We start from the raw sequence: 143,599 nt of genomic DNA on the forward strand, positions 1-143,599 counted from the left end.
ATTCGGTAAGATAGCAAAGGAACAGGGATACAAGTTGTAAGGATTGTGGCTTCTTTCACTTCTTTTTTCTTTTTTAGTAGCAAGTATAATGCAGAATTTGGGTATGTAGTTCAGAGATTTAATTGTGGAAAGTGAGTAGTAATCCATGATTATGTGTATATATTCCTGCTTTTGTTGTGTAAATAACCAGAATGGTTTCTAGTGAATGTAGATGACACATCATGCAGCTGTGCTTATTCTCCACCTCAGGCTGTTGTGAGCTGATACACAAAAGGCATGCAGGTCACACACTGTAATGGTAAAGATAGTACCATAGGCTGTAAAGAGGAAGTATTACAGAGGGAAGCATTTACCCGTTGTTGGCTTTGCCATGTTAGGGGAGTGTGGAAAGGGAGATAAATTGAGTAGAAAGGCCAGAAGGCCCAAAAGTCTAGTCTAGATTAGTGACTAATCTAAATATATGTCGATAGTTTTGTTTTGTTTTAATTAGGAAAGGTCAAGAATGTTCGTACAATTTGGGATGCAGAAGACTGTGAAGCAAGGAAAAATGAGGAATTCATGCCAACAAAGTGTTGTCACAGATGGTGAAAGAGATGAGTCAGACTCAGATGTGCTAATTGCTGTTAATGATGACAGAACTCCTTCTCAAGCAATTGTTAGTATGATTTAAGCTTATCATTTGCAGACCTGCACGTTCATCCCCAGACTTTAACAGCGGACTGTTAAGAGCTCAAGGCTCATAGCCATAGCTCACAGTTGCTTGTACACATGGCTTATTGGAGAGGGTCTCCAGCAGGATGATCTGTGCCAGAATTGGTGACTGGCTGCATTGTTTGCCCCTGGCTAAGAGAATGTGTTGGTTTTTTAAATAGCCCAAAAGAGCAGGAAGAAGGTAGAAGAATGGAGAGCTTTAAAATTTTACCAGCACATCTTCGTTTTGCAAGTCTGCTTATTGGTCACATTGAAAGTGTCCAATTATACGTAGTAGGAGGAAACTCTGATTGTCTGTGGAATAATCTGTATTCCAGAGAGGGAATATTCTTAACTGTGCTTCTTTCAGGATTCTAATAACGAACTTTGCCATTGGAGGAACAACTTCAAACAAGGGAACTAGGTCCAAATGTCTTAAAAATTCAAATAAACATAGTTGGATCAAGTGTTTGTTCACAGTGTTGACTCTGAAAAGCTTATCTAAAAGTCATTGCTATCTAATCAATTGTTTGTAGACACCAGCTATCTATGCTAGGGCTCTGATCTTTATTTTACTCTATGTTGGTGCTTACTTCCTAAGCTTCTCTTGAAGCCTCACCCTGCCCTTGCACAGAGAGGACCTTCATAGAGGTAACTTTGCCTCTGGTCAGCACATACTTAATGGTAGCTCAGGGAAGGGTGCAACTGTCCTGCAGCAGTGAAGATCTATCCTCTAGTACAAAGAGATTTGAACGAGTTACCCACATCAAGCAGGTGCTCTTTCGCCCATTGGTAGCGTGGTCTGAAAACCAACCTTGAAGATCTAGAGCTTTTGGTGTTTTCTGCAGCTAAATTCCTACTTTGAAGACAAGACAAACTGTCTTAGTTGCCCCTTTCATAAAACTCTTCTTTTTTATGACCTTAAAAGAGTAAAGCTTTGTCTGAAATCCAAACAAAACATGGCTATGAGTGGGATCTTTGAAAAGCTGCAGGAAGAATACTTTCAGCTTTGCAAATGGTTCTTTATTACAGCCCTTGCTATTATCACCACAAAGCTGCTTTTTGCACTCTGCGAGTTAACAGGGAAATTTTGAACAATGGTTTCTTAACAGGAAGACCTAGTGACTGAGCTAACTAAGTGATACTTTCTACTAGATGAGAGGCTTAGCAGAGGGAAAATGAAGCCATTAACTAGAAAACCTCCTAAGTGATTTTTATATTTTAGGCTTGCATGCAGTATAAGCTGAGTGTATTTTTAAGTCTCAATTATCACTTCTTGCTGTGCTTTTCAGTACTGAACTTAAAGTTGACTGGATGCTTAATAAAGAAATGAACTGAATTACTGAGCTGTAGGAATTCATCTTGGGGTGAGATATATCAGCACAGGTTTTTCTACTATTGAATTCCTATTTTGAACCCTGAATGCTACTTCTGTTACTGTCAAAGAAAATGTGGTAATTGGGGCTCTTGGGTTAAATCATCTTATTATAAAGTAATATTAAAAAGCCTATGTGAGAAGTCAGCAATGATCTGAGGAGAGTGCACATTCATGCAAGTAATGGGAGCAGAGTGGCTGCTGCTCTGAGTTGCGTTAGAGATGTTTCAAACTCAGAGGTGATTGTGGTTCTGGTCTTTGTCTGGGACCAGTACTGGCTATTTCAGATAGACTCCATGGGAGGCACTAAAAAGATGCAAGGAGAGTTCTAAAACTGTGGAGTCATTACCTTACATTGAGTTTCCTCTGATAATCCCATTCCTAAATACTGATGGTGGTAGTACTGTTATAGCCAGTATCCTTTAATTTAATCAGCTAATAGAATCGTAAACAGACAGGTGGATCTGAAGAGTTAGCATACCTGTCTGTTGGCTCTTTTCTACCTGCTTCATCCATTAGTCAAATAAAAGGTCTCAGCTCCCTGTATGAAGTTTGCTTCTCTATTAGTATCATTTGAAATGTTGTGATCATATTGTCTTCTTTACCAGTTGACTTTTAAGCGAAGAAACATCCAAGTTTTGAAAGTTGATGTACTCTGCTGTCAACCTCCTCTTACTGAGGAAAACTCTGTGTTTATTCTTTTCTGCTCTCAGTCACAGGTCAGAATGGTCAAACTGTGATTCCTGCAGCTTAAACAATAGTTATTTATTGCTTCATTATGGGGAGCCTTCTAAAAAATAGAAGTTGGTCACTAGTTTTTCTTTGCACTGTAATCCTGTAAGAGTATCTTTGGAATTCTGCTTTCCAGCAGCTATTCAGCTGATTTATTAAGAAGGTGCGCAAGGTTTAACTTGCTCAGATTACTGTCTGAGCCTTATAAAATTAAGAAAAACAAACTTGTTTTCCAGTTCATTGAAAGAGAAGCTGGTCTTAATGAGGCTGCATGTTTTTCCTCCATATCTTGTCACTTGGAAGTTCAACATCCAGGCCTCATCCTTTGATGCTCTTTTGGTGCTCAGAGATATGATTTAGCAGAGGGTTGTTAGAGTTAGGGTACTATGGTTAGGCTGTGGTTGGACTTGATGATCTTTGAGGTCTTTTCCAACTTGGGTAATTCTATGATTCTGTCCAAACCCCCTTGGATTTTTTATACTAATAATTTCCACTAATAACTATACAAATAACTTCCACTAATAAAGTGGAAGAATTAGGAATCTTTAATGTTACCTTTCCATTTGCTGAAGTTTTCTTTAGAGTTTTTTTGCTGTCTTCTCTAACTCATGGCTAGTTGCCATGTTATTTCTCCTGATTTCTGACTGCAGCTGCATACATCCCACCTTCTAACAAAAGCAATGTACCTTACATGATATTCTAGAGACTCTGAGACTTGTGGGGATGCAGAGGGCAGACAGTGATGTGTTTTAATGTTTAGGGCAGAGGCTGCTGAGCTTTTTCAGATAGCTGTCTTAAATAGTAAGTCCCAGTTTTTCTACTGGTTTCAGTATGTATTATGTTGATTATAGTAGGCTCTTAATTTTGCTGTTAAGTTTCAAGACAACAACATTTCTGATGTGCTTCGACATCTGGAGGTATTTCCAGGCACATCAGCACCTGTAGATGTGTTATTGAATGCAGAAGTTGTTCTAAAGTGAGAATTCTGGTCCACCTTCTGCAAATGAGCTCTGGATAGGGATTCTTAATTGCTCCACTCTTCCATGAACTTCATTTTTTCTTTTCTCATTACTCAGATTTATCTGTGGGATCTGTGTTGTTTACTGTTCTCTAGACATCTTCCTATGGCTCTTCAGAACATAACAGTATGTTTTCTGCACTCCTGTACTCTAGAACAAGAATTGACCTCAAGAGAGGATGCGATTTTTGGTTGAGTTGTCAAAGAAAAGCTGCAGTCTTTGCTGATGTTTTGCAGGTCAGAAAAGTGCTAACCCAAAAGATTCCCTGTGGAAAGCATTATGTTCCTTTTTAAAGGACCCTTCCGAGCAGCTGTCAGGGCTCAGCTTGTCGTGAACTCACTGACTGGGCTTTTGTGAATCTCACAAGTTCTGGAATTGTATAACAGTCAAAGCCACCCCTGTATAGATGGCCAGAATGATTCAGGAATTAGTAACATTTCTGTAATGGAAGTGGGAGAACCCCCAGAATAGCAGATAATGCTTTGCCTTTGTGAACAGTTTCATAAAGCTATTACAATCCTGTAGTGTTAGTGAAATAATACACGCACCCCTTAGAGGTAATTACTTGTTTCTGTGCAGAACTGAGCAATTGGGTTTAACAGCTCCTTTCCACTCCTGTATCTTGTTCAGAGTTGAAGATCTCTTAAGAATACTGGTGGATTTTTTTTTTACACAAAATGTGCTCTTTTTTCCTTGTCTTTATTTTTCCCTCTTTCAAACATCAACAGTTATGGCAACAGGAAGGCTGGAGGCAAATAAGCTGCTGACAGTCTTCCTGATGGGCAGAAACACAGGCTGGAGTCTCTCCTGAATTCAGTGGCACAGTGGTAGAATTGCACAGAATTGCTAGTGGTGACGTAGGGTGCATTTTGAGCTCTCAGGTTAGCTGCATTTAGTGAGGTGAGATATTACTCATGCAAAACCTTCTACCAGAACTGATCAGCATGTTGTACACAAATGCAGAAAATACAGTCTAAGGTCTTAAAATGCCTTTCCTGTTTATTTATTTATTTCTGCTCCCATAACAAAATGACATTTTGTTTGACCTTCACTCTGATACACTTATACTGTGGTTCAGTGCATTCTGTCTTTGTCTACTGAGTTTTCTTACTCCATACTGTTTCCAGTTACAGGTCAAAAATGGCATTTTACAGTCAATCATCTGGGAAGGTAAAAAACAATTAGTAACTTCAACCCCACATTTAGATTGTGCAGAAAGGGTTTACCAGGTCTTGTGGGTCAACTTCATTTTTTAAGTGTTTGAAAGGCATTGAACGGCTGAATATGTCCTTAGTATCTTTGAACAAGGGTTAATACTCCAAAATTCAGATCTCAGTCTATTCTTTCTCCCAAACTTCAGAGATATTTTGTTTGGAATTCCAATCCAAATGCAATTGCTTGGCTCTATCTGCATATTTGTTTGAAAGTCATACTGAGTTGAAACACCCTCCACACTTCAGGGAAGTTCAGATTTGAATTTCAAGAATGGGTTGGACTGGGAGGAAGAGTGAAGGAGAGCCAGCAGGGTTTCCTAATTACTAGTAATTCTTTAATTAAGTGAAACAGAGCCGCATAATCTGAGTTTCTCTTCAGAATATTTCGGTATACTAGGAGATACCCATACTGGACGTGTATCCTTGTCACAGTATCACACCTGTGTGTGAGCCATTTTATCCTGTCACTTTTAATGGAAGTTAAACCAGGAGTATTTGAAATCTGTCACTTTTGGCTGACAACTACTTCATCTCCATTTTCATGCATTCAACTTTGTGTGCATAAGCTTCCCCTGCAAGAGTACTGCTTAAATATATGGAGTTCTGCATGCCTGTACTCTGCATGGACTACCTGCAAAACCCATTTGACTGAGAACTATTCAAAATCAGTATTTAGGTATGCAAAATATGAGCATTTGTGTTTGTGTCTATGTTCAGTGACAGGAATCAATGCAAGAATACCCTCCAAATTGAAGCTGTAAGCAGCTTCAGCTGTTGTCAGCAGTAGTGGGTAAGGCCAGCTCAGCATATGTCAATTTGTGTGGAGGTATGCATCAACAAAAAGCTCTTCTGCAGTCGCAGTCAGACACTGTTCTTGGTGCTGAGGCATCCTACAATACTGCAGCTGGAGCTATCTGCATTGTGTTCAGACCTTCACTTTGCTCCCTGTTACCTTCTCCTCCTGGCTCTCTTATTCTTTCCCTGTGATGGAGTGGCCATGAAATGCCAGTCCTGCAGATGGCACCCAGTCCTCCTGGGTTTTGTTACCCAGCTGTCTAGAAGCAGAGCAGAAGCTGAGCCCTTACAGCAGAGGAAGAGAGATTGGGGCTGTGAAATTTTATTGAAGGTTGTTTCTGCTGTGCTCAGAGCAAGCTGTCCCAGTGCTCCAGGCTTTCAAAACATGAAAAAGAATTAGAGTCTTAACAAGCTCATCCAAAAAGCGCTGCAGTGCTGGTCACTTGCAGCCTCTGAGTTGAAGCTGCACATTGTTCCTTTCAGAAAACCTGTTAATATTTTGGGGGATGAAGACAGGCACCAACAAAGATCAGCTCTATACAGCAATGTGCATGCTGATGAAGAGAGTCTTGTTCTATCTCACCACCCCACAATCATGGTCACATCCAGCCTTTGCCCCTGTACACAAACAGTATGAGAGTTCAGCCAAACTGACTGGGTACATGGGGAAAACAGCAACAAATCCCAGTAGCGGGGAGAATAGGGGTATTCGTGCCTCTTTTATGTAGAAGAAAATCTCTCTGGGAGGAGACATTTGTAGTTCTCTTTTAAGATCATTGCGTTACAGGTGAATTTAGGCTTCAGTTACCACAGATTTTGGCATCAGAGGATGTTACTATTACTGTCCAAGATGCCCTCAGCACCTAGAAGACTTGGACTGCAGCTCTTCATATTGGATTAGTGTATGGTCTCTTCTTCCCTAGATCTTGTGTTGCTCGTGTGGTAGGACAATTCCTCTTTCCCCTGTGCCATGATTCCCATAGGAAATTGCTGCTGTTTTTTATCAGTGAAACCTGTTCTGTTCCATGTGTCTTTTGCATCTGCTCTTGCTTCCTGAAGTCAGAGTTGCTTCTGTCTGTAGTTTAAGTATATTAGAAGAATGATGTTCCTTTTAAAGCAAATAATATGAATTCTTAAAAGAAAAATGATTTTAAGGTGTGATTTGTTTTATGAAAAAAATATATCCTAGAAAAGTCTTAGGCCACTCAAAGTAGAACAAACTTGGCACGTTAAATAATGTGTTAATGAGCATCTATAAAGTAGACAGTGGTTTCAATCTGATATGACATTTATTTGTCAGTCCTGTGGAGACAGCTGATGAATCATACATAGTAATGGCACTTGTGAATCGTAAGTCTCCTCATGACTGAAGGTAAATGTCAAAGATACCATGTGTTAAAACAAGATATCTTGCTTGGCAGGTATGGCTTATTCAGGAGAGAGGCTTCTGTTTCATACGAATACTCGTTACATTGCTCAATTGAGTGTATTGGTTCCTTGAGCACCATCCTACAGCTGTCTTGTGTGCTTGAATACCTCCTCTCCATTTGGATAAATAACATTGTCTTTGGTAGTGGAGAAGGAGAAGGTGTCTGTGTAAATGTTCCCTTGAAAGGCACATCAAGGAAAAGAGTGAAGCTTTGTATGGTAACTGCTGATTCACAGCCTGAGCCACTGATGGAGCACCTGTGGAAAGGACCCCAGTCAGCCCTGGGAGCACAGGTGAAAGCAATTTGGCTGTGTGACCAGAAGGCGTGGAGCCTGGCTACACCTCTCTTAGACCTCATTTAAGGGCTGACTGTCACTGGGAAAGGCTCTCTTTATAGAGATCCCTCCTTGGTGGAGCTTTCCCTTGTGAGCCTTGATCTTTGGTGGTAAGTGAATGGTCTTTTTTCATTAACAATGCCTTTCTGTTGTATTGCTCCCTATATCATTACACCTCTTGTGTCGTCATTCCATCATGTCGATCTCTCTGATTGTTACAGGCTTCAAGTTGTGGCGAGGGTCTCCGCAAAGGTGTGTCCCTAGTAGGCTGGAGTGGATGGAAATGCCCTGTGTGCATTGCATAACGCTGGTCTTTTTGCACGTATGAAACAGGACTCTGTTGTGGGTCATTCAGTTCTTATGTGAATCATCGATCCACTCTTCTGCTATTGTCCTAAGGGAAATGCTCTTTTGCTAGTGCTGAGTAATGGAACAGTTATAAGGGATGATGGGGATGTAGCTCTGATGAAAACCTTGTTGGAATGGAAGGTAGGGTTAATCCTGTGCTGGTGTGCACCTTATGCATATCTAAAAGGACCTCATATGGGAATGACTCCTTACTGCCAGCAGTGAGTTTCATAGCTGCGAAATTCTGTTTTTTTTCCCTAGTTGTTATACGTTGCTGAACTGGTGCAAAAGATACTGTTGTCTGTCCCTCAGCTGCTGGGAGTAGGTTTTCAGGGTTGGATGAATTTGATTGAGTTGCAGAGACAGCAGGTACCACTAAGCAGATTTTAAGAAATTTCTCTCAAACCAATATTTTCATGATCTAGCATCTGAATCTCTCTTTTTATACTATGTTTAAGAGATAAGATTGGCAAAGAGATTTCAAAAGCAATGTAGTTCAAAATAATGGAAAACACCTGACCTGAATCTGATTCCATTTGGGATCTCAGTAACAGCTGCAAATGAGGCCAAGCTGAATTCCATCAGCAGAGCAAGATCTCAAGAGCACCTTAGAGTATGCCTGGAATACAAAATACAGCAACTTCCTTGCATTTATTAGCATGCTAGCTCTCCGAGAGGGAGAAATAGGATGTGTGCATGTGTGATTTGATGGCTAAGGTGAAACTGTGCTGCCTGAATTTGTAAGGATGAATTTGTGGAGTCCTTGATTGTTGATGGGGTTTGGGGTTTGGGATGCTTTTAAGCTGGGAGAAGGGAAAGGTTGAGTGCCTGCTGAGATTCCATTTTGCCAGGCAGTTCCTGTTTTGATAATGACAGGACTTGTTCTACTGTGTGATGTTTTTACTAAAAGCTGGCTTTTTCATCTCAAAGGCTGTTTTGTGTTATATATATATAAAAATATGTATATATATTCCTCCCCTCCCCCCCCCCCCCCCCCCTCCTTCAGGAAATATTCATTTACCATACAGTCTTGGTGGGATTTACGGAAAGAAGCAAATTCCTTTCTTCTTCATTTTCTCTAGAGAGGCTTTTGGGGAGTGGAGTACAGGGGTTTTTGCAGAAGTGAATAATGAAAGAAAAATAATATACAGAGCTCTTGTCAAAAGTAAGTTTATTTATATGTATGTGAATCTGTATGTACATATGAATACATGCACCTCCCCCGTATTTAGTATTATGTTTATGTGTATGTATATAAATATATCATAAAACCCTGAACTCCCTTGAGGAGAAGTTATTATGTCAGTATTTTCAGTTTCATCAGACATCCCTTTTCAGGATCAGCTCTAGTTTCATAGTTTCATAGTTTCATGCGGGTTGGAAGGGACCTTAGAGATCATCGAGTCCAGCCCCCGGGATTCGAGCCTCTGTGTAGCAGAGCGGCACTTGTACCACTTGCGCCACAGGGGGGATTCGAACTCCGGGCCCCAGTGTTGCAAGGCGGCGTCTTTAACCACTGCGCCACCGGGGCACACTAATAATACTTATTCCTTTATGGATGGTTGAAATTCATACCTGAGACTTTACACTTCAGTTGGCTTTAGACTTCGTATTGGAACAAACGTTGTTTGTGGTCTAGCCCTAGTTCTTTGAAGTGTTAGGCTTATAACTTCTGCATCCTGGTCTGTTAAAATTGGTAGCAATCTGCATCTTATTATAGGGGCATCCAGGGCTTCACAGATGGTCATTCCAAGGTAGGAATCGAGAATTCAAACAATGTGCCTTTCCATGCGCCCAGTTCAGCACAGCATGTCCTCCCATTGCATCTTTTTCCTGCCTTCTCAGATTGTACCCTTGATTTACTCACTCTATAGGCTTTTGCTCTGTGTGCCTTTGTGTTGCAGTAAAGCCTTGAATGGATGAGTTTAGCTGGTTTGGTGCTGGGAAGAGCTGTCTTTGCTTTCTCATCCAGCTAGCAATGTTTTCCCTTTGTCTAAATGCGTTAATTATAGGCTTCGTTGTTTCCTACTAAAGGAGGTTTGTCCTAGCACTAGCAGGCTGGTGTGTCTGCAAGCCCAAGCTCTTTGCTAGTAAAGCTAAGGCAGCATAGTTATCATCTGTTACATTGGCACTTACAGCCAACAAAGAGTTTGCACCGGTGTGTTACTGCCTGCCAGGATATGTCAGCTGTCTTATTTAGTGGTGAGTAGCAAGTGATACAGGACACACCATTTAGATCTATGTATCCCACAAGGCTTTATTTTCACAAAGAATACAGGCAGTGTTGCTGTAGTGCAGTAATTGGGAGTTTTTAGCTATTGCAGAGGAAAGCTAGAAGCAGTTGCCATTTTCACTGATACTTTGACAACTTTTGGTATCTTGAACAGTAAGGATTGCCTGTTCAACTCTATTAGTTGAAATTCAATCAATTTATGTCTTTTTCTATCACATTTGTACTGTCAACAGGATTGGTCTCCTGCCCTTCATCAAATAATAGGTAACAAGAACTCTATGGAGTTCTTTATGGAAATCAGAGATGTTAGGAACAGACTAGAGGCTAATTCTGATGTCTACTCTTTCTGAAAGCCTGAGACTTAGGTATGCTAGGACTCTGATAGGATGCTCTAGATGTGAAAGTCAAAACTGTTGGAATAAAAAAAGGTCAGTTTTCAGCCATTGCCTCATTTTCCTGTCCCATTCTCCCCTTATCATCAACACCTCCACAAATCATCTCCCTCTTACAGGTGTTCCAGGATCACAGAAGCAGTGGAGATGTTCCTCTGTCCTTGCAGAGGAGCTGTTGAGAACTGTGTCGATATGAGCTCTCTGGCCAGGATTTCCTCTTGAATTCAGAGATAACTTTTATGGCAAGAGGAATCCAGGCTGAGAATGAATAAGGCCATAGAAGAGAAGACACTGAAGATATTTTCTTGTTCTGTTGTTGAGAAAGAGCAGTGGTGTTGGTTGGGGGTGCAGGAAGTATTAAGAGGCAATTTCTTCCTAAACTAGCAGACCTCATAGGAGACATACCATGTGTTATGTGCTATAAGAACCAGTGTCATCCTTTTGAAGAAGATAAAAGAACAGAAGATTGCTTAATTTAAGTACACAACTTCTTTAGATGAGATCTGTTGTGGGCAGAAAGTTACTATCCTTGTATTATTGTATAGCATGTCATGATCTTGGATTCATGTGACAAAATGGGAATTAAAAGCTTAGAAGAAAAATTACACAATACAAGTAGTCATGTAAGATTTGAGAAGCTGGAGAGAGCAAAATCCTCCATCTACTGTTTTCTTCCCAAGTGCAGTCTTGTACTTAACCTGCCTCAGCTGGAGTACCATTAAGGCTGCATATTTGCTTTTCAGTAAGGAGTATTTTTCCAAGTAACGATCACACAGTGGCTTTAATTCTAGGAAGTCCTGTCTTTCAAAGTAACACCTCCTCCCCATTTCATAGCTACAGAACCTTCCTTGCAGTTATTTTGTGCATGAGTTATTGTCATGGATGGTGGCTGTGATTACTGCTGTGCAAGGCTGTAAGTAAGGGCAAAACAAGCACCACATTTTTTCTTTCAAAGCACATGGAGAGATAAATGAAGCCTCTGGAGGCAGTGGAAGCAAGTATCAAGCAGTGCACTCTGAGGTGAGTCTGAGCAAGACTGAAGCATGAAGTCTGGGAGTGTTTGAAAACGCAGAGGGGGGGTTGAAAACCAGAGAGGGTTAAGGGGGGAGGTTGGGTCATTGGTAGCCTGTGTGCAGCCTATCCTTAAGAGCCAGATGGAAGGTGTCAGGAATGATGCAGAGAGTCACAGAGTTCCCTGGGAGGAGCAAGCCTGCTATGGGCTTTGTTTCTGTTGGCAGAAATAAGACTTTACTTATGTTTCTGTGTGCAATCAGGACTGCACCTGCAGAACTCCTTTGCTGATACAATCCTATTGCCTAATGGGGACATAGATAGGCCTCTGAGACTAGTAAACTGCTTAGCTAAAATGTGCAACAGGAAGAAAAAATGTTACTTATTCCAGTTTAATTTCAAGTTTTTAACAGCAACAAGTTGGTATCGCTGTCTTGGGTTGGTTATGGCTGTGGTCATGGATGAGTGCTTCAGTGTTCATGACACTCACAGTTGGGAACAGTCAAACTCTGATATGTTTGAAGCAATGCTGCCATTTTTATGTGCTTAATTTCTTCAGGTGCAGTTATGAGGATGATCAGCTGTTAGAAGAAGTAAGCTATTTGTATCTTGCAAAATTTTATGCTTAAGTCTGTTGCTTTGAGGTTTTTCAGTGATTCAGGGCTGGAGAAACCTATGCTAGCATTGGAGCTTGTTGAAAAGGATGCAAATTCACTTCATTAATTCCTATAATAATAAGCTCGTCCATTAGCCTGCAGTGCCACCTAGACTTCTCATCCTATGGAGAGCAGAAAGTATAGTGTGACTATTTAGAAAGATAAAAATAAATAGGAAAATGTTTGTGTAATGATCCTTTTCCTCCTTTTAAAAAGATATAATTCCTTCTCATCAGAAGGTTTTCATTAGCATTCTGAAAATCATTATGCCAGTGTTGGGAAAAAGCAGTGGGGAAATAGGAAAAAAATTGAAAATTGTCTCTTCAAAATGTTAGTTCTTTGCACAGTACAAGTATTACTCATAATTTGTAAGGTCTGAGCTTGGTGAGGAAGCAGCCAAGCTGGTGCATGACTATTAAATATTTTAACAGTCTGATTCATCCCAAAGTGATTCAGAGACTATTGATAGTTGTCCTGTTAGGCGCTACCTTCTCTGTGGTGAAGCTGGAGTGATTAGTAACATACCACTAATGCTCTGTTTATTGTGAGGCCATACTCATGGAATTGGAGAAGACTGAGACATAAGTACAGATGCAGGATGGGAACAATAGCCCCCATCAGGTTGGGTGCGGGAGGTTAATGAAAGACAAGAAACTTGTGATTTTTGTCAACTTCTGGCACAGCTCTGTGCCTCCACCAGTCTCTCTATCCTGTCAGTTTGACTCTTCTCCATCACTATTAAAAGGCAGAATTCTATTTTCCTCACCTTTTGGGTGGTTAGGTTCGCATTTTTTACTTGCTGTTCAGGTGTTGATCTGACTTGTGTGTTATTAGTAGGTGAAATAATAATTTTCTGACCAGTACGCTTCCAGGGCATCTGTGATAGCTTCTGCCTTTCTAAATAACAGACGTAATTAATCTAATGTTTTGATTACGCGTGGCACTGTGGAAACAAATGCACAGCTTTTTTGCTTTGGCACCATTAACCTGAATCACTTTGTATTTGCAGCTGAGGGAGATTAGAACATCAGGTTCTTTGTGAAAAACAACAAATGGTGTGTAAAGCTCTGGCTTTACTAAAAATGTAAAGAGAAATAAGCAAAAAAGTGGAAAGTGTGCATTACTGGGGACTCTTTCAGTTAGTTTGCTATTGCCAAGTAAAACCTCAAACCAAGCCCAATGAATATGGGTAAGGTGGAACACCATTACTTTTTTCTTTGATATAGTTTTCAGCTTATATTGTAGCAGTATTCAAAAAAAATTGGTAGCCAGATATGTCATATGTACCACTGCAGGCTGCTTTAGATTTGTGGGTGGGAAGAGTGAGAAACAAATCTATTTAGTTCCATCTCCAAATCCTGCTCTGTTTTCCTCCGTATCAGTAAATCTGCCTTCAGTGTTTGCCTATCTTATTAAATGTGAGCAGTTTTGTTTGAGGAGGTACTGCAATGGATTTGGGCTTGACTAAATAATCACACATGCACTGCTCAGCTATCTGATCATTAGCTATGGCCTGTTCATACAGATAATGTACAAAAGCATACTAGAGTTCCCAGTATATACCTCTGTGTTAAGCAAAGCTGAGTCTTGTAGAATTGTAAAATGCTATACGTGCTAGCTTACAAGTTGCATTTTACTTTGCACACCTTTCAGTATTTTTTATGATTTCCTCTCTTTTATGTTCAGGTGCTGATCAGACTGCAAAGAGGGTACTTGTAGAGAAAGGAATACTTAAATTCTGTGAATAAGGTATGATGCTTACATGCATCCTTTTATTGGTATCCTGTATCTTTGATAACTTTCTTGGAATGCAGCTGTGATTTGACTGCAGAATATGATACTCAGCCAGACAGAAAGAGACTGAATACCCATTTATCTGAGCCTGCATGCTGATCAGTAGGAGGTTTGAAGGTGCTGGACCAGCCTAGCTTAGCATCTAGTGAACATGTCTTGGAGCAGTTGACCAAGCATGCCAAAAAGGGTATGAAATGCCATAATCTGAAGTTTTGGGTGCTGTCCTTGTTAGAGTCTACAGAAATAAGAGTACACATTTCCTGCTCCTTGTAATATAACCACTAGTTTATTATATAAAAAGCAGGCAGTGATCTCAGCAGGGTGTAGGTTCTACATTCTTGACTGGCTATGTGGAGGAGGAGGGATTAGTGCACATCAGGCTGACCAAGTTAGCTGGGGGCTGATGAGCTGGGTCTCTGACAATAGTGAAGGCCCTCCCCTCCCCCCATTACTCTATCACTGTGCAAGTAAGTAGTCTTAAGATGTGACTTGACAAAAAGCTTTCTGAAACTAAACCTGTTTATCTTCTCAGGTACATAGAAAGTTACTGATATTACTTGTAGCTGCATACAGAGGCTTAGTGCTGTTAATTTGTTAATTACATTCGCAAGAAATTGTCTTATCTTTACCATCAGAATGAACATGGATGTTCAGCATTTCCACCCCAGTTTCCCTGTTGTCTATTGATTGCCTGTCAGCTGACAATGCTGCTTCATGTAAACAGAGTCTGAACTGCCAGGGACCTGAGGGCACAAGTGGCTCTAATGGCCCTGCCTGTTCTCCCCTGGGCCTCTCCCAACCCTATCCATTGCCCAGGAGCCCCGTTTCAGTCCAGCCTGGGACTGCCAGCCACTGCCCTATCTATGCCTGCCCTGGTATGATGTTGGACTCCAACCCTACATTGCTGGGCTGGACCTGTGCATTGATGTCCCAGCTTGACGTTGGACATTCATCCCTGAGAATTTGTCTGATGATCTGGATACTTGGCTGAATGTGGCTGCCAGCTCCAGGCCTGCCCTGTGCACCTTGCTCACTGGTTATGGTATGGGCCCCTGGACAGTGAAGATTCTGCCCTGCCAGTCATGTTATTATGTTTGACTCTCCATCCCTTTAGGAACAGCCAACCTTCAGTGCTCCCTGACAAATAGCCTAATATTCAAAAGTTGGGAACTGTAGCTGCAGTGAAAAAGGAGACAAAATGCAAAACTGAGTGGAGTTGAATACAAGTATTACTTTCACTACCTTGAGCTACTGACACATACCCAGCTTTCAGCTATGGCTTCCCGCAGTCGTACGAAATCCTTTAAATCCCTAATTTGACAGTTTTTCTTTCCCTTTTTGGTATTATCTGAGGGTAACTGCTTTACCTATTGCATTAACACAGAGCAAAGCGCAGGCCCTCTGGCATTGCTGGCATCCTGTGCTGATTTCCTCTTCCATTTATTTATTTATTTTGCCATATCCCACACTCAATAACCAGAGCAGAATCAGTCATCTCCATGTTATGTGCCAAGTGTCTCAAGTGGAAGTGAGATAAAATTCTCTCAATCAAAATGCTCCCTGTGACATTCCTGGAACAAAGCTACAAAGCTCCAGCAACCACCTAAGAGGTGATTTGTTGTTGTAGATGGAGGAAGGGCAATGCAACTCTCTTATGTTCTAGAATATTCTATGCAATCCTTAGGGATCTGATAAAATACCATCTACTTTTTAAAATGCTAATTTTTTTTTTAACTTCCTTAAAAAAGGGTAGTATTGGCTAATGTACTCAGAATGAGCTAAGATTGACAACTTGATGTGGGCAAAAGCACTGTATGCAATCCAAATTGACAAGTTTAATGGACAGCCAGGGATGTTGTACCTGATTTGGAAATGAGACCATTATGTGTCTTGATGTTTAAACTTGACAGCCCAGCTGTGAAACATACTTGAAAGCCCTATTGTCTACTGGGTTTCTAAGGAGCTTTGAAAAGTGCATGAAAGTAAGTTAAGGAAAGGTGTTAATTTTAGCTGGAATTCCTGACTAGTAATGTAAGTAGACAGACCCTCAGGTACCACCATCAACTCTAATGCTTCCATTAGTTCTCTCTTGCACTTCTGTTTTCCTTTTGTTCTTGTCCCCAGTGGAATATTGCAGTACTACTTAGAATGCCCAGCAGTGCCACTTTCCTGACTGGGAACAATGAGGAGGTGGCTAAAGTGCTCTCAGTCATGACCTTGTTACTATGTAATTACTGAAGGTAATACCTGGTTCTTGGTTTTCTATTTCATGCTGGTTGGTATCATTACTATCTTCTTTAACCATTTCACTGCATTTTTTTCTTAATCTAAGAATGTGTTATTTGATTAACAGGCAGTGGTTCTGGAGGGTACACACAGTGCACAGTTACAAATACTAAGTGTGGTTGACCAAAATTGAACATAATGAACACCTTCTAAAGGGGTGCCAAGGATGTGGAGAAACTCAGAAAACTAGACCTTCCAAGAGGCTGTTTAAATGTGAGATTTAGACATACATCTGGGGAAATGTTTGTTTCTGCAATGTCCTAACAGTAGATTTGGGATCCGCTTTGATCTTGAAGCTACTTTTAGGACACAGAACAATCTAACAGCTGTGGGATCAAAACAGATCCCAAGTAAGAAGAATCTCCCTCTCCCTTTGTATTTGTGATTAATTTGAATGCTTTTTAATGCTTAGACTATGATGCTTGTTAGCAGTGAGACTAATCAGCAGCATTGTACTCATACCTCTGAAATAGAATAGTTTGTTTTCATAAGTGATATCAGCCTGAGCTTTTGGTGAAACATTTAAACACAGCCCAAAGCAAACCATGCTTTGTAAACAACTTATGTGACTGCTAAATAGCTTTATTAATGTCAGACCGTTTGTGTTCAGACCGATCCCTTCTATCAGGAGTTATGTAGGTTTGCCATGATAGAATGAAGTAAAAAAGGAATTTTTGAAGGGTCCCCCAAACACTGATCACTATGTGGAACAGCTTCTTTCCATGAACATTAGAGAGCCTAGAGCAGGTACTTTCATGATATTGCACTTGCAGTTATGTTTCAGGTTAGGTGGAGTGAATCTTGGTCTTCACGTGCAAGTGACATTTACTGTCTCTCCTACAGCAGAAATCCTTTAAATAACAAAAGCACATTTAGACTGGCTTTGATCTCCTAAATTTAAAATCAAGCTCTTAAGCTTATTTTTTCTTCCTTTTTTTCCTCTAAAATTATAAGTGGGTTTCTGGCCTTATTTTTTTTTTTTCCTATAGGTGATTATTTTAGAAATGATTTTAGATGTAAGATTGTGTCTGTTTGTCTCCCTTTCGAACTACTAAATATTTATAGGTGTCTGTCACTGGAATGTGGGCATGGTTAAGTCTCTTCGTTTATTTTAGTGAGCTTTGGGTACTGCAGGCTAGAGTTAATTTAGCAAGTGGACAAATGTGGGAAGAGATTGTGTGCTGCTCATCTTTTCCAATTACATCAGCTGATCTTATATCAGCTATTCTCTTTCCTTGTATTTTTAAAACATCATTGCCAGAACAGCAGAGATACCCGAAAGTAACAATCTCAGGATATCTTTGACAGTTTAGCAGGAGCCCTGTGGGATTCAGTAGGTGGTTTGCTTTACAAGTGATGGCACAAGTGATGGAGCTTAGCTCCTTTCAGGGGGAGCCTTTTATTGCTTAGCAGTCTTTAGAATTATGCTGTGAGTTCAGTCTGTCCTCTAAGCAATATCTGGACAGTGAGGTGGAAGGGAGGAGGAGGCACCCACTCCCACCTGCACAAACTGTTCCTGCAAGCCTCAGACTGCTGCAATCAGCTGGTTAAAGGTGCCTAACAGGGGAACTGGGGGTGGTGGGCTGGGGTGCTGGCTGCAGCATCATGTGTCAGACTGTTTAGCCTACTCATGGAACCAGCCTGGATGAAATTGCTGTGCTGGAGTCCCTGCCATGCAGCATACTCAAGACAGAGCTGTGATATTCTCCTTTCAAAATGCAAATGCATACGGTTAGGGCAAAGTAGTTCTAGGTCTCCTTTGGCACCAGCTGGGGGTTAATTTTCATGGCTGGCTCTCTGGAGCTGGCAGTTAGCTATATAGGACGTGAATGCACTCTCCTTCCAGGCTTGCCTGCCTCCAACACAAATCCTCCTGCAGACTGCATAACAAGTCGTTTACAAGGCTGCAGCTCTGTGGTCTTTTCTTTCTGGTCCTGACAAAGAGAGGTGAGCCCTTCTTACAGACGGGATGGTTCCCGTGTGACTCCAGACAGTATCGGGACGGGCTGGGGCATGCTGGGCTTTGCTGATGTAACAGGCTCCCTGCAATTTTCATTCAGCTCTGGTTGGCTGGGAGCTGGCAGAAAGCCTCAGATACGCCTCCAACGCGGATGAGGTCATCTCTGCTTTTTTTTTTTTTCCTTTTTTTTTTTTTTTTAATTTTTTTGAGCTGCTCCAGGAAGTCTGCGGTGTCTGAACATTTAAGGTCATCATGCCAATTTGCACACTACCTCGTAGCTCTGAATGCAGGAGCCCATTTCTCCCTTTACTACACCCGTTCCCAGCGTTATCACAGACCCCTCTCTCCCTTTAAAGGGAGAGGAGGAGCAAAAGGAAGATGAAATTACCGCAGTGGATTTTATAATTGACTCTTGCATTCTGGTCAGAGGGAAGCACTTGCTGGAAAGATGTTGCAGAGCTGCACGGGTCTAACAGGCGTGTAAAGTAGCTCCAGGACAGAAGAAACTCCAGACCTTGTCACTAACAGAAGTGAAACTACTCGCCGTGCCCAGTTGCTTCATCCCTTCCCCGCCCTCCCACCGTGTGCCGTGCAGAGATGCATCCAGCCAGCAGAGGAAGGGGTAGGTCTCCCCGGCCGTCAGTCAACAGGGGCTGCCTGGCCCGGGACGAGTTGATACTGAAATAAGGACTCGCCCCGGCGAACAGCGGAGCATCGGGAAGTGCCGGACCCGCACCGTGCGTGGAAGCATCGCCCACTCGGCATCTTCCTCCCTCTGGAGCCGCTGATCCCTTGCTGCCTCCCTCGGAGAATTTGCCTACTAACTTCGGCGCCGACGCCAGGTCTGCCCGCCCGGCTGTGGGCAGGATGGCGGCTACGCCATCCCCGCTCTGCCCCGGGAGCAGCCAGCCCTTTCCTCTTTTTCGTCCTACCGCCGAGCCCCGTGCTGGGGCCGCTGTGGCACGGTTGCTTCGCCGCGTCCTGCCGGAGGCGGAGAGCCCCCTCCGGAGCGCCTGAGCACGGCCCGAGCCCCAGCACCGCGGACAGCTCCCGGCGGGCAGAGCCCAGCACCGCGGACAGCTCCCGGCGGACTAGAGCGCCCGGCTCCGCGCCTCGGAGCCGCTGTTCATTGCCATCTACAGCACCGTTGTAGCAGCGCGTTGCTCTGCCGAGGACGCCGAGAGACAACTCCCCCCGATCCCCCCCCCCTCCTCCAGTCACAGTGCTACCCACGGCGGTAGAAGGCGGCTTATCTCCGGGCTCGGAGTCTGTCTTCTGTAGATTGGGATTTATGAGCCTGAGCGGTGCATGGTTACAGCGGTGCACGAATCTATGGACTCCAATGTGTGCTACTGAGTTAGAAAGAAATCTGGGATCTGTCACGCTGTGGAAGGGTGAAAGGAACCATATACAACCAGCAAAACAAGCCCAAACCTTCCTACCTCCCTACAACCAACTTTACCCCCACCTCCTGACCGTGAGCATTTCTCCTCCCTTCATTTTCCTTCCTTTGGAGGCTATAGGATGAGGCACTTCTCTCTGTCTGTCTCAGGGTAAAAGGATACCCTAGGGGCAGCAACACACATCTGGCAGGCAGGGATTGAAAGGTTTAAATCCAGCCTCCACAGGAATCAACAATGGCCAATGAACCGGTGATTCTGAATGTGTATGATATGGTGAGTATGAAACAGTTTTGATTACGGGGAGCAGTGGGGCTGGGTGGGAGCTTATGCTTGGAAACAGACCTTGTAAGAAGAGGAGCCCAACACAGTTCCTCAGAGAGGGTGATATCCACCCTCCTCCAGCAGTCTTTTCATCTAGGCATGTCATGTTCTGGCTGTCAAAGATGATGCTGATCATGGCATTTTTCTTTGAAACGTTTAGCATATTGTTCCATACTACAGGTATAACTGTACTGGATTTTCTGCAGAATTTTTAAGGAGCAGCAGTGGGTGAGGGGACAACGTTTTAATTTCCAGTGTCCCAGTTAAGGAAGGACGTATGATTACCTCTCTCTTTGCAGGAGCCAATTCTCATTTAATTTTGAGAGATCAAGCACTACCAGGCTGTGGAAAGAGGGTCGGGGTGTCAACCAGGGATGAGAAACATCTGTAAAATTTTATTAAGGATGTTGTTTCCAGGCTAATAATAATCTGGATCAATCCCTTATGCATGAGATCATAGTTAATCATAGTCTCTGAAGGTTAATTGCAACAGAATGAGTAAAGGAAAAAAAAAGTCAGAACTGGTGAAATTGCATCATGGGGAGGAGCATAGGGACATCCTCCTTGGAAATGTTTTTTGGAAGTTCATAGTGTAGCAGGTTGTTTCTCTTGTTCTCTTCTTGCATAGAGAATTGTAACTGGAAACTACCTGTGCTAAAAAAATCAGAAGATCTGAATCCTATTGTTGGCATGAAGACCTAAAGAGAAGAAGACTTGACTCAACCTGTTTTGCTCTCTGGCTTAGTGCAGGCTTAGGATAAGCATGTTCAGATGAGGAATATTTTTGATAGTGGTTTACTTCCTCTCCTGCATTTGTTAATGAGCTGAAAAATAATAAATACTTTCCAAGAAAGTAGCTACCAAAGAGCAAAGAGAAGGTTCTTGTAAATGCCAAACCTTATTACAAAAATTAAGTGGTCTTTTGTTGGCTGGAAAAGCTGGGTTATTTCTTCATGGAAGGAGGGTGTGGTGAGAACTATTCAGATAGGACTGTGTCTGTATTGAAAAACAGTCTGAAAGCACAAGTGGAATAGCTTGAAGCTGCTTCTTCCAGAGCTGCTACAGGCAAATTGAACAAGTTGGTATGAAGTCTTTCCTTAAGACATTGGTTTTGAATGCTTAGTGGTCTACGATTCTATTCTACAGATGCTTGGCAGCTTGAACTGTGAACTTCCCCAAGCTGTTCTTCAAGCAAGGGCTGGTAACTCAAGCATCTGGTGGCAAGTTCTTGGTAACCAGAGGCCAATATTGCAAATGTCAAAGAGTTCCTAGCTGAACTCTTGAAGCAGGTAAAGGGGTTGTGTCACTCTTTTGTTGTATGCGCTATCTTCCTTGCACTTTTTACTTTGTTCTGATGCAGGCTGTGGTTTAAACTTTCTCAGCTGCTACTGGGCTGTCCCAAACCAGCAAATATTTTTCTACTGAGCTGAAAATATATGAATACTGGACAGACTTTGTCTTTGCTTTTTTTTTTTTTTTTTTTTTTTTTTTTTTTTTTTTTTTTTTTTTTAAATGTCTCTGATGCTTAAGATGAAGCCCATAGGAAGCTGGGGAAGAAGAAACTTGTTATTTATGGTCACTGTGTTTTTGAGATGGAAACCCAGGCACAGTGAACTGAATTGAGGTCACCAGTTTAATTCAGGATGACTTTTACTTCCTAGCAAGCCACAGAAACCTTCAAGTGTCAGTACTAACTCCATTGGGTTAAGTGCAAGTTAATGCTCTGTACATGGGAACCATCACATTTTTCCTGTAGCATCTGTTTGATTACCACTGAGTCACCTAAAGTTCAATTTCTACATCATGATTATTGAGGCTACATGCTTTTCCATTGCTGCTATGATTTTAACACCACGGAGTTTGGAATGTAGCCATGCAAAATCTGCACTTTGTTACATTGTGGTGGGGAATTGCGGGGGAACTGGGAAATGAACACATTTGTTTGAATGGCTGTTGGAAAACTAGTCTTGAAGAAAAAAAGACAGCTGGGGATAACAATTAACTGGATGTAAAGCTCTGCTTCCCTGACAAGCATCATGACCCCTGTATGGCATCTGGAAGCACTTACGCTGCAGGAAAGCTTACCCTTAGGGCAGAAGTTCAATTATGGGCTTTGTGCAGCTATGAAATACCCACTCTGTGTAGTCTCATGTATTCAAAGATTATAGCCATTTATCCTTTTACCCATTGGATAGTACTAGGCTTGATAAAGGGGGGGGGGGGAGGAAGCTTGTACTTAATAAGGTGCTTTGCACAAATTACTGAAGCAGGTGAACATATTTATTAGGCTTATTTTCTTTGGCATCAAAGAACTGAGCAAAAATCACTGGGCATTCCAAGTGTTCAGAATATCTATACCAAAAGCAATTTCTTAATCCCCCAGTATGCAGGGTGATTATATCTTATTTATGTCTTCCTAAATAACTTCTACATAATTGTACATGCTTGCAAAAAGAGAGGAAGGGAAAACTTTGCAAGGGTATGTGGGATACTAAAGTCTAATTTAAGTGTGAGTGTGAATGCAAAGTAACATAGATCAGGAAATCACCCAGAAATAACTGGGGTCTATAAGATCTACGACAGTTTCATCAGTCAGTTAGTGCTTTACCTTTGGAAGGATATATCAGTTTCCTCTTCATTACTTGCAGCTCCCTTTCCTCCAAGTCCCCTTAATAAGCTGTTTATTGTAGGTTATTTTACTTAGATCACAGGACTGATTTTCTTCAACAAGATTCTCATCTGTTTCTTTATTGCTTTTTTTTTTTTTTTTCCTCTTACTTTGGAATAGTTGACCAAATCATTGTAACGTTAATAGATGTTGCCCCTTTAAATCAGACACAAGAGTGGCCGCAGATATTGCCTGGGTTTAAATCTTCAGCAAACTAGCTAAACACGTTCAACTAAAATTAGTCCATTTGGCAGAAGTTCAAGCTGGGGGCTCTTGTGATGTTTTCCACTTATTGCACAACACATTCATGCTACCGAATTTAAAGAAAATATATTTGTATCACTGCTGTCTCTCTTTTATTGCAGGTATAGTTGTCCTGAATTTCCACTGTTTTTGCAGCTGATAACACACAAAGCTTTCACTTTGATCTGCTGTCATTTTTGCTTACGCTTTATGCTGGTGAAAATGAGACCCTGAGCTGTTTTGCAGAGAAGAATGAGAGCCCTGGTCAATGGGCAGTGTTGATGCAGCATCTGTTTGGATGAGAAAGACAAGTCTTTTTCTCTTCCTTGTCCCCCCTTTATCCTATTGACATTGCTTATCATTCTCAGGCAAATAGCATTCAGGTTGTAGTAGGCATAGTAGCTCTGAGATTTCTTCTTGTGATTTCTAACTTTAGAGAGGTAGCCAAAAATGTAGTTATTTATAATGGCCTTCCTGAAGTCTTCCAGTTCTTTATATCCTATATATCATTTGCTATCTGAAGGGCTAATGGCTGTTAGCAAAGCAGAGTTAGTAGGTTGTAATAGTCCAACGTTCTCCCTGGAAGAAGTGAAGTAGATCTAGCTGTACCACCAGGGAATATGGACCATGTTCTGTATAGTCAACTTCTGATCACCCAGCAGAAGCTGATCAGAACCCAATCACAGCCTGTGAGTGGCTCAGGTGGGGAGAAAAGCTTTGAGGAGAATGCTTATTTCTGACTTTATCAATGCCTTTCAGCTTGCCTAGGGAGCAAGGTTTGGCAAGATGATGTTGTATCAGGAAGAGGAAGGTGTATGAAGCCGTCTGGCTCTTTTTTCAGTTCCAGGAGGGAGGCAGGGAGGATTCTCAGACAGGCAGCTTGTGGTGGGGAAGCCTGCATGTGGTGGTGTTCTACAGCAGACACTGAGATAGTGTGAGAGTTGGATTCTGTATAATTTATCTGCTCTGAAAAGAGAGGACCAGCCTCTGTGAGGAAAAGCTTGAAGCTAGAGGGTCTGTATGGCCGCTCTACAAATCCAGAATGTTTTAGTGCTTTAAGCTAATTTTTCTCATACAGAACAGTGTGAGAGAACAGGAGATGGGAGCTCCTTTGCTGCTTGTTCTTTGCAGCTGAAAAGCATTTGTCTTAACATGTATTTATTGCATCTGATTTGGAGGTAGTGACCTGTGCATGTGATTAAAAACCAACACAATTTTGCCATCCTAGCATCTCTTTTTGTTTCTCTGTGCAAGTGTGTGAGACTCTGGCCACTACAATTACATGCTTTGGGATGAAAGGAATTAGAGGCTCCTTGTGTTTCTAGCTTCAGTATATAAGGAGTCTTTGAATCTATTTTAGAAGCAGCAGCATGATTGCAGGCAGAACACTTCATTCTCTGGTGTGAATGTTTTAAGCACTGACTAGATCACAGAACATTTTATTATTTCTCTGTTTGGAGGAAAGAGTAAGTCTAGTTCCTCACATAAATGTCAACGTGTTTGTGATTACTGTAAGTAGAGGTCTTGAATGCTTTCAGCTCACTTAGAAGAGAGAGAAATCCTCTTGTAGGTGATGGCCCTGCTTCTTGCACTGCTCACTAGTTGTTTGTGAGCAGCTGTGTAGAGAAATACAGCCTCACCTGACTACTTCTAAGAAAACAAATAGAAAAGGGTTTTTGGTTTTTTTTTTTCATCATATAGCTCGATAGCTGCAGCGTTTCTTGGTATAATGAGCTAAAGAGAAGCTCTAAGTTAATACAGCAACTTGTGGTCTTGAACAATGAAGTGATATAGAGTCAGTGGGATCTGTGCTTTCTCTTTCCTCATTCATATATTGGCCAAGCAGTTAATTTATCAGAGAACAGAATGCTGAATATTGCCTTTGGGAGTTTTTAATTAAATTCTGGCAACTCCTAATATAAAAAAAAAAGTTGTTCTGAAACAAAACCACCACTTCTTAAAACACAACATGCTAAATGAAATGTTTTGACTCTTCTAAAACATGTTTGCCAATCATCTCTGGCCGAAACCGTTTGCCAAATCTGAATCACTTCTATTCTCAGAAACATACTGTTCACTGAAGTTTGCTATATTCTTGGAAAAGCACAAGATCCTTATTTATTCTTTGACCACTCTCAAAGCTCATAGGAGTTCCATCTTCCACAAACAAGCTCTGGCTTAGGAAGCTCTGTGGTGTCTTATCTTCTTTGCAGGCTTCTTATGGAGTAAGCTCAAAGGTAAATCTTCAAGTTTCTAAATAATGAAGGAAACTTTATGGTCTTGGGATTTTAATTTATTGCTGACTTCATTTGTACAGGGCCTTGATCTTCTGTATTCAAATCATATCACATACACCATACTGTGTAACAAGACAGAATGGTGAGATAACAGTTGCCTGGTGTCTAGTAGTAGGTTTTCCCACAGTGCTGTAATGAGCCCTACATAAGTGCTAAACTGTTTCTGTATCTTTGAGTAATTGAACTTGCCCCTAGTCACAAGCAGCAGTAGGAGAGGAGGACAAGGTGTATCTCAGATGCTTGTTTTCCTTTTCTTCTGGGTGCTTTCATTGGCCTTCTGTGCAAGCTCCTTTATTATGGGACTGGGTTTAGGCTGTTGAACTGTGCTTTGCTGCATAATAGGTCTTGGGTTCACAATAAGTCGGGGTAGTTATCCTGTGCAAAATCTGTAATGGCAATAATCATGCTAAGATACTTGTTTTTATGGGCCCAGCAAAATCTCTGGGGAAACTCTTGGTTAGAAAGCAGAGGCTGGATAGACCAACACTGTGACTGAAGGAAGACAGGTAGTAGAGAAAGTTGCTCTAATTGGATGTCAGCAGAATCCTTAGTACAAGGTAGGAGAGACTATTTAACATCTCTTGCATTATTTCCTGGTGCAAGTGTCTGGCTTTAAAAGAGCATAAATCAGGTATTACGGCAAACCTGCTGGCATTACATTCAAATCTTCAAATAAGTCAAAGCTCTACTTGAGCAGCCTTGTAGTGTCTGCAGGTAGGGGAAAACTAGGCTTTGTTCTGCTTTTCTCCCAGACTGCTTCAATTTGATCACAGTGATGACAAGCTGACCACAGGCCAGGCACAGACTGGGATTTCTGCCTTGCTCCACCTGAGAATGGGAAAAGAAGAATGCAGGTAGTTTGGTGAATGCAGGTAGTTTTGTAGTTTGGTTTGGCACTGACGTAGTCAGTGCTTGATTCAAGCATGTGAGAAAAATGATGACATGGAACTAGACCTCCCTTCTCTCTTGGTTCTTTGGAGAGAGGAAGTTAATTGGCAGATGAAAAGATGCAGCAGCTTACACACTGATCTGCAGCTGAGTTCAGCAGTTCAAGAAGAAGGATGCAGAATGGAACATCTGATCTAAAGAAATTAAGAAGCTGCAGAGTAAGTGGCATGGCCTGGGTTAATAAGTCCAGTGATGAAGTGCGCCCATTTATGCGTAATAAACAGGGTTTTGTTGTCTTAGCAACAGCCTGAAGATGCTATCCATCAGGGAACAGCCTGTTTTGATGTTGTCAGGGTGACAGGCTGTCTACCTGTCCATGTTATTGCTGAGTTTCACCAGCACTGCAGTGGTTAAGCTGACTCCAGTTACAGCATTCACCCCATCAGCAGCTCACTGAACCTGTTGCCCCATGAACTGACTTGAATTGATTCAACGAGGATTATGTGAGAATTCTCACTTCTGTTAGTCCTATATGTGCTAGGGAAAACTGCTGTAGAACACTCTCTCCTTTACTTCAGCATCGGCAAATATAAGAAGCTTTGATGAGAATGGAGTGCTTAGGAAAGGCTAACACAGTATGAAAAATGCATGAGTTCTTCTGGAGCAAAACCTCACAGGTCCTCTTGTAAGGCTGGCTCCCACGACAGTGCTCTTAATGCAGTTCCTGCAGGTGCTAATCTGACCTAGTATCTCTGAAGTAATTTCAGGTTCCTAAAGAGGAAGGATTTGGCTTGCTTATGGGCAAGATTTCAGGTGTAAGGTCAGTTCTAATTTGGAGATATTAAGAATTTTTTTTGCTGCTGTGATTTGTCCTTTTACCTCATCAGTGGGCAAAGTCTCAGTCTGCTAACCTGTCTCTGAGCATGGTTCTGGGCAACTGTGAGAGAAACGATTGCTTGCTCTTATGAATTGTGTGAAAGCTGGTGACTAGTGAATGTTCTCTGGTGCTTTTTGTGTTTTCACCAAACATTAAAGCAGGCTCCTGCTAGAACACAACACTTCTAGCAGCAAGGTTTGGCCTCTGGCTCATTACGCTGTCAATGTTGTTAATATCCCTCAGATATATATATTTTTTATTTTTAAATAAATCATAGTATTGTTAAAAGTTGATGGGTTGACAGCACTGGAGACTGTCACTCTTAACCAAAAAGACCTGCTCTGTCTGTAGCAAAGCAGGCTCTTCTGCTTCGTGTGCTTCTTCTATGGTTTATAAGTTTGAGGCACTCTGGTGCCGGGGCTCAGCTGGCCATCTAGCTTCCTGTTGAGACAGCCCCTGGGGATCAATTATACATGCAGAGGGGGCTTCTGCTGCAGAGAGCTGAGCACCAGTGACAGAAACAGAGCCACTAAGTTGGAGCAGCTGTTGGATCTGTTTCTAAGGGTGGTGGTGGTGGGCAACTGGATATATACTTGTGCATTAGTGAGATGGACTGAATTTATATGGATGTCTTAAGACTCCAAACCGCTTTATTGACTTGGGTTGTGCTTATTTGATTCCTTATTTTGGTTTTTCTTGCTCCTGTTTTTATGCCAAGATGATGCAGCTGAAGCTGGGGACGGGAGGCAGAAATCAGTGTGTTGGATCTGTATTTCTGCTGGGAATTAAGAGAAACAAAATTCACAAGTCTCTTGACTGCTTTCACAGGCTGATTCAAATTCCTCGGTGGGATGGGGGGAGGGAATTTGATATTGTTCTGTGTAAACAAGTGGATGTTCTTGAGAGTGAAAGGTCTAGACAAGTGAAAATGTCCCATTACTTCAGAGCTTTGCTTAACAATCAGTGAGATTTCTCTTCTCAGGGCAAAATATGAGGCTGTGTCCTAAGATGGAACACTTGTCATAATCAGTAAATCAAATTTTCAGCATTCAATATTAAAGTGTATGGAAAAGCAGTGATAAGGGGAAGAGAAATGCTTTTGTCTACAACTGACTTTTGTTAGGCAGGGATGCTTATTTACATAAGGGATTGCCAGATGCTAGAAATGCTGAAAGCATTTCAGCCTGTTTAGTAAGTGCCTTCATCATGTGGGTCAACACATAGGTCAGCTGCCCCGTGGATACTGATGGGTTCACATCCCTGGGAGATGGAGGATCTGGCACCGTGAAAGCTCTGTTGACAGTGTGCTTTGCTTAACGTCAGCCCTGGATCTGTTACTGTGCTTCATTTCTAGTCTTACTTAAATCACCAAGGAACTCCTCAGTATCTTCTACTTGTGATTTATACTCTATGTTGATGTAGGAAAAGGTTCCCCAGTACTGATTGCTGCCCAGGAGTTAGAGTGCATGAGGACCTCAATGGTGAATATAGGTGGCATTTCTATAGGTTAACTTCCCTATGTGCATGATGCAGGAAACCTTGAGTGTATCTAGAAATCTGATCTTGGCCTATCTGTGTGTCTTTCACTTTTTAAGACTACTTGGCACAGATGACGTATATTTGCCCTATATTTGTCATCTTCTTCCAGCTCTGGATTTGCCTGATGAATGTTGGATATAGCAGAAAGAGAAGATCAGGAGGTTAAGCATGGGGCTAGTCTGAGAGATCATTCTCTCTATCATTAACATTTACTCTTGGGTGGTTTGTAGGACAAACCTCAGCACATTTGTACAGCCCAGATTTCACCCAACTAGGTATTTCCGGATGGAGCTGAAATGACTTCTTAGCAAAGTGCTTACATGGACAATGAAGGGCTCTGTTTACCTGCCTAAGCACAGGCATCAGGGGCCAATTTAGGATATCAAGTTGATGTCTGATTTCCCCTCAATGAAGGTCTAGGTCTCTTCTCTCATGGGTCCTGTTCCATAACTATCATCCTTGTAGACGTGTTTGGAGCATTCTGGAGCATTGCAGATGACATGATATGTAGAGAGGTTCTGACACAACTGTTAGATGTGTGCTGGGGGAGGATCAGTGGTATTTCTGCATTTGACTGCTACCATCTAGTGTGCTGATTCATCTAGAGTGACAGAGAACTGGTTAAAATCCCTGAGGGACTCAAACAAATGGCCCCTTCATGCTGGTCTGCCACAGAAGCAGACAGCAGGACACTCAGGATCTGGTCATTCTGGGCCTGTTGTGTCAAAACATGTAATATTTGTTTGAAATGTTCCTTTGGTGAAGAGTGGATGTTTCCAATGGGAGCTAGCTGCTTCATGAGGGTGTCTAGGCTGGAACCATGCTGTGGCATTATTCATACTTGTTTTCTGGTGCAGTGAACGTGTATTTTATATAGGAAGGGATTTTCTTTTGCTTTATGTGAGAGGGAACTACTTTGAAATGCTGAGAAGGCTTGACTCGATACACTATGAGAGTATGGCCATATTGCTTCATTCTGAATCTCCTCTAGCAGGCTGAGGAGGTTGGGAATTTGGTCTGTGTCCTCCTGAACAAGTGCTTGCACTCATTGTTATTGGGTACAAGCAGCAAGCACTTGCAGCTCCTTGTAAATATAGGTCAACTGTACTCCTATTTCTTTGTTTCCATTTTGGATGTTTTCAGACAGAAGTCAGTCTTTGTTTGCTCTGATTCCTTAGCTGACTGTGCAACCTGAAAGATCAATTACTTATGCAGCCTCTCTTCTGAGTCTGCCCTAGCATTAAGAATACACAGGCTAATGCATCATCTTAATGCCCTGTGATGAGGGCATTATTGAAAGGTGGGAAGGCAATGTTGAATGTTTCAGAATCTGCAGAGACCAGAGCTAGAAGTGCATGTTCTGAGCTGAAATCTGCCCACTGGCTTTGGCTGATCTGTTTTCAGTTCTAGTGCTCATTGTTTTTGATTGCAGTGTCATTTGCTGTGCCTTTGTTCACTCTAACTTTTATAGCTGCTTGTTATACTAGGCATCTGGCTATCTTCTCTTGGCAGATGTTGGAATGTGGAATGGACCAACTCCACTTCGTGCTGCTGAAGCACTGGGCCTCTTGGGCTTGTTACTGTGTAGATACTGGGGTCAAATATTTGAGGAATGGATTGTACTAAACTAAAGCAAAACAGAATAATCTGGTGTAAGCAGAGTTGAAACAGATCAAAGAGGGGCAAGCTGAATTATTCCATTTCAAGCTCAAAACCTGGGACTAAAAGAAAAGTGCTACAAAATGTTATTTTTTGATAAAGCCTCAGAAGCATAAGAGAAAGGTGGCTTCTCCAGAGCAAAAGCTGTCCAGGCACAGCTAATGAGAGGGGCCGTTTCTTCTGGGTGTTGAATTAGGAGGCAAGAGAAAAGGAGGATGGGAGGGAGATGCTTGTACTTCACTCCCTCACGGTATTTCTTCTTCAGTCCTATGGTAACGTATCAGAATTTGAACTTTTCAGCATCCTTTACAACTCACCCTATTTCTGAGAGGACAGAAAGGAGCAAGAAACAAGCTGCAGTAAAACTGACCTCTTCAAAGTCCTTTGCCACAGTGAAGTTATTCCAGGAAGCTAACACATCCATCTGTGGCCTTTAGTGCCGTTTGCTACATGGCATGTTATTGAAATGCTCCAAGGATTCCCTTTGTAGTGTGTAATTACTTTGAGATATGCAGCTCAGCTCCTGTTGCAGCTGTTGTTTTGGATAATCTTGATACAGTTAAAGCTCTTGCTGGATCAAACAAATATGCAAATGGAAATTTTAAAGTTAATGTAAAGAACAAATTAATACTCTCTAACATATCAGGTGCTTAAAAATCCTGTACTTGGTGCATCTGAACTTGAATTTTACTTCTCACACCCACAGGACTTTGAAGCATGTTTCCAGCTGTCTGTTACCTCTCCAGAGGTCTCAGAGGTGTCTCATTAAAGCTGATGTTAAAGTCTATTTAAATACATGAAGATAGCTTCTAAGGATGCATCTCATTTAGGAGAGTTGTCACCAGGAATTGGCTGAGATCGTTACTGCTCTGATCCTGCAGTGACTGGGGTAGTGAAACTACCTTGAGAAGTGCAAAATAATACCTTCTGTGTGCTGGGATACAAAAGGCAAAGTGTCTGGAAGAGGCTGCTGACTTCCTAGGGGTGTGCCAACCTTGTCACCTTCTCTCCCTACCAGCTCCCCACCCTCCTCCTGCAAAGTGCAGCCTCAGCTCACAGAGCTTGCAGATGGAAGGCATCTGTCCTTGAGCTCTGTGTCTCCAGACAGTTAATTATTAATCATCACCATATCTCTTATGTCAAGCATCTGAACTGCTCATGAAGCATGGAGAACTGTTTCATCAGTCAAGTCTGTAAGGTTTCAGTGCCCTGCTGCTCATTTTTGTGATACTGTTGTTCTCTCAAAGAGCTTAAGTTCTTGAGGATGGGCAAAAACACCCAGAAGTAATGGTAATCTCATTAAAACAGGATCATACATGTGACTTACTGTACTTTTTTCTTCCACTGTGGTACAATTAATGCTCAGCTTTTCTAGGGTCTCCAATTCTCTTCCATCCTTCTCTCTGTCCCAGGGTTCCTTAGTGCAGAGTGAGAGAAGTGATGGTGAATCTCACTGGATGCTTTTTTTTTCCTCAGTGAATCGATGATGGATTGTCACTGATTAGCATAGCCAGGGTTGAGTTTGCTCGTATTTCATTCTCTCCTAAGATATTATGATAGCAGACTAACTCGAATTTGTGTGTAATAATAGAAGAGGAGAGATGTTTTTTTCCTCTCTTCAGTTCAAACATAACATGATGTTCAATGACACCACTATGTTTTTGTGAAAAGTACAAGTGCTTTGAACATGTGGGAATCAAAAGCTCTAAATAGATTGTGTAATGCTGCCAACAAAGCATGTCCTTGGACCGAAGCCGAGAACAGCCAAACCTTCATTTTGACTAAAGCACTGGATTTTGAGAGAAAAGTATAGTCCTAGTTCCCCCCTCAGTTGCGCTCACAGCAGGGTGCTTGAATCTCTTTGCCTTGGTTTGCCTCACCTGTTGGAAGGGAAAGAGTGCTTTTGTTGAGGCTGAAGGAGACGACTGTGGGATGCCAGAGGAGTTAAACCTGAACTGCTGCTTGGAATCTGTGATGTTATTGTTTGGCTTGAGTTGAAGAAAGGGCAGCCAGCAGCAGGGCTTCTGGGAGGTGGGCTGGGGACCTGCTGATGGGACCTGCCTGACCCATGCCCAGGTGAGTGGGCTTCCTGGTAGAGCCCAGCTCCTACCACCTCACTGGCTGCCCCTGGCTTTCACGTGCATGGGGTGATCTCCCCTGTCCTTGTCTCCTGCCTGGGGATGTTTTTTAATTGATCAGCCTATGCACCTGCTCCTGGCCTTTGCTTTACCGGCCTTTGATTGCATAGGGCAGATGAAGCGTATAGAGGCAGCTGCTGTATCTGTCATTAGCGCCCAGGCTTCCTAGGAGAACACTGCTGGCTTTGTGACAGCTGAAATCTGAATCAGAGGGAGCATTTTTGCTTTAGCACGTACAGAAGGAATGGGAGAGCAAAGTAAGGAGGAGGGGAAGATGTCATTTGATTTGCTATTCATTTAATTATGCTAGGAAAAGCCAGACAATCTGAAATGATGGTGTGCAAATTGCAGATGTGCATGTTGCAACACACTGGTATTGCAGATGTGCAGTGAGTAAGAAAATAATGCAGAGCAGAGGGCCATGTACCCTGTCATGCTAGGATACGTTAGTTCCGTGTGAGCAGTTCTGTGCTCTGGGGGTTGCTGCTGATACCTTCCAGTTTAAAGCAATTTTGAGTATCTCTGTGTTGTGCAGTTGCTGCAGGTGCTGTAAAAGGAGGGTGCCCAGGAGATCTGCTTGGTCTTTTCAACCCTGGCATATGATCCTTTCTGTCTTCTCTACTGTACTTCCCAGTGCTTCCCTGGAGAAGAAATAGCTGTTATCCTCATCCCACAGCTGAACAGCTAGCATGCAAAGAGAATGGTTTGTCTAATGCCTAGGTGTCTCGTCACTGTGCTGTCTCTTGGGATTTGATTCAAGGTTATATTTGTGAGACTGTTCTTCCTTTTGTCCAGCTGTGCCTGCTGAAAGCACTCCGATTTCTTTTTAAGGATTGTGACAGATGTCTCCACGCTAGGCATTTATTGAAGCTTTCCAGTTTACCTGTGCTTTCCTTTGATGGATTTCAGATAGTTTCCAACAGTGGAGGGGATAGTGGGTCAGAAGCACTCTTCCAGAGCTCATTTTTCTTAAAATGAAACTGCAGGCTCTGTATTGCTATCATGATTCCAATTTAAAGAAAACTCCTAGGATTTCATGTTGTACTGTGACACCAACAGGATCAAAGATGGTTCTTTCCAGACCAATTAACTTACAGAACAGCTCTGGTAATATAATTCAAGAGGCTTTTCTGAAAAGATGTCGCTTAATTTACAGGGATAGATGAGCTAGAGCTAGAAGAATTAATGCCTTGCTTGTTTCCCATGACCCTGTATAAGCCTTGGACTGAAATAGAAAGAGATGAGGAGAAACAGACAGACCTAGTTTTGCCTGATGGCTGGGCAACAGGATTTGCATGTATGTTAATCTACCCAAACTCATCTTCTGCTTTAGAAGCAAAAAAGATTGCTTTGGGCCAGCCTGAAGTCAATATGCTGGCCAGTTTATACAGATTATCTTTTAATTTGGCGGGTACTAGATTTGAAAGTGGTTTTGTGTTTCATTTGAGACTTGTCGAAACAGAAAGCAACCTAAGATTTGGGGGATTGGGACACAGTTGCATTACACATTGGGGTTACTGCATGCACATCTATGCTCTGTGGATGGCTTGACAGACTGTAGGCTTTTGGGAAGAACTAGTCTAGCAAAGGAGGGGAGCATCTGTCAGTAAATAGGTGGATAAAGATGCTCTGTGCTGCTTTTAAGAAGCACCAATCATCTTTATAACTTTGACAGGTGGCGCTGGGGCAGGGAGGGGAGGAAGAGATTCAGAGAATTGTGTGGGTGGTGGAGAAATTAATCCTAATGAAATGGAAGAGCAAATCCACAGTGGGCAGAAAGCTTTGGATTTCTGCCTTGCTGGATATGGATAAATGCAAGAGAATCCCTTTTGCATGCAAGAGCTAATTGGGCAATTACCGTGTAATCTCAAAACCACTGCTTAAACTGTATCCTGGCTATCAAAGAGTGAGACGGACTCTCTTCCAGCAGTTCATAAGGCTTTCCTGAGTCTGTCTTTCAGATAGGAGTTTGAAATAGGTCTCCTGCTAGAGACAGAGTAGGGCAAGTGTGTATCATTTCTGGCTAATTCAGAGCTTGTGACCCGTGGTTCTTTCTTCCTTTCTTTTTTCCTGTTCTCTTGGGCAGATGCAGAAACCTTCCTTTGCTAGGAAGTTGGCAGGTCTGCTCCCTATTGTGAAGAGCTCCCCCAGCTACCCTGCCCTGAAATGACTGCCACTGGCTTCTTTTGATGGATCTTGCAGCTGACAGTAACTTGTCAATTTCTATTTACATTTCTCACGCCACCTGCAGAACCCTGTCCTATCCCTTTGTCTCACGACTAGCTGTGTCCTTAAAGACATTTCCTGAAGAAGGTCATCCCATTTCATGGGATCTCCTATTACAGAAATTATGTTGACACTTACTCAAACATTACATTATTACATCCTTTATTACAGCTCCTGTTAGTTCATCTTGACTAGATGTCCAGTTCACTGTTGTTCATATGTTCCAGTTCATATGTTGTTCACTGTTTCTCACGTAGTCCTCAATTTAGAGATTGGTATTGCAGTTGCTTTCTTCTAATGTTTGATTCCAAAGATGCTTTACACTAGAGAGGGTGCCCACAATAATCACTAATGTCCTTGTTTTACTCTTCTGTCTCTGTGATTCCTCTGAAACTTTTGCACGTGTATCGTTTTGTCCCTGGAATTCTTCAGGGCCAGTTCTGTCTGTTCATATCATATACTCATCTGTGTCAGCTTTAAACAGAGCCTCTTCTGATTTTCCTCACTCTTCCTACTCTTTCTGCAAAAATAAAAGTGGGAGGTTTGGGCATGAGGATCTCACCGGTTTTATTTTAGTAGAAACAAGAAAGCTCTGATGCAAAGATTATTTAGTTTCTTTGCAATAAGCAGGTCAGTTTTAAGTTCCCTGTTTTACAGCTTTGCTATTGCTTGGCCCTACAGACTTTTCTGATGTGTGGAAGGAAGGATGTATGGAATAGCTAAAATGTTACTGGAGAAGCTATCCTTACCTTCTTCAGGTCTATCTAAAAGCTTTAAGTGACAGTGTCTGTATTTGCTGTTGAAAGCCCATGTTCTGAGACAATTTGGATGAGGCAATTTGGATCAGTAAAAGAGCTCTGTATATTTAGAAGCTTTCCCACCCATAATGTATGGGTTCATGCTCTCTAAATCTTTTATGTGACTGGATTCGAACTAAAACTTGGGTGTTAAAATGGTGAATGATTCTATGCTCCGCTATGCTCCAAAGATCTTGTGTGGAGGCTCCCATAAGCAGTGGCATTAACGATCAATACTGAACTAAAACTTTAAAACTCAGTACTGATTCCTGTGTACTTCAGACATCTTCCCAACGCCTGCTTATGATGTGAAGCATGTTGTTTTCCTTCTCACCTTTCTGTTGAATGTAGTTGGTATTCTTTTTCTCCAAGGCAGTATTTCATCTTTAGAATTGACACCAACAACAATTCAGCATCAAACCAGTCTTGCACTTATCCTTTATCTTTGACCATCTTATCTGACAAATGAAGAGTCTGTGCCTTGCTAACACTGAGATGGAAAGGAAAGACAAGAAGATACCTATAAACACAACTGCTCAAACCCCACTGGCATTAGTGTTGGAGTGAGGAAACAACCATGGCTACAAGACTGTATGAAATAGAAATGCAGCTGACTTCACAATACTTATTTCTTTTGCAAGGAGAGAAAGATGCATTGGTGGCCTGTATCTATACATCTAGCACTGTTTTCATGCTTGGTTACCTGGAAGCTACTGCTGCTGCTGAAGGATAGAAAACCAAGCTGTTTACTTGTTCTCATGGTCACAGTGTACAGATAGACCTTTGAGGATAAAGTAAGCTGGGAGAAAGTTGAGAAAAATGCTTTGTTTCTATTTTCCTTGCTGAAGGAAGCTATGAACTGGATTTCCACTTTATTTCATGAAGACACTCTAGCAATTGGGACAAGAGAGTTCTTGCTCCAAAGAGATCACAAGTTACTTTTCAATGAGATTTGATAAGATGCATGCAGACAGGGATTGGTTTATTAGCTTGAGCTGGCATCTCTAACCACATTGAAGAAGAAAACTTGCACAGATTCAAACATTCCTTTGGTTGCAGTGTCCAGTCAGTCACGTTTGTTCCCTCTCTGAAGTTTTATGTGGATTAATTTATTATTTTTAAATTGTTTGGGTCCTTTTCATTGGCAGAGAGGCTGCAGAATATTTTGAATTGTTAAGGGAAAGCACAGTAAAAGTAATATAAAATTCATTTATATAATGATACCAAGCTTACATTTCATAGTGCAAAAGGAAGTTTATCATAAGGTGAAATACAGCATCTGGGCTGCTGATCTTATTTGTTTGATGAATCTGTTTACCTCTTACATGCATTCATCTAACTCAGGAGAAAGCAGATATGTGGAGTGGGAACTGAATGATCTCAAATCTACCCATTCATCACTTCAATGACTTTCATTCCTGCAGTGTCCAGATACTTCCCTATCATATAGGAGTAAATATCTTTATTTTTCTCTTGGTCTGCAAGACAATTACCTTAACTTACAGATTTAGTGAAAGGAATGAGATCCACATCTGCAGCACAATCCCATTCATCTCTTATAAGAGTTATGTCCATATCTTGATGGGGTCCAGCTGTGTGGAGTTCTGCTTGTATTCTTCTGCCTTACTATCAGAATGTTGCATAGATCCAGTGGATTGCTTTAGAAAGAGTGGTAATTTTTCAGGTCTCTTGTCAGGGCAGCATTTTTGAGTACTCACAGAACTTGACTATTGAGTCTAGTGAGCTATTATTAATTGCATGGGTTTTTATTTTCAGTCCTAATCAAAATGGGAGTGTCCTGCTTCATGCCTAGAAATGAGTTAAGTTTGCTTTTGGGGGCTGTGGCTCCTTGTCAGCTGTAAGGCCTGGGTTTTTCTGTGATAGGTATCTGAGCATCTAGACAGTTCTCAAAAGAACTAAATCATAGGGAGAGTTTAATCTGAGAGCAGACGTCTTTGATATTAGAGGATGTTGTGAGCTGGATGAGGCATTTACAGCGTTTACCTCATTCTCCTGTATTAGCCTGGCCGCAGTTCAGATTAGCTGCCTATTCTGCATGCAAGAAAATTTTTTGGCAGGCCTCTGAATAATCTGGCAGATGGTACCATTTGCCTGCCGTGGTACAGATGTACAATCATTTCCCTTTTAACTAAAATAAATAGAAGCCAAAATACAGTTGCAGTATCTAATGGACTTTGATAGAGAAATAAAACTGGTGGAGTGAGTAGAGATATTCCTGGTGAAACTTATTACATAAGGCAAACTATTCTCCTTGATCTTCTTGAACTGTATCCATATCCTGCCTTTCCCCTTCAATCCTTGACCTCACCATTTGGGTTTCAGACATACGGGTACTATAAGTTGCGTGTTCATGATAGGCAGCTTGCTGAATTGCATGGTCATTTCAGGTCATTTTCTAGGCATATGCACAGTGGACTAGCATAAAAGTTGTGCTTCGGCACAAGTCTAAAATTTTTACCATACCCAGCAGATGGAATTTACTTAAAGCAGCTTGAGTGATATTTCAACACTGGTCTCATAAATGCTGTGGTGTTTGGAGGAGGAGAGCGGGCAGGTTTAATGTTTCCCAAAGAAGCTGCACATGTGGCATGGTTGTGACTATCCCTGTGCGTGGGGGTGTGTGACTCTCATGAGAAACAATCACAGAGGCTATGCACATGCCCACATTTCAACCTGAAACTACATGATTTTCACCCAAAACAATGTCTTCATAGTAATAAATGCTGACTTTTTATTGCTGAGCTCTGGGGCTATCTGTCATTCCCATCCTTTGATAATGGATTGCCGTTAAATGGTATTAAAGCCACATATCCAGTGCTGCTTATTAAATAAAGACAGTGGGAATCCTTGAAAAATAAATCCCCTGTAGCCCTCCAGCAAACCAGAGTACAGCATATTGTATCAGAGTCATTAAGAAACTCCCACAGCTTTATAATTTTTTCCCAACCATTGTGGCATGCTGCATGTATTAATCATTCTCTTGCATCTTCATATGGGGGATAAAGTATCCTCAGAGCTGTTTGTCAGCATCCAGTAGCTGAGTATCACCAATTAGAAATGATTACTCAGACATCCTTCAGTATTAGTGGCTAGTGTTGTTTTCAGTCATTCCAAATAGTGCTAAAATTACCCATTGTGAAAGCCATTTGGTCATGGGTTATAAAGGAGTTTCTATCTGCACTTCTTGCTGTTTTGCATTCAGATTTGTGCTTTATAGTAAATAAGTACTGCAAAAAACAGTTGACATTAGACTAGGTTATGTGGCAACCCATTTTTTTTAGACAATGATCTTCATGAGGAAACGTTCTTTGCTCTGCTCTTTTATAGTCTTCTTCAAAGCAGCAGGAACTGGCCTTTTGGAGAAGGTGTATTTGAATTCCCATAGCACAGCAACATTTCATCACTGCAATTGCTAAGTTCCTTGGCTTCCGCTTTATCCCTTAAATTTGAATATGGAAGCATTACTGCAATGCACTTCTTCAGTAATTGTGATGCAGACAGAGGCTTTATGATTATGGCACATATGTACCCATATCCTTTCTCTTGTAGGAAAAGACAATGCAGAGAGATGAGGCACAGTTTGAAACTGGCACTGTATTTGAAGAGTTTATCCAAGACAGCACAAAGCAGCATAGGAAAAAAGGACAAGGCACTTGCTGAGGAAGGTTGTGTTTCCCTGTGTTTTCCTAAGCTAAGCTGGTTAGAAACACTGCCAGCTAGGCATGGCCCCTGGAACCTCTCCAGGAAAAATCTCAGCTCATACAGTGAAAGGGTTTCCCCCGTCCATGCTGGAGAACAGATTCCCTTCTTAGAAGCTTAGAGATAAATATTGATTTTTGCAACAGCAAATTAATGTTAGTGGCACCCAGCCAATTTCTATCATGGGCATAGTGAGATATTTTGAAAGTGTTCCACCAAAGCCAGCAGGGAGTATGACTTCCTTGGGTGCAAACAGCCCACACCCCACCCTTCTTCTGACACTGCTGCTGCTGACTCATGGGACACTGATCCTGGCAAGTGAGTGAGATGGTCAGAGTGAGAATTTACAGGCCTGTATGGCATGTAAACACTGAACGTGATTTTGGGCCTTACACAGCACTTGTGTGGAGAGGAGATCTAGAGGATGCATTGTTCTTTGTTTTGTTTGTTTGTTTTTAATGGTTAGTTTACTGCCCATAGGAATCCATATTCACTACTAGTAGGTATAACTCCTGGTTGTGAGGTATTGCCATTAGGAGCTCCAAGGTGAAGTCCATGTCCACAGACTTACAGCAGAATATGAATCTCATATGTCCTTTTTTGACATCCTAACTATGGGACTGTCCTTGCAGTTTTTTAGTGGTTTGTCTATGGACGTATGAATGCACTTTATTCTCCTATTTGAAGCAAAGATAATTTTCCAGATTTCTTTTGGGCAATAATTTTCTTTGAAGTTGATGTACCTTTTATTTTTAATCCCTTACTGATGAAGTCAGCATTTGTCTAACAGATCTTAGCCTGCCAGCAGATTCCTTTGAAGTTGTCCACTGTCTCCCTTGAGTCTGCAAAACAGATAGAAAGTAGTATGCGGTTGTATTTTTTATTAGAAGAATGGAACAAAAGGTCTGCTTGTTTCACTGCCTGTAGTGTTCCTGGCTCCTTGGTGACATTACGAAGAGACTTCTTGTCCCTTTGTGACAGCTGTAATTTACAAGGACTTTGTTACCTCAACCTTCTCCTAGTAGTTATCCATTTAAGAACTTAGCAGAAGTCAGAAGTTGCTTTAACTAGTTTCTTAGTGTAAAGAGAGTGGATGTCACTGCTTTAAGTATCTAGGAGACCATTATCCTTGGTGAAAATACTAATGGAGTATGCTGTAATGCAAAAATGATGGTAGTCTTGTAAATAAGCAAGGCTGTTGATGTGAAATGAGGATTGAGTATGTTTGGATGATTTGGCTGTCTAGGTAAATGTCATGGAATAACTGAAAGAAGCACTCTTTGGGTAGAAGGGCCACTTCCCCAGTCACCCAGCAATGGATTTCTGCCCAATATTAACAGCATGCAGATATTTTAATAGGTATTATCTTTCTCTCCAAGAGGCGCTGATGGCTGTACCTGTGAATCAGATCCTGCTGAGCAGCAGTTCATTCTTGAATTACTAATGGATGGAGAGTGTATAAGAAAAAAAGATGCAAGAAAATCTGCCCTACTTGGTCAGATATGGGCAGTTGGTGTGCCAACACAAGTATGTATGTTCTGGCTAGGCAGAAGGACCCTCAGGGAGAACAAGACTGAGCAGGAGAATTGGTTTTGTATGAATATTTTGCCACTAAAGGAGAGAAATTCAGGTACCTGAGTAGGGTGAGGGCCTCTGGCAGAAAATCCTTTACTGCCTGTTTATATGGTGGCATGGATCTCTTTCTCTCCCGATGGACCTGTTTATGTGCACATAAATCACAGTGGTGGAGAAGCTATAGCTGGTGATTAGGGTGTTCATCTTGGATGTGACAGGCTGAAGTTCAAATTCCTGCTACAAATCTGCCAGAGCAGAGAGATGCACTGTGCGTTTCAGCACTACAGAGCCAAGCTGCACATTTGACAATTAGCTGCTCTATGGAGAGCCCAGGGTGCCTGTTACGTACAGCCTGGTTTTCCCAACAAAGGCAGATATTTGGGTCTAAGCAAGCTCAGTACATAGGCTGGAGATCACATTTTCAAAGGAGGCACTGAATGTCACTTTTCCTTCTGTACTACTGCCTGTCAAGAAAGGACTAGCTTCTGGACAGGGCTGGTGAAGAGCTACAAAATTGGGCAGCCTCTTGGATGCACCAGCTCTTGAGGAAAGGTGCTGCATGGAAAGAGGAAGCGTAGAGCCCTGAGGCCATGCTGCTGGTTCTAGGTTGGCCAGATAGGTTGGTAGATACTACCAGTGGAAAATGTTTCAGGCCATTCAACACTTGTCATGCACAGGCACACTAACACTTCCTTGATGTAGCTTTCAGTCATATAAATCTTTTCTTGTGTGTTCTTACTGCCAGAAAATTCCAGAATTGTTAGCTTAAGTCTCACTTCATTTTAAACTGAGTGTGCTACTCCTACTTGAATTCTTTTGTACCATTCTTCAAAAGTCGTCTTGCATAATTCATGTCAAATGTTTGCAAATTTCTCATCTGTAGTCACTGCCTTGCCAAGCTATTAGCTCTTTTGTATTAACTCTCTTAAGTCACTCTGTGACTGACTTTCTGTTTTTTCTGAGCTTTCTGAAAACTTCTCTATTTGTCATTGTGAGTGCATCTGAGGGAAAGGTACTGGCACTTAGCTGAGTTCATAGCACACACAGGTTCGTTCTCCAGTTATATTTCTTGCCTTTTTCCCCCATTTAACCTCATTTTCTTTTGTCCAAGTTGTAAATGACTAATATGTATGAGTCATACTGCACTAATTCAGTCCTGCAACATGAGAATAATTCTACTGCATGTGAACAAATACTTTGTACAACTTACGTACATCATGTCTGATTTTTCAAGAGAGTTTAATTCCCTTTATGCTGTGAACTTGCTTTGTACGCTGACAGCAAACAAGGCACATCTCTGAAGCAGAGGATTTACTGTCCATAGGAACTTTATCAGAAAATATGTTCAAAAATATGGCTGCCCTAAAACTGAGAACAGACCTAATTCTAACCATATGGACTGGATCACTTGAAGCATTGACTTTACTAGCACTCAGTGGTATACTGTGAGGGGGGGACAGAGTATTAAGGCTAACCTAGGAGTGAAAACACTTCAGTATCACCGTGCAAATGGATGCATTTTTTTCCTTCTATCTTCATATTCTTGAGACTGATTCTACAGGGACGTTCTCGGAAGATCTTGCCAGATCAGATGCAGGTCTTGCCAGATCAGCCATCATTTGAGCAGCAGGTTACAGTTGTGTACGGCTGGAGGGAAAGGTTACACAGGGGTGAGCTTTCTCACTGGTATGGCTGCAGGAAAGAAGTTCTGCTCAGGACAACACTTGCCATCAGTGCAATAGGGTGGAAAGTGGAGTGGCAATGGAGAAAGTCAACGACTGTGAGAGACTCCAAGTGATGTTAGTATGCTGAGCCAGTACTATGCCTGCCCTTTTGTAGGATGAAGTGGTAAGTGGAAACACTGAAGTTATCTCATTCTCACAGCTAATTTTTTTCATAATTTTAAGCGTACAATATTCAGGATATACCCAGAAGTTAACAGCTGAAATGCACGTTGTTTCCTTTCTGCAGCATGATTAATGATGTTCTGTCCTGCTGTTCTTCCAGTAAAATCACATTACGTCACAGCACTGAAGTGTAAGTAGATTTCCAACTCTCCCTCAGTAGCAACATCAGTTTTTAATCCACATGCAGAGTTCAGAAGCCACAGAAATAAACCCTTTATGTTTTATGATTGCTAAGATTTTAGCATTGGTTTATGCATCAGGCAATTCAAAAACGTATCATGATGTCTGAAAAACCACAGCAACCTTTAAAGAAATTCCTCCTGAAGAGACAGCAAAGGAATGTATTTAAGCTAGCTTGGGAAGAAAAGAATCTTGTGCAGAGCCTGGCTGAAAAATAGAAGAGCTGTTTATGACAGTTGGCTCTCACAGTTCTGTAGGTGTTTAGCCTGCCTTGCCTTCCCAGAGTACAGGTGATGCTGTGCTGGCAAGTGGCCACTCTGACATGTTGTGTTGCTTTGTCTCTTCTCTTAGCTTAGCATTTATGAGGTTATAGGAGGGAATACATTTAGCATCATAAACTGTAAATTCAGGCTGTAATTGTCTGGAAGATTTCCTGTTTGCTGAGATATATTACCAAGAAGAGTGTGAAACTGCCCACAACAGAAGCTGAGAAGGGCCAGTCTAGGAAGTTAAAGCCCGCTTTATTCAAAATGCAGTGGAGTGGCCAGCTGCACAAAGAGGTGCCTTCCATTTTTCTTTCTGAAGTATGACTCTGCTCCTGAGGTACCTCCAGACAGTTCTTCTAAAAAGTCTTCATGTCCAAATCTGAAGTGGAGTCTTCTCTTGTATGACCCTCCATCTAAGTACCACATCAAGCTTGCTGGCTGCACAGAGGCTGCAGCCTTCTCTGCACTTGGTACTTTCCTATAGGAAACTGTGGAGTTCCCCAGGCTTTGATCAGTTCTACCACTGTGGTTGTGCACAAAGATGTCAGTGACTGCTCCCTATGACTCACCAGCTATTAACTATCACAACTGGGGACTGATCTGTGGGTTTGGTTTGTAAGAGAATTGCTTACTGAAGTATTGTGTTTCTTTAACACTCTCTGGAATTTAAGTGAAGTTAGCATACCTGACTGAAATAGACACTTTTGGCTAATAGGATTTAGAGTGACCTGATAGCTGATGCAGCAGGAGACTTGCAGTCTGATGATCCCTTTTGCCAGCAGCAAAGGGAGCCTGGCATAGAAAGCGATCTTCCAACTGAGAAGAGTCTTATTCTGTGAGTGCTGCAGGGTGACACCTATCCAGACAGCTTTTCCCAGGTATAAAGCACCAAAGACAGGTCTCTGTCATCATTCTTCTTCTCAATATCCTGTTAAGCTTCTTTTTCTGTTGCTGTTCCGCCTGCATGCATTTAAATCCTTTTATGCTTAATCTGTATTCACAGTGTATTAGGGAAATAGCATTTTAGATTTGGTTAATATAAAAACCTTGACCCTCTGGAGAAGTGAGTGTAAAAGAGACACAGGTCACACTGAAATGAGCTTGGGTCTCATCCAATTGCCAAAGAAATCTTACAGCAGCCATGCTGGATAATTGTCATTTCACATGAATAGTGACTTTTTAGTTTGTTTCTTTTTTTTATTACTAGAGCTCTAGGCCAGAATGAGTGAACAGCACAAGGACTTGGACATATTGGCAGAGCTGTGTGCATGCCTGGGGCTTTGGGACATAAGTGAATACTGCTGTAATATGACTGAAGTGCCTTGACAAAGATCTATAGGAAGCCTGCTGTCCCTCATGTCTATAGTTGAGATAATGCTTCCTTCACTACTGTGACCATTATTCAGAGAATATTCTGTGAGCTGTTTTAGGCTCTTTCCTTCTACCTCTGCAGGCCCAAGATTCTAGATTTTCGTTTAGAAAAATGCACTGGGGGAAACTGAAACTCTTTTGAAGTTGCTGAGCATTTGTATCTGGCCTTATAGGGCTCAGATTTCACTCATGGATTTCCTGAAATGATGTTCTCTAGCTTCCCCTGTAGCTTTGTTGTTTGTGCTCTCATCTTTAAGATCTGGATCAATACGTGTCAGAAAATAGTGCCAAGGTACCATTTTATTGCTCTCTGGCAGGTCTCCTGCATCAATCAGATGTTCTGTTTAATACTGGCTTTTGGCTTGAGCTTAAACGGCACAGATGAATTTTTCTGGTGTTTGATATATGAATGACCAGTACATTTATGACTGTTCACGCTCTGCTGTATGTTTTTCCGAAGTTCCCTAAGTAAGTAAATGGCAGGGCCAAGCAGTACAACACCAGGAAAGGGCTACATGGTATCTAATAAAGGCAGAGGAAAGAAGAAATGCTCCTTATTGATCAGACTCCTTTCATGGAGCATACCAGTAGCAGCTAGAGCCCTGGGTGTCCTGCACTGGGATCTGACAAGCCAAGGCTCTTTTCTGCAGTGAGCCAGCTGCCTTGTATCCTATGGACAGTCTTGTCTCCAGCCTCAGGGGAGCTAGTTAGGTTGGGCTGCTTGGTACAGGGATGCTGGAAAGAATCCGTTGATGCCATGGAAAATAATGGTCTGGAATAGGGAAGGTAAAGAGAAAGCTAATGATAGAAACTTTGATGTTATAGTGTGAAACCGATTGAAGGTTGAAAGTGGGATATGGATGGGTCTCTTCTTTCTGGAAACCAATGAATGAGGTGGTTAGCATAACAACTGACTCAGAGCAGCTCCCAGAATCTAAGCTATCGCACCAGTCTCTTAGATTACTGAAGCAAACCAACCATGAAATCAGGGACAGCTTGAAGAAAAACTGGAAAATTTCAAATTCTGCTTTATCAGGGACCTGCATTAAAAGATTTTTACTGAAACACTGCAAAATGCAAATGGGAAGAGGTTCCTCTCTGTGTTTCAGTTTGATTCCTGGGCTGTCTCCTGCTTTTCAGAAGCAGCTGCAGTCTGGTTTGCCTTCATCCTTGCCTCTCTTCCATTCGGAGCTGTTGTTTGTCTTGGTTTGTGACGGAAATAAGACAGAATGCTCCAAGTCCTTCTGTATAGGCTTTACAGCGTGATTTTGCAGGCAGTGTGCAATGCAGACATGAATCACAATCCCTGTAAGATCCTGCTGAATTCAATCCCCTAGCTCTTTCATCTGGCTCAGAACAGGCTGCAGATTTTTTTTATTTTTTAATCTAAGCAATAGCCAATTTACTCAAGAGATGAGTATTTGCTGACTGTTGCTGCTATTCTTATGCTCAGAACTGCAAAGCCTTTGGAAAACGAGGCTGGCTTGTGCTTGTGTCTACAAACTGGGTTTCAAATCTGGCTTGGATTCTCTCTTCCAGCTCAGCAAGTGACTGATATGTTCACTTCAGCAGAGCTTCCTCCTGAGACGAGCCGTGGGCTGTGTCCCAGTGCCATGCAGTGGTTGCTGCATGTTCACTCGCACACTGGAGGCACATTCTGCAGTACCCTGGTGATAGGGGTGAGCTGAGGACAACAGCAATGATTCAGAGCTGCTTTGCATTTTGATCCTGATAATAATTCACTGCAAATAAAAATCTTCGGTATTATCTAAGGTGGAAATCAGATCCCACTTCAATAACAGCCCTGCGTTATTAAGGTTATTTGAAAGAAAGAGTGTTTTTGTTTGTTTGAAATTCAGGTGTGGCTGAGGTTGTCACAGTTCTGTCCTTAATTGTTCAGAAAATGGTTTCGTGACACATCATTTAAATACAGAAAAGTCTGTGTTATGGTTGTAATCCTTCAGCACCTGGCATCAGCTGAGAAATGCTTCTGTTCCTCTCCCTTCCCCTTTGGTGGAGCTTATTTGTTTGGATACAACATGGACTTTAACAAGGAAGAAGGGAAAACTATATTTGAAAATATTTAAATTCTTTGTTTGAAATACATAAGCCAGATGCAGCATGGCCTCTGTGGATAGCCCTGACTAGCTAATCTGCAAGAACATTTCTGATTTAAAAAGATCTTCCTATTAGTTACTTCTGTAAGCAAAGCAGCTGGTGTGACCCAAGTGTTTTGCTCTTATATTATTGCTATGAGCCAATAGCTCAGCCTGAGGGAGAAGGTAGCCTACTTACCTTCTGGAAGCAGTGACTGTGGGACTGCAGAAACCAGTGTTATTCTGAGTCTTATGGTGCTATCTGAGAGCCTCTCCCACAGCACTGGGAGATAAAAGAACTGAGGGCACGCCCTCACAGCCCATGTGAGATGGTCTTGGACTTCTTAGCAGTTATGACTGGTGTCATATGGATGCCTCCCATATGCATCTCCTTCCGCAGTAGGAGCAGGGGTATCCCTCCTGCAGCGTGCAGGGAGACAGGTCTGTGGAGAAAGGCAGCAGAAGACAAGGGAACATCCATTCCCAAACACCAGGTGTCCTGCTCAAGAAGAGGCTGCACTGCTCATGTCTCATCTCCATTGGTGGATATTGAGGACTGCTTGGTCTAGCTCTGGTTCAGTGCTCTGGTGTATCCAAACCTGAGAGTTTTGGAGACCACAGTGTAAGTTATCAATACTGACTGACTCCACATCAAATCAGGCTGGGGGCAGTACTTTTCTTATCAAAGCTACTGTGTTTTTCCAGAGTAGCAATGGTTGTGCAGGAAGCATTTCCAGGTGATTTACAGAGTTACTGCATTACAGGCAGTCATCAAAAATATATAAGAAAGCAGAGTGCAGGAGGTAGATGGAGGGTGCCAGACCACTGGCTGCCTGAGAGCAGAGGGTTCTGCTCATCACGTGGCAGCTCCGGGCACCAGGAATGCTGCAGATTGTTCTGGGTCCTCCAGAAGCTGCTACCTGACCCATAAGAGAATTTTCATTTAATGAACCTGTCTCCTCATCATGCCAAGGGAAGAGTGAAAACCCTTTCTTCCCTTGCAGTGCCTGATTACAATAGGAATTGGGTTGCTGAGATTTACTAGAGATGTGTTTTCACTGCATGCTATGCTGTAAGTGAACTGTAAATATACCAGGCACTGGCAATTTCCACTCATTGCCTGAAAGCATCATTTCTGCAGCAGCACAGCTCTGCAGCTAACCTAATAAATACTTGCGCTGAGCGGGGTTCATTATCTCCAATGCAGCACTGCCCTGGCGTGGCTGTACAGCTTCCCACTCCAAACAAGCCACAGCTAAGCTAATTCTGGATGTCTGCACTGTCCTTCACGGTGAGGTGGAAACAGGCCCTGAGCGGTGCTGGCGGAGGAGTGGTGCATGCGTGCTGTGGTGCTCCTCTGCTCTATACTTAATGGGGAAGAACTGGACTCCAAGGCAGTAGTCGCTTAACAGCTCCTCATGAAAATATTTCTCAGAGTTGGGTAATATGGCTGCCTCGCTCCGGAATTTGGAGCTGACAGACTTTATTCTCTTCTGAAACAATGTTTGATAGTGTGATGTGCCTCTGAACAAAATGTTGACTGGTCTGTTCAGAGCTCCTTTTTTACTATAAAGTGATTACTGATGATGTAGGTAAGTACTACGTGGTGCTTCTCTGACATACCAGAGAAATGGATTTGTCTCCAAGATCTGGTTGCCCAAATAAACCTTCCTAAAACTTGCAGAAGTTGTTGGGAAGTGATGTAAAATAATATGCACAAAATATTTGAGAGTACTTTAACTCAAGCTGTTCAAGATCTTGAGGATAAAGACAAGTAAATCTGAACAAAAAGTTCCATTTAAATAATGAGGAGAGAGATGAATGACCATGTCCCGTTGGAGCTGGGTTTATGAAGGTTCAGGTCTGTTTGTACCTTAATATAGGAAAATGCATGATATGGCAAGGATTAGATGAGCATGTTTAGGAGAAGTAATTCTAGTCAGCTGTATAAGCAATATGCCCACTTCTGTTGCTCTATGAAGTGACACAATTTGTCTGAGAAAAATTACAAAAATACTTCTTGTCCTTAAGGGAAGTTGCCTTGAGGAAGGGAGATGGAGATATGCCCTCGGGCAAGACTGCGTATTTCTTTCCTGCTAATAATTCCAAATGTGACCTTTTTTCTTACTGTAGTACTGGATAAATGAATACACCTCCACCTTGGGCATTGGTGTCTTCCACTCTGGCATTGAGATCTACGGCAGAGGTATGAAGTATTTCCTTTTCATTATTTGCAGTACATGGGAGAAAATCCCAGCGTGGCTGGTTTGATATGGAAAAGAATCCAAAATTTATAGTTTTGGCAAGGATGTTTTGAGCAGCAAAAAAACGGTGCCAGTTCTGTTTTAATCTGTAGGGTAGTGCAGCTGGAACTTGTACAGTTCTGCCATGAACCAAGTAGCTCTTCCAATCCCTAGTGTGTAATGTCAGACTCTAGAGCTAGTGCAGGTGTGTAGCAGAATAGCAGGAAGGACCGATCAAATTGGAAGGACCTGCAGTGAAAGAAGGGAAAGTCTGGGGCGGGGGAAGATAGATGGATCAGTAGCTGTATTGAAACCTGTATAGGGAAAGTTGGTGCTAATTCTGTGTCGGGGCAAAACAGCATTGTGCTAGTTCTTTATGAATGTCTATGATCCATAAGTTTTCAAATTAAAAAATATTTAGCAATCCCACCCAAGGGATGTGGTCAAGGTGTCTGTAAGAAGAGATGCAGCACAGTGAAGCCAAAGGACAGGACAGCATCACAGACTTTCTGTATCCCCCTTCAGAAAATGTTAAATAGGAGTGACTGGAATTATCTTACTCATGGTATTTTTAGCTAGTGCCATGTAGCAGATAGAATGCCGGCGGTGCTGTGTTCTGTCTCAAGCACAGCAGCTTTCATAGGTCGTGTGAGATGGCCCATATAACATGGAGGGGCCTCCAGGCTCAACCCACATGCTAAGGCAGCAGAGTGTAATCAGCTTGGGCTTTTTCTGCAAAGAATTCCTCATGGCTGCCTGCAGATCCTTCTGGAAGATTTCTTCCTACTCTAGCTTCTCCTAGCTCAGTATCACTGCTGCTAGCTTCTGGTAGTATTTCCAGATGCCTCTGCCACACAACTTTGTACTGACAGGAAGCCACCTGGACAGGCACAAAGAAATGGACCCAGAGAGCTTTTCTGCCATTGAGATATAGATTAGAAGTGCTAGATACTAATTAGCAGTGCAACCAGTGGTATTAGCAATGATGGAGCTGAGACTGTGAGGGATACTCCTCAGGCTGCTAGGTAACTGGGCAGAGAAGATGTCTTTCAGAGGCTGGCTGAAGCTGATTTTGGCAATGGCCCAGCCCCTGGTGCTGATGCTGAGCTTTGCAGACAGCTGCCATCCTGACACAGAGTTCATTCGATTACTCACAGTCTGTCTGTTTTCTTTCCTTGTCAGAGTTTGCCTACGGAGGGCATCCCTACCCTTTCAGTGGGATTTTCGAGATCACACCTGGCAGTGCGGTAGAGCTTGGCGAGACCTTTAAATTCAAGTAAGGGCACTTTTCTACATCTTCTTTCCCTGCTAGTAGCTGTCTCTGCAGGTATAACAGAGAGGTCCTTCTCCCCCTTCTCCCTCATTAACACTCTCACTGTTTCCTTTATGTGATCCTTGTTCAAAGGGAGCTCTGCAGGGGTCTTGATGGCAGATAAAACGGTGTACACTAAATGAAGAGTGGTGCTGAAGTGTGTTTAGCAGGGTTTAAAGTATAGTTGTAAATCAATATAGTTCTCTCTTCCCATTTTCTTTGTTTTCTGTGCTCCCAGTATTACCTGTCAGCAAGAATGGGAGTAACTGCATTATACAGAGCCAGTACGTGGGAAAATAAACTACTCTTTTTATGAGGATCACCTAGTTATGGATATTGCATAAGTCATCTCGTGTGTTTATAGCTACACTGTCACAAAAGACAGAACAGCTACCAAGGGAGTCTGAAAGGATACTTGATTAAGATGCCATTCAAGGTACTCAGTCTTTGAGGCTGTGGTTCAAGGAACTGCCCACAGAAGCTGGAACTTGACTTTCACAGTCTATGGGTTTACACTGGGGGATGCTGGAGACTTTAGAAGAGCATTATTGAGTGAACACTGAAAGAAGCAGTGTTCCCACATAAAGCTCTGTCTGCTCCTTTCTGGCTCACACCATGGATGTCTCTATCATGGGAAAACTATCTCTACTGTCCAACTGCAGTTTTCTGCTGAGAAGTTATGGACACAGGGGGAAGCAAGCAGACTCCGATAGCTGAGATGTCTCTCGTGGTGAGCTGAAGGCTTTGGGGACTGCTTCTGTGCCATAATCTGCTTTACAGATAAACTTGAGGATATTAGCATGCCATTTAGTTGGTAAGAATCTGTCTGATAGCCCCAGATATGTGTGTCCATGACTTACACCTGGCCTTCTTGTCATTGCCTTATCATTTCCTTTTCCCTGGTGACGTATCGCTCTCTTCACTGTAGCTTTCCATGTTATACTTTGTTTTTACTAGAGAATCCATTGCACTGGGCACCACAGACTTCACAGAAGAGGATGTGGATAAGATTATGGAAGAGCTGGGCAAAGAATACAAAGGCAATGCCTACCACCTGATGCACAAGAACTGTAATCATTTCTCTGCTGCTTTGGCTGAGGTAGGCACAACTATTTTCTTTCTCTCTCTTTTATTTTTTGCTGTTTCAGATCTGTAGTAGTGCTTACGGAAGGGAAACAGGATCAGAACATCCTGCCAAGTCAGAGCCAAGAGTCAAATCTCCTGTCTCAGCCCTTAATATTTTTGAAAGCCTGTTGATGTTCAAAAAGAAAGGGTTTGGAGGTAGAGATGCAGCAGGTTTATTACTGGTCCATTTATTACTCCTATAACCTCATTTATAGGTGCACTAATTTGACAATCACCCTGTTTTAGAGCTAGGTGAGATAGAAGTAGTGTAGCTTACTTCAGGACAATTCTGACCACATGGTTAAAGACTGCTTGAAATCTGATGAGATAGAACCTCTCGGAACTAAAAGCAATTCAAGTTTCTATTCTCATTTCCCAACATCCAGATGCTTCCTTTACTTTGCAGCCTTAGTGCTTTCTTTTGTTTTTGTAGTTCCCATAAAAAAACCTACACAACAAAACAAAAAAACGACCAGCTACATGTAGAGTTCTAAGGCAGAACCTTCAGCTGGTAGAGGTGAACAGAACGCATTAACTGTGCGACAAGTGTCTCTCAAGACTGTGGGAATATGTCACCACAAAATGTAGAAAAGAGAACTGAGATCTGTGCTCTGAACCAATGCTGAGGCTAGTCTTGGTGTTTGTGTTATCCTTTCATGCTCTCTTTCTGTGATGGAGTAATAATAATACTAATTAGCATTTATTTATGCACAGCTACCTTATGTGGCAGTTAAAAGCAGAAAATGGGAACAAGTGTTCAAAGAATTAAAAGAAAGGATGTTAGATGCTTTGTTTGGCAGAATAAATCTGCCTGGGGTGTAAGCAGTGTGGTGAGTTCAGGAGAAGATTGTTCTGAGCCTCCTAACTAATGCCAGGCAAGTCACATCCCTGCTTTGTGCATGAGTATCCCATCTTGTATGCTGGATTACTTCCTTCCTTTGAAAAGTACTTTGAAATCTTTTGATGAAAGCTGCCTTATCTGTCATGGTGAATTAGCTGGATTGTGACTTGTACTTCTCTGTGTCAGCAAGCCAAGTGGGAGCTGGAACTTGATAGCTATGTGGTGATCATAGAATCAGAGAATTGCTCTGGTTGGAAATGATCTTAGAGATCATCAAGTCCAACCACAACGTAACCATACTACCCTAACTCTACATACAGCTTTCTCCTAGGCTTCCTCAGCTAAATCATGTCCCTGAGTGCCAGGTCCAAATAGTTTTTTAAGTTGTTTTTAAACTATCAGGGATGGTGACTCAACCACCTCCTGGCATTTCCTGGCAGCTTTCTTGAGGAGAGAATCAGTGAACATGCATGACCAGGATTCTTCTGCTATTGATTTTTTGAGAAACACTTCATCATTAGGGAACTTTAGGAAACTTGAGAAGTAGAGAACTGCCTGATAAATGTAAAGCTCTGCAGACTGTCTTCAGTTCTGAATGAAGTTCTGCTGTAATGCAGTGCAGAACTTCCTAGTGGGCAGTCATGAAGGAGAAACCAGAAGCACTCCCTGAGCATGTGCCCCACTTCAATTGCAGACACCTGATACACACCCCTGGATACTGTTTTGTGGTTTTCCTTCATCCTCACAGTCTGTCAGTGTGGGAAGGTGAGGGAGCTTGATCTAATTAGTGAAAATGTACTTAGTGTTGTCTCAGCCACTCTGACTGCTACGTGGTGTTGTGGTACCTGTTTTTATTAAACCGATTAAGCAAATTAGTTGTGTGTTACAGTAAAGATGTTCATCAAACTGGGATTAGGAATTTGTCTACAAGGAGCTCATTCATTTTGTGCTGCTTGTGTTGACAGTGACCAAAATAAAGTAACATCAGCTTCATGCTGAGAAACTCATCAGGAGGATGGGCAATCCTGGGGGGCTTATGCCTGCAGTTTCTCCAAAGGAAAATCAGTAGGACCACCAGTAGCAGAGCCCAAGCCTCCTGCAATGTTCTGAGCTTCCATGCCTTGCTGTGTGTTGATGTTACAGGTGCTTCAGGGAGGGGATGCTGCAGGCACGCAGCAAAGGTTTTAGCATGCTGATAGTGCTGTGAGTGGATTAAGTCAGGACAACTTCAATATTAGGTGAAGTTCTTCTGTTTGATCATCTGTTGGTAAGACACTGTGTTCTTGACAATGGCAACTGTGTGTGCAAATGGCCCTCCAAGGAACAGCAAAATATTTATGCTGTTTATGAGTTGCCCTGGCTTATGAAAGAGGTTATTTAAACTCTCACAGATGGAAAAATAAATAAATAAATAAATGGCTATTAAACAGTAGACAAACTCTTTAAAATAAAAAAGACAAAAATAATTAGATTTTTCCATAATACGATTTATTCAATTTCCTGGGTTTCAGAATAAGAACATGCGATATAGAAAGGGACAGAAGTTGCAAATTGCTGTAAAACAGACATAAAGAAATAATACATCTTTGCTTTCAGCAAAAAGCCAGTCAACGTAATTGCTGGCTGTAAAGTCCCCTGCAAGAATCCACAGGTTTGAGATCCCAGCCATACCATTGCTTTGTAGAAGCACTTGTCACAGCATCCCGGGGACGCGCTATGAACAGTGGTGCATGCAGATAAAGGGAGCCGTGAAACTGCTGTCAGAGAGCTCTTTTCAGTGCATGAGCATGGGCTGTGATTACTCTGTGACTCTTCAGTACGATTTAGACTTGTGGAAGGCAAATGCATAGTTGGCATGGCTTATACCTCCAGACACATATAGAAAGGTTGACTGCCAGTGGATAAGCTGGGGACAAATAAGCACGAGCCCCATTCATTTGTAGGCACATGTTGAGTGTGCAGTGCCTGAGGACAGCTGTCTGAGAACACAGCAGTAACTGGAGGACCAAAGGGAGGATAAGTGCTTTCTCCTTCCAGGTTCTTCAGTTTGGTGATATTCCTCGGTACTGAGAGTAAGGACACAGTGACACTGCAAGTTGAAGATTCTGGAAAAGCTTCTGCTGCTTAACCCATTTGCAAACAAGATGACTCATTTGGCTTCCCAACAGCAATTTCCCGTGCTTCTGAAGCTTCCTCTCTTAAATAAGCTATGGAGCTCCGTTCTTACCAGAGTGACAACAGTTGATACAGCATGTCTCAGAAAAGGGCAAACCAACATGGAAAGGGAGAAAAACAACTTCAAATTAGTACCAGAACTGGAAAATAAGTGGAATGACTCAAGGAAACCACTCCTCCTCCCTTCATCAATATGTTTACTGCCAAGAAACTGGAACGACTGCTATTTAAATAAATTGTTTAGCACCTTGCTGTAGGACACATGGCAAAAAATTATTAGAGAAGCAAGGCTTTTGTGAGCATCAAGGAAAATAACCCCTTTCATTCCCCAGTAGCCAATGGTGGGAAAGCAATAAGGGTCTTCTGAGCCCTTTTGGCAAGATCTGAAGTTGATGCTCATCAAAAGAAATGAATTGAGAGACACTGATTTGATTCACAGTAAAGACTGTTGATGTTGAAACTTTACCCAAGGGCAGCAGAGACAGAAAGTTTTATTCTTGTATCACGTCTTCTCTTGCTCTTCTTGAAAGAGGAATAATTCCTTGTATTTGATATGTATACCAGAACAAGTCAAAACGCTGTATTTTGTATCAGATTCCCAGCCTGAAATTATTTATCTGTCTTACGAATGCTCGAAAGTTATTCTTTAAAAAAAAAAAAAAAAAAAAAAAAAGCAAGCAAACAAAAAAAAGACACACAAAACAAACACAAAGAACTTAGGAGAAGGCTTGGTCTATCAGTAGGACCTGTTTGGATTTCTAAGAGCATTTTCAAAGCATCACAAACCTGGGTTGTTTGGCTCAGAAACACTTGAATGGGCTGGTATGAGAGATGGTGAAGCAGAATTAAGCATTTGAGAGTGGTCAGACTCTGGTACAGGCTGCCCAGGGAGGTGGTGGTGTCAATGTCCCTGCAGATGTTCAAGAAATGTGTAGATGTGGTACTAAGGAGTGTGGTTTAGTGGGCAACATTGGTGGTAGGTGATTGGACTAGATGGTCTTAGAAGTCTTTCCCAATCTTAACGATTCTATTATTCTGTGATCTCTATCTGCTTCCTGAATTTTCGTAAATATTAAAACTGACTAGAACCAACACTGAAGTTAGCATGCAAAGCTAACTTCCATATGTGTTTTTCCTTCAGAAGGCTCTTTAGGGTCAGACTGATATCTCTACATCCACCTTTCTCTCATACTCACTGATCCTTTTCACCCCTTTATTCTCTTGAATTACCAATGGATCTACTTTGTTATTGCTCAGTATTTCTTCATTTCAGGAGGAAAAGAGAGAGGCCTGAATCAGAATGAATGTATTTGTGGTTGTAGAAGTCAGAATCTTACTGATGCAACACTGAGAAGTTCTCCTGGGAGTTAAATAGCACCCTCTCTCCTGAAGTCAGCAGGACTCTCAATTCAGTTGACCAAATGTTCTCCAAATGGAACATTTGGAGGTTAACTGATGGAGTCTGCACGGTGAATCCTGCAAGTGAGGATTCATGCAGGCATCTGGCCTGCCTACAGTTGGTTGCTGACACTACACTATGAGTATTAAATCATCATGTCAGGTTGGGTGGGCATGCTTGGTAAAGCCACACAAACTGAATCTCTGTGCGCTATATTGAAGGGACAAGCAATGGTGGCCAGTACATACTCCTTTCTTTCTGTCTAGTCACTTGTCCTTTTTCAGCTAAGGCAGAACTGACAGCGTATAACAAACTTGCATCAGAATCGTGCATCGCTTAAGGTAGTTTGACTTCCAGGAAATTTGCTGAGAAAGGCAAGTTTGCTGAGTCAAGGACCAAACGAGGGCAACTTTTTAATCACAATGAATAATTCAACCCCAAAGCTTTCCAGGTCCATCCCCAGACACACATGAGCTCTTGTAACGTTATTAAAAGTAGAAAGCTTTCCTTAGCCTGAAAGCTCAGAGAGGGGATTAAACATCAGAGAAGGGAACTGCAGGAGACATTTGTGTCACAGTCTAAAGCAAGAGAAGCTTTTATAATGAACAAACCAACAAACCGTAAGCAACCACAGGGTATGAAAAAGCACAAGTAAGTCTTGGTTTCCTGGCACCTGAGCCAGTCCTCACACAAGCTGATGAAAAGACATGCTTTATTTTAGTAGCCTTTGAACGTTGCTAGTTCTATAAGGAACAGGATGTGTCTTGTTTTCTGCTTTTAAAACACCACATACATATAGAAGAATGTTACTAATGACGACATCCTGCACTCGTAAATTATCTTCATGGTTTCAGATGGATGTCATTTTTCTCTCAATACTGCTTGTAAATATGCATGAATTTGACTATATGCTGTTAGCAAACTGCTACACTGCATTCCAGATGTGCTACTGCATTCTGTAGTGACAAAATGAGATTTCTGAAGGTATTTTGTGTACCAGTTGAAATTTATGAAGAGTTTGGGGAGTTCTTGGAATGAAGGCTACAATAAAGGTCCATCATTTTTCCATCATTAACCTTTCTAGTCTTGCTACCCTGAATGAGTGCTCTATCCCAATGAAAGTGGTTAACAGAATAAATCCAACATGCACCTTCCAGGTCTCTCAGTAATTCCTTTTCCTCCATCTACCAAACCAAAAGCTCTCTGGCCTTTCTGTTGTAATTAAGCATAACAGCTTGGAGTTAAGTTAATTCGTACCCCCCTCTGGGGAGTTCATCTCTAGCCACACCATCATGGAGCCTTTGAATGTGACTGTGTGTAGGAATGCTAAGAATATGCCTTCTTTTCACAAACGAAGATGGCAAGGAAAAACCGTGTCCTTTTCACCAATGGCTGATGACAAATGACAAGTGTCAGAAATGTAAATGAACAAAGTGTGCTGATAGGCTTTTGAAACTGGAAGCTTTTGCTTAGGAGTCCTGCCAACACTGCCAGACAAAGTCTTTCCCTGTTCCTATGGCTTCCTGTATTCTCTTTACTCATTGCATTGCCATCCTTAGTAACCTGCTGCTGTGTACTGTTAAGAAGGCTTCAGTCTGAGACGGAAACACAGGATTTTCTTGGTTACCTATTCGGGAAAAAGGATACTGTTAATGTCCTTTAATCCATGGATGTGGATTGGCCTGGACATGTTCAACTCACACTTTCTGTGTGTGTGTGCACATATATATTTATGTATGTTATAGCATATGGATGATCATGCTGGGCAACAGCTGTTCTCAGACACTGCTCTTGGAACAGCACCTCCTCAGGTACCAGTAAAACCCTTTGCATTCTGTAAGACATGTCAAGGGGAATACAGCAAAGAAGCTCAATGGGTATGTGCCCTGTGTGGACACTACCTCATTTTCAGCAAGGCTGCTAAAGTGGAAGTGGCAGTGCGTGCCTTAGCAGATGTTCAATGCTGAACTCTCAGAGGCTCAGCCTGATGATAAGAATTGAAATAATTAGCATGAATTGTTCAAAGAATGTAATGTTGCCTCTGGACATCTTGATTTTCACAGATGGGGGCCTTTGGGAGGCCTCACTTAAAAAATATTCGACTTATGCCATGGGTGTCCAATGCTTTGGCTTGCTGGGGCCACACCGAGTGAAGAGGAACTGTCAGCATCCATTCTTTTAAGGAACTCCTGGAACTGGCAATGATTCAGTCCCTTGGACTTTATGAAATTCATAGCTTTGATGACAATTTGCATGATGTTATCCATTTTTAAAGCTTTTGCACATAAATTTTCTTGATGTCTGATGCAGTGATATTTCATCAAACATGAGTTGCCAGTGGTAATTGCATCATCTTCTATTAATTTTAGAAGTAACTCTTTTTTACCAGTCATCATCAGGGCGCCATCAATAGCTACACCAGATACGTTGCTGACAAGAGCTAACAAAAATTGCTTTAACATAACTTCTACTGCTTCATACAAATCAAGAGATTCAGTTGTGTCTTTTAATAGCACCAAAGAAGCAATTTCTTCAGTGATTCATTATCAATACCTCTGATGAAAATGAAAACTTGAGCCGTATCTGTGGCATCAGTACTTTCATCTATTGCCAAGTCATGGAAATTGAAATTAGCAGCTTTCTTCTCCATATTTCCTTTGACAGAAGTTCTTGTTTCTTCGGTGCACCTGGCCACAGGCTGGTGAGACTGAGTTTAGAGAAATCTGGTTTCTACCAGCACGCATTGCATCTGCCACACCTTCCAAACACTGATCAATAAACTCACCATCAGTAAATGGTTTTGATTTTTATTTTCTTTTTTTTTTTTGCAATCAGATTTGCTACCACATAACTAGCTTTTATAACAGAGTCCGTTTGAGTTTTAACTTTTTAAAGATTATGTTGAGATGAAAAACATATTTTCAGTTCCACTGTTTTGTCTTTACGAAGCATTCCTTGATATGCATCGAATTTGGCAGCATGTTTTTGCAGATAATGTCTTTTCAAACTGTAATCTTTGAAAGCTGACACCATTTCCTTACAAATTAAGCACAGCGCCATGTTATTTGTCCTGACACTGCGCTGTTCTCAGCAAGCGGCACAAGCATGTGCCATGTGTAATACACGTGGGGTTTGATGTGACTGAGCGCATGCCATGGGCACGCAAACTGCACCCTCCCCTTCCCCTGGTTCCAGCAACAGTGCCAGTCGCACACCAGTGCTTTGATTGTTGCTGAGTGATGGGCGCACACCAGGGTACAGCTGCTGCCATGACAGTGTGGGCCAGGGGGCGGCCACACTGCAAGACATGCCAGGCTGCACACGGCCTGTGGGCCATGGGTTGGGTATGCTTGACTTCTGTATGTGGTCTGAACTGCCCCCAGTGCATCATCCAGCACAGCAAAGAAACTATTGCATTCAAGCATTTTGGCTTAGGATCTACAACTACTCAGCCCTTCAGCCTGTTTTGAAATGGGCTCCTTTTGTGCGACTACCTCAGAGTATGTCTAGTATATGCCAACAGACACAGAGTGAGGAGTGTGGCTTGGAGCATCACTCTCTTTTGAAAGAGAAGAAAGAGGAGGAAAACAGCTCACTGATAGCATTGTCCTCTGCAAGGCAGAAGACAACCTCATCCACGGCATTTAAACCAGTGTTTTCCATCTGCTTTCCTGCTCAAACTTAAGTATACAGGAAACTTTAAGGTCTTGCTGAGAAATAAACCCTAGCTCTTAGGGTGTTTAATGGAGGGAAAAGTCATGGGTTGCAGTTCTTACTCCCAGAGCTGTTTATACATTTTAACCAGGGACTCATTAGTGCAAAGTGGCATGGCTTAAGATGCTGAGAGGCTCATCTTATGTTTTAAATGAGCTGCCTTTTGATGAGCTGAAATCCTGGTGTGGATTCGACAGCTGAGCAGAAGTAGCGCCCAACCTGTCAGGTCCTGTTTGTCCCTCACATTTGGCTTCAGCCCCAAATGTCTGAACTGCTGTTACCGTTTGACTCTGCAGATGCCAGCTGGGTCACTCACATCTCTAATGCAGAGTCCCCAGAAGCAGCTGCAGCTCTGGGAGACATCTGTGACTGTCACAAGGTGCCACGCAGTGGAATCTGCGTGTACATGCAGCCTGTGCAGGAGCTTCTGCCTGAAGTGGGGACTGGTCTCAGGAAGCAAGCAGACTTATCTCCTTCAAAAGACAGAAACCCACTTGTTTGTCAGGCAAGAAAAAAACCCTCTAAAATTCCAAACTCCAAGAACCTTTAACAAAGATGAGAGTTCTGCTTGGGGAAACAATGGATGGTAACAGGGTTCTGTGAGTTCATTGCTCCAGTGTGTGCTTTTCAGTTGAGAACTGCCTTGAAGAGCCACAGTAAGTACATTTTCTGTGGACTCATATCCGGTTGGAAGACATACATTTCCTCTTGCTTCTGTTGTTTTATTTAAGCTCAGTTGACTTAATCCCATTGCAGTCAGGGTTATTTGATATTTCTCCATTAGGAAAGTACTGCCGGGTGCTGTAGCACTGTACATTTTATGGCAAGAAAAACAGAGGAGCAGGTTGTTAGTGGCATTCCCTTCAACTGCTTATTTGCTCCCGTTGAGTATTGTATTTTGCTGAGGAACTGTAGTCTTCTCTGACAAGGGAAGTAATCTTAGCAGCCAAATGATTCTGCTCATTCTCTGATACCTAACACTAATGTCTTCAGTTCCACACATTGATTTTTAAACCATGTATATCAAAATAAACCGAGTTCCGCAGTGGAATTAGCGTGGCTGACTGCCTTCTCCATACCTTATTGGAAATTCCACGCTATTGGAGTTAGCTAATTTACTTGTACTCAAGGCAACTGCTGGAGTGGTACGGAGATTGTTCTGGCCAGACCATAGTATGCATGAATTACCAGATGGTCATCGGCCCTTAGAACTATAAAGCAGTCTGACCTGTCCTCTAGCAACTGCTCCAGTGCTGCTCCCTGACAAATCTCTTGAAATCTCTAAGCAAGCTCTGCAATTCCATTGTCAATAACAGACATCTCACCAGATAAGCTGTTTAGTGGACTAGAAACAAACACCCTCTTAGCTTTTGCAGTAATTAGTATTAAATTAAGTGTAGTTTTAAAGAGGAAGAGGGTGGCAGAAGGAGTGAAGTAATTTAGGATTGGCAGGAGAAGCAGGAAGGACAACCTTGGAACCATTAACCCACATTATGTGGGATTAGTGGGGTGGAGTTCCCTCCCAGTCTGCCCTGTAAACTGTGCTGGAAGGAGAATTCAGGTATTATGACCATTGTACCTGCCACAGGCTTAAGGCTCTAGAATGCTGGTGTGGGACTGGCTGCTTTGGCAGTATATTTACCACAGACAGCTACTTCAGGCTGATTAGTTTCAGTTGCCTCTTCTGTGTCTGTTAAGAGAAATTAAAGGGTAGTATGACAATAGGAAAAAGACTCCTAGATACCATGGCTTGACTGACTTGGTGTGTCAGCACAAGGATGAAAAATGAGCAGCAAGAACATCTTCTTAGATGTCTCCATCTGCCTCATCAGACTTTTTAACTCCTCAAGGTCTGCCCAGCAACAGCCTAAGTCTTTTTGCAGAATTTTTGAGCTGAATATGTTGAGGGCCATGAGCTGTTTTCCCCAGTCACTGCTCTGATGCTGGTAAGGGCTATGGCTGGCAGAGCTCTGTGTGCATGCTGAGAAGTCACTGTGTGCAGTCATTTGCATTTAGAGCTGTTTTTAGCTGTAGAAGATACTCCCTGCATTCAAACAGCTCTCTTCAGAGCAACTGGGAATTCACCCTGCTGAGATGATGGTGCAGATGGAAATAACATTGCCACTACAGGTACCTTTTGGCACTACTAACTGTGTTCTTTTCTTGTTTGCTCCACAGATCCTGTGTGGGAAGGAGATCCCCCGCTGGGTGAACCGCCTGGCCTACTTCAGCTCCTGTATCCCTTTCCTCCAGAGCTGCCTCCCCAAGGAGTGGCTGACCCCAGCAGCCCTGCAGAGCCACATCAGCCTTGGCTTGCACAAGGAGGAGCAGGGAGACACAACAGACGAGGAGTCTCCCTCCACCTCTGCCACCCCCTCAGCCTCAGGCACCTCACGAACCTGTAGACATACCAGGGTCTAAGCTGTGCCCTTTATCACCTCTAGTAACATTCTCCTCTCTCTTGTGCTGTTTCTTCCTCAGTCACCCTTTTGCACACCGTGGTTTCTCCCCTCTTTTTTCATCTGACAACACAGGGGAGGGAAGACCCCTACTACTGAGGAGGAGAAGCTTCAGACCCTTTTCAAAGGGCTGCTACTACAGTCGCTTGGCAAAATGATTGTGAACTCCAACACTGAGCTGAGGAGTGTGGCAACTATGCTGGATTCTCCTCCCAGGATCCCCACGCTCCTTGATCCATGGAGAACTCTGCTCTCTCAGGCACGAGAGCTCATGTAGGAGCAGGGAGCATCATACTGTGATGTCCCTCCACTAGGACAGTTTTATCTTTTTATCTCTTCCCCCACCCACTTGAGCCCAGCAGCCTCCTCTGTATTTTGGCTTGGGTTGCCACATGGCAAATTTCCTGCTTGCACCCAGTGAAGCAGGTAGAGCCAGAACTCAACCTCATCTCTTAGACCAGCAACAAGCTCCACTCAGCCACATCCCTTTTGTAATTATCAGGTTTCTAACTCATGTGAAGGAAATGAAAGGTGCTGATGTTCTTACAACCACCAGTTTTCATTATTCAAATTTAAGAGCTCAAATGACTGTTCTGCTCTTGAAAATAATAACAAAGAGAACCCAGAAAATGAATGTCTTACCATGGCTTTTCTTTGGGCTAAAAAGAAAAGAAAGAAGGATGGGGCTAGTGCTTAGAGGCAGCTACTAAGTAGGTGCAGAGATGACTGTTGTCCATATTGGTGCTTTTTTGGCACAAACCCCTCTCTGTTCCCCTACTTCTAGGCAGTGTTTCTGGTTACCATTTTTTCCCTTTCCCCAGGCTAGAAATTTATCTCCTAGCTGACATTTGCTGGCTGTTTTTGAGGGAAATAGCCCTCTGGAGCTGTAAGATGAGGGGAGGAAATCTACTGGGAAGATCAGTATTTCCTTCAGCTTTTTCTTCTGAGCCCATAAACATAAAACATGTCTCCTGAGCCACCCTTCCCCAGACTATTACAGAGCCAATCCAAGAAGGTAAAAAATAAGTGATGAACCTGTTTCCTCCTCCTCCCTTTCTGGAGGTGGAGGGGGAAACCGTGGGCCACATCAAGAAAGCATTGGATGACCCTTCCCATGCATGGGCCACCATGGTGCCTTCTGTTGTGTGCACTATTTCACTGGCATGAAAAATAGGCAGAGCTGGCTCTTTGGTCTCTCCAGGCGGATTCTTGATACGAATCTGGTCCTTGGATGTATTTCTGCTGATTTGATGGCTGACAAGAAAGCTGAGGAGGGAGAAAAGGACAGGTATGCCAACCCTTCCACTCAATTACCTCACCAAGAGTTCAGAAGATGCAGGAGAGCATCAAAGGGAAAATCCAAGCCTCTCTCCCCCTTGTAGCTCCTCTTGACCACACAAAGGAGGATAAAAAAGAACAAGCCTGGTGATGACAGGAGGTTGCTAAAATAGAGGTTGCTATGCTGTTCTCAACAGCTGCTCCCAAGTCAGGACTTTCCCCTCCATCCAGAAAGAACTGTAAGTCCTTCAGAGATGTTGTTTCCTTTTACTGATTGCAGTAAAACCAAGAGCACGCTAAGTCCAACCAGCTGTTTCTTTAGCTCAGGTATATAGAACTGCGTGCTCTCAGTGCTGAAGGTCCTGGCTACGATGCACAGTCAGTGCTTCGTGTTTTGTTACACGTGCATACCTCCAGTGAAAAAGGAGACTCTGGAGAGATGTACTGTATGGAAATAAAACTCATGGGATGGTCCACTCCACTACTTCCTGGAGTGATGCGTGTTTGGACAATGAGCCATTTACAACGCGCCTCCCATTTGCATCTTCTGAACAAATTGCTGCAAGTTCTGTACTGAACTAAAGTTATACTCCTTATTAACCTTGGCTACTCACAGCCAATACTGCATTGTGAGCAGTTCTACAGCTCCCGGTATTCAATCCAGCACCAGTCTTGATTACCCTGGCTTGTTCAGGGATGTTTAATAAGATTTCCATCATGTTTTCCATTCTGCTGCCCAGAAGCATTACACAATGTACTGTTGTGTGCTCTCTTCACCTGCAGTCGTGGTCACTGTAGCCTAAACCAGCAATGCAAGTTCCATTCGTCTGAAGTTCCCAGGGTGCCTGCCAATAGCCAGCAGCACAGTACGTGCAGTGAATTTTAAAATCACTTTCTAGGTCCTTCTCGGGAGTTGAGTGAGAAAAGGCTTTCCCTGAGCTTTTGCATAGACCAGGGAAACTGCAGTCAGAAATGCCTCATTCCTGATGTGACAAAAGCCAGCCAACCAGCACCCTCAGGTTTCCATTCTGCGCCTGAGCTCCAGATAAAACATCATTTTACATTTAGGAGAGAACTATGGCTCCAATGGCACATTTCACAAGGAAAACCCTCTCACAGTATTTTACAAGATATTTAACTGGCTGTATTGTAACACGGACAAGAAAGCTGCACTCAACCTTCTTGGGGTCATGGATAAGTGCTTGAAGTATTGGGAGTAATGCTTGGGGTGAACTGTTGGTGTCATAAAAACTAGATGTTTATCTACTTTCATGTTTGTCAGTCTTTTATGTAGGGGTCATAACAAGGAGGCACGCAACATCTATTGTAATTCAAAAGGAGAATATATTCCACTCTTCTAAAAGGTTTCTCCTCACCCCTCTCTGTTCAAGGTGATTGAACAACGACAACAAGAACAAAGGGACACTGTGGAAATAAAATATATATTGATGATAGCTTTATCTCTGTAATTTAACAGCATTTTAGATTATTAAAAATGAAAACATTTTTAAAGTCTAATTTACTGCTCATCTCTGGCACAGCATGTTTGATTTAGGCACTCTCCTTATCCTTCTGATCACAAAATTATTGTTATTATCATGTAATTATATAGCACTTGCATTTAGTTTTGTATTTACTTCCTCTTATTCTTTTGGATCGTAACATCATGGGAAACCAGTAGTTACCAGTAACATCAGAGACCAGCAGTTATCAGTGGAAACAAAAGAGCAGTTTATAACTCTTAACCAGAGCACTCAGTAGCACCAACACAACCCCTTGACCTCAGATTTGTTGGGCCCTTTTAGAAGCTGGAACGTGAGGGCACCGAGTCTGCATTTGGGAATCAGCAGCTGTGGATTATTTCTCTAACAGAGCAAATTGCACTCAGGTGAGAGACTAATCACAACAGTGAGGTTAGTGTAATGCTGGTCAAACCAGTCAGACTGTTTCTAGGGAAAGTTAAAGCGAGAGGAATGAGGTAAGTAATAACCTCTCTTCTCAGCACTTCTGGGTCTGTAAGAGCTGCTGTCTTGGCTTTGGGAGGTTCATCCCACCCTCAGTACAGCCCAGAGATGGGCACAGGACTGTTCTCGTGTTCTCTTCGCTCCCATGAGAAGGTTGGTGCTCCTGGAAAGGTCAAAATCAAGAAGAAAACCCTCTGGAAAGATTCCTTTTGTCTACAGAAGCTATTGGGGGTGCAGGTGTACTTTGCTTGCCCTGAGCTGACTGTCTTTTGTTATAAGTGAAGATTCAGCTGGCAATGCAGCAGTTATCCACCATTAGCACAGCCTACGCGTTGCCCTGGGGAGGGCAGATGCCGTGTGTTTCTTTGCAGCGGTGATCCCAGCGTTTATACACCTTAATATAAAGACGCAGTACAACACTAGGCAACGGGGGCGGCCCCCAAAGCAGGCCTGAGCGCCGTGTCGGCTCCGCGTAGCACAGCGGAACGCCGGGTCCGGGCCGTGCGGGCGGAGGGAGCGGTGAGGCGGGCGGCCCGGCGCCGGAAGCGGCAGCGAACGGGAGTGCGGGGGGGACACATGGAGCGGCTCCGCAAAGTGTGTCGGGGCCGCACGATGACCTTCGGAGTGCCGCTACTGGTGAGCGGGGCGGGCAGCCATTAACACAGGGGGGCGGAACAGTCTTGTCATAGATGGTAGAGTTCATTTGTGAGCACCAACGAGGCTGCAGGGGGTGGCGTTTAGTCCTGCAGGAAGCCCGGAGCTGTGAGTGCTTTCTAACTGTGAGCTTGTCACTTGTTCTGTGTGGTGTGGAATGGAGTGTGTGCCGAGAGAGACACGTCACCTGCTGTGGGCATGTGGGCACAGCTCGTGTGCTGCCAGCCTGAGCGCTGCACTGCGGCGAGACAGCTGTGTGGGTGCGTGGACATCGCTCTGAAGTTCACTGTTAGGATCAATAGCTGTGCTCTGGTGACTTAAGTATCTTTGCCTGCTGTGCTGGCATCTCTTTCCTATCAGGATGTAAAATCTCCTTATCGCGTGAAGTCCGCTGTACACGAGCATCTTCAGGTACTTGGTTCTGTTCCAGGAGAGCTTCATCACTGCTTTAAAAACATGGTAAAAACATGTGTGCAGACTGTCCTACATTGCCATCTACGTTGCTGCCTTGAGCAATGCAGGTTTTCTTTGGTAGATGCTTTGCCCCAGGCACCAGAGGAGGTTGAGTAATGCTGTGGCCAGGTGTTCATCACCCAGGAGACCCACGGAGAATACGTTTGAGGAGTATTTTTCCAGATAAGTATTAGACAAATAGGTGCTCCTTTCTACTTCTGGAACCTGTGAGTACCCAGAATAGTAATTTCAGGAAGGAATCCAAATCTTGGCCTTTAGGAGCTTCTAGAGAAGGGTGGACATGGTACCCAGCAGCTGCAGCTTGGCCACCATGGCAGATCTGGTTTTCAGACAGCTGCAGCTGCTGGGTGAAGTTCCCGGGTCATCTGAGCAGCCCGAGCCATCAGTGTGTGTAATGCAAAGTGACAGGGCTGTGGCTGAAAATGCCTTTTTTTGCTAATTGCTCACACTGAGCAACATATGGCTTGCTGTCTCTTCTGAGTTGTTCTTAGGTTGGTTTCTACTTAATGCGTTTGCTTTGCTTTCCAACCTGTTATGAAATGGATGTTTTAATAAACAAAGGTTTTGTGTGTTTTTTTTCTCCCTAAGACACAGAATAGCAGCATTGCAAGTGACAGGCTGAGAGAGCTGGGGCTGTGCAGGTTGGAAAAGAGGAGGCTCCAGGGAGACTTGAGAGCAGCCTTTCAGTATCTGAAAGGGGCTGTAAGTAAGAAGGGAACAGACTCTTTAGTAGGGGCTGCTGTGATAGGACAAAAGGAAATGGATTCAAACTAAAAGAGGAGAGATTTAGATTGAATATAAGGAAGAAGTTTTTTACAATACAGGTGGTGAAGCACTGGCATGGGTTGCCCAGAGAGGTGGTGGATGCCCCATCCCTGCAGACACTCAAGGTCAAGCTGGATGGGCTCTGAGCACCCTGATGGAGCTGTGGGTGTTCCTGTTCATTGCAGGGGAGTCGGGCTAGAAGGCTTTTAAGGGTTTCTTCCAAATGGTACAATTCTATGAGTCCAGGTGCAAGGACTGGTTTCACTGCATTGCAGCTTGTACACACCCATATTTGCAGCTGTCAAACTGACTGCTTTGAACATACTCTACCTTGAGCTGGTTAAGGCAGTACTTGGGCCAAGTACTGGGCCAAGCACAGGTCTGTGTTGCTGGCTGGTTGTGACTGCCTCTGGTTTATGCCAAGTGCTGCCCCAGGTGTGGATGCAGCCATCTACTAGCGTGTTTAATCTGTTTCTGGATGTGGTGTAGTTCATGAGCTCTAATGCACGCAGTAAGTCAGAGCACTCCCTTACTTGATTGTGCTCTTGAATCAAATTAAAGGGATTTGTATTTTATTTTCCCCCTGATCCCAGCTGACAGTGATTCCCTTTAGTTGCGGACAAGAAGAAAGGCGGACCCAGTTCTGCTCTCACTGGGTGCGTGGTGAGGTCTCAGTCAGTTTCTGAGAGGATTCTGCTCCAGTTCTCCCTCAGCAGCCCATGCAGCACTAACAACTCTTTGGAGTGGGAGCCGGCAGTGGAGGGCGCTTCAGGCTCGGCTGATTTTCCTGGCAGCGCAAAGTGCTGCTTTATTTAGGGAACAAATGGGAGACTTCAGTCCCCTGCGCTGCCAAATTGCTGTCTTTCATCAGCCCTGCACTACGTGCACGGCAGTTCTTTAGAAAGGAAACCCCCAAACCCTTTTGACTGCGATCACTGCAAACTAAAATAAAATCATTCATGGCTGCTCTAGTTTTGAAGCTCACGATGAATAGCTGGAGGCTTTTGCAGCAGCAGTCCTGAAGAAGAGGCTGAAAATTACCCTGTTTCTTCACCAGCGATATTTATCATAACATTTTCCTGCTTTCTTTACACCATAATCTGTTTTGCCAGCACTAATTAGTGTGATTTGATTCATGTAGGGCTCTGCAGCAAATGTAATGTACCTTTGTGATCTGCCTTTCACAGTCACTGCTGTAGCAGGGATGAGTCTCTCTAGCAACAGGGATGCTTATAACACCACCAATTGCTGCAGCTGGAGAAATTGTTTCCTGTTATTGTTTTAGCCCAAGAGACTGAAAAATGGCTCCAAAAAAGTAGGGATCTGCTCTTAACTGTATTCTTGTGCTATTACGAGTCCTTGGTGAACATCTTGCTGTGGTTGGTGACAAACACAAGCGTTATCTGTCCCGTGACACAGTTCAAGTGATCAGCCTGGTGCCATCCATAACTAATTGCATAACATACTTCCCAACGGAGAAGTGAGCAAATAGCTTTTTAAAAAGAATTGAAGAGAATTTGATGTCATTTTTTTACATAAGACATTTATTGAGGCTGCTGAGTGTATGTGACAGATGGTGCTCTTATGTCACATCCTATCTTTCGTTTTGTTTTGCAACATGCAAGTCTTCCATGCATGCATAATTGCATTATGACGTTGTAGGGTGTGTTTGTGTGTGTGTGTAGTCACTGAAACATAAAGGAAAGATCCAGCACGAGTTCTTTGACAGGGGGTTGAGCTCACGGTGCTGCTGAGCTGCTCACCCCAATGGGTGCTGAGTGCTGCTTCACCAGTGTGTTACATCATAAGGTCAACTTCATGTGGAAAGGAGAGAGCACAGCATTTCATTGCTCTGCTGAATGCATTCGAGTAATTAAGCAGGTTGTGTTCACTACATAATAAAGTTTGTGCTCTGTATCTGAAGCATGTAAAACTAATAGTTCCCTTACAGAATGCCGGTGTATCTCAGCTTTCCAACTTGAGCAGTCTTCGGTTGCCCATGCATTTATAGTTTATGATTTAATGATCTGTATGACTGTAAAATCAGAATGGAGAAAAAAGTACTTAATTTTCACTTTGTGTGGAGTTACGTTTTCAGTTTTCAGTCCAACTGGAGTGTCACCTTGCATCTGACCTCATCAAAATGTTGCCAACCTAATTGTTCTATTTATATGGTATCCTGAATAGCTTCTGCTAGGATTTCCCCTGCGTCTCTTTTGTCTGGGCTGGGGTTGGAACATACTGGACTTTGCTTTGCCCTTGACTTACACTGAGCAAATTAATTCATTGTAATGCCTTTTTATCTTGCAAGGAATGTAGAGATTATCCCCATTTTATAAATTGCAAAACTAGAAATGTGAGTGAGAAATATGGAGCATGCAAAGCCAGCAAGCAAAGAACATTGCTGAAATTTGTAATGTCTTACCCCACTTTGGATTGTTTTGCCTGCCAAATCTAGATCTATCATTGTTTGCATATCTGTATTCTTCCCTTTAAATACAATTATATGAACATAGTGAGGACATCTTCCCTCACAGTACAAAAGAAAAGGGCATTACTTAAGCCAAGGCCAATACTTCCACTCAACACGCTGTCTGTCATTGGGTACTTTGTTACCTTTAACGCTATAACAATTGCACAAACTCATTGATACTTTCTTGTACTGGCATTGCTGCTTTTATTGACTTTTGAATGCGGTGAAAAAATACATAATTAACTAAAGAGCTCCCCATAGAATCAACAGGGCTGGAAAGGATCTGATGTTTTATCAAAAGAGAAATTGATCATTGCAGCACTGGAAGTGTAGGGCATCTGTGTACGGAATGGCTCTTTAGCAATGTGTCCAGCTTGCCAGACTGGTGGTTCTGCTTATGCTGTATGAAGAGCAAAAGGAAACCAGAATCCAAGTGTGGTTTTTGCCCCAGTAGCAGCATAAAGATGTTGTAAGGTTACAGTTTCAGGCCAGAACCTGTCTTAAGGAGAAGGCGTGTGTATATCAACTTCTTTATCATGTGTATAGCTGCAAACATGAAATTAATGTATAATAGATGACTGCTGTCAAACAAGTGAAACTGTGGTGAGGCCAAATGAGAGTAGCACATGATTTATTTCATGCAGCAGCTGTCTGCTTTACTTGCACTAGCTACTTAACAGAGCTTTAGATTAAGCTAACTCACCCCACCCGCCCGAAACATTTGCTTCATAGTTGAACATGCCTTTGTTCATATTACATCTCATAACAATATACTTCATGCAGTTTTGTTGTCAGCCTAATTTTAAAGTGATGCTGCAAGAATTTCTGCTTTCTCCCTAGTTAAACCTGTCATATACCAGTGCATCTGCTTGGGCTTCCTCACAACCACTCTGATACCACAACCATAAAGTGCTGTTTGTAACTATAAACTTGGCTATAGTACTGCTGGTTTCTTCCATTAGGACATGATGTTAACTCATAGGCTCATTAGAACTTAAAGAATATCAGCTAATGACATTTTCTACTGAGATGTCAGCCATATTAAGATTCATTTACTGTCTGTTCCTTGAGACTTTCAGCATATGGTGTGAAGATAGCGAATCATCGTCTGAGATACCTGATATGGCTGAATAAGTCTTCAAGTATTTTCAGATTCTTTTTAACCATTTTGAATGCTTTTATTTACGGGGCTGTCCCATTTGTGGTAGGCCACTCAAAGTCACCTGCTGCCCCATAAGGATTTTCTTACCAGCTTTTTGACACCGTAGCTCTGTGATATAAACATCCAGCTGCCAGATCACAGAACTTTGCTCTCTGTGTTTCTATGTTGGTGTGTGGAATGTTCTTCACAACATCTAAATGTTTAGTTGTTGTACCGAGGGATGTGGTTCAGTAGGAAATACTGGTGATGGTTGGACTGGATGATCTCAGAGATCTTTTCCGACCTTGGTGATTTTATGGTTCTTTTTTTGTGATGTTCCTAACACATGCTTTCATTGTGTTGTTTTTCAGCTCTACCTTGTTGGGGGATCTTTTGGACTCCGTGAGTTTGCTCAGATAAGATATGATGTCCACAAGCTACATGGCAAGGTATTTCAAGTGGTTTTCTCTTCATTTCATTTTGCAAATGTGCTGACTCATAAAAGATAGTTTGCTAGGACAAGCAAAATATTCGTATTAAGTATTATTATATGCTCTTAGGCAGCAAGCAGTGTAGATAATAGAGGCTGAGATAACAGCAAATCTGTTTGCCAGCTATGGAAAGTGTTCAACGAATAGTTTGGTTCCTGCTGTTGTTTGTAAGTGGCAATTATGAATCTGGAGGAAGGAAGTGAAGCACATCAGGAAGGAGGTTATTAAAAAGATTTTGTATCTAATTTACACTAAACAACTTTATATTTTAAAAGATGCACCAAAGAAAGTTGCTGCCCTCGGGTTGAGACTGCCCAAGGCCCCATTCAGCCTGGCCTAGTGTGCAATCAGGACTGGCGCACTTTGTTATATGCAAGCCTGCCATTGCAATGCAGAGGATCATTCTGGTCCCAGAGCTGCTGACTTGCAGAAAGTGGGAAGCTTCTTTTAAAGTTTTTATAGTACTTCATATAAAAAGTGTCTGTGTGAGACTCCAGACACCATGCATAAGAGGTTCATTACAGGATTTATAACATGAGTGGAAGTGGGCTTATGGTAGCTTTCTACTGTCAAATCTTTCAGATCCTCACCTGTTCAGGGTTTGGAGACCCTCATGTTTTGCCTTAGACAATTGTTGTGGGCCAAGTGAATTACTTAAGTTGTTCTTTATTGCTTCCTGTGTTACATGCCTGGCTATGGCCTGTGAAGCACAATGCAGGCTGCTACTGCTCAGTCTCTTAGTTGATGTAGCCTGTAAGACAGGGGAGAAGAATCTTAGTGCTCTGGGTGGTTGCTTTTTCCAGTCCTAGGCTTTCAGAACCAGTTGTAGCATTTAAGTTTTCCTCCAGTCAGGTGGGGATCACAGGAGATGGGAGAAGTTGTCTGTTTTCTTGTCAGTTTCTTAGTCAGATCTGTACTCTGTAAGTTACATTTGACCTCCATTAACTGAACAGTGACCGCAGCACAGAGTAAAAAGGCAGTAATAGTTATGCTTATTCAGATCTATGAGGCTCTGTGTCTCAGCATTTATAACCAAGGGAAGCATCATTGAATTAGACAGCAGTACATGAAAGCTCTGAGGGGAAGATCCTGCACCCTGGAGTTCTCTGACAAGCAAAAAGAGGACATCTGGATTCTGCTCCAGCCTGTATTACTTAAGGCTGCAGCATCTCTTTTGTGTTTTCTTTTCATCATGATTTTATGTTTGAATAGATGAAATTTAAATAAAGAGCAGTGTAGTATTAGCTGCAATCTAGCAACACCAACGTCAGGCTACTAATTACAGTGAGACAAATGAAAGTGATGTGTTCCATTAGTTTCTGTTTCTATGTCCATGAAGATAGAGTTAAGAACCATTCTAATTCAGTAGCTGTGAGAGCGTGAGGGATTAGTATGTAGTTTTCTCTCTTTATTGGTTAAAATACTTTACGTGTAACTCAGGTAAAGAACAGTAATCTGTGTAATTTATAAATGCTATTAAAAATCCCGATGGTCATAAGATCTGTCGCTGGTTGAGACATCTTTTGTTAGAGTAGAATGATTTTCTTATGTAACACACAGAAGTCCTTAACAGAAAAGGGAAGAGTGCACCTCTTGGGGAGCTGGACAGTTGTATACACATTGATGTAGGCAATAACATGAATGGAATAGTTTTTTGTTGCTCCTTTGGAATAAAAACCTTACTTAAATAACACTTCTTCTATACGGAGCTCAGTAGGCTCTCACAGAATTTAAATTAATGAAGCCTCATAGTCTTGCTGTCAGACATGGCAGGTTTATTATCTCCATGTTACTGCTGAAAAAATGGAGGTTGTGGCAAGTTAAGCAACCCATCCGGATATAGGGTAGGGTTTGTAATACCTGAGTGCCTGTCTTTCCTGGTTGTGTATTAAGGATGTGCAAATTATGGTATATTGCTTATTGCAAGCGTGACTGCTGAGCTTGTGTTCTTGCTATTTCTGCGGCTAGATAGACAGGACTTAGACTGCTCAGCTGATGCATTAGGATTGGAACAGAAGCAGAGCTGCAGAAGGAGAGGGGCTAGCAGCAAGGACAGCTATTCTGTCCTTTTAGAATAGCACCCTTGGATATCAGGGCATTGTTCACGTCTATCTCTTTCAAAAGAAATAAAGCTCATTGGGTATACCTTGATTTCACTTGGGATACCAAGACCAGCTGTATTCTGGAGGCACACTGAGCAGTCTGCATTTAAATAAACTTGTGCTGAGATGCTTATTGATGTAAATGCCTTTTATGCTAGACAACATCAAGGATTTCTCCATCATCTGTTGTTGCCAAAATAGCCATTAATGCAAGTTAGGTAATTGATTCTTTTCTGGGAAGAGCTTATGCAAATTGCAGCTGGATATGGAAAACCAGATATGCTTATGGGAAAACCACCTTGAATTAGTGGAGAAGCATTGGACGGCTTTGTGTAGGCATGTTTCCAAGCACCTTTATTCTCAAAAGGAAAACTAAGCCCTCATTTTGTCTTACTTTAATGTTGCACGTGTAGTTGAACAGAGACACCTTTAAAACAGAAAATGTGACTTCTATTTAATATACAGAAAACATTTCAAGTACATAACATTTAAAAAAAACCTATTTATTTACCATGTGCCCAATTTGTCATTCAAGGCATGATTAGAGATGTGCTAATTCAGATCTAATTTTGGATATAAGAATCTTGGACAGAAGTAATGGACAAGTCATCTGTACTGTTGGCTGCTAGTTACTGTGATTGGCTGAAGAGCAGCAACTGCTTCAGGAAGTCCAGGCTTTCAGCCCCTCAGCAGAACCTTTTGACTAATAAAACAGTCTTTAAACTCTGATACAGCTTTGTTGAGAAGGTGTTAGTGGGAGGCAGGTTCTCGGTGTGAGGAGATAGCACCAAGCAAGTTCCTTCAGGGTACATGCAGCATGAGCACTTGCAGGTAAGCTGGAATCTTGAAGTCAGGAAGCAAAACATCAATTGATTTTAAAGTCTGCAAAGAGTTCCTACCATGCATTGTGCAAGAGTGCATCATTGGACTGACCTTTTCAGTGGTTGTAAGATATGTAGATCCAGGTTTGCTCCTCTTTTCATTTTCTCCCAAGCAAAGTGAGTGCACTCCAGAAGTAGAATGCTAAGAGATTGCCTCAGTAATGTTTTACTGAGATTTAAATGACTGCAAAAGGCAGTTACTGAATGTTAGTGAGTCTCACTCTCTGTGAAAGGAAGGTAATTAACGCCGCTCTACTTTACGTAGGGAATAGGCAACTTAATTAAGTCAAATAGAATTATTTGAATTCAAATGAGTATTTAAAAAAAAACATTTCCTCGGGTGAGATCCATTAATTCAAGTGTTTTGGGTCAGGGTGAAATAGTGCGGGCAGAAAGGGGAGCAGAGAAACATCCTGTTTCCATTAAGGCCTTGTATCAGATGTGTGTGCAACTGGCAATTGCCTCAGGAAGGTCCAGTAAGTGAGCCCAGCATTTGCTGATTGCTGGGGGCGGATAGTCAACAAGGGATATCCGCCTATTAGAATGCTTTTGTATTGCAGTCAAAAACATTCCTCTGCTTCCGATGTGTGCATTGAATGTTGTTGGAAAGCGTTGATCATGACAACTGCGGCAGCTCGATATTCATATGGGGCTGCAATACATGCCCCAAAAGGGGAGTAAATCTGCGAGTGATTGGACAAGTCTGTGTTGCTGGCTGGCACATCCATGTTGCTGTTTCTACACAAACCAGCTCAGGTGTGTATACAGGAACTGCAGGCAGACCCATGCCCCAAATTGCTGCTACTAAAACTGCCTGTTGGCTATTGCTTCTATTTGATGGAGCTGTGCTTGAAATCATATTACAGCTCAGTGTTCCAGAACCACAGAACTCTGGCTAAAATTTGACTGACTTCACTGTTGTAAAAGAGTAATCTGACCAGGCCAGGTCATTGCAATTGGACTGAATGGGAAACGCACAAGGTTTGTTCTAACAATAACTGATGGGCATGACTCTATGGCTGCCAGCCCCGGTCATTCCTTACACTCAGTTGTCTTCTATTTTCTGCAGACTTTCTGCTTGATTGTGTTCCAAATCCATATAGACTCATCCTCTGAACTTCCAGGTGTGCCAGAACCTCCTTCCAATGCTAAGGTCAAATTAAATTAGCGCTGTTAGTACTTAAAATAGTCTAAATTGGATTATTTGTATAATTAGAGTTATGTAAGTGAAATTAAAACATTTAGTATCTGCTCAGCTAAATCTAAATGTATGATTGTGATGCTGTGCCTTGTCTGGGATTCACCTTGCTCATGTTTCCACTGTCGTGAATGTGGAGCCTAGTTTGGGAGCTATCCAGGCAGCCCAATGTAGATGGTTTGAGCCAGCAATGCCTCTATGATATGCTTCTTTTCCTTATTCAAATAGATGCTTGAAAATGATGTTCTTGTTTGACTACAGGAAAAAGCAGAGAGATTAAGCTCAAAACGTTGATATTACCACATTCTAGTGAGATGTGCCATCCCTAGCCTGGCAATGTATTCAGTTTGACGGGTAAATAGTAGGTGAGATAAACATTTGTGTAATTTCAGGTGTGGAAGGCTTAGGTCCAATTTTGAACACGTATCTTACTGCCTCTAGAAATACCCATCTTTAATTCAGTTGACTGTAGCAGAAGCCTAGACATTGTGCATCCTTCAAATTAGAATCCTGCCCTTACACTTCTTTCCCTGGAGCCTCGTGCCTTCCTTCAGAAGGAATGCTAATTTGATCCACTGGTGGCCTTTGAAGTATAAGGGGATTATGGAGAGCTGCCTTTTCTGCTCCCACATGTCATAGGAGGCAGCATTAAAAAGAACCTGTTGGATGCAAGTGTGAACAAATCAAAACCTCTTTAATTAAGGTTCCTTTAATTGTTCTGGATGGGGTAGGTGTCTTTTCTAAATCTGTCATCAAGGAAACATGGAATCATTTTAGGGTCTGTTGCTGGACTTGGTGGAGTAATTAAGTCTTCTCAGCAAGCTTTTGGCTCACATTTATTTCCTTAGAAATGCACCTTTATGCATTTGATTGGTTTCTGTAAGCTACTGACACAAGCAGCGTGTCAAGGGATCGATGCAGATGATTCTGTATTTATTTTTACTTAAGTGGGTCGGGTTGGCCTGAGTCACACACCTAACGAGGACGAACTTTAACTGTTTTCCTTGTGTAAGCTGATTTAAGTGATTTTTCAAAGACTAAAGTCATTAATGAATCTTGGTCCTAGGTCCTCCAAAAATTAATAATGCACTGAAACTTCTGATGCTGTAGAGGCTCTGACAGGCATACATTTATGGTTGCTTGTAGGGAGAAAAAATAATCTGTCAGTCATTTCTCGTTATGTAATGGAGCACTTTTTGCTAAATTAAAGTAAACCTTGCTTTCAAGCATGGCCTGCTTAGTGGAGGGTTTTAGAATTGGATGTTAAGTGAAGCAGCCTGGTTCCTTTTGGCAGGGGGATTTGAAGCTTGTTACATCTCTTGCCTGTGGTTCCGAATTGTCCAAGGCAGTAATTTCTGCCTTGCAATATGGCACAGAAATGAAAGGTAGCAGAGCTGCGTTGTGGTGGTACCAGATGTTCAGACATCAGTTTTCCGTTGTTTCGGTTCAGTGCAGAGGGACTGTATGGAAATAAGCTGTCTATCTGTGCTATTCTTGGAAATCTTTGAGGTTCAGCTGCTAGCATTGGATTCGTGTATTTTGCATCGACTTCAGGAGAAATTAATCAATTTTGCTGCAGCTCAGATTACTTTCCCACTTCATCTCTAAACAGTGTTTACTGAATTTGCTATACCAGACGGATATGTAAATTTTCATTCTTCAGACATCCTTTCCATTTAGCATTTTAACCACTCAAAAGCCAAATACGTATCCAGTCCCCAGTTTGATAAGATTTTTGTCTCTCCATCCAGAGGCTGATACTGCGTGAATGCTTTCAGATGGTTTTCAGTCACCTGTACCCACTGCTTATTGCCACCACTGACAGCTAAAAGCACTGTAGGACAGCCTGGAGATAACCTATGGCCCATACCTGACCTTTCACATAATCCCTACCAAGTTGAAGGAAAATGAGACTCTGGTGAAGGGAGCCTGGTCCTAGTGGTACCAGGAGACCTATGAACACCAGAAGACTTCTGCTATTAACCTGAGCTATATGTGGGCTCTCAGAATCACAATATAGTTGTTGAAAGTTGGAACAGTCTTGGGATATGATGTTACTAATATTAATTGGTAATACTCTTTTTTTTCCCATCATCCATGCTAGATGTTTGTTATGCTACGCCTTTTTGTAAGGATACCGTAATGAGCTTTGCTGAATGAGAAATGGCTTGTCTTTAAGAAGCAGAAAGGTGGTGTGTTTTTAGTACAGATTGGAAATACTTGATTTAAAGATTCATGGGCTTCGTATCTGACTAGATCAGAAGTTGTGATTCCTCTGTTCTGTGCCTGCCTGGATGTTTATTACTGCTGGCCTGAAGGTCCTTCATGTGCTTAATATTCTGCTTTAGGCCAAACTCTCTGGTACCAGAGATTTTATAGTGCTGTATAGCTTGGCATTTATGAAGTATACAGAAAATCTTTCAGGCTTGGTTAAATATATTCCTTGATATATATTAGGTGAGATGTGATCTCCATTAAGTGAACTGATGAGTACAGCCTCCAAGGCTTTGTACAGAATTTCTGTCCTACCTGGCATATCTTACTTGGGAGTTCTCAGTAAAGGCTGCTTGCTGCGTATGTTCTGCATGGCTGCACACAAGGTAACACCATTTGTATGGCTGAGAGTCCCAGTGCTTGTATATTCAGCAGGATTTCCAAGCTACTAGCAACTGCGTCAGAGCTACTGCATGACTGTGCTGCCCAGCATCTGGAAATTCCAGGCAAGTGGCCAAATCTTTCTTTTTTTTTTTTGGGCCTGGATTGAATTTCTGGGTGGAAAAAAAAGGGCTACGTCTGGGGAAAGCTGGACATCTGGCAGCTTTATTTCAGCTTATTGAGTTTCTCTGTGACAAAATGTGAGATAGAATGCAAGTATTTCTGGGTTTCTCATTTTGAAACAGAAGCCATTTTTTCATTTCATAATTCTTTATGGTGTTTCTTTTCTGTTGTCAAGATTAGATTCAAATGAAGAGAAGACTTAAGTGGAGAAACTCATTATAGTGCCATTGCAAGTGGAACTAATTGTGGTCTATAAAATGTTGATAGATTTCAGAGTTTTACATTTTATGCAGTACTAAGTGTTCTGTTTGTTTGTTGGTGGCGTTTGGTTTGATTTTTTTTGTTGTTTTTTGTTAAATCCTGTCACATCGGCACAATTAATTACTGGTAATTTTAGCCATGCAATTGGAGGGATTGCAAGTGTGTAGCTTAGCTCCAGGTAGCTTTTAGTTAAAACATAACATTCACCTCCCTCAAGCACCAGGGGAACTTTGCAGGCTTCTCCTGAGACCCTGGCACTGGGATCAGCAGACTGAAGCTCAAGCACAAAGGCTGAGATCCCAGACCAGGATTTTCTGTTGCTCTTACTCTTTACCTGGAGATGTTCCTGTTTTAAGTGTGGACTCTAAGAGTCCTTTGTGTTTTGAGGCTGGAAAAACTCAACTCGCTTGATTCTCTTACTGAAACAGCAGTACCCAAACTTGTATGTGGAGTACAGTCACTAATGAGAAAGCACACGATCTGTATCCAAGTATCTGTTACTACACAACCTGTTTATAGTTTTGCTTGTGATATATTTTCCATGGAGTCTGCACTGAGCCTCCTGTGTGTTGTGTCAGGCTGTGCTTAATGCCTTTTTTTGATGATACACAAAAATGAGAACAGTAATGAGTGCCGAGGTGAATGTTGTAGCTGGTGTAACGCGGTGTTTTGCCTCCCTGGAGTGCAGCTGCAGGATGGCAGGAGGTCTTTGAGTTTGTATGTTGTCCTGGTGCGGGTGGAATGGTGGCCACGAGGTCAAGAAGTTCATAAGGTCTCTTTAAATCCCGTCCACTTCTGAACCCTCAGAGAACATGTATGTTCTTACACAGCCTTCCATGCTCTGTGTTTAATGGGAGCAGGAGGCTGCTCGTTTAGGTATTCCCAAAGGAACTTTTCTTTCAGGGCATAGGAATGCAAGCTTCACAATACTGCAGAGAGGGAGAACTTGCCCTATTAATATCTGCAGTGTATGAATTAAAATCTTTCTCATTCATAATTCCCATTGAACTTATGGTTGTGTTTTTTTCCATGTTGGATGCTTAGCCCTTATAAGTACAATAGTAGCCAGAGGGCTCAGGGACTGCCTTCTGCACAGCTGTCGTTGAGTCCTATAATATTTTTTTTAGTACTGGAAGCATTACATGCTGTTTTTGTGTTTTTCTCTGCTATAAATAGATGCGTCACATTTGAAACAATACAGTAAGTAGGAAGATCCAATTAATCGGAATATCTGATGGCAAATTGGAACTGCAAATATTCATCTGGCATAATGGAAAGCCGGTAACTTCATTAGTCATGTTTAATTTTAATTACTCCACGTCTTATCATTCCTCTAATATACCCATCAGAATGTCTGAGCCTTTGGCAGGTAAACTGTGGCAAAACATCTTTCAGAAGAAGAGTGCACGATATACAGATTCTAGTCATTTAGTGCATACATCAGTCATTAAAATATAGGTTATTTGAAAGCCAGTAAGCTGTGTACAAGTATAAGAATAGGTTTTTTCTTTTTCTGTAAAACTTCACTAGATGTCAGTGTGGAAAGTATTTTTTACTGTAGGGTGGGAAGCTGTTAGAAAGGCAGTAATTCCTTTAGAGAACAGATCTTTAGGATGGCAGTTATTAGAACGTGGTAGGTTTTCTCAGTAAGCAATTTGTTTGCAGAGATGGAGGTTGGAGAGAACCAAAGCAAGTGCATGAAGTTCACACTGAATTCTGAAAGTTGTTCCTGTTAAAATACCCGTTAAAAAAATGCCAACATTGTTACAGTGCTTACAGTCTTGAGGCTTATGCATGAAAATGGCACTTGGAAACAAAACCAAAATCAATAGTTAAGGTTAAAACCCAGCAAAATATTTTTCTTTTCTTTTATACAGATAAACATTTGGACTCAGCAAAAGACTTCAGTGTGTATTTTCTTGCTGGTGTAAGTGATGGATTGTTGCTTGGATTAGATAAGCCTAGTGGTCTCTTCTAACCTTAGTGATTCACTGATAAACAATGTAGTGGCAGGGTAACCAAAATGGCAGAAACTGCATTCAAAGCTGCAAATGTCAGATTATTTATTAACTGCTGAATCGTTATAGGGAATTTTGGAGGTTTGTGGAGGTACTGAAAAGTGCTTGTGGGTAATTTAAGGTGTGATGAAGCTCATATTAAATACGGTAACATCTTTTAGTAGATTTTATGACTTTTTCATAAATTATAGCCACTTTGAGGAGGAGAAAATGAATTTTTTTAAGCACGGCTTTTGTAACATTTCCTTTTTCTGGACTGATACCTTAAGGGCATTTAGTTTGTATCGCGTACTTCACACTGCTTAAGAGGCTGTAGCAGGATGGGTATTGCATACTAAAGAGGCTTCACAAAGGCACCTTGAGAAACTCTCTTAATATTTCTGATACAGATATCTTGCTCTTCTTGCTGTTTTGCCTGTTAATGCTTTGTGGTGGCTGATTCAGCAAATTCTCCAAGCACGTTCTTCCAGGTTAAGTGTCCACATTTTGGCCCAGAGGCCGGAGCACGCTGCTGCATGACTTTTTAGCCTTCCTGTAGTGACAGATTAAAGCATTAAATCCTCTGTTAGTAAAAGCAGGCTGAGCCATTTCTGTCTTTCTTGCGTAGTCTACTCTGAGGCCTTGAACATATTTTTCCAGTTCACCTGGAAGCTCTTAGACTTTTCTTTCTTGTTCAGAAGAAACTAAAAAATAGACTGGGGGGAAATTGCACCCGATCATTGGCAGGTTCCTCCCTTTGAACTCTGGGGCTACAGGGGAGCCAGTGGTATGGTGAAGCTTGGGAGTGCCACCATTGAGAGCCTATACCATAAAGCTCTGTCCTGCAGAGGTGGTTGGGTCTGTGCATAGGGCTGATGCATCCTCATCTACACAGCAAAATTTGCATTTTCTTGCAGGGACCTTTCAGAAACTTGAAAGGTTTTGCTGTTGCTTCCAGAGTTTGGTACCAGAACGAACAGTTTTTGTGCTGAATTTTACTGTGAAATGAAACTTATGTTGGCATATTCAAAGCCAAGGTTTAAGGTGCTAATTTATGTTTTATGTATCAAATAAATGTGCACCTGCAAATCAGGCATGATATGAAGGCATACCATTCATTGATTAAATGCTTGAGTACTTTTTTTTCTTCTCAGAAATCAGAGCTAGAAAGCTCTTGTTAGCTATGATGATTTTATATGAAGAAATCTAGATGTGCTTAAGTGCTTGCTGATGAAGGGGTTGGTTTGGTCTCTGTATTAGCTTTTAAGATAATAGCTTGTATTGCCCTTACGTTATTATATGAAAATGCGTGGTCCAGAGCTTGAGATTGTAGGTGTTTGGGTTTTTATTGTTCTTTTGTTTTTTTTAATTCCATCTGGAAGCAAGTCGAAGGTTTGGATTTTGAGAGACCGCTGGCACATCGTGTACCAAAACTGCGGGAACTGCTTCTGTAATGAGATTTAATATTGCTCCTTTGGAAACGTCTGCATTGATTTCTGTCAGAGGCTGGATTAAATATTTTTTGTTGTTGTTGTTAAACTGTCTGTCTATGCAGATCTTAGGAAAGAGTCAAAGGACATGAGCTTGAGTTAGATTGGTTCTCAGTATCACCTCCATATGCAGAGGTATTCCTGTCCAAGCTTGAGCAATAGCCTTACATACATGTTTTCTGTGTGTTACAGACTTTGAATGATGTAGTTAAAGGCTGCTGGAATTGCAGCTTCATGTAATGATATATTTTCCCTTGACCTTTGCTCTTGCTCATGCTCTGACCTTCACCCTCTTACAGCCTTCAGCAGAACAATACTTAGCTGTAGATTAGAGTCTGCTCTAGTCTTGAGATGTGTCATCTTGTATCCACGGATGCCCAGGCTGCTTCTAAGCCACAGGTTGGAATATTTGTGACACAGACTTTTGTAACAACTTACTGGAGTCTTTCCATGAGGAAAATGTAAGTTGTTCTGCTTAGGGTTGCTGTTTTTCCATCTAGAGGAGTAGACATAATCTGTGTATTTGAAGATGGTATTCTATGGGACAGCCTGAACTGGTGGTTTTTGCTTTATGCTAGGTTTAAAAAATGGGTGTGGAGAACAAAATGCAGGATTTCATGTAAGCAGTCAATTTTGTGGGTTGTTTGTGTTGTGGATGCTGCAGGAGAATAGTGGCCCATCTGTTTATGCTGGTGTGAGCAGATGGGGGAGGTAAAAAAGCGTAATTCATGTTCATTAAATCCTATCCATCGCCCTTCCCATTTCTAAAGTAAAGGCTGAAATCTTTCAGTGGGATATTATTTTGTGGAGAACTGGGTAAGAAAGAATACCCATGTTTTAGTAAAAATAACTAACTAGTTTCAGGGCAGGCAAGTCTTCTGCCTTCTGGAAATGTTTGCTAGAGGGAAAGTTTTCTGAGGCTGGTGTGCAAATATTTGGTCCGGCCGTGGACACTGATGTATGGCTGATGTGAGAGGGGCCTGTTTAGACACAGGGCTCTCCTCATGGCATGACTGTCCCCTGACAGCATTGCTGTGTAGCATGAGGGAGCCCACAGCTTTAGAAAGATATACTGTACTCACAGCTTGGCTTGCCCTAAAACCCCATCCTACAAATAGTGAGAAGGTATGGGTAAATAGAGGATAATGATTGTGAAGGTGGGCTGTCTGAATTACACACCTGGGCGTGCATTTGTCGTGAGTGACAGGATGCTGCCTTGAAAATCAGAATGTGGATCAACTCACGCCTGTCTGAAGACTGAATGGGGGGGGGGGGTGACACTGCTTGCCTGCTTTAATGCACTGACAGAGGGTACTGGTGGTGTTCTTTGGGCTCCTTGGTGGCAGAGCCATCCTTTGGGTACCCTTGAGGTAAAATAAGCGATGTTTACAGCTTTCAGTCACTGTCTTTAATATTTGCTTCTAAACCGAAATGAACTGTGGTCACTGAGGACCACCACAGAGCTGCTAGCTAGAGAATTTTTAGTAGCAGCGCTCTTAGGTTTATAACCATGCCAGGAATATTTGTGTCGCAAATAAAATATACCCTTTACCCAAGGGAATGCAGAGGGGCTGGCAGCTTCTCACAGCGTGCTGCAGAAGGTCCCAGTCTGGTAGGGGTCATGGGCTTGAGGTGTTCTTGTCTGCCTTGAGAAGATGCTCCTGGTTTGCACCCGGAGCCAGGCTTGGAGGAACATACATCGGCTGGTTTGAACTGAAAGACTGGAATGTCATCCTAAACGTGAGGAGTGGGCTATCTTTTAAAAGGATTTTGGGGACTTACTTACAGCTTCAAATAGCTGCTTACTTTGTGAGATAAGACAAAATTATAGTTTGATAACTTTGCTCTTAAAATTTTTGTTGAGATTTGTCTATATACCCACCCTTCTGTTTCCAAGTGATGTAATACAAAATAAACTTGTATAGAGCAAAATACTCTGAGAATGTTTCACTCATGTTGCTATGAGCTCTACACAGAAATAGTAAGGGGTGAACCCACTTTGGGGAATTATATCTTTACTACTGATATCCAAGCCCTGCTGATGGCTTCTCATGAAAGCTGTCCAGATACTTCTGTTGTGCCTTTCAGTAGCTTTTCAGCAATAATTTAAAGTCGTACCATAATTGAAAGAACAACATGTGTCTTTGAATTCCATTTTTAGTGACAGAGCTTGGATTGAAATGGATTTAATGGAGTATCAGAGATGTCGCCTGACAGGCAGTAGGTTGGTGTAAGAGGACGTTGTCTTTGCTCCTGCCTGCCTCCTAAATGATAGTGCAGAGGTTACTGCCAGTGCCAGGCTGTGAGGGCATTTGGGCTTTGCCCTTTCCCTTCAGCTTTATCAATGGGGATTTGTATTCACAGCATAGCTGATGATTCATTTTGGCACATGGCTGAATGCTTGTAACTCTTTCAGCAGCACGTGTGTTGGCACGGCAGTCAAAATGAAGCAAAATGTGAGTGCTTGAGCTTGGCTCTTGTGGAAGGTGTGTGATGTGTGGCACTTCTCTGGTTCTACTCGCTCTGTGAGAGTTCCTGGTTATAATCTGGGATTGTGGCTCATGTTGATGGTTGTTTTGCCTGTTCAGAATGACAACAGGAATGTTGTGTTTCCCATTTTTCTTACTGTATTGTCAGAAGGATTATGCAGCATGGTACAAGTGCTGGGAAAGCAGAGCTTTGGAGCCCACTTTCCCACAACTACCCTGTCAGTTCTGAAAATTATTTGTGACCTTTTGTTTAGATTTGGCAACTACAAAGTGGGGCTTCACAGCCAAGGCTTTAGAGCACGCATGACTCGACTTCTGTGCAGAGTCAAGTGTGTTTATTTATACATCATAGGTAAGTATGTAGGGAATAGGAAAGGTGAAGAGGAAATACATCTTTGCTCCCTGGTATTTTTGTGCATCTTCAAGCAAAATACCATGTTGTGCAGGTTGGACTTAAGTCATTTTTCGACTTGTCAAGCAAATATTAGGTGCTTGACGAGATGTGTGCATGGTTTGCCCTCAAGATAGGGTTTAACTGCTATTTTCTTTTTCACTAAATTAATTTACTGATTAAAATTTGTGCATCTAAAGAAGCAGTTTCTCTTTGTTTCATTTTTGCATTTTTGTCAGTACTACAAAGGCAACGTGGAACAGTTACAATTGATAGTTTGATGGTTGGACTGGATGATCTTCTAGGTCTTTTCCAACCTTGATAATTCTGTGATTCTGTGAAGTTCCGGGATGTCTCTGCTTTAGCCAGTCTTCTTCCTTCTTAGAGGGAAGCATAAATATGGTAGGAAGTATGAGGACAGAAGGACCTTCACTGCTCATTTCCCTTTACCTTGTAGGAGTTAAGTTATGGCTGCAGCTAATTAAATAAAGATGCTGCTCCAACCGTGTTATCTCAGGTGTCTTCTTATTAACTGAAGGGAGAACTTCAGAGGAAATGAAACTCCCTCTTTCTTGCTTTTTCACCTGCTGGAGCATTTATTTCCTCTTGTCCATATGTGTGCTGTGAGAACACTAAGCGTAACAAATGGTGTTTGCATTTAGTTCTGAACACACTGAGGTCTGCGGTTGCTCTCATCTCAGCAAACACAAGCTCCGTGGTGTGCCTGGCCGCCCAGCAAGGTCCCGCTTCTGCGCCTGTGATGGATGGGTTCGCTGCTCTAATGAGGCATGGCTGTTGTTGGAGGTCACAGTCGCAGGGAGAGTGAGAGGCAATCTGTCTGCAACGAAGGGCAGTTCTGTGCAGGCCTTGAATACCAAGGCACAGACATAGCATCTCATTTTTTATTTGGTGTAGGAGGCCAAAATAGGGCGGAATCTGAAGGTGGAAGCCAGACGAGTTCTCTAACTTGTATTCCCTCCTTCTTTTCTAAACTGATTTTAGACATTCAGAGCTGACAGTGATAAGGATAACTGGGCACTTTTCAGTCACATCAAAAAGCAGCAAATTAAGAATAACAATTTATGCTCATTGAACTGTTCGTAGTTGGACTGGTGAACCATAGCTGTAGAACTAAATACATTTCCAGTCCCCTCATGCGTCTGTTTGTTTAACAGCATTTGTATTTAAGATCTAAAAATGAGAATGATTTGTCATGGTAGATTTGATATTTTAATTGATTACCCTAAAGACTGTGTTTGAGTACTGCACGTTTGGTTGATTTCTGTTGTGGAGAAAGAAGATAAAACACTCTAAGGATGAAGGATGTTCCTGCTCTCAGGCCTTTTAAGAAAGGCTTAGCAAGGGGAGGGATGAGCACAGCTCCTCCTGAGCTCAACTGCATGAAATTTATCCACTGTTGTTCACTCATTTCTGTTTTGGGTTCATTTTTTGACTAACTGTAGGTTGGCAGTGATTGCCAACATTGTTGGTATAGAATCAAAACTAGGAAAGAGCGGAGTATTCACCAGAAAGCTGGAAATTTGACTCGTGTAGGCTTTGTGAAGCACAGTGTGTTGTATGCCTGTTCACTAAACACTACATAAAGGAGTAAAATATGTAATGTGATAGCAGTTTTTTCTTCGTTGGTTTTCCTTTGTTTGTTTAAGGCTTTGTTTACTTGAAAACTGTCAATCTAAACAGTTTCAGGTGGAAGCATCTAATGTCATGCATGTGTGGGTCTAATTACAAATGTGCTTCTTGTTTGATATGAAAGTTTATTGGCTTGTCTCTTTTCAGCCCAGTTCTTGCACTATATTCATCATACTGATATCTGAACAAACAGCATATATTTAGAGGAGATGAGGGATTACAGGTACCAATACTTAGTTTATTTGAGGTTTAAATATGTTTTAAAAAAAATCTTACAAGCAAACTTTATGTGTATGTATGTATATATATTTATATATATATTTGTTTTACAGGTTGATCCTGCTTTGAAGGAAAAATTGAAGCAGAACAATGTGACATTGGAGTCTGAATATGAGGTAAAATAAATCTGTTGCTTGGGGGCTCATAACCTTGGCTACCCTTTATTACCCTAGCTGCTGGTGGGGTGGGTCTGTCCCTATCTAAAATTAGATCAGCCATCTGCCTTTGACTCACTGATGTCCAATAAAAACAAGGTTTTATGTAAAGGAAGATTTTTGAACATGCAGTGCTTCTTTCTGAACACAGCTTTACTTTGATGTCCAGGTGCTGAGTACAGTGCTGCAAATAAATTTCACTATGTCTGTGGTTTACCTGGTCTATAAAAGTAGAGCTGATGCTGGGCTTAGGTGGTTTCTGTGTATGTCAACACTTCTGCTGCATAAGTTTTGATGATCTTTAGCCTGAGCAATGTACTTGATGTGCTGCCTCTTCCCATTTCTTGCTTCTTAAACTTCTGTATAGCTTTCAAACAACTGTGATTACTTTTTCACTATTTCAGGAAATTTTATAGAGAGGTATTTCCTTCTTTCCTCCACAGTACGTTTTCTTCAAACATTACTGAGCTCCAAAATGGCTATTTTGTCCAGTTTAATATTTAGAGTTTCATAAATCTTTAGGCCTGCAGAAAGCCTTGTTAGGAGAACTGGAAAAAGACTCCTTGTATCCAGAAGCAAAGCATGAAAGGTGTTTCAGATGATTTTTATTGTTTTAAAATTGCATGGATCAGATGTCCAGTTACCTCTTTGTTTGTCACCATGGTCTTTCCGGTGAATATAGCATTTGGCATTCCTGTCACAAGCCCTTCAAAAGCTTGATTGCACCCGTAGCTCTCACACTTACGTGTCCGAATGGTGGCGCATGGTGTTGCTAATAAAACCTTTCTATTACTTTACTCGTCTATGAAAGAGCACTCAACCTTTTGCACTTTTACGTATGTAATTTTGCAGAACATCTGCCTGCCTGCCATTTATGACAGTGTTCTGCTATTACTGAAAATAATTTGGGGCCAGCCCTGTTCTATAATAAACTGTGTTCTGTGGTGTGGGAAATGAAAAGTTTTGATCTTTAAATACATGTGGAAAGCTTAAGTGGAAACTCAAAACATAGAAATCCACTCCGTTCTGAATGCCTCTGCAATTACTCTGTATCTCATTTCTATAGAATATATGTGTATCTACTCTGATTCGTTTATATGAAGAGCCACAAGCAGTAAAAAGAACCACATCTCTCTATTTAACTTGCTTCCTAACCACAAAATCAACTGATCTGTATTCAGATATGCTTAGATATCTTTCCAGCAAGATAAGTAAATAGTTGAAGGATAATATTTAAATGGCCATAATTGCATCAGCTTTATGGAGAAATCAATGGTAATAGGATGTGGCCAGCATAACAATGTATTACAAGCCTACTCAGGTAATGAGGCTCCTTCCTGATGGACAGAAGTGACAGTAGCAATCTTATTTTTTCTTAATCTAAACTGCTGAGAGTTCTCATGCTGAAACTTTTCCAAAGCAGTGCTTGTGTTCTAAGGAGGGCAGACCAGTACAGGAAAACAGATGTGAATTTCCACATAATTAGAAGAGATCCAGATCATTGTTTTGGACTCTGGTCTCAATGTGTACTTTACTGCGAGCACTGACTTGTAAGCAAGAGACTTACTCATTCCTTGCTTCAGTGAAGCTGGTGGAACCACCAGCAGTTTGGCAGCCAAGCGTGTACTTCACGGCCTCTCTGTCAGTATTTGACAGTTTTAATCAATACTTACTGCCTCTCTATTCTGATGGACAAAATCTAACCAATCACCAAGTTACCACTGACGTTTAGGAGAGTAGTTTTCTGTGGACCCCATGTGGTCCAGCTCTTAGGAACATCTCATTCTATATATAGGTCATGCTGTTGGATTACACTGGTGGCTGTTACTAAATACGGTGTGATAAGAGATCAAGGGCAATTAAAAAAAGAAAGAGTTGCAGTTTTAATACATGAAGCCTTATTTTATGATATTCTTAGCATTATACATTATGTCTGCAGCTGTTACTGTTACAATCATCGCTTTTGAATTATGATTGCATGATGCATGCAAATGTCCATCGCTCTCCCCTCCCCCTGACTTTTATCTTCTTGTGCTTACAAAAGTCTACATGTTGTACTGGAATCTTTTAGAATGTAATAATTTCTGCTTAGGGGTATACCATTATTGGATTATTACAAAAGGCAACAACAGTGCTCATGTTTCATGCCTATTGAAGTCTGCACTTTTTCTGCAGTGTGGTGGTGATGAGAAAAGATGTAATCACAGATATAATCAACTCACAGCAAGGAAACTAACGAAGATGTTTTTATCTTCTTGTTTACTAAGTGCTATCCTCTCAAACTAAACAAAGTTTGCCTTTTTTCATATAGGAGTGCTTCTGGAAAGTGTACTGATTTGAGCGAGATTGAATTTGCATCTGGATTACGTACTGCATTTCTTATATCTCAGATCTGTTAGTAATGCCATTCGTTATGAGGTTGTTCCAAAGGAACAAGCCTACCTTTGCATGTGTGCTCTGTTGTTTCGGCATTCCTCTCACACACTCGTATGTCCCCATCCAGCCAATTAGTCCTTGCTGCTCCCTTTTGCCTAATAAATCACGGCTCTGTCCACTAGTGACACCGGTACTAATGGAAATGTAGTTCTGCTGCTGAGCTGCGCCTTGTAGAACACACTGTAAAAAATGTCAAGTTCTTGACCTGTGACAAAAGTCTAGAGTATTGTATTTGAAAGTGCATAAAATGCTGTTTGGAAGAGAGGGGTAAAGAAGCAATTATAGCGATGAACATTTTATGGGTATCTAACAATCAGAATATGTTCCTTGTCATTGTTTAAATGTAATACTGAAATTATATTCTTTATTTTGGCATTTTATTTCCATTCCTTTGTCAAAATATTAATGTAGCGCGCACACACACACACACACACACTCCTGCTTCAGTTCGTCACATCAGACCCTGAAATAAAGCATTGTTGTTTAGGTTTTTTCAAGAAACAAAACCAACAACCAGCCTTAAAAGGGGCGTATTAATAACCTATAGAATTATAATTTTATGATGGAAGAATCAGTTGAGCTTAAATCAGAGATGTTTTTAACCAGCGGGTACTGAAGTACGGTTAAATAATGTAAAATTATTGCTATGAAAATAGTAAATGAGAAAGTAGAGAAGATTGATAAAAGGACATCACAGAGTTTTCTTTTAAGTAAGTTGACAAGTTGACATATCTAGGCAATATTGAGTACTTTTTTCAGTGATCTGGAAAGAGCTGTGAAGTCATTACTGATGTGCAAGTGACACGGAAGTATTGAAGTAGTCAAAATGTGGCCGGGCAGGTGCTGGGACTTGGTAAGCTGGGCCCATCAAATGAGCAAAGTGCTTGTTAAAATAGCCACGCTTATCTGCTAAAAAACTGGAAATGCAGGTTGGAGTGAAATGCAGGAACTCTGGAAAAGATTTAGGAGTCAGTGAATGAATAATTCAGATTGATCTTCTCAGGTGGTACTGTGGCATAAAGAGCTAATTCAGACTTTATAAATATAAACTGGAATGGCAGATAGTAGAGAGAGATGACTTTTACTTCTGAGTGTGTTATTGATGAGGCTCGTACTCAAGCACCGTATCTGCTTCTGCTGTCCATGTTTTGAACGGGACTTTAATAATCAAATAGGTTGCAGAAAAGGCTGCATGTATGCACTCAAAAGAAACTTTAAAGATTTGATGCCTTTAAAGGTACCCAAAGGAATGCTAGTTGTATACAAATACCTTCATTAGAAGAAAGTGCTAGCTATTGATGAGTTCTCTGCTGAAACAAGGTTATTAGAAGCAAGGGTCATTTTTAACAGATAAAAAAGGTTTGTCTTACAGAATATTGAACTGCAAAATTTTAAAGTTTTCCTTTAACTGGTTGGGAGCTGTTGGACTTGACACAGGACAAGTGAGTACAGTGCTGTGTGGTAGTCTAGAGAACGCCACTCTCCTGATTTAATGTATCTGAATATTTCTCAGATCAAATAAAGGTCAGCATGAGCTCTGAATGGACGTCTAACTGTTTGTCTAGGGAATTATAGCAGTGGAATTATAATCACAATGCTAAAATGTTTATCCAGGACAGTTAAAAAATCAAAATCAGATGTATGGTGAGGTGGTTTGGGAATATAACCTGAGTATTTTCCCTCTTAAGAGTATTCAGTAGATATGTTAGAGATATGGATGGGAGGACTGTACTGGAAGATAATTCCCCCATAGCAGAGGCTGAAATCTGCAAGCATCTTGTTGGTTCCATTAATTGATACTAGAGGATTACTGACTTTGTTGTTATTGTTTCAGAATTAACGGATTGGCCTGTTTGATCGATTTACTTCAGTGTCTGGGAGCTAAATGCTCACAGTGGCTGTGCATCTTCAGCTGTTTGAGAGATGTTAAAAATAGTGGGGAAGAAAATGCACACTGGTCTATGACACCAAGTGAGATGAGATGTTGTTCCCTCCCCATTTAACCCCTTCCCGTTTTTTCTTCGTCAGAGTGTTGTTAAGCAAAACTGCTCCAGACAGCCACAGGTTCTGCCCATCTTCCAGGTTGCGTATTGGACAAGCACTGGATGAAGCTGTTTGCATTTCAGTTAGTCAAATGTCAAATGAACCAGGGACTCTTTATTTCACTATAAGTCCTCATCACTTCTGGTTTTGTAGAGAAGGACAAAGTGGTGTTAGCTTGCCATAGAGACTGCCACGGACAAGACAACTCTGTGTGTTTTCTGTCACCAAAAGTTTATAAATAAATAAGTAAGAGTAGGGAAAGTGGCATCCAAACAGCACGACTGAATTTGTTCACTTATGGTCCTGGGGGTTGCTGTTGTCTTCTACCAGGCAGCATTGGGAGCGTTCTTCTGTGGAACTGACTGTGTAGAAATGTAAAGCACATCTGTCATTACTGGGCCCCCGGTGGAGAACTGCTAGATCTTTGGTATAAAATAGCTCTAAAGTAGCTTTCAATATAGTGTATGGGAATTTAGCCACACAGTTGAGGCTTTATACATCGCTTGCATTTACTGCCTCTGAGTGCAGCAAAGCAGAAGTTTATGGAATGGACAAAAAAAAAGAAAGGGAAAGCAAAACTAACATGAAGTGGCCAATGAAAAGCCTCACTGCCAGGTCAATGCAATAAGAGCTTCCTTAGAAACTATCTGGAATATTCTGTGACTGCCAGATGATGCCCATATAGGCACTCAAGCTGCTTAGAGCTGAGTTTTACCCAAGAAGAAGCCATTCATTTTATATATATATAAAGTTTTTCTGGAAGAAACCATAGACAAGTTACAAGGCTGGAGGGAATGCTGTTAATGTTTTGATCCACGATGCTCCATCCTGTTCATGACACCTTCCCAGCAGGTCACTGGGTGGGCAGCATTCCCTGTGCTATCTTATGGCTCAAACCAAAGTAATACCCCGGACTTTACCTCCTAAAACTTCCTCTTTATTCTTGAAAAAGTTCAGATAAGTGCCTCAGTCCTTCTCAGGTACAACATTTTGAAGTTCAGGTAGAATGAATGGTGTGAGTATTTTCAAGTTACTTGTTTGCTATGCCACCAGCAGTATTGCTAAAAAGTATCTTTACTGACCTTGGCAGTACAGTGAGGGACCAGCACCCATATCAGTGCCCTCATCAAACATTTGCTAGTAACACAAGTCAAAAGTTGCCATTGATGTCATTAGAAAAACTGTTTTTGGCTGGAAGGATTGAAGTTGCTTTGCTAACAGCTGGCCAAATCCCTAGTTTTTCCAAGAGAAAAGCATTCTGCTTCAGCATATAAATTGACAAGCGAGTTCTGGAGGAGAGATGTGTTGAAAATCAGCAGGAAGGTATGGAAGGGAAAAGAAGTTGTGAAGAACAGCAACTCTGTATGTTGCCTGAGCTGGCAGAGGCCAGGATAGAGGTGGTGCTGTGTGTGACACGGGTTTAACTCAGCAGCTGGGAGAGCTACACTAGTTAATCTAGTTGGCTGCTGATTTGAAAGAGTGTGGTTACTTTGAGGTAGTCGTGTGAAGGCTTGGATTGAAGTGTAATTTGACATTATTGTTGTAAAACTCCTCTAGTTGTTTCTTTTCTTACATCCACACACTTCAGTTAGTTTCACAGTGGCACCTGATCATTTCTTCTTCTGGTAGTCTCTTAGCCTTTTCCCTCTGATATTCATTACAGCTTTTTTTTTTCTCTCACATAAGAAGCCAGTAAAAGCCTGTTTTTCAGATCTCTTTAGAGGGAAAAACACCAGGTGTAACTTGCAAGTGCAGTGTATTTTGATCCTTGTACGACACTTTTTGGTTTAGATGTTCAAGAGTATATTTTTTTTATAATCATTAGACAGATATATTTTACCAAACTTTAGATGCACACAGTGAAAAAACAGCTCACACTTGAAAGTATATTTTAGTTCAATAAGATACTTGAAAGAAACCTTCTGTGTTTCCAGCCTAAAAATTCAGCTGGCATTTGTGGGCTCCAGACAGGGACAGGCTGTGGAAATCCATCTGTTCTTCCTCCTAGCTACAGGTCTGGAAGGTTCAGGTGTGGTTTGTTGCTCTTACTGCACTCTTGCACTGCAAAAGATCTTGCGGCTCCTTGAGCCAAGCTCAGCTTTCAATGGTTAATTGACTGTGGAATTTGATGAATTTTGGACGTTTGATCTTGCAGGTGTAATACTGCACTCATGCTGTTCTTTGTATATTGAGTGTTTTAGAGTTTCATTTCTGATGAAGGAAAAAACGATGAAGCAAATGACCCTTACAGCTTGAGCACTCTTGACTTTTTTCATAGTGCTCTGTAAATTCTTTGAACCCCAAAGTCCATCCTGGGTGCTGTGTGGGTGTGATGCATAAATAGCAATTTATTCTGTGAGATTTAGTGTGACTTTCAAGATTTTCACATTAAGAGTGAAGGAGGAAGTCATGGCAAAGTTGTGTAACCATGTAGTTCTAACCAACTTCCTTAATTGTTTATTTTATTAAGGGCATGTCAGAATGGAGTTCCTCAATCTATCCTTCATGGACTTCAAGCTGTTTTGACAGTCTAGCAAGAACGGCCAGGTTTAATGCACTTCTTTCATTGCTTCTCTCAGCCATAGAGTGTTCTTCCTTAGCTAAGCTTTTATCTGCAAATGGGGTTGCTTACTATAATAATGGGAAATAATTGTCTCTTTGAATTAGAGTCATTTCCTTCTATGGCATTCATCACAGAATTTATTGCAATGCGCTATGCAATAAACAGGACTTTCACATGTAGGAAGCAGACTATAGCCAAACGTTTATTGCAAGTGGCAACTCTGAATTAAGTCCATCGCTGCAGCAAGGCTCTAAGTGCATTTTGGCCAATTTGGGTTTGTTGTGGCATGACAGTGATCCTGCAGGAGTAGAACTCAGACTCTTTAGAAAAAAGTTATTTTGCTGCAAGGCTGATAGAGGATTATGGCTTTTGCTTATTAACCAAGCAGACAGATATTTGAACCAGCAGTTCAGAAATGAAGGCTTCTTTCTGTCCTGGTTGCTGCACTGGTGCCAGGAAGGTTGTTTAACTGAAGTTCTAAAAGTCAGCTGTGTGGCAAAGAGTTAACGTTCTTTTTTTGTTCACCGTGCCTGCCCACATCACTGCATTTTTTCTTGGATTTACAGCTTCTGTCAGTCCTGTACTTTTAAGAGGCAGTTTAGCTGATTTAGTAAGTGAATCAGTAGATTTAATGGACTACACTGATCTTACTTTAAACAGCTAATTTTCATTATCCCTGGGGCTATTTGAGATGAGCAGGGAAAGTGGGGCTGGTCTGATCTGATTACATTTCATTGTAGTCTCCAATGATTGACTATTTAGTACATTTGACTGGGAGAAAAAGCTTTTCACTTTTAGAACTGCCAGACTGCGTGGATTTAGTAAAAGCTGGAAGTGGTTTACTGTCCTTATGGTGAAATTAGGTGGGCACAGTACAGGTGGCTAAAAAGAAAAGAACTGAAATTAATAAAAAATAAAACAAACCCAACCAGGTTCACTTCACTTGGAAGAAACACCACCATTGTGCCTGAATTCTAACAGCGTGGCATGGCTCGGGCACCTAATCAGAAGAGGGAAAGAAGTTGCCTTCTTTTATGTAAATACAAAGAAATTAAAGAAGAAAAATGCTTCTTTCTGCATTCAGGAGACTCTTTAATTCCTTGTGTTTTAATTGACAAAAAAAGAATTCTACATAGATCTCAATTGAATTTACTGCAGAGAGCTGTGATAGCTTTGTTCTGTCAGTACATCATGGTGTGTTTTCCAGGTACTTCTCCTCTTTCCATTGGAAGAGTTTTATAAAACTCTCTGAAAAGCCATTGTGAAGTTTAATACAAACTTTTGGTAAGGTTCTTCAGTATGCATCTCTCTCCTGATAGACTTATATAGTGTATCTTTGGGTACAAACTTTGTGGTATGTATTTTAAATGCCGTCTCTTGTTTGAACTCGGTGAGCTGAGCACCCTTGGGAATAGTTTAGAACTTCACAGCTGCGTGGTACCTCTGTGCTTAATAAAATCAGCAGGCCTTCCATCTGCTAGAGCACAAGGTTATTTTTAGTGTAGTTTCCTTGAAACTTCTACTTGAATCAGGTGTTAAAGTCAGAATTTGCAGAGTGGATAGCTGCTGGTTGCATCGGATGACGCCTACCTTCCCTCAGCACCCTCCTTCTCCTAGGTCAGCTCAGATCCCTTCCATCTGAAATCAAATAGCAGCTAGGTGTAAGATGTGTAAAGCAGTGAGGGCCGTGCTTCGGAAAGACCCGTGACAGCTCCATTGTATGAGAAACTCAGCTGCTTTTACCTCGTGAAAGTCTGCTGTGTTTGTGTGTGTGTGTTCTCATAGATCTCCTGTTGAGTGCTGCCTCATTTCTTTTGATATCTGACAAACCTCATTGCAAATTGTAGAAGTGGCAGAAAACTTTTGTATAACACGAACTCGTAGTGGCAGGTCTGCTATTGCTGTTGAATTGTTCTGCAGCCATTTTAAAAGTCCCTCAGTATTTGCTATTTTTTTTTTTGGATAATTGATAGCATGCAAATTAAACTACAAGCTCAGGTTAAGTATATACATTGCTCCAAAAGCAATGCCTCCTATTTATCTCAGTGCAAACTACAGCAAGTAGAAAGAGCACAGTAACACTGTTTGATAGAGCAAGCTCTCATCTACAGAGCATAGGGTGGGGCTGGGCTCTGGGTCTGCACCTGCTGGGTGCTTCTGAATCTCTTCCAGTGGGACTGTGGAGGTGAAGTTTGACTTTGACTTCAGCTTCTTCAACAGCAGCACTTGATGGGTGAAGTTAGAGGGGCTCCTCTTCCTCCTTTTTGCTCTCCTCTCAGGCTCGATAAAGACTGTGGTGAGTGCCTCATCTGAGTGGGGATAATAGGAATAGGTAAGGAGATCATTTAGAATCTAACTAGTTTTTACTTGGCCAGTAAGCACATCCTGTGTATGACTTTGTGAGAGGCCTGTCTCTGTTGAGTACCATATAAAGCTGGGCAGCAGAAAGTGTCGTGCATTTCTCTTCAGTTGAAACTGCATGGATTTGAGGGAGTTGCACTGTTACTGTCTCTCATAGTGCTGGATGATTCCTCTTTTCCAGCAAGGGTTGTATCTGTGCTGACAGAATACTTCAGGTGACTACTGAAAGCGATGCAGCTACAGTAATGCTTATCGCTCCCAACTCAGCACTAGGCAGACTTGCACATGAAGAACTGATCTGGAAAACAAGGTGAGCGAAGAAAGAATGAATACAAAAATGCCTTCAGTCACATTCAGATGCTGTAGGTTTTCCTGTTCTACCTTTCCTTATCTGTATAAGCAGTAGCGGTAATGCCCACCTTAATAATTTAGGTAGCTATATGAATACTTCCAAATTATTTCTCTTTGTTCTTGAACAACTTTTGGAGGGTTGGTGACAGTTCATCACCCTGATGGTGATGCTATGTCTTGTGCAAATAGAAAACAATTCAGATGAATGCATATTTTAAATCATAATGCTTTCAAGGTGACACTTCTGTTTGATGTTTATCTGCAGAAATTGGAAAAATCTGACTTGAATAACTGGGAGAACATCAGAGGACCCCAGCTGGGGGAAGACTCCAGGACGGTTCAGAAGCAGCGGCGGGAGGCTGCCCGTCTCAAGGCACAGTGATTGAGCAAGTCTGCATTGCTGCCTACAGAACCAAGTCTCAGGCTGGACTACCTTATCTTCTAATCCAGCATCAGGAACAGATATGGGATAGAGGAATTGCCATGAGCCATTCATGCCACTGTGTATATAACCAAATGTGAGATCAAACCAAAAAGCACTATGTTGTATGAAGTTCTTTGTTTGCATCTGTTTGCACAGAATTCCATAGGCTGTATATGAGAGTTCTCAATTAAAAAAAAAAAAAAAAAAAAAAAGCTGATTTTGGGAATATCACAGTTTTCGTTTTTCACTGTTTTTTGACTACTGCAGTTCGAAAGTGAGGTGCTTCAGCAAGAGTTCGCATTTCAAGAGTCATTTCTCAGTGCTACAGTGAAAACAACAGTGCTGTCATCTTGATGTGTGTGACCAGATAAGTGCTGCTTTGGTGAGCCCCTTGACTTCAAGGGGTGACTTCAAGCTCTTAAGCTTGGAAAGGACTCCACAGGCATATGAACTGTTTGGAAACAGTGAGCTTGTTTTTGGCTAAATAATATTATTGTGTTTCATTTTCAGGAACTTGTCTGCACAGGAGCGTGTGCAGTGTCAGCTGGTAATTGGCCAAGTAGTGTTTATTTAGCCATGGGCTGATTTTTTTATTAGTTTAACTGTCACTGCATGCAGGCAGGATCTTTGTGTTGGAGCTTCTCAGCTTAAGTTACCATGACCTGTGCAGTTTTCATGTGAGCAAGCACTGCGGCAGCATCTTCCTGAAGCACTGTGTAGTGGTAAAGCACATCTTATGTGTATGATTACATGTATATTTGTGCACATGCACAAAAATGCTTCCCTTTTGATGAATTATTCTGAAATGTCTTTTTGTCTTTGCTACTGATTTGCTATTAGAGGAGGACATACTTCTTCAGAGGAATGGAGCACTAGAGCACAGATTAACAGTAGGTTCTGGATTCAGAGCGTTCATTGATGCCTATAGGTAAAAACCTTGGGGAATCACAAATGTGTGGTTTTTCTCTCTGCAGGGGATTTGTCAAATGCAACCCAAATGTCCTTTTGGACGCTTTATTTAGGGGTAGCTTCCTTGTGCTCATGTAAATCTTCCCTCAACATGTAGTTTTTACAGTGTCTTGTGGTAAGGTCCAGTCTTTCTCTCAGGAAGAGGAATCTACATTGTTTTTGAAGAGTTTGAGAAGCAAGCCATAAAGTGGTAAGTATAATGTCTTACCCTTGTCTTCTTCAGGCTTTCTCCTGACAGAGTTGTAAAGACCATCAGAATGTGTATCTTAGATGGAACAAGCTGTGTGTTTGTGTGTTTCCCTGTGCAGAAACATATATTTTTATTTCTAAGTAAATAACCATGAGAGGACCAAGAGGAGCAGTACAAGGCAAGGCAAATGTATATGCTATAAGGAAATTATTATAAAAACCTAGAATATGGGGACATTAAGCTTTGCTACAACTGGAGAAGAAGGAACATTTCATTGTTTCTACATTCTTTTTTACCTAGAAATTAATATGATGTTCTTAGGCAAATAAGATATAAAATAGGACAAATAAAGAGCAACTCAAACTACCTAGCTTGCTAAGCATCTCTTCAGCTCCTAAATTCAAATTCTGGTGCAGCTCCACTGGCAGCAGCAAGATTGATTGCTCAGAGTGCAGTAAGTGCAGTGACAGCCTTCCCTGAGCTAGAGCTCCTAATAACACTAGCACTACAGTGGCTGCTAAGGTACTAGCTGGGCCCCTGGAATTGCTTCCTTACATTGTGTGGTATAGGTCCATCTTATGTGGATTCTTCAGATTCCTTATTTCTTTTCCAGAGGAAGTGTCTTCCTTTCCTAGCCTTGACTGAAGTTGCCTTTATTTTACAGATGGTGAGGAATCAGTAGCTCCCAGTCTTGCAACACTTGCTCACATTATGGGTGAATACTACCCCTGAAATAATGTATTTCTAGGGGCAGCGCATAGGAAAAGTTACCTCTTCTCTCGTGGGAAGAGGAAAAGATATTTCTCTTTCATGAAGCCCTTATGTGTATCATGTTCCTTCATGGCCAAGTCACACACAGTGAAAATAACCCATGTATTTTCTGAATTTTTTTTCAGGCATATTAGTAATATTGGATTAGGAGAGTTTTAGCAGAGGGTTAGGGTGGGTGGTCCCTAGAGGCCCTTTCCAAGCCCCTGTGAATCTGTGAGCTCAGTGTAGCACCTGTGAGTATCCAGCCGGATGGTTCCCAGCTGCTAGCACTGTTTCAGCAGTGGGGACAGCAGTGAAAAAGACAAGCTGCATTCTGGGTGGCTGTGCACAGCTGTGATACCACAAAATGAAGAGCTGCTCAATCAGCTCTTTGGCTAATGGTGGTGACTGTGGTGAAAAACAGTGTTCTGTAGCTGAGAATTTGCTCTATCAAATAGTGTTATTGTGCTCTTTGCAATTGTTATAGTCTGCATGGAAACAAATAGGCATTACTTTTGGAGTGACCTAATGAGAGGTGAGTGGAGGAGCTTTTAAGCCAGTGTGCAGAATGCAGAAACTTCTTAAAAATGCCTTAGATACACGCCATCAACAGGTGGGGAGCAGTGCTGAGAAACAGGGTCGGTAGCACTGATTGGTGTTGGCAGCAACATGTGCACAGCGCTCAGCACTCAGACTGGGAGAAACCCATTTCTGCACAGAGAAGCAGCAGCCTGGAGTGATTTAAAGGTGAGTGTTCAGTGGAAGTTTTTTCTCAGCTGCATGTACGTGTTCATAGGTGAAACTTAAAGCGGTATGTTTCACCTTCTGAGGTACGTACATAGATTCTTATAATTCTCAGTAATCTTGGATTTGCTTTAAGTTGCTGTGTTTGAATTTCCAGCATGAGCCCAGGACAAGTTGCATGTTGATTTCCAGTGTTTTCTATGGGCTTTTCTTGTATGAAAGAGGAAAACCTAAGTATTATCCTTCGATTCAAGCAATGTTTCTTATGTGCTCTGGAGAAAAATAAGAAGGAAAGAAAGGGTTGGTCTAGAGGCTTAGAGAAAGCAAAAGAGCCATTTTGACCTGAAGATGAGCACGGAATTTTCCATAAACTTTTGTTTTTGGAGAGGCTTCTTTTTCTCAGTGTTTTCAGTGGAAAGTTTCTTTTCATTCTTCATTGGAGAAGGGTTCTCAGTAAATGTCCCCTGTATTTTAGCCTAGCTAACTACAATTTTGTATTCAAAGCAAGGTCATTGCTCAATGTTGGGCCTTCTTTTCCTATGAGGACTTGCAGCCAGAGGCATCCGAAGTCTGGACATAGAAACAAGAACTCCATACAGATGCTTTTCTTAAACTTTTCCATACCCCAGTAGAACTGAAGTAGTCTTTCCTACCACTGGAATCAGACCAACTGTATTTTCTTGCTGAACATGTGCAGTTAAAGTCCTCCTTAGCACAGACAGGTAATTAAAGTTTCATCCTCGCCATCTCCGTCCTGCTTGGGAGGTGTGCTAAAATTAAATTCAGCTGAAGGAGCAGCTGTTAGTGCTTCAGTAAGGCCGTGTAAAATACAGTTATACATTGCAAATGTGAAAAGTAGAATGTGTCATGGTCACAGGTCATTTGAGGGAAAAAATAAACAAACTAGCAATAAGGCAGCACTGTGTATTACCTGTCTCCGCTGGAGAAATTTATGTGCTTTCACCCAGCATACTTGGGGTCGGGCTTGAGGTGCTTTACTTGATGGACAAATAGCTGTACTTAATTTAACATTTAGCCATCTTTCAAGGTGGCAGATGAAATCCTTGGCGTCGATACCGGCTCTACTGTGCGTGTTCTGTATCAAATCTGTTCCGTTGTCAGCCTTGGGGAGGCCCACTGGCTCCCAGGAGTCTTGCTTAATCCCAGGAATAATCAGGGAGAAAGCCATCAGTCTGTCCTCTAAATGCATTCTTTTCCTCCCTTCTCCCGATGCTCTTCCCAGAAAGTAACATCTCAGGCTCTGCGCTGCTTATTTCTAATGGAGCTGATCGCAAAATGTCCTCTGCTTTTTTTAGTGTTCACTGTCTATTGAGAGTTGAAGAATGGTGGTTTCTAAATTAATTTGAAGATGTCCTGTAAAATGTAAGCTCTGAAACACAGCCCCATTATTATATCGCCTTAAGTATGGCACCCTGCATACGCTGGGTCTCGTTTTATCTTTAGATACACAATGCTGTGCTCTCTATTTTATGTACAAAGGAAATTAAATGTATTTTTTTTTCTTTAAAAGATGAGATCTTCATCCATCACCAGCTGTCAGCTCCTAATAATGTTGCCCAGAGAAGTGTTATCTGTGATTTAGTGGCTTTAGTGGACTATCTTTTGTTGAATAGAGGACAGCAGAATAAAATTTCAGCTTAATATAGCTCTTTTCATACTCCCTCTGAATAACAGAGGAAAGGAGGAGAGAAAGAGCAAAGAATCTTGGCTTTCCAGCTCAAGTTTCTTCTGTTTTACAGTACATAGGGCATTTTAGAAAAGAAATGGGAAGGATACAGAAAGGAACTAAGAGAAAATAATTAAAAAGGATGGAAAGAAAAGCTGAGGGACAAAAATAGTGGTAGAAAACAGAGTGTTCTTTCTTGACTGGTCCCTCTGGGTAGAGGAAAAAGGAAAATCATTTCTGCCTCGGGGAAAACTTCTGGACTTAAAAACACTCTGTCTCAACTCAGAATGAAAAGCCAAGTATTATATTTTGAAAGGTGGTGGTTTTAGAAATGGTTTTGAGTGAACAGTGATGTTTTATTTTGCTTTTTGTGTTTTCCCATTCTTGATTTTCTCGAGGAGCTTAACTTTGGAAATGAACAGCCATTGGTCTTAAAAGCATGGCTTTCTGGTCAAAAGAACATCAACACTGAAAGTTTCAGCAGCTTCCAAAACTTTTCACAAATAAAAACGTATTCTCAGAAAGAGTGATTTAACAACATAAATCCCTCTCAATGAACAAGTTACTAAGTGTCAATCAACCAGATTGATGACATCCTATAATACGTTTTTTAACCAACTATTGCTGTCAGTTTCTCAGTTAATTGGTGAATCTGTGTCTTTCATGCTCAGTGTATGTGCAGCTGCACTCCACGTGGCAGTGCACAGGAGTGTTACCCCACCCTGCATGGGGTAAGCTGCATGCTTGCAGTTGGCAGGGGAATTGGGTAAGACGACCTTTTCTGTACTGTCTCCAATGTTCTGTTCTCCTGGCTGATGACATTTGATTTACATCAGCTGAGATGTGTCTGAAAACAAGTCTTTCTGCCTCCCTCCTTTCACTAAAACTGTAACCTTAACTGATTTCTGTTCATTTTGTCTTAAATTATGTCATTTCATATTAAATATTTCAAACAGAATTCTCATATGCTGTAATACAATAAGAAGAAACCCGAAACTATTCTTCATAGTCTCAAAAGGGCACTAGCCATGTGTAAAAGATAGGTGTAGGTTTTCTATCATTTTAAGTTACTTGTTGGAGGGGAACCATTAAGTCAGGGCTTGGGCTGGTGATTGAACACCTGGTGAAGGGATGTGGCTGGCCGGGGGAGCACAGGCACGTTACTTGCACCTGTGCTCTGCACATGAGCAGAAGGAGTAGACCCAGGTGGGAGCTGCCCTGGGCTCATATAAGGGCCAGCCACTGAAGGGAGAGCATCTCTTGGACCTGGGCTGCTTCCTGAGAAGGAGTGCTGCATAGCTAGAGAGCCCCTTCACCAGTTGGGTGAGTTCCAGTCTCCTTTTTTTTATGTCTATTGGCCTACCTGCAAGCACTTTACCTGGTATTGCCAAGAACCTGTCGGAAGTGGTTCTGCTTCTTCATAAGCAGAACACCTGTCCAGCAATGAAGTGGTTTTTAAGTGTGGAAAGACTCCAGTCCTACTCATGTTCATATACTTGAAGTGACTATAGTTTGTTCAATATGGGGGGCAAGTCTTATTGCTGTTTGGCTATCTACCCCACTGCAAATGCTTTTTGCCATGCAAACGTGTTCTTGGTACAAAGGTCTGAGATTGCACACTTCTCATCAAGTACTTTTTGTTGGTGTGCTCCCTGTGAAGTGCAAATGTGCTTATTGGTTGTGCTGGAATAATAACAAAGTCATGAACTCTGGGCCTTGTGAATGGGGCTACAGGCTCTGAATGAAGTTTGAAAATCAAAGCATGTTGACACTATTTTAAATTTCTTCTTTCTTTTGAAATGCTTCTGAGTTTCTTGACAGCTCAGCCTCCTTTAGAAGCAAAAGTTTTGCTTAGAACATCCTTCAGCCAGAGCGCAAGTTGCATGGGCAGTAAGGTCAGCGGATCTATCTCCTCCAAGTCAACAGGGAGCAATAAAAAGATATTTTCTGCCATTAAAGATAACCTTGTGTACTGCAAAAGCATGAACAGCGTGTCAGCAAACTGGCCCTGTGAGAATACTTTATTGATGCTGCTTCAGGTTTCTTGTAACATGCAAAACGGCGTTATTAGGACAGTAGAAAACTGGGTACAGACTTTTCAGGATTATGTAATAAGAGCAGATCAAAAACCATCTGCCTAACTTGAGAAATTCTAACTTCTGCTCTGAGGAGGCTTGCCCTGGCTCTCCTTGGCAGAGTGTACTGAGGCAGCTGCTGGTCACTTTTGTCCTCATCCCATCGCCACTTCTTGCCCTTTTGGCAGAGATCAGCCACAGTCCAAGTCCTGGACTGTCCTTGGTGTGGCTCTATGGGGACTTGCAGCAGTCTTGACTCAGTGACTTACTGGCTCTTTCCCATCTGTAACTGTTGTCAGTCCTCCTCCATAGGAGACCTGTGTCTTAGAAATCAATTCTTTTTAATTATTATCTTTTTTTTTTTTTTAGAAGTCAATGCAGGTAAGTCCCCCCACAAGGGCTTTGTGTTCATCCATTGCTGATGTTCTGTGACCAGGCTAAAAAGAAAAGTCTCTTACCCAAGAAGCCCTTACAATACCATGGTGATAATACAGTGGTAATACTCCCATATTTTTCTAGTTTTGGTGGTTCTTAAACTTCCTAAATTCAAACCTGAACACCCACAGGGAAGACTAATCACCAGCCAGGCTTAGTTCATGGAGACTTTATCCAGTCCAGGCTTTTGTACACAGATATACTAATTTGCAATAAAAAAGAAGCAGGCAGAACAGAATGAAGGTTTTGATGGCCCTGATTAAAAAGAAGTTGAATGCTGTTTAGTCTGGGATTTTGCGGTGACACTGGGTGTTTCCATGTCTTGCCTGCCTGAGCTATGACCCATGCTGGGTACTGCAGTTGGAGGTGGTACCTCTATCAGAGTCTGGGGTAATGTGCCCTTTCTGTAGGGATCCTAGCTTAGGGTTTGTATGGAATGCATTATATGGTTGCATCAGTGTAATTGCAATATGCAAGGGTTTTTATTTTTACCCAGTAATCCCTCAGTCACTTATGGAACAGGAAATCATATGTATTATCTCTGGAGGGGACTGTAAAATGATATGGTGACCATCTTGTTACTAAAAAAAGGAAAGGTGGGGATATATAATAAGCCATGTATCCTGTGCATGCAATCTCTGTCTGTCTCTTAAAAGAGTCCTTCGGGGAGGAGCGGTGTGTCCTTGTGGGAGCACAGCCTCCTCCTGGTGTGTGGTGGTGAGCCTGGCTCACATATGAATGTGTCACTGTGTTCATCTGTTAAAATGAAGGAATTTTTAGTTCCTGTCATGAAGCAGTCACTCAGAAGGCAGTCTTCCATTTTCCTCTTTATTTCCTTGTTTTTCCTTTTGGAGAGGTAACTCAAGTTTCTGCGTTTCCCGAAGGAGTAACTCATTATCCCTTAATACAAATTTTATACTCAAACGATCCCTGATCAGGAATGAGAACATAAATTGCGTGTGCTGTTTTTGTACAGAAAGGTGTCCTCTGTGTTTAACTTTGTAATGGAGTTGCTCTGTGAGGTGTGCACGCTGCTGCAGAGCATCCACTTCCAAAGGGCTTCCTGAGATTTTAAGTAAATACATGATTTTAAAGGAATAAAAAACCTGGGAGCCCCAAAACAAGTGCTAGAATGCTTCAACCATCAATTTTTCCTATTAACTTTTGGAAGTGATTACTTTGGAGCACTCGTTGACAGAAGTGCCTTTCAGTTGTGTGGCTCTTGTGTGTACAGATTAGAGGTATATCCTAAGTAGAAGTGTTTGTGTTTTCTTAATCTTCCGAAGACATAAATCCTTTGCATAGTATTTTGCTTGAGGTAAATTTCTCTGTCTAACATCTGAGGACTTGTACCAGCCTAATGTGCCCTGGTTTTACACAAAAACAACCATGTTGCTGGCTTTCATTCCCTTTTGATCCACTGTTGTTGAGACCTATTGCCTGCAATTTATAGCATTTCCAGCCTGTAATTAAGGCTTCTATTCTGGATACCTAACACACAAGCAGGAATTACTGCAACTTAGTTGGATATGTCTCTCAAACCATAGCAGAGAAAGAAAATGTTTCAGATGAGAGGTGAAAGCATTGAAAGCTAACAAAAGTTTATAGTGATCTAATGTTACATGAATAAACTGAAATTTGATTAACTATTTTCCCATCGTTTCAAGCAGCTTGCTTGCATAAAGTCTGTCTTATCCATAGGCTGAATGAGGTGTTTATTCTTGTTGTGTAGAATTACAAGTATGTTGAGCATTTGGAGCAAGAAAAACAGGATTTTTATGATCACCTTCTTGTTATCTGAGGTCTTCTGGGTTTAAGTGCTAGTCTGTCTGGTTTCTGAGGCCCTTTCCTGCAGCAGCTGACAGGGCTTTTCTGGCATGTATGCACTGAGTGGCTCCTCTTCTGGGGGAACATCAGGCTGCTGCATGTGATGAAGCCCTACTCTGTGTCTGCTATAACCTTGGTCTTTTGGCATGGAAAAGGCTGTACTGGCCTCAAAGAGTAGTTGAAATGGCCAAGTTTGAACTCTACAAGCCTGGAGCTCTTAATGTGCAGAAAGGCGTGGTTAATGTTGGAGAGTGGGAGAGGGAATGGTATCCTTTCCCTTTGGCTGGGGGAAAGGGCTCGTAGTCATTCAAAGAGCTAGGCTGGGCTGTGTGAGCCTTGGTATGTTATGCTGCGTAAAGGAGGGACATAATGAAAGGAAATGAGTACTCTTGGCCCCCAGAACACCTTTCAGATTTAATCACTGTTTGATTGCTAACATGAAAGCTGGAAATTCTGTTCTACCAGAGGCAGGGGGAGGGAGGGAAGAATAAAGGCCCATGTGTATTTTTAGCATTCTTGTAAACATGTCACCTTTGGAAATGAAAGCATCAGTGCATTAGAGCGGAGGAAGTGGGGAGAGGACATGTTCTACCAAGAGAAATGCCATGCTCTGAATGGACTGACTGAGTTGCACGCGAGCTGTGCACAGTGATATTGCACCCGCTCTCAGCTCCATTCAGCTTACTTCCTCATGCATCTCTGGGTTTCTTCCCAGGTGACTGTACACTCCAGATGATATCCAACCAGAATACATCTGGCACAGGCAGGGTGCTTTAAGATCATAATGTTATAGAATGGCTTGGGTTGGAAGGAGCCTTTAAGCCTACCCCGTTCCAAGCCCCTGCTGTGGGCAAGGCTCCTACCTGCCTGCTCAGGCTGCCTAGGGCCCCATACAACCTGACCTTGAGCACCTCCAGGGATGTCAGGACTCCAAGGTCCCTGTCTTGCCTGGAGGGTAGGGCAGCCCCAACAACATGACATCACATAGCTTAATGGAAGCTACTTAGCAATACCTATTTCTTTTATCCTTTTTCTATATGGAGAAATCAGATCTAGCACAAGGAAGAGAGGAGGGAATCTATTCAAAAACTGACGTTTATTTGCTGTTCACCTCTGAAATGCCAATGAGCATTTGTGCTGTCTAGGTTGAACTGACTGATGACCTTGGAGAAATCACTTACTGCTGCTCTTGAAAGAGATTTGTTTCCTACTTCCTAAGGAAGTATGAAAGAGATACAGAAGGTCTGTCATGGTCTCCTCCTGCTTATCATAGACAAATCACATCATAACTCTGCTATAAATACAAGAAGGGGGTAATTGCTATTTCTTCCCACTTTTCATTTTTACCCCTTCCTAAGCTAGCAAGGGGTAAAAACTAGTTCTCTGCATTTATGCAGTGCCCTGATAAATGATCCTCTGCACCAGATAAATTCCTTGGTAGTGCTAGCAAGCAGCTCAAGCCATTAGCTGTTCCCTTTAGCTGATAGTAGAAAGGAGATCGCTGCAATCACTGACAATGGCTGTGGTCTTCCTTACTTGTACAGATGCAGAAGATGTGATGTGCTGAGTCCCAGAGTGTGTCATGAGAACGTGGGAGAGTTGGGGGAGAAGCCTTCCATCCTGAGCTGTTAGCCTCATTGGTGGTGGAGGAAGATGCCCAGCTGCCCCAGCTGAATCTGTGCCTCCAACTAAGCTCTGACAAGGTGTGCTGGCATCTGCTGTATGAAACAAAGGAGAGCCTTGCACAGCTCTTTCAGCACGTTGGGATGTTTTCATCCTGGGAGGCAGCAAAGTAGGAGGAAACAGTTGCTTAAGGATGGTTGTCTGTCTGAGATGGTGGATATGAAATTAGTGCTGGAAGCTTTTAAACAGGTTTTAGTATTGGGGGTGTCTTTCACGTGTTTGAGAGCAGCTGACAGCCCTCACCTCTTAGTGATTCTTCCCTTGAGCATCGTAGTCAATCCATTCTCTGTTGTATTGACATGAGCTGAAGTGTGATGTTTCTCCAGCTTGCCAAGCCTTCAGTCATATGTTTACACTACCTCCTGCTGCATGACAGCCACCCGTAAAATTAATTAAGCTACAGTGATTTCTTCTGCCTCTTTTTTTTTTTTCCTTTCTCTGTGGAGGAGCTGATGATCCGAAGGACTTTGGAGACCCAAAGACCTGAGGTATGTGTGATGAGAAGTGAAGCAGCACTGTTCCTTGTTTTTCTCTGAGCAGCGGGAGGTATCTTTAATAGATCTTTGTTTTTCCACGCAAGAAACCCATCAAAAAGCTGAGCACAGGTCTTCCCCCACTTCTTTGTTCATCTTACCTGGCTGTTAGTGACAACAACTTCTATTTGCACAACACTCATCAAAGGATCTCCAGATAGGAAGCCACCTTTAGAATCTATTTTTAACCTCCTTTTATAGATGCTGAAACTAAGAAGCAGGCAGGTTTGTGCTGTGCACTCCTTTCAGCACAGCTGTGCAGCAGGGTGAGAGGAGGTGAGCTGGATGCTGGAGCTGTGCAGGCAGATGGAGAGGGGCAGGGCTCCTTGGGGGCTCTTGGGCTGCCTGGTGCGGTGTGTAGCTAGGGCCAGGCAGCCCCCAGCCACATCAGGCTGCATCTGTCTCCCATCAACCCCTCTTACAGCAAAAATGGTTGCTCTGGGTGACTTGGGATTGTCCCACAAGCATAGAGAGAGGCTTTGTAGTTTGGTGGTGTGCAGAGTGATGTGGTGGCTGGAGTGTGACCTCTCAGATGCCCAGGGAGCCTCGTGGCACTCAGGGAGTAGCCCCATGCACACATAAGCACTTGCTCTAGGGACTTGCCTATCATTTAAAGTGGAATTACATGCTTAACTTGCTAAATTACTCTAGGCTTCCCTTAAGTATGTAATTAGGAATTGTGTGCTGAAAGTTAACTATTTGTAGGGTCTGCATGCTGTCGTGCTTCATTACTCTCACCACTGTTTCGGCTCTCACATTGTTCTGCCTAGATCACATACCCAGCCTTGGGACCAGAAGATAACAGGGACAGGATGGGGGTTCATAGGGGGTACAGACCCGTATGAGAAGTAATCTTAAAAACTAGGAACATTGCAGTGTTACAAATAGAACTGGAGGGGCTAAATATTACACAGGCACAAATCCTGAACGTACTCCAAACCCAAGCCATTCTTTAAGGTTTTTTTTTTCCCTTCATGGGTGTGTTTGGAAGGAGCCAGCTACATCTGTGTTCAGCCCAGCTGTTGGTGGGGCTGTCTCCCAGCATCATTGCCCCACTAAGAATGGTTTGATGTTTAGCAAGCTCAGCTGTGTGGAGTGAAGCCTTTGCATACCTCCCCTTCTAGTGGTTTCTGCAAATTGCTATCAGCATCCCAGAGGGAAAGCACTGGGGAATGCAAGTTGCTGCTCCCTTGTGGTAAACCAGTATTGAAGGCTACAAACAAAGGAGTGATAGCTGCTGAAACCACAGCCTTGTGCTGGAGACACCCATCTGCAGAACTGAAATATGCAGGTATTATGGAGAGATACTGAAGAGGGATGGGTCTGGACTGATTATGTCTGCAAGCAATGTCCTCACCTATCAGCCAGCTCCTCAGTGTTGGTGCCTCCCAGAGAACACTTCCACAGGGAAGATGTTCCCAGGTCCTCTTGTAACTTAAGGCAATGCTTGGCCAAGGCACAAGAGATGCCAGGTGGAAGGTGTATTGCCTTGTAAAGGAGTAAGTACTGTGTTACTAATGCATTGGGATCACCTGCTGTGGTCTCCACTTGTTGCCTCTTACGGCTTTAACGTTATGTCTCCATTAACCATATTTATAAGGATGGGGAATGCAGGTTGAGAAAGCTAAAAGCTTTCAGTGTTTGTGTGATTTTTTTTAATACAAAAGACAGGTTTATCCTTTACTTCTAATGACTCATGTTTCTTTTTCAGTGCCAATTTGCCAGAGCTCGGAGAAAGCAAGTTCACATTTTCGTGTGCCTGCTTTCTCTTATAGGTCTATTTGCAGTGCACTTTTTTCCCCCCTGACTGGTGCTTTTGAGGCTCACACCTGCACCTCTGGGCTCAGTAAGGTGTCAGTGTAGATGGGACGTACTGGGAGAACAGAACCCAGCCACAGACCTGCTCCCATGGACAGATCTTTCTCTACTTACTTTGCAGGGACAGAAGGTGGCCAGGCAGTGGGTTTGGGAGTTCAGGGTGGTACCTGCCTCACAGAAATGAGCTGTACCTTTGGTTACTGCAAAAAGCTCTAGTCATGGGTCCTGCCTGCAACACCGAGGACCAACAACAACTTGCTGGTCAAGTTATTCAACTCCTTTTACCTCATTACTCCATTCCTAGAGCACAGGCATCTTTGGGCAAAGAGTTTTGCTTTGGTCCATCAATGTGAAGCTATAAGCTGTGGTGAAATTTAGGAAGCAGATCTTGTTCCTCTCGAGTCTGGGTTGTGTGAGTACGCCCAGTGGAGCAAGAAGAGGTGGTGTCTGGTATGTGAACTGTGCGAATGAAGCACGGGGGATTGATCAAGGTTCTTTTGGTCTGAAGTCAGTGTCATTGTGAAATCTTGGAAGAGAGCTGTGCCTCCTCCAGGCTGTCTGCATGCACAAGCCACGCTGTGTAAGATCATGAAGTATAATCCCTACCTCAGGCCAAAGAGTCCTGCTTGAAGTAAATCAGACCAATTAAAAAATATTAAATATTATTTCTAAAATCTGAAGTTACAAAAAGGTAGCTGTATTCAAGAACACTGTTCCCACCACCCAGTGTCAGGAACCTGACTTCACCCAGTCCTTTGCTCCTGCCTAGCTTTGCTGGCCTACGTGTGTACCTTTAGGCCTAAAATCCCTCTGAGCCTCCAGGAGCAATCTTGGGCTAAGTCCCAGTGGTGGGGGTTTCCTTTCATCTGTAAAATCATATTTCCCAGTGCTATTTGGATTTTGCCTTCTTCACCTCTGGTCCTAAAGCAGGTGTGTTTGTTGCAGCTAATTACATCTTTGCGGTGCTCCTCTGGCCTGTTTCATTTCAGTGGAGGATGGAGTGGCTGTGGGTGGTTTGTGTTGTTTTGGCAAGATCTTATTTGATTCTTTGGGAAGATGAACTGCATCATGGCTGGTGCACACTGCTTTCTGGGGCTTTGCTCCTCCCTCCTTATTATCTACCTAGTGAAGCTTGATCTGATTTGGACAGTAATTTAGTGGTGTCACCTACAGTATGTCTACTATTTAAGTAGAACCCAGGCACTTGTGTCAGATTACTTTAGGAGCTGGTGCTTGTGCTGCACTACGCCAAAACAGAAGATTCCTGCCCCACGAAATGAGAGCTGCATTCAGTTTTCTGGGACTAATCTGCCTCTCAGAGCAAGCTGCTCTATAAATGCAGCTTCCGCTATTCGAGCAGAGGATAGCTTGCCCACACTGAGTAATTCCCACTCCCAAGATGCCAGTGACAAACTTTGTGTCACTTCAGTGTTATTGCTCAATTCATCCTGTGCGTTCAATTCATTTCTCCATGGCTTTTAGCAGCTCTGTCTCTGAAGCGTGAGCACAGCTTCATCCCCATCTCCTTCCTCTACAACAACTGTAATAATGCAGGGAGAGGCAGAGCAGTGTGTGTGCCTTTGAGGGAGCAGCAGCTCTTTCCAGTGCCCATCATATGGCTGTTCAGCAGCTGAACCCTCTGCTGTAGCTCTTCTTTTTTTTTTTTTTTTTTTTCCTTCTGTCGTGGCACCTCCTAATCTCTGATCTGATAGCAAATGTCTCCTTTCATGTCCCTACATCAAGGCTGCTGTTCTGGCCTCCCATCCCATTTGCTTCCCTTTTTAGTGCTGTACCAAGCATATTAATGACAGGCAGTGCTGTCCCAGAGCCCCTGGAGTAACCCCGTGCTTTGATGGCTGGCTCTGTCCCATCCCCATGCGGGAGCACGTATTTACTGATCTGGAGGATGTGGAGGGCTGGTCTGATGTCTTCCACAGCTGGCCCTGCTGTGTGCTGCTCTCCGTGCCTCCTGCTGCCCCCTGGTTAGAGGTGTGCTGGCTCAGACCTGGCAGTGGGACCAGAAGGGGAAGGAAGGGGGGGCATGGTGGAAAAACCTTTGCATGCAGACACGGGTATGTGTTTCCAAAGCCCAGCAAAGCAGGACATGCTGCTGACCACGTGCCTCCTGCTCCAGGCTGTGCTGAGTACTGCTTTGCTGCCCCTAATTCTGCTCACATTGTAAGCTTTATCCTCAGTCTACACGCGCTGCAAAGTCAAGAAAATCACGAGCAGGCTGACAGTAAGACTGACAAGATATAAAGGAAAGGGAAAAGAATGGGGGAAGGAGCAAGTTACTTGTTAAGTTATTATAATTAGGGATTTTCTTCCTATTTATCTTGGGGTAGCTCCATGCAAGCCAGTTGTGCTGCTCTGTACAAACCTGAGTTTTGCTGCTGCATTAGTATAAATCTCCCACTGCAGAACACAGGGAGGGGCTCCTCCTCATTTATGTCTCTGTTACCCAGGAGGGGTCCATCCAGCCTGACTGATGCCCTGCAATACTCTGCTGATATCCAAGTTAATAAGGTCTGGTCACTCTGTGTTACTGACAGCCCCCCTGGGCAGCCAGAGCACTGCACAGTGTGACAGCTCCTGCTTCCTCTGGCTTAGCTGGGGATGAGTCACCTTGACTGCCTGAGTTCTTGATAAATCCTGGAAAAAACAGGGCAGTTAAATGTCAGCCAATGGGAAAAATGTTCAGCTGGGGTAAGTTAAAGCAGCTCCACAGCTGTCAGATGCGCTTGCCACCAAACACCCACTGTGAGACCTGGCTGGTTTTGCAGGCAGGTTTCATCTTGTGCAATCACCTGCAGCAAATTAGCTGGAGAAGGCTGATGAGGTGATCCAGGGTTTGGAAGGAAACCTGAAGTGCTGATGCTCTTTTCTGCCTGAGACTCAAGGTTTGCCTCGTTACGGAGGCCAAGTAAGCAAGGAATAGCTCAGTCATCTGCTGGTTCTCAGGAATTCTGGTACAGAAGCAGCTGAGAAAGTGCCTCCATTTCTGCCCAACCTACAGCTGTTTCCAGCTCCTGAGCTGTCTCTTTAGTCACTTTAAAAACAGATAGGAATTACTGATTGTATTTACCTTCTGTATGTCTTGACTGATATGCTCTTTGGAAACCAGAGCCTTGAGATGCAGAGGAAAAGTAAAACTTATCTCCTGGGCTGGAATAAAACAGTGCTTCTCCATACCTGCAGTCTTTAAGGAGGCTTTGTGATTCCATGCGTATGCTGAAATACTGAGTCCCTGACAGGTAGGGGACTCTGCGACCTGCTTTTTTTACTATGTGGAGGATACTGGCCTCATGGTTCTCCAGCAGGAACCTCTTCTGAAGTCCCACTTGTGTGCATTTCTCCAACTTCCCTGAATGCACAGTTCTTGAGATCAGCAGGTCTCACTCAGAAGTAACATAGACATCAGCATAACCACCTCTGCCCATGCAACTTGCCAAGGTTCTGGTCCTAACTGAGGTGTAAGGGGGCAGACCTGACTCTTCGCTTCTAGTTAGTGTTGTACAGGCTTCTGTCAGAGCTGTCTGTGCTGCAGCTCTCATTTCAGGTTTTGGAAGCATGCATGATGCTCAGTTCTAAGAATGCTGAGTTCTGGGGAGGACGTGTTTGACTCCTTAACCTCAGGAGCAGTGAGAGTTGCCTTTTCCAGGAGTTGTGCTTGACTGTGAGGTAAGCTTCAGATAACCTGCCTGTAGGGAAGAAAAATATATCTTAATTCTGAACACTTCTTGACTTACTTCCCTGCCTTGTTTCCCTCCCTTCCACTATCTGCGTCTGCAAGAGCACAAGTTTAGTGAGGAAAATTCCTGTGTGACTGTTAATAGTTAAATGCAATTTTGTTTATTGGATGCTTTTGAAAACATAAAGAACAGCTAAGTGCGCAGGCTGTTGCATCCAAATGATTTACTGCTCTGCCTTTTATAGCTCTTGATTACATCAGGTTGCTGCGTCAATATCTTGTCTATTACACTGCTGCCTGATGGGCCAGCGAGACAAGTGATATTATTGCTGGGTGAATTTTTCAGCTAGGGTGGCGTTTCAGGGGGTTGTAGTGCAGATCCCCAACAGTGGGAATGCAATTTAGACTTATTCACAGGCAGATGCTTGTCCAGTCCATAGATGTAAAATAAATTCATTGTTTTCATGAATTATCCTGGGTATTTTGCCTAGTGCTGGCTGTATTTGAGTAAAACCCATTGCATCTGACTGATCCAGGCTGTACTCTAGTAGTGCAAAGACAGGTGGGGGCTGTAAATGAGAGTCTGGACTCTAAAATCTCTGGCACATGGAGCTGTGTGTGCTCAGCTCAGGATGAGACACCAGAAGCAATGCCTTTTTCTGTGTGGGGTTCACAAGCTTCATCTCCTTCCTAATACCAGCAGGGTAGAATCCAGTACATAGTGCCCCATGCTCCTATAGAGTTCTGTTTTCCACCCACAGGTCTCATGGTTCTTCTGGGTGAGTGCCCTCCTGCCTAGCAGATTAAGTGTGCTGTGTGATTTTGCTTGAGGACCTAGCAAAGACCTCAACAGGAATGGGTTCCTCATGTCCTGACGGCAGAGCCTCATCCTGTATGTGAATACAAAGGAGTCTTCACTCTATCTTAGCAAAAGTAACTGTCTTGCTACAGTCCCCCTTGTTTCTCTGTTTCCCTTCAGCTGACCAACCAGCCTTTCCTGCAGGCTGCAGAAGGTGACAGAGTAAAGGGAAGCAAGGTTGTTGCTCAGTGTGTTACCTCTGTAATAGCACAGAGCAAGTGGGGAATGGAGGATGGGAAGGGGGAAAGGCCCCAGTGCCCTTTGAGAGATCTTTCCACTCAGCAGAAAGAGGCTGAGCTGTAAAAGCAACTATTACAGAAATCCACCAATTTCATGGTGAAAGTGATGATAGTTGTGAGCTTCAGGCCTGGCCAACAACAGGTTAGGGTATGCAGGGAGGAGAGGGGGAGGCTCCGTGTTGAAAATAGTTTTCATCAACAGTTCAATTTTCTACTGTAGCCAGAGCTTGTGCCTCACTCACGTACATCTCTAGATCAGATACACTTCACACTCCTGCTCTTTGGCTGCGTGGTAGACACAACGAGTGATGGCAGGAAATTGAACACACAACTGCATGTCTGCTGCTGCAGGGGATGTGATGGCATTAGCAGTCTGCCCAAGAAGCCCTTTCTGGTGACTCCAGAACTTGCTAAAATACAGTACGGAGCCTCAGATCCAATTTCCTTTCTCCCTTATCCTGGATGTACATGTCAGTCAGAACAGTTGCCTGTCATTGTCAGGTGATCCATCACATTAAAGCAAGGGGGAAAGGAAAACTAATGCTTCATGGTCTTGGAGTTACTTTTCCTTTCGTCTCAGCCCATAATACTTTGGTTTAGCTTTGTATTCTAACTAAAGGGTTTGTCTCTATCCAAGTTCTCTGACCTGCTCAGCCCAGTTAGGACACTGGTGGAAGCCAAGCAGTGTGTGCATCTGCATGTACCCATGCCACTAGCTCCATCCAGTGCCATGGAAGCTGGAGAATTGTTGCTGCCCAAGTAATCCACTTTGCACCTTTTTAAATGAATAATAAACAGGCAGAGTGTAGAGCCAGGGTGGCCAGTGACCTTCTTTGCTTGGCAGGTGAAGGAGGAGGTCCATACCAGGAGCTCTCCGGGCACTTTGCTCTACTCTCTTTGAGAGGCTGAGCTGGTGCTGTTGGGACTGCAGCCAGCTCGTTTAGTTTGAGGTCAGAAGCAAGTCAATGCCCTGTTTGTTGTGATCTTGTCTTTTAGCAGAATATGTCAACTCAGCTGTTGTCATTAAAAGTCTGCCATCCATAGGGGACTGGCAGTTATGATGCTCTGGACAGAGTATATTTCTTTCTGAGAATTCCCACTGAAAATTGTTGGATATAGGATGCTTCAGTTCCTGCCCCCTGCTTCCCTGTACTGATTGTGTATTCTCCTGAAGTGGAGCATGGACTGTAGCTCTAACAATGACAGAATTCCAGCTAATTTCCATAGGATCAGTGTCAGGCTTTATCTCAACATCTGCTGCACTTTGCTAAAGTGATGGGAAGCTCTGTCTTCCACCCGTGCGCTGTAGTAATGTTTGGACTTTATGTTCACCTTTCTAAGAGCATGTAGCAAGGTAGAAGACCTGAGCTGGTGGGTGTGAATGGGTGTGAGGAGGGACTGACCTCAAGTTCTGTGACAGCCAGAGAAGGTCACCCATTATTCAGCAGTGTGCGTTTTCTGAATGGGTCCTACAGGATGTGGAGATCTTTGTCTTGGCCAAAGATGGTGCAATGCTCAGACAGCTGTAGCTGCTAGTACAAGTATCTGGATGGAGTCCTGGCTCAGAGCTTGCCCTCACCACTCTGAGAAGTGCAGGAGCCTTTCCCAGGCAGCAGAGTCCTGGAAGACATGCACGTGGCTTATTTATTCACTATCTGCTGTTGGGAAATCTGTGAAGGTAACTTCCTGTGCTCAGCATCTCCACAGCCTGGGGGATTTCTGTAGCAAGAACTGGAGCTTGTCTGTGTGTTTTCATCAAAGAAGAGGTGACCTGGTTTGCAATGTTTTGTCTCACTGGTTTCCCCAGCAGTGTGTGGGGCAAGGGGGACTGAGAAGGAACCTGCAGCTGCATTGAAGAGAGGAATGTTTTAAGTCTCCACCTTCTGTGATGAAAATCGCAGCCATAAAATTAACGGTGATTTCATACTTCCTGATACACTATGAAAATGATTAGACACAGCAGCAGCTGGGGGAAGTGATGGAACTCATTGAGGCTTTGCTCTTTCTAATAATATCTATCTTCTCCTTTTTTTGAACATGAGCTCCTTAAGCCCATGCTGACAATGATCTTAGGGTCTCAATACACCCAAGTCCAACAAGGGAGCTGCAGTAGCAGCTCTATCTCATGAAGGCAGTAAACCATGAAACCACTGATGAACAAATGAGGACAAAAACGTGTCTGTGTAGAGGATAGATGGAGTATGTTCCCAGGTTTCTGCCTTTCCAAAGGCATGATGAAGTGAGGTTATACTTCATGGTTATACTGTATGCTGTTGTCCCTGCATGCCTAAGTGATTAAAGTCCATAACGCACATGGAGGGGAAAGTCATTTCCTTTACCTCTCCTGGGGTCCAAGGTGGGTGTAGCAGCGACCCAGCCAAAGGCTCAGAACCCACCAGATTTGCGGGTGCAGCAGTCTGGAGACATTTTGAGCTAAAGGGAGATGCAGAGGGGATGATGCTCTGCCAGCCAGAGGAGAAAACAGGACCCATGGTCTTTTGCCTAGTCCCCAGGTGGTAGTGCTTTGCCTGTGTTCCATGGAACCACCTTCTACTTTTCTTCTCGGTAACAAGAAAGATATACAAGGGTGTTAATTAAGTAAGGGCTTGGCCCATTGCTGGATGCTTTTAGAACCAGCAACGAGGAATCAATAGGGACAGCAGCTAGAGAGAGAATGCAGCCTGGACCTGCCATGAACCCCTCTAAGGGCTGTGCTGTGAGCAATGTAATGGTAATCAGGCTGTTTCTCTTGTCTACTAAATACTAAGTTCAGTAATGAGCCACGTAATTGGTGTTCTGAGCCACACCTTGATCCTCCAGAGGGCATTGTGGCCAAGTGTCAAGCAATTAGTTCTTGCAGCTGCCTTGAGAGATGGGAAATGCCTTGCTGCAGGACTCTTCCTGCATGTCTCAGAGCACAGATTGTTGTGGAAAAGCAGAGCTGCTCCAGGCCTGCAGCATAAGAGATGTGCTGACTGAGAGCAGGGCTGAAGCTCTGCCCACAGCATGGCGAGGTGATGTGTTTGGAAAGGCAGGGCCGAATGTCTGGGCAGAGACGGAAACAGAATAAATCAACATTTTAGGGGTTATTCAACGTTGTATTCAGGGTCACCTACTTCATACAGAACCAGGACATGTGTCAGAAGCGCTGGGGAAAGGCCACATGTACCCCGAAGGGATGCACCTCTCTAATGCCTCCCCATGTAAGGCTTTCACTCCTTTAATTAAACTATTAGTGTGCAAGAATGGCTGATGTTAATTTACATTAAAGGTCCTTTTTCCCTGGAGTTTTGCAAACTGGGATCAGAGTCTCCTGGAGGGAAGCATGGCTTCCTCCTAACTGCTCAAGGGGAAGAGACAATCTGGCACTCCTCACTTCGTCCCAGATTTTTAAAGGGAGAGACACTATTGCATAGGAGACATTTTTAGTATGTCTCAGCTGTTTTGCTAAGAAAATGATTCCATTCACCTTAAGGGAAAAGTAAAATCTTATTCTATCTTTATTCAGCATTTATTGTTATCCCCACTAGACTGTGCTATCGAGGTCTGTGTTGTGTGATCATCCCCTGAGGTCTGGGGCCTTCGGCTTCAGCATCTCGCAACTCAAAACAGCAGCAAGCCACAATTTGAAGCTTTGAATGCAGCCTCAGTGACTCCCAAGGTTAAGGCAATGCTCACCCTTGGACCTGATATCTATTCTATTACCTGTGCTCTACCTGCATGTAATATAACCCTGATCATTTTTCATTAGCAATAGCATCACAAATCAGCCGGTTACTAAGCGCACTGCCTAGGTGGTAGCTTCTCCAAAACTGTGAAGGGGATGAGTCTAAGAGAGGCTGTGCACAGCAGATAGCTGAAGTGCCAGCTGCTGCTCTAGGGTGTCTGTGAGTCCTCTCCCCACAGAGAGCTGGATTAGTTTTAGAAACGTGGATTTTTCTTTTATTGTTAGCCAGCATGCAGGAAGCAGAAGAAATCTCACTGCAAATATTTAACAGGGAAACCAGAGTGGAAGGGGTACCATTGATTTTTGTCTTTCTTGGGTTTTGAAATCAATGAAGTATGCGCTTTTCCCATTGACTTTTGGAATCTGAAATGATTTTGGGAAGCTGCTAAAAAAAAAAATTTACAAGTTTGGGAGCTAACTCTTCTTCTTAGAGCTCTGTGCTGGTGTGCTTGCGGGCTTCTTTCTGTGCTGGTATCAGCTGCTGTCATCTGTCATGCCCAGCTTCATCTGATGTGAGGTTTCTTGTTCCTTGATGAGAGTGTGGAGAGGAGCAGGTCCAAGCCACTTCAATAATCTGAGCCTTGTGTACTTGTTCTCCATCTGAGAAAAGGGGTGTATTTCTAGCAGTCTAGGTGCTGGTTGCTAATTACTAGTTACTGCAGTTGGAAGAGGCCTCTGGGTCTGCTTGTGCTCTCTTGTTAGGCACAGTCCCTGGTGCTGTAAGCAAGAGTCCTATTGATCCTCCCTGGAAAAATCTCATGCTATGAAAGCCCCCCAAAATTTGTACACTAGTTTATAACAGGGTTGGTATTGTACTATTGCTGTGTAAGATGCCTACAAAGAAGGAAAGTCTCAGAGCTGCTCAATCTCTGGATACCAGATTTAGTTAGCAGTTAAAATGCTGGAGAAAAACCCTGCTCTGTGAATGCCTGTTTACTGCCTGGGTTGTACTGTCTTGTTAGGTCTGGTTCAGGAGTGTTCCTCCTGAGCAGGTATGTTCTACTGCAGATATCCACTCACTGACGCTAACATGGAGAACTTCAGAACTCTCCTCATCAGAAGTTACCAGCAGTTAAGATGCTCAGGACACACAGTGATTAGCTACTCTCTTTATGTAATGTTTTCCTTTTTTAAAAGAATTATTTTTGACTTTGTTGTTGTACAGTGTCTGAAGGTTGCATTAGGTTTATCCTTTAGGTCCTTGTCACGTACAAAGAATACCTTTGGCAAGCAGAGGCTGAGATACATTTGTAGTATCAGTAACCTACAGTTGGGCTTGTCTCTGTGCTGTGTGCTCAGTTGCTGTTGTGAAGACAGTCACACAGAACTACCCACCCATCTGAGATGGACCTGAGGAACACAGACACTGAACCCAAATTAAACCTTCCAGGCACATAAGTATTGATATACAAGTACTGATGGGAAGATCTTATCAATTTCTATGTGCTAAAGTCACATCTAGAAATCAGAGACCAAGCTTATTTCACTCCTTCCCGTTCAGCACACAAATGCTAAACAAAGAACAAGCAATGTTTCATCCTTTCTTATACATCTGTGGCTAAGTCTTGTGTGGACATTGCCCTCTACTCATGGGAAGTACCATAAAGGCTCATGGGCTGTCACGGATATCCCATGGCTTGTCTGATGGGATGTTGTTTGCTGGTGAGGATGTGTGCACGAAGCCCAGCTTGGCTCTCAGAGCTCCAGTCATGTTTGCAAAGTAGGCTTTTTTTGTGGAAAGAAAATAAAGCACAAAGCTTCATGTTAAACTGTTAATTTCCTCTGTAATCACAGATAACCTTGGAGCTGCCTCCAATGTAGTAATTCCTTTCCTCTCTTCCCCTAGAAAGTATTTTTTTCTCAGATCTGGAACTTCATTTCAAGGCTCCGGAGATGCATCATACTAATAAATGTCATAATGTGACATTATCCCATCGCTTCTGACATTAACGTAAGCCGGCACCTGATGAAAGCTGATGAAGTAGGAAAAGCGAAGCTATGAAAAAATAACATGACACAACCCAGATGCACCAAGATCAAATCTCAGATGAGAAAAGGGAGCTGTGCTAGGCCCTTTGGATATAAACTGTGGGTCAGGAGCAGTCAGCAGAACAGCACAAGTAGGTGTAGATTATGTTTGTGTCTGTCCTCGGCTCAGTAGACCGTGAGCTGAAAGATCAGAGGAGAACAGGAAGATGGTGGGAGCCATTTCTCTGCATTTGCTCAGCTAGGAATTTTCCAAGAAGAGGAGCCTGCAGCTTGTGATGTCTGCTTTAATATTCTAGTGATATGGCCCTACCAGTCTAACTTTTGGATAGAAACTGTGTGGAATTCTTAACCTGTACACATTAAATGTATACTTGGAGAGTAAAGAAGTAGACATAGATCCTTTCTGATTCAGTTAACCTTCTCCTAGAGTTTCTTCCACAATGTATATGACACTGGCAGATTTTTTGGGTTTTGCTGAGCCCAGGTAGAGCAAGTTGATGCCTGCTCCACAGGCTGCCTATATCAACTATTGGGATCTATTGGTAATAGGTGAATGGTTGGACTGGATGATCTTTTACGTCTTTTCCAACCTTGATGATTCTATGATTCTATGAACTGTGCTGCTTTCATGTGTGCTCTGCTGGCAGTATCTCTGTTACCAGCACGGCTGCCAGCAGAAGACTGAAGCCATAGGATGTTGAAACTATGGATTATAGTAGAGGAATGTTCTCTACTCTTAGGTGAGCAAGGCAAGGAAAGGAGAATGAAGTCTATTTCTCTTGATCTGACCCAGATCTCAAGAGCTTGAGAGGCCTTTCTGATTCACAAGAGATCTTGCCTCTCAGGTTTCAGGTGATCTTGGAGGAGTCTGGAGGGGAATGGCTTTTGCTTTACACATTTCATACGTGCTTTTTTGCTTTGTAATTATTAATTATGCTTGTCACTCACAGAGAGTGAGAAAAACTTTTCTGAAAGAAATCATCTGTTTGTTAAGGATGAGAGAACTTGGTAGTCTTTGGTAGTTTTAGTTTATGTTAGGTAAGACTCAAAACATCTTGTGATCTTGGTATTCGTTAAAACTGAGCTCCAGGTTTGCTTAGTGGGTCAGTAGCAAGCAGTCTGGTAGTTTTAATATCTGTGTTTTATTTGCTAACGGTAACATAAACAAGAGAGATTTATCATTATTAGTGTCAGCAAATGAAGCATTTGTATGCTTTCATTCCAAGTTAGTACCTTGCAAGCACTCCTCCAAGACAAAGGAGACAAAAACTTTCATGTACTCCCTGATGTTATGAACATTTTCTACCTTAATTGAGCAATACAAGACCAGGCCCATATGGAACAGGAGGAAAGAGTGAGCTGCCCAAGACCCTCCCTTAAATGTTGGTAGATGTGATTTTATGTACTGAGCTGAGGAACTGATGTGAAATGAAATGCCTGCATCCAATAGAGTTCTGTCTGCCTGAAGTTCCTATCAGCTGCCATCCCTTGTGCTGCATGAGGGTGTGCACCCACTAATGTGCTATTTGTACCCTCCACTCCTTGATGCCTCCTGCACTTGCTTGGGGCCACCTGACGATGAGTCCTTCATCAGAGAGTTTCCCCCATGCCAGCAGGACCCTTGTCCCTTACCAAGTGTTGGAGAACACTGGAAGGCTGATGCTCTTAGGCTGGCATCCACAGCTTGGGCATGTTGGCCCTGTGAGAGCACAGCTTGTTCTCTGACTGATGTGTCCCCATGTTTCCCACATGGCCCATCTTTTTTGGGTTATTGGGAGACAAAAGGAGCAGCAGGTGGGGCTTAGGGTGATGCAGGGCTGGGCCTCATGGGCTGTTCTGTGCTGCTGCCTCCTTCTCGTTCATCACACCTGGCAGTGACTGAGTCCTCCTCCAGCTGCTCCTCTGTTTCTAATTAACAGCAGAAGGTTCCAGACCAGAAGTAACGGCTCCTGCAGGTTTCTGGATCCTCCCATCCTATCATGGTGGGGTCAGGGCTGCCCTGTGGGAGCAGCTGGTGTTCAGGGACACTGTGACCTGCTGGCTCCTCTCTGAGGGATGGAATTGCCTATCCCTGGTGGTGCAGCTGTGCCAGGAAACATTTGTTGCCTTACAGCACCTTTTGTGGTTTTTTACATCAGTAAAAAGCCACAGCAGAAGGTAAGATGGCTGGAAACCTGCGCCTGTGGTAGCAACAGGCAAAAATAGAGGGGATGGCAGCAGGAGACAAACCCATGTGCAAAGATCTTTGTCTGTGTTGTGTGAGACAGAGCTGCAGTCCTGCTCCATGGTCATGGAAACCAGCCCCTGGCCATCTCCTGCCCAAGTCAAATAGCAACTTTGGTGGCAATGTGTATTTTTGCTTTGGGATGACTTGCTGTCTCACAAGTTGCTATTTGACTTTGGTTAAAAAAAATGATCGGGTGCTTTCTGCAAGCACAAACCAAAGCATGCAGATTTGGGTGGTTACCAGGACTAAGGCTGCCTGTGTAATTACATTGCCTATATTTAATCTGTGGCAGATCCCTTAAATTTTAGGTGTGCAATCAATAGCTTCTGCTGTGAGGCTCGCCCACTGTGTGCATCCCCTCCTCTGCTTGAGGTGCACAAAGTCAAGTCAGTACGCTTGGAGGGTGAGTGGACATTCCCATCCATCCATAACCCATAGAGAGCACAGAGGTCCGTGTGTGTGTGTGCATTACATTCAAGACAGCTGCTCTGCCTCTATTTGTTTTACAAAGGGTTGCACTGGTTTCATTGTAGCTCCCTTTAAACAATCCGAAATTCCCCCCCCCTCCCCGGGTTCAGGAGAATAAATATGCACGGCTTGTAATTCTGTTGCAGCTCTCGCTCCCAGCTGATAGGGTGACGTGCAGTTCGCAGGCTCGCAGATTGGCTTTTTGATTTGGCTTCTTGCTGCAGTTGTGCAAACCTCGGCGTCTCGCGGCAATCGGGCTGAGCGCCGCTCTGCTGCGCGGTGCGGGGAGCTCGGACGCGCCGGGGAAGCCCGGCACGTTCATTGCCATCTGGGGTACAGCCCATTTTCTCCCCTCCCTCTTCGACCCTCGTCCATCTCCATCCTCCTCCCCCTTCCCTCTCCGTGCCCGGAGCTGAAGACCGAGGCTGGTGGATTTACCGACGTCTCCCGTCCCCCCACCCCTTTTCCAGATGCACCTCCCCGCTCACCCTGACAGCTGCACAAGAGAGCCCAGGTTCCGTAGCGAGCACGGCAACTTGGAATGACATGCGGAGGAGCAGCCCCGCACACAGGCACGGCGGTGGTACCCACGAGATGCAGTGAGCTCCGTTAGGAACCGGAAGGATTTATCCCATTGGAGCCTACCCCCCCACCTCTCAAAAACTCAGGAAAGCCACCAGAAGGGGTAAGTAAGCGATGCTCCCCGGGGAAGGGGAGGCTGGCGGCCAAGCGCCCCGCCGCCGAGGGGGCTGTGCGAGCACCGGGCTGGGGGCTCGGGGACCCTCTGCGGGCTCCCTCTTGATGGGGGGAGCGCCGTGCCCGCGGCGGCCGCTGCAGCTTTCGTGCCGGGGGGGCCGGGGAGCGGCGGGGCACAGCGGGAGCCGCGGCCGGGATCCTTCCCGGGGGTGCCGCGGCACGGCCCGCAGGGATGCCGGCAGCCGGGTGGGGGGGCTCTGCCTGGAGCTGCGCCTCTCATGCAGTGCTATAAATTTATTTCCTTTTGATTTTTTTTTTTGTTCTTATTTTCATTTTTCCCCTTTTTCTTTATTATTGTAATTATTCCTGCGGGGTGGGGTACTGGGCCATCCCTGCCGCACGCCGGGGGCACCAGGGCTGCTGTCCCGGGCAGCTGTCGCGCTCTGTCCGTCGGTGCCGCTTGTTTACCCCCGGTGTCAAATATAGCTGCTGCGCCAGGCGCTGCCCTAAATAGGGCACGGGGCCGCCTGCGGGGCCCCCGCAGCCCCCGGCGCGCACACACACACACACATGCACGCAAACTGCCCTGGATGGTGGGCGATTTCTTGCTCTTTCTCCTGCCCAGCCTCTCTTCAAGCTTTATTGTTCTCACCTGTGTCTGAAGTATTGCCCTAAGTGGGAGACAAAATCATTGTGAGCGATTTTGACTTTTATTTTAATTATATTAAAATGCTAGGATATAGTCATTTTCCTTCTCTCTCAGATGGAAATGTAGAGAAGTGGTTGGCTTTCTTGGCTCTTTTGGGGATTCATGGGCTCATTTTGGGGACTTCACCTGAGAAATATGCTCTAAATCCAAGGGGAGACACTGGAAGAACGTGTGCACCATATATGCATCCTCCTCTCTGTGTGCATATATGTGTATTAATGTCTCACATTACTTTATAGAGCAAGAGGGTGATTTTACTTGAGTTGTTTTCTATTTCTGGAGAGAATGGAGCTGGCGGATGGAGATCCCAGCTTGGCAGCCCCATCCAGCCCACAGTGCTCACCTGCTCTCCATGGCAGCATGGCAGAAGCTGCTGGGACACTGGGCCTTGAAAGCATTCTGCTTTGGTGCAGCGGGAAGAGGCATCACTCCCACGTGGCACAGACATTCCTAGGGAGTCCCCAGTGCTTCTCCATCCACTGCTGTTGCAGGCAGTTGTGTGCCCTGATGATGGTTTAGCTAGGAAAGTGATTTGCTTTTGGTGCTTGCAGTCAGGCTTCTGTGGTCAGCTGGAACGAGACTTGTTTCCTGAGCAGGAGTAGCGGTGTTGGAAAGGAGCACGTCCTGCTGCTGCCAAAGGCTGACTGGGGCAGAGCAGAAGGAATGTGGGGACCCTTGGTTGTGCTGCTGGCGCTCAGTGTGATGGTGGCTTCCTGAGCCACCCTCCTGCTGTGAACAGAGGGGTGCAATGGCAGCTGGGATGGGCGCATGGGTATGGGATTAACATGGATAGCTCTAGGTAATAGGTGCAGTTCAACTGCCTGTTTTATTTCCCCAAGCCATATGTGATTCCTATTCTAATAAATCCGTGGTTCCAGAATGTGGAAGGTATGATATACTGTGGTATTACCACTGTGGAGTCCTGTGTGAGCACAGTGGAAGTGCAGGTGGGCTCCCAGCCTCTGTGGCAAGACTCCAGCTCGCTGCTAGATACAGTTGCATCCCAAACCTGGGGCTCATTTGTACAAAGTAGCTAATGGTATTTTCCAGCCTATATGGGGATTTGGTGAGTTTGCTACAGCTAGTGGATAACAGAACCTGAAAAGGGAGGCAGATGTGGAGCCATCCCACAGCACAGAGAGCAGAGAAGTTGCCCCTTCCTCAGCAAACCACCACCACAGGAGCCAGCTGTGGGATTCCAGCGAGGATTCCAGGTGTGGCAGCCATGTGGGGGCAGCCCTTTCCATCACCAGCTCAGTGCAGAGCAGCTCTACATCCTGTACAGGGCTGCAGAGGGCATTGCTGGAGCCTGTGCTGACCTAATGCCGCATCACACCTGACCCAGCACTTCCCTTGGTCTTAGAGGGTCTCTTCTGCCATAGTATCATCCATCCCCAGGGATGGGGAGAGCCATAACCGAGTGTGTCAGCATTTTCTGATAGAGACCGAGTTGAGATATTGTATTCTCTCCACAATATCTTACAGTAAAGCACTGTACAGATAAATGGCCTGTCTGTCAGGGTTTTGTTTGCTTGTTTTAAACAAACAGCATCCTTCTCCTCCCCTAAGCTTCCCCAATGACCAAACAGTGTTGACAAATAGTTCCTTGTTCTTTGTTGTTGTCATGTTTCTGATGCCTTTCATGTGCTTCAACAGTTAAAAAGATGGGTTTGGTTGTCTGCCAGGTACCTTTTTATTTTAATCAGGTGGTAATATATAATTCTGTATTAAAGAAAAAAGAATCAAAGAAATTATATTAAACAGACAAATATATATATCTATCTTGACATGGAAAAAGAATCTCTGTAGCCAGGAAATTGATGGTTGTGATACCCTGACTGCCATCACCTACCGTGCTTAGGTGTTGTGGCACAGATTAGCGCTATTGTTCATTTCATGTTTGATAACAGTAACTCCTAGAGGCATCATCCCAGTTGGGAGCCCATGTTTCTGTGTGCTGTACAGATATCTAATAAAAGCTAAGCTCTGTCCTGGGGAGCTCTGTGTATTGAGACACACAAGATCCCAAGCTGCTCTTGGGATGCAACTAAAGCACTCTGTGCAGCTGAGTTCGTGGTCTGACATTTGCTGAGGTCAGTGATGTGGGGTTTGCAGAAGTAGGTGAGCTTACTGTCCCTATGTACCTCCAAGGTGGAATCTGGGAACCACCATGAGCCTGCAGCAGTGTGAAGGAGCTGCTGCAGAAGAGGCGAGGCATAGGTGGTAGCTGGCTTCCCTTCTGTTTTCTTTACCTTAATGCTTGAAGCTGGAAACTCTGGGTGATGACCATCACATATATGCACAAAGCTGAGCATGATGCCCTCCCAAACTCAGGACTCTGCAGAAATAACGAGGCATCAAGCAGCAGTGATATGTCAGGCTAGGCTGAAGGTACAACCAGTGCCAGCCCCATCTTCCAGTGCTGCAATGAGGAGATCCAGGTAGTGCTGTCTTATGGTACAGCATCACAGAGTAATTAGTTCACCCATAAGAAGCATTTATAAACAGGTGGCCATCATGGCCCTGGGCTCCTTTGACTCTCAATTTTCTGGCAATTCTGTCTCTAAATCCGCTTGCTGGAACCTTTGATCACACAGCTGAGCTGTCACTGATGTCCCTGACAGTTGACATCATGGCAGAGAGGGGAGCTTAGGGCTCTTAACATTTCCTTTATGATGGCTTGTTTTTTGACTAAACACTCCAATGAGGATTTTCCATCATAATAAAACAGGGAGCTTTTCCAGAGCACTTAGATTTAGGAAGAAGCCTCTGTTTCCATTCAGCGTTTCCTTTCACTAGCAGATTATTTCAGGGCTGCAAAGCTGGACTTGCTCTATTTGCTTCTCTTGCATACTCTGCTGTCTTTTTACCTAAGCCTCCTAACTCAGGACAGCAGCAGAGACAGCCAGGTCAAGAGCAATCAGAAATACTAAATATCCTGTGCTTCTGGGCATGTTTTGCAACCAGGGATGTGTCAAAGAGCTTTAGAAACTATAGCATACGAGACCGCATTGCCGCTGCTTTCATCATCACCCGCTCCTAGCCTGGTACTTGGAGGCTGTCTCAAAGTAAACAGCAGCAGTATCCAGCAGCAAAGCAGAAGAGGGTTTTAATCAAAAGAGATGGTAGCAGTGCAGGATGTACGTGTGAGAAGGAACTTCTTAGATCTCACTGGCGAGGCTGTGTTGAAGGTGACACGTGTAGGAATGAACTTGGGCCTCTGGTGCTGATGATGCATGGTGCCAGCTTGTTTGTATTCTGGTGCCTTGATGGAAGCCAGCTTTCTTCCCAGGGCTGGAGCAGGGACAACACGAGGGCTAGTACGTGTGCACATCTCATTCTGTTGTCTGGATGTGCCCTCGTTCCCTTCGAGGGGAGAAGTGGTAACGGGGAATCTGTTGTCAGGTTCTGGGCAGGATATGAAACCTACCTGTAGGCTCTGGGTGCCACCTGCTATAGCTCCCCACATCCACTGACATTACCCAAGCAGTGAAGTAATATTTTATGTGGAGTTGAAAGTTCACCTCCATCATCTTCCATGATTTAGGTTGAGTTTATGTTGTGACCCCTGGATGTGCATGTTGGCTGAAAAAGATGAACATGGGAGGCCTTTATGTAGCAGAACAAGCCTGATAAGAGGTCCAGCAGATGCTGAAGGGGGAGACCTGTCCCTGCCTGTACAGCTGATGCCTCAGCCATTTGTCATTTTTATATTGATTTTTACAGACTTCCCACCTGCTCCTGTTCCATCCCCTACAGGCAATGGGCACAGCAGTGCATGAGCAGGTGTTGCGTTCAGCTTCCTTTACTGCCCAGTCATTTCCTGGTCATTATTCATGGCATAGCCATGCAGACTGTTAGGCTAACAAAAGGACAAGAGATAGTGAAGAGTGGGAGCAGATGACTGAACATGGAAAATGTTCAGCTTGGCTTAAGAAGCCCTGCTTCCACCTGTATTGCCTGAAGCAGTAAGGGCTTGGAATGGGTTCAGCCTTGAAGTCTACTCTTGTTGAGATGGATAGTCCTGAATGCAAATCAGTTGTGAAGAACCTAAGAGTGATGGGGTCTGCAAAGTACTTGATAAGCTATTAAGAGACACAGGAAGAAAAAAAAAAAAAAAAAAAAAAGACAAAAAAAAAGACAAAGGAATTTTTAATATAAGATCTTCCCAAGAACATGTACAGGGGTTGATCTAGATTGAAAAATAAAATCAAATAATCAAATAGAAGGAATGCAGGCCAAGCTATTTCTCAGATGCAACATGCCAAATGGACCTCTTCAAGAAGAGAATAAAATAACTTCCCCTCTGCTCTCAATTCTTTCAAGTCCCTTGAAAGCTTTGCACTAGTGCTCAGCACTTCATCAGCAACGATCTCGCCATGCTGAAGCCTCCAGACTGCATTCCCTGGCAGTAGAAATGGGAGCAGCACTGCTTGTTTTATTAGGTTTGCACCCACAAAACCCACCTGTGGGGGTGGGCTGTCCTCTCCTCCTCCATGCAAGGCAGCAGTGGGCTGGTTGTCTGCTGCCCTGTACTCCTGAAATGTGCTGCTATTAATTAGACAGTATGGCCTGAGAGCCCTGGGTGAGCTGCCTGCCTCAGAGCTAGCTGCGAGCCTGGTATGTAGACTCAAGTACCGGAGTGAGATGGAGGTCCGAGTGTTGCTGTCTTGAAGGTACAATGCAAGCTGCATCTCTTTGCATGTGTTTTTCACCTGTGAGTGATCCCAATGAGGAATAGCGGCATGCTTCTGCTTTTGTTTTGGCAGTCCCCAGACAGGAATGGGTCTTTCAGAATGTGTTGTGTACAAGTAAAGCACAGGGAATGCATCTGGCGTTAGATGTGATGGAGAATTCTCCTGCCTGAGCATCCTGGCAAAGGGTGCAGGAGAAGTTGCCCTCACTTAAATTACCACCTGCTCTGACTCTTCAACATCATTTTTTTTGCTTCCATTTTAACCTTACAGAGTAGTTTCAGGTTCACTTCTTCTAGTAAATGTTTCCTCTTCCCTAACTTAAATAATCTATCTTCCCAAACCTGACCTGACAGATGTTTCCCCTGCAGTGACCCTGCACACACACTGTACTTCATGAAACCCTGGCTTCCATGGGGAAATGCAGCACCAGCAGTGACCCTGCTGCTGTCCCAGCTAAAAATAAGCCTGTCCCTTCTGGCAGTGTTGGGGTTTGCTTTTAAGTAGGTAGGCAGTTTTATCCATTGGCTGCAATGTGCTCTTATACCAGGCAGAAGGCAGAACTTCACCTTCAGAGCATGACAGAGCTGCTTCCCCTCTGGGGAATCACTCCAGGTGATTGAAGGTGAGAAGATGCTCAGCTGCACTTGGTGCACTTCTGTCAGCCAAATGGCTGCCAGCCTGCTTGTTGCTTGCCTAGATCGTCTCCTTGCTGCCTCATACACCCCAGTGAGTCACAGCCACTTCTTTTTGCTCAGCTCTGGCCCTTTCCCACTGCTTTTCCTACTGAAGTATATGGAATTATTCATGATACTCCATTTGTCCCAGCTCACAGAATCAAAAGTGGTTTGGGTTGAAGGGAACCTTAAAGGCCACCTTGCCGTTAGCATGGACACTTTGCACTGGATCAGAGTGCCTGGCCTTGATCTCCTCAGGGATGGGGCATCCACATCACACAACAACTCCATGCCTTCTCTAGACCTCTAACGGCATCCCTCACATATCCAGTCCTCCATTTATCCTGTGTGTAGCCTTCTGTCTGTCTCGTGGGCCCATAGGGTCTTGGCTGCTGGGTTGAAGATAGAGCATTTGGGCCAGTTAGAACACAGACACTCAGTTAAGAAGAGCCTTTCCAGCTTTGGCTGTATGTGCACGTTAGTAAGTTTCATGAAAATGGGTAAACAAGTGTTTGGAATGTGTTCTGGAGCAGGAGGAGAGTTGCATCCTATAGTTGAACCTATGGATGTTTTGAGTATTTACATGCACATCTAGTTTTCCTTTGAGCCTTCCGGTACTTCTCAATTTATTTATTGAATTCCACAAATTACACAAATGCTTATCATGAGTATCCAGTACTTGCTACGTAAAACACCACTGAGTCTGGGAGCTCTCTGGTGGTACCCTTGGGCTTCTTTTGGCCTGGTTGACTGTCCCTCTAGCTATCACTCTAGCGAAAGCCTATTTTCCAAGAGATGCTGAGGAAGAGGCAGGGGTGCAATGACAGAGCTGAGAAATGTGGTTGGTCATGCAGGACTCTGAGAACTTCCTCTACTTATTGCTGCTGCTGAGAGCCTGAAGAGGTGGCATGATTGTAATTTTCATATACCTACATAGGAGCCAATGCTTTCATATTGATCCTTCATTTGAAGGGATGAAGGAGGGATGATTCCTGTGACTGGAAGCTGCAGCTTGATGTTTTTAAATTGAGGGTAAGGTTATGCTTCATAACGCTGGGTGTGTTGAAGCAGTGGAACAGTTTAATAAGTGCTGCCAATCTTGTAGTGCTGAAGTTGAAATGGGTTGCTTCTTGCTTGGCTGGTTGCTGGGTATTTCTGGGGTCAGAGGAAGGGGCATGAAGTATCCCACCTGCACCTGTGTGGACAGTGGAGGATGAAGACAACAGGCAGAGGACAGATTACTGAAGAGTGGGGATCCTGTTAGGACGCAGGGCTCAAATTCACTGGAAAACCACTGTTATTCATTTGCATGCTCATTTTTCTCCCACAGCAAAATAGATTCATTTAAAGTCTTTGCTTGGCTTTAAGAGTGACTGTTTTGTTTTTTTCTGGAGGGGCTGTCATCACTGACTACAGGGACAGCTGGGTTCAGGATACTGCTGGGGAGGTATGATGGGCAGGAGAGGCTTTCTGGTTTGAGGGGCCAAGGGATGGGCTGTGTGGAGTAATGGGAAAAAGCAGACTGCTAATTTTTGCTTTAGCTGTTGCTCAAGCCAGTTATCCATGTGTACTTCCAGTAAGCGAGGGACCCTGCCATTTTCTTGCCTTAACCTTGTCTTAGAAGAGATTTGGACTTCAAAGCAACTAGAGCACATCTCTGTTCTAATTGTCTCTACAGAAATGGATGGAAGGGTAGCTTCTGCAGTGCATGAAGTAGACTCTGAGCTCCTCAGTGGAACTGTAGGAGATGTGGAACTGATAGTATCAATAAAAAAGGCTGTGCTCCTTGATGGCAAGACTGAGGCCGACCTCTGCCTCAGTGGCTTAAATGGCCCATGCAGCGAGAGGCTGTGTGCGCTGAACATGCGGTTCAAGCACTAGCAAGTCACTAGCATTAGTGACTCCTGACATTGCACTCCCAGGGTGAGGCACTTCAGGAAGCTGATCCAAAGTGACACTGAGCACACGGTAGAGAAGAGACCTTCTTTGCTGAGACTTGAGGATGTGGAAAGAGGTTTTTCTCCTTCCCTTCTCTCCTTTTAGTGCCTTTGGCTGATATGCTCATCACTTATGACTCAGCTGCTCCTGTTGGCAGAACTAGTTGTAGCAAACCTGGGGCCAGCACAGGGTGAAGGCAGGAACCAGGGGGCTGGTGAGAAGTGTGTTTGTTATGGAGAAAGCAGGAATGTCACTCCAGCTGCTGGGTGTGATGTGAGTTACAGAGAGGAAGTAGATTAAGCTTTCCTGTTGGGGGATTATGCTGTATGCAGTGATGCCAGAGCTCCTCTGGCAGTTCTTGGATTCGTGGGAACTGTGCTGAGTTATACCAGAGAACAACTGGCCCAAGGACCCACTCTCTCTTCTGTCTTACCAGCCTTCATCCAACTATGTGTAGGTTGACAGGGCTGGAAAGACAGTCCTCACATTGCACAAAAGTGAAGTGACTTTTCACAAAAGGGAACTGTTGGGAAAGAAAGTGGCCAAAGTAGTGCTCTGAATACAATGAACGTGGTACTTCTTCCACTTTGAGGAACAACAACTGTACAACTGTCGTGTGCTGTGCTAGGAAATTCTTCTGATAGACACTGACTGTCATGCATTCAAGTTTCTATGTGTTCTTTGCTAATATCTCAGCTCAGACTTGTTGAGTGCTGGATATTTGGATCTTGTCTCTAAAAGCAAGTTAAGAAATGGTGAGGGGGGATCATCCTTGTCACATAAGGTGCTTTGTTGTGTGCCCCCAACATGATATCTATGTTGTTTCTTCTTTGTGACGGCAGGAAATCTTGAGGTTGTTGGAATCTTCTGAAAGAATCAAGCTACATACATGGCTTAGTCCTATACCTTTCATATGTGGGATCTGCCCAGTGCCCTTTTCAGGAGCCGAAGGAAAAAAAGAAACCTCATGTATTACTTTGGAGAAAACAGCAGTGTCTTCTTGTTGTAATCTGTTTGAGTTTCTGTGGGAACATTAAATCACATCTAGATGGCAAGTGGGAAATTTATTAATTCAGTGGGGTCACGGTGCCCAAGTAGGTTTAAAGAGATGCTCCATTAGACTTCTAACTCTCCTGTAAAATCTGATCTTTTGGGATTCCCTCTGGAGGTGTGGCATGCTTATATCCTGTTTGGGACAGAGGAGGAAGGTAGCTCTGTTGCAGAAGTAGAAAGGGAAAGGCAGATATTCAGAATGACCAGCTCTAGGCTGCAAGTCTGTTGTCTACACTTGACAGAACAGAGTGGGACAGACAGCCAGGCAGGGCAGACCAGCAGGTGAAATGCAGACCAAAAGGTGAATAAACCTGTGCAGTAATGCCATAGCAAAGAACAGATCTCTGTGCTATTGAGATCAGAATGGCATGTGGGTTTGTGCAGCTCATAAGGAAAGACATCAGAAGGTGAGGGGGAAAGAAATGAAGGTGGGGCAGTGGATAGCCTGGAGACTGCTGCCACTTACTGTAATTGCTGTAGCGGCTCAGCTTCCGCTGTTTGATGTCCATGTGATCTCTGCAATTACCATATGGTAAATATGACTTGAGTCTCTAGCAAATAATGGAGCTAATATTAAGAGAGAATCTGTACACAGCTAGTGCGTAAATGAACAAAGAGTAGTAAACAGCCTGGACTTGAAAAGAATGAATTAATCATGCTAGATGTGAGGTTATGGGTGTTGGGTTGTTTTTTTTTAAGCAGATGCAGAATTAACAGCTGAAAAAAAAAGACTGAAGGATTAAGATGTCTAAATTGTCAATAAAAGATATATGGGGATACGTGTCAGTAAAAGCTGAGGGTGCCGTGTGAAATCCTACTTGAGAACTGCATTCAAATGGATGAATTTACAGGCTTTGGCACCTTCCAAGTGAAGTGGGAGGTATTTTGAGGATAACCCGTATCAGTGTGTTTTTCACATCCCCTGCTGCGATCAGATCTGCAGAGGCAGTGAGTGTGTTACAGTGCATTTCGCTCCTCTCAGCTGGAGACCTGACTTTTGGGTTGAAACTCTGGAAATGTCGCTGCCCTCCTTTGCGTGCCATCCGGCACAGCAGTCCTCATGCAAGTGCTGGTGTGCAGGAACAGGTGGAGAGAACCTCAAAGGTGGACAGGGAAGGTAGCTTGTATGCATCGCTCTAGATTTAAGCTTCATAACAGTCCAGCTCCTCTTGAAAACCTGTTGTTTTGGAAACCAGCGGATGATCTGCTGCTGGCTTTGGTCAGAGCAGGCACTCCCAGATATTAGGCTGCTGCTGACCATCTTGAAGGAACCGGGAGCAGAACAAGATATATATGAAAGGGCTGCCTGGGCTAATTTATAAAGATTAAAATAAATTTGTGTGCTGCGGCCAAAGAATAACTGTGGAGGAGAACAGCTATTTACAAGTATTTGAAGCATGTAAATCTCAGGCAGGGAGGAGAATGGTTGAGAGTGCTCCAAGGACACGATAATGAGAACTAGCAGCATAAATTTCCTTAATTTCATCCTAAATGTAAGGAAGACATCTAAAACCTCTGAGATAAATTACATCGTGGCACAGTGTCTTTGGGGAGCTGTGGAAGTGCCATCACTTGGGTAATTTAAAACTGGGATGGACAAAGTGCTGGGAAATAGCGTTCACGAGGGGAACAATGCAGCAGTGGCCCCAGAGGAACGGGCCAGACAACTCTTCTGGTTCTAATTTGACTGATGCTGTGAAGTCCGTAGTAATTGGGCTAAGCAGGAGCCTTTCCCATCTACAGTTTCTGTGCCTGTTGCACAGAGGACTGTAGAAATCTTCAGTTTAGTGTGACAAACGCTGAGTTTCTCACTCTTTGCTGCTGTGGTGAAGATGGTTTCTGAAGCGTGGCCTTCCCTCCCTCCCAGCTCCTCATTGGCTTCCACCCCTTCTCCCACCACTCTGCTTACAACGCTTCTGCCTCCATTCATTTTTTAACAAATACTTTCTTCCTCTCTGAGCCCCGAGCTGAGACTTTCTGAAAAGAACTGTGGAAGACTCATAATTTCTTTTGTATTTAATGTGGAAATTTTGGTGAAAATGTGCTTCTGGCTGTGTTCAGATCAAAAATCAGAAATATTCATTTTTCCCTTTCTTTGGGGAGGTGTGGAGGAAGGAAGGAGGCCATTTTAGGAGGCTTGGAGTGGTGCATGGACAGGCACCAGTGTGGCTGCCCAGCACCAGCCCCAGGGTTCCTTCCCTGCTGCTCAGTGCTGCAAACCCCGCACATCACCTGGCTTGCTCCGTTTGCCTCATATGAGTGTTTTCTGCTAGAAAACTTCTTCAGATGTATTTTTCTTACCTAATTCTGCATCTGAAGAGTGAAATATGATGGTAACAGTTTTTCCCCTTCTTCGTTACAAGTTAGCACACCTCTGCGTACAAATATCTACTGGCTCCACAGCACAAATGTGCTGTTGACAACAAATCCTAGGGTCTTTAATTGTAGCTACTGCAGGCCTGTCACCAGAATGCTGAACAAATGTCACAAGTTGCCACTGTCATCCTTCCTGTAGGCTGCTGTGAGCCACCAGGTGATAAGTTGCACTCTGATGGTGGTGCCTGAACCAGCAGTATAATATGTCCACGGAGCAGGAGCAGTAAATAACATGCCATGTGTGCTGCCACAGGCACTACATAAAATGACTTTTACTGATGAGAAGTTTTCCTCGCACCTCTAGAATCATTTTTTTTCCCTTCACCCTTCCCCGAATGATCTTTGCTGCTCTTAGTAACCCAGCAAGACAGAGCAATGAAAACTGCCTTCAAAGCTGTGGCTCTGAAGGAAGCTGTGCTAGACCTTGCCATGAAGAAGGGCTGTGTCAGCAGTGTGACCCAGTGAAGGGCTTCCTTCAGTGCCTCCTCACATGCAGGGTGTAACTCACAGTGCTGGGTGAGTGGCTGCCTGCCTGGCGGTGTTTGGGCCCCTGGCTCTGGGAGCTCCAGGCTTTGCAGCACATGTCTCAGCTGAGCAAGGCAGCTGTAATTTTTCAGCTGGGGCGAGAGCAAGGTAGTAAAATGACCAGCCAGTCAAGTGCAGGCTGTGCAATATGGGAAGGGGACAATTAAGTGTGGGCATCTTTATGGGCTGGCTATTTATGGCACTGCTTCTCCAGAAGCATCACAGATACTAAAATACAGAAGAAACAACATGGAGCAGTTCCCTAGGGTGAGCTGAGCGTTTGGAGATTGCTCTAACTGGCCATGGACTTGTGATTCATTTAGGCTGTCCTCTGGGATCGGCTAATGTAACTGGATCCTGTCACTGCAGCATTTCTGTAGGGAATTATAAGACTTCAGTTGTGTCAATTGAGGTCCCATTAGAATGGAAGAAACCGCTCAAATTAGTAGAGGCTCCAGCTCGTCCATATCAAAGACTTGCTACAAGGTCTAGAATTTTTTTACAATAGCTATATGCATGATCTTGAGAGGAGAAAAAGGGCTTTGGACATGTATTGGGGGGTTATGCTGTAAGCCTAATTGCAGTTTCAGGTGCGTTTCTTGTGGAACACAAAGCAACAAGCAGCCATAACTTTTCTATAGAGCCAAACTCTGGAGACATATCATGGTCTAAGCATGACTTATGGTGCTTCTTCCCTCGTATAATACAGGTGCTGCAGCAGTAGGGAGCTGAACTACCCATTGCTGTACAATGGCCAATGTAAAGAAAGCTTAGAGTTGTTAGCTCTGTTCTTATCAGGTAGATGCATACCATCAGTGAGACTGCTTAAGGCCTCACATGTTTCTGGGAATTTGCATTGGTCTGACACAGTGGATCTAATTACACTGCTCTGGCTTTTGGATTGCGGATAAATCTTAATTTACACTTTGGGTGCTGTTGTAGTGATGAGCAAAGGACTAGATGGCACTTGAATAATGATGATTGAAAAATATACTGTGCTTTGTGTTAAATACTTTTTATGGCTTTATTTTGGTGAACGAAAGAGTGCAAATCAGGAACAATACTTATGTGAAAAATTTGTGTTCTTTGGCAGAAAGGCTATAATTTCCTTTTTTTTGCTGATGCTTATTAAAATCTTATGCTCAGTCGAAAAGCTTTTACGTGCTTTGGACTGAGGAACGTGAGGAAATTTTTAATTTTGCTGCCCATCTGTGTTATTAAGATGAACCTCATTTCTGTCTCCTCCAACTTGGGAGAGGGACTGAAAGATAAGATGGATAGCAGTACTGCATCCGCTCTGCTCTGGGGCAGATGCTTGTCAAGCAGACAAAGCCCTTGATCCTGAGATGTCTGTGTCTGGACCTAGAGCATCACCCACGCCTGAGTGGGGCTCAGCCAGCACTCATATCTGATCTGCACTGTTTCCTGTCTAGGCTGGAGCCAAAGGGAGAGAGGATGTTTGGCCCCAGATGTGCTCTATGTGCCTCATATATTTGGGGGTGGGAGGGAGGTGCCAGGCAACCTAATAGTATTTGCAGGTCAATTTCAAAGGTTCTAGTTTTTATGATAGTTTAGAGGGAGACTAAATTAGAAATGAGTAGGAACTTAAAGCTTTGCCTTTGATTTTATATTTACTGAGCAGTGATCTTGGCAATGCGGTATGTGGAAGGTTACTCCCTGTTACCTTGCCTCTTGATTTGATTTCTTGTCGTGAATGCTTCCTTTTGAAAATATTTTTGCCCAAAGTGTCATGTGAGGAGATATATACCTAATGCTGAAGCACAGGGGATCAATCAGTACAGCCTTCCCAGCTCCCTTGCCTTGCCATAGGTCTGCAGCAGAAAAACCACTGGTCTTCTGAAATGTAGCCATTATAAAAGATGTAAGGAGCTTGATAGTTGTCCAAAGTCATTTTCTATTGCAAGCTTAATAGTGACAAGCATGGTCCATGCTTCCTTCTGGACTGTCTCCAGATGCATTTCAAGATCTGATCTTTTTATTTATGGGTTTTATTTATGGATTTACAGATCACACAGCCATTGTCAGCTCTTGTGGAAGGAGTTTCCCCTGCTAAAATAACTTACGCGTCTTCCCAGAACCTTCTTACTGAACACCAACTCCTGCTATGCTGGTCCTTTCAGCATTTTGTTTTTCTTAGCACTGACGGGATGCTTTCAAAACTTATCCTATCAGATAGGGGACAATTCACTGAGAACCACTGCCCTTATTTGCATGTATTCAGTGCATTAATAATAGTAGTAGGGTTAAGATCTGTGGAAGAAAATGATGTTTGATGGCAAAGAGATAGCAGAAATCAGCAGAATCATGATCTCAGTGGTATAAAGCCAAAGATCAGCTGATGCCAACTGACTTTTCACTGCTGCTGATGCAGCCTTCTGTTTGCATCCTGCGGGAGCTGGGCCATGGTGCAGCTGGAATTTCATTCCTGCACCAGATGTGGATGGGCTTTGTTGTGCTGGAGCTGGAGGAATGACACCGTGCCGGCTCCTGGGTGGCAAGCTGTGTCTCTGGAGTGTGCTGCCAGCCCAGCCCAAAGCCCCATCCTCAGAGGGAGTGCTCTCATTGCAGCTAGCCCTGCTAAGATCAGTGCTGCTGCAGAGCCAGAGATAGGGAGAGCTGTGTCTGCTTCCTTCTGGGAAGGCTACAGCTACACAGGTCCACGGCTGTGGTGTTGAGGCTGGTTGTGTAGGAGGTGCACGTGGGGCAGACTTGCATCTTGTGTAAGCAGTCTTGCTGACCTAGAGCTACAAAGTGAGTTTTGAGTCTTCCATCCTCTGACCGCTGAATGGTAAAATTGTTTCCTCAATATTTTATTAACAGCTGTTTTAAAATTTAATAGTTTTATTCTGCACTTTTGCACCAGTTCCCAAGTGTGGAGAGGAGAAGTAAGAATGCTTTCCTGTGCTTTTCAAATGGGTTAGTTTAACTCTGTTTGTGTTAATGAATGCATATTAAGATCTTATTAAGCAGTTTGTCCATGGGCAAAGTTCCTGTTGATCTCACCAGGGAGCTTTGTCTGCGTCAAAGAATTGCAAGATCAGGTCATAATCTCAGAAAATGATTGTGACCTCCACTTAATGTTAAAGTGTTTGTCAAGGCAAGCAAAAAGCAATGGAAGGACATGCTCCCAAATTCTGACATTTTAGTCTACAACCAATAGCCTGAGTTTAGCTGTCCAAAAGCATACACAGAGGCTGCCCTGACAGAGGTTGTTTATGAAATAATAATAATTTGAGGAGTAATAATAGAATTGGGCTGTGCTTAAGATCAAATATAAAATTAAAGAAGGACTGGGAAGCTCCTGGAGTGACTTGCATGACTGGTGACATGAACTGTCCCAGCGCTGTGTGGGGTTGACAGATGGTATCCATGACACAAGGTGGCTGTCCCACCTCGTGGTGGTGGCAGCAATTGGTTTCAGTTTAGTCATTGTACTATTCCTAGACAGGGCTCTGAATTAATGTAATAATTCAACTCTGAAGTCATTTTTGAAACCAAATTTAGGTGCTTGAGTCATGTAGATGGCTCTGAAATGACTCCTGTCTTTCTGTTAGCCATTTCTACGTGGCTGATCCTGGAGGACACTGCTGTTCAGTTAACAAGGCTCTGGAAACTAGAAGAGTCAAGGGGCTGGTGGATATCTGCCAGCATTTGCAGCACAGAAACGGATGAGCTGATGTGCCTAGGGTGTACCAGAGCTGTTGTGTGAGTGTACCTTGAGCCAGAAGCACCTGGAACTTGTCATCTTGATGGGGATGTGCATGCCTCTTCCTTGCAGCTTAGGGCTGGGTTTGCTGTTCACTGTTTCTCTGTCCCTTTCTAAGGAATTCCCCTGAGTCTGGTAAAATACCCTGCAGAAAGGGAAGGAAAACAAAATGGGAGATGGGAGATGAACCGAAGTTGCACATGCTGGCTGGGTAGCTTAGTCTTCCCTGCAAGAAGGATGATGATGAGATAGAGGGGCTGAGGCTGCACCCCCCATCCCAGGCTGTGGTTTCCCCAAACCCTGGAGGCTGAGATGGGATGAAAAGGAAGATAAGTAGGCATTTGAAAGAGAAGATAAGTAGACTAATATGGGAGAATCTGTCTCTTCTGAATTAGTCTAGGTAACATGAAGAAGTGTATTATTTTTTCATATCAAGGGTGTCAGATATGGATTTGTGATCCTGATACTGCGTAATCAATTCTTTCCCCTCTGCTGTGCTCTGTCAGGGATGGTTTTGCTCATTTGCAGTTCTTGTTCATGCTTTCTTTTCTGTTTTGCTTGTCTTTATAGATTTTTGTCTGAAAGTTGAAAACACTTTTGTTGATACTGGGAAGATAGCACTCACTTTTGGGAAGATGTGAGCAACACAACGTGATGATAAAATAGCCATTTGAGATGTGTTTCTTAATGTTGATAATGTTAATGTTAAAATGTTGCCTGGAATCCATACAGTGCAAGGGAAAGGCTGGACCTCCACAAGGACTCAGGGACCAGTTCACCCCTTTGAACTCTCTCCATCCCAAAGTTAGGTATTTGCTCTGAACTGACTGTTCAGACACCCCCTCTAGAGCATGGAGAGAGATGGTAAAGGACAAAATCCTTTCTGGAGGTGTGCATCTTAAATAGTTCTTTTGGATCAGATCATCCCCAGGAAGTGGCTGTCTTCTTCCTCTAACTACAGAGAGAGCCTAGGCGACTTAATTTAATTTACTGCCCAAGATTTAGATAGTTACAGTAGGGGAAATTAATCCCCATCCTACTGATTTAGCAGTACAAACCTCAATGAATGTTAGTGGGAGTTGAGGCTCTTGAACCTTCCAAGTGCTTTGGATAATGCTGTTATTAAGTTTGATGTTTCCTGTGAGAGACTTGGCTGTGGCTGGACTCACAAATGTGGTTTTTCAGCTAAGCCTGAGACCAAATTCTTCCTGGTGTAAAGGGAGAAGAGTAGTGTGTGAAGGGCTGAAATTCCTCATTCAAGTGGTACAAGTCCCTACAGTGATGCAGTCCGTAAGGAACACTATTGTGCAGTGATACACCAAACCTACATGATGCATCATTTGGCTTCCTTGTTTCCCTTTAGAAGATATTTGAAAATGCATACGTTTCTTAGGGATGCAGACAGAATCTTTGTGGGTACAATTTACTGTATCTTAAGTCTCTTTCTAACAATAGTGTTTTTGTAGGTTTTCTTGCCCTTTTAAAAGCAGGATTACTGATACAAAATGTGACCCTCCAGATCATAGTAGCAAAGCTAGTGAAAAATGGCCTTTAGAGCCTTGCCAAGCACTGTAGTCTGCTCTATTTTCCTGCTGACATCTTTACCTCCTGATGTGGAGGCTCTGTGCCTCAGAAGCTTAGGGGAGCCCTGGGACCATTTTGGACATTCTGCAGTCTATCACATGGTTCTGGCCAGGGAGATGTTTGCCCACCAAGGTACTCCATAACTGAATAAAGTCCTACAAATGGACTTAATTTGGAGCTTGCTCACTGGCCTTAAATTATGCGCCTTTTATTCTAGTGGTTTCTTGACTCGTCTTATCCCCTTGGAGGTGAGACAGTGTTGCCTTCACATTAGGTTCCTTGTGTTGAGCTGACACACAGCGTTCTGGGGAACATGGTGGCATCATTAGGAGAGTGACAGCTGAGCTAGCAGTATTCCTATGGCATATGCTGCAGGTCAGTTGTGGGCTGTCACATAGTTTTCCTCTGAGCTAGTTTTCTAGCGATTCATCTTCATCTGCTGGGCATGTAAATGCTGCACTTTCTTACAGTCCCTGCTAAGTGTCTTCCTCAAAGTGACAGACAACCTTTGCATCTCTACCAGTACTCTTCCATGGTGAGATACTCAAGTGCATTTGGATAAATGTTAAGTCTTCTTTTTCTCTCATGCTTCCCTCCCCCCTCTCTGTTTTGTTTGTTTCAGGTTCTCGGCCTTTTTGGATCTACACAGTGGAAGTTGCATCTTGTGTATGGCGTGGTTAAGCTTGCAGCCTCTCACCTCGGCCTTCCTCCATTTTGGGCTGGTTACTTTTGTGCTGTTTTTGCATGGTTTGCAGGTGGATGCTGGCCTGACGGGAGACTCAACCAGTTCAGTACAAAACAGCTCGTGTTCAGGATCTTTTGACTGCAAGGAAGGTGTTATCCTGCCAATATGGTACCCAGAAAACCCATCCCTTGGGGACAAAATTGCCCGTGTTATTGTATACTTTGTAGCACTGATCTACATGTTCCTTGGAGTCTCCATCATTGCAGATCGTTTCATGGCATCTATAGAGGTCATTACATCACAAGAGAAAGAAATCACGATTAAGAAACCCAATGGAGAGACCACAACAACAACCATTCGGATCTGGAACGAGACTGTTTCCAACCTGACCCTGATGGCTCTGGGCTCATCCGCTCCTGAGATCCTTCTGTCCGTCATCGAAGTGTGTGGCCATGGATTCGTAGCTGGAGACCTGGGGCCATCTACAATTGTTGGCAGTGCTGCCTTCAATATGTTTATCATTATTGCCATCTGTGTCTACGTGATCCCTGATGGGGAAACCAGAAAGATAAAACACCTGAGAGTTTTCTTTGTCACAGCTGCATGGAGCATCTTTGCTTACATCTGGTTGTACATGATCCTTGCTGTCTTCTCTCCAGGGGTGGTGCAGGTCTGGGAAGGTCTGCTCACGCTTTTCTTCTTTCCACTTTGTGTTCTTCTGGCCTGGATAGCAGATAGACGTCTGCTTTTCTATAAGTATATGCACAAAAAGTACCGTACTGACAAGCACAGGGGCATTATCATAGAATCAGAAGGTGATCACCCTAAGGGAATTGAGATGGATGGCAAGATGATGAACTCCCACTTTCTGGATGGAAACTTAGTGACTGTGGAGGGGAAAGAGGTAGATGAATCTCGCAAAGAGATGATCCGGATCCTTAAGGATCTGAAGCAAAAACACCCAGAAAAGGATTTGGACCAGCTGGTAGAAATGGCCAATTACTATGCCTTGTCACATCAGCAGAAGAGCAGAGCCTTTTATCGCATTCAGGCTACCAGAATGATGACAGGGGCTGGCAATATCCTGAAGAAGCATGCAGCTGAGCAAGCCAAGAAGAGCACCAGCTTGCACGAGGTGCGGCCGGATGAGCCTGAGGAATTCATCTCCAAAATTTATTTTGACCCGTGCTCCTATCAGTGTCTTGAGAACTGTGGTGCTGTTCTCCTGACGGTGGTGCGGAAAGGAGGGGATGTGTCCAAGACCATCTATGTGGACTATAAAACTGAGGATGGCTCTGCCAATGCTGGTGCTGACTATGAGTTCACAGAGGGGACTGTCGTCTTGAAATCAGGGGAGACCCAGAAGGACTTTGCAGTGGGAATTATTGATGACGACATCTTTGAGGAGGATGAACATTTCTTTGTGCGGCTTAGTAACCTCCGTGTGGTGGACAGTGAGGAACCTCCAGAGCTTGGTAACTCCCCATACCCAAAGGCCATACTGGCTTCTCCTTGTGTGGCGACAGTGACTATCCTGGATGATGACCATGCTGGCATCTTCACGTTTGAGTGTGATGTTATACATGTCAGTGAGAGCATTGGTGTGATGGAAGTCAAAGTCCTAAGGACATCAGGTGCTCGGGGTACAGTCATAGTGCCATTTAGGACAGTAGAAGGCTCAGCCAAAGGTGGAGGAGAAGACTTTGAAGACACCTGTGGGGAGCTGGAGTTCAAGAATGATGAAACTGTGTAAGTACCCTATTCATTCTTGTTCCTCAGTCTAGTTTTGGTGTTTAACCCCACATTTTGCCTCTGTTACAGGTGAATGCTGACAAGGGACAGGCTCCTTTCTTCAGCTTTCCTTCAGTTTCCCTACTTACCTCTTTCAGGCAAGAACCGACAGCAGGATTTAAGATCTCAAAGTCTTTTGTCCCTTCCCTCTTGGGAATAACAAAGTGAGGCTTAGAAATATTGCAGGGGACGGGAGGAAAATATTTCATTTTATGAGATCCTATATTCAAGCTATGGGTTAATGGCCAGTTCAGGTAGAGAGAGGAGAAAAAGGGGAAGCTTTTAACTGGCTGGGCAGATACGGGAAAGCCTCCTTTTGGAAAAAAAAACAACATAGAGAGTAGACAAATTTCTTGATATCCCCAAAGGAAAATTTTACAGCAGTTATTCCCATGCAATCAAGAGCTGCTCAGTACAAATGGGGCTTTATTTTAAA

At 43.2% G+C, this 143,599-nt stretch overlaps 3 protein-coding genes across 6 annotated transcripts in view; all 3 read left to right on the forward strand.

The window, feature by feature from the left end:
• Positions 1-18,466: 18,466 nt before the first annotated feature.
• On the forward strand, positions 18,467-64,610 carry LOC107314905 (deubiquitinase DESI2-like). Its single transcript, XM_015864719.2, has 5 exons — positions 18,467-19,945; positions 48,574-48,646; positions 49,866-49,959; positions 50,953-51,094; positions 61,428-64,610. The coding sequence occupies exons 1-5, from the start codon at positions 19,907-19,909 to the stop codon at positions 61,668-61,670; spliced, it is 591 nt and encodes a 196-aa protein (XP_015720205.1). The 5' UTR covers positions 18,467-19,906; the 3' UTR covers positions 61,671-64,610.
• An 843-nt stretch (positions 64,611-65,453) lies between these two features.
• Positions 65,454-100,345, forward strand: LOC107314906 (cytochrome c oxidase assembly protein COX16 homolog, mitochondrial). The gene is made up of 4 exons (XM_015864720.2): positions 65,454-65,586; positions 70,829-70,906; positions 86,518-86,580; positions 96,639-100,345. The coding sequence occupies exons 1-4, from the start codon at positions 65,527-65,529 to the stop codon at positions 96,753-96,755; spliced, it is 318 nt and encodes a 105-aa protein (XP_015720206.1). The 5' UTR covers positions 65,454-65,526; the 3' UTR covers positions 96,756-100,345.
• Positions 100,346-112,037: 11,692 nt separating this feature from the next.
• Positions 112,038-143,599, forward strand: part of SLC8A3 (solute carrier family 8 member A3) — a 112,496-nt gene continuing 80,934 nt past the window's right edge. Inside the window, exons 1-3 of one of the 4 annotated variants that reach the window (XM_032444769.1) lie at positions 112,038-114,132; positions 123,179-123,393; positions 141,310-143,121. In XM_032444769.1, coding sequence (XP_032300660.1) covers positions 141,356-143,121 — 1,766 coding nt within the window. In that variant the 5' untranslated portion in view covers positions 112,038-114,132; positions 123,179-123,393; positions 141,310-141,355. Of the gene's footprint in view, positions 114,133-122,831; positions 123,394-141,309; positions 143,122-143,599 lie in introns of those variants that run through there. The other 3 variants (XR_004307318.1, XM_032444770.1, XM_015864721.2) reach the window with 3 other exon arrangements.

Source organism: Coturnix japonica, chromosome 5, assembly GCF_001577835.2.
Source record: "Coturnix japonica isolate 7356 chromosome 5, Coturnix japonica 2.1, whole genome shotgun sequence".
In the NCBI taxonomy this organism is placed as follows: Eukaryota; Metazoa; Chordata; class Aves; order Galliformes; family Phasianidae; genus Coturnix; species Coturnix japonica.

Bases quoted from the DNA above. Each gene is read 5' to 3' on its own strand.
- LOC107314905 (XM_015864719.2), top strand. From the start codon at position 19,907: ATGGCCAATGAACCGGTGATTCTGAATGTGTATGATATG. The intron at 48,647-49,865 runs GTATGAAGTATT...TTTCCTTGTCAG, and splicing joins CATTGAGATCTACGGCAGAG to AGTTTGCCTACGGAGGGCAT. The intron at 51,095-61,427 runs GTAGGCACAACT...TTTGCTCCACAG, and splicing joins TCTCTGCTGCTTTGGCTGAG to ATCCTGTGTGGGAAGGAGAT.
- LOC107314906 (XM_015864720.2), top strand. From the start codon at position 65,527: ATGGAGCGGCTCCGCAAAGTGTGTCGGGGCCGCACGATGACCTTCGGA. The intron at 65,587-70,828 runs GTGAGCGGGGCG...GTTGTTTTTCAG, and splicing joins CCTTCGGAGTGCCGCTACTG to CTCTACCTTGTTGGGGGATC. The intron at 86,581-96,638 runs GTAAAATAAATC...GTTTATCTGCAG, and splicing joins CATTGGAGTCTGAATATGAG to AAATTGGAAAAATCTGACTT.